The sequence below is a fragment of the Danio rerio genome, chromosome 18 (assembly GCF_049306965.1).
Source record: "Danio rerio strain Tuebingen ecotype United States chromosome 18, GRCz12tu, whole genome shotgun sequence".
Classification (NCBI taxonomy): domain Eukaryota; kingdom Metazoa; phylum Chordata; class Actinopteri; order Cypriniformes; family Danionidae; genus Danio; species Danio rerio.
The window spans coordinates 17,556,079-17,693,639 of NC_133193.1; the positions used below are offsets into that span (position 1 = coordinate 17,556,079).

The window sequence follows — 137,561 nt, forward strand, 5'->3', positions numbered from 1 at the left end:
TGCTGGTTCGAGCCCCTGGCTGGGTCAGTTGGCATTTCTGTGTGGAGTTTGCATGTTCTCCCCGTCTTCATGTGGGTTTCCCCCACAGTCCAAAGACATGTGGTATAGAATAGGTGAATTGAATAAGCTAAATTGGCTATACATAGTGTATGTGTGTGATTGCAAGATTGTATGGGTGTTTACCAGTGTTTGGTTTTGGCTAGAAAGGCACAAAACATATGCTTGTTAGGTTGGCGGTTCATACCGCTGTGGCAACCCCTGATTAATAAAGGGACTATGCCGAAAAGAAAATGAATGAATGAAAAAATGCCATTATTTTCTCTAGATTACTTTTGTTGACAAACAATTGTTTCATTATTGTGGATGTTTATTTGTTTTAATTAAACATTCAGATTAGTTTAAAAGTGAATATTATGAAGCCCCAAAATACCTTTCTTTTCTTATAACCTCAGGGACTGAAAATACCCTGACTAGACTTGTATTTCCTGTATATGCATGAAAGAGGAAACGCATACTTGAACTTGTATATGAGGTGTAAGACATATGTCTACCTTTAGCTTGTCAGTTATTGAAAAAAGATTCTTTTGTGTCTACATGTCATAAAAACCATGATTTATTAATATTTGTATATTAACCATGTTTTTGTATATAAACCATGATTTATTAATATTTTAATATATTCTTCAATATTGATGAAGAATATATTTTAGATGTGAATAGTGTTCAATATAGATACATTTTAGCTAGACATTTGGATAAATTATAGTATATGTAAACAAAGACTATAGAATACACAAGACATGTCACTTATCTACTTTTGAATGGGGAAAAGTGTAACTGTCAATATGGCTAAAAAGCTTAGAATCACCAAGAGGCAACATTGAATAGAACGTTCTATTGCAACAGCAGCACCCACAAAGAGCATAGAATCACCAAGAGGTGACACTCCAGTGCGATTTAGGATACAGCCACTAGATGTCGCTAGTGTCACGAGGCGGCCATTTTGGAATGAAAATTCATATAGAACAAGAGAATATTATAAGTCTGTAAAATAAACTATTAAAAGTGCTGATGATTGTGATAGTAAGTGTTGTATTGTCCTCTTTTAGGTCGTATCTCAGCTTTAATGCGCTTTTTAAATAAAAAATAAATAAATAAATAAAAAACAAAGCAGCTGCTTGCCATCCGACAGCAAAAAGATCCAATGGAGCTGTTGCTGGGTGCTGCTGTTGCAATGGAACATTCTATTAAAGCTCACCTAGGTTACCCCTTTTTTTCAGATTTAATATAAGTCTTTTGTGTCCCCAGAATGTGTCTGTAAAGTTTCAGCTCAAAACACCCGTCAGATTATTTATTATAACTTTCAGAAGTGTCTGTATTATAGCTGGTAAAACCTGGTTGCTGTTTTTTTGTGCTGGGCCTTTAAGGCTAGTCCTCCCTGCCCACCGTTCCCACGTGCCTGTCAGCAACATGCCTCAATTGCCGCCCTCGGCTGCCTCAGGAAGCAGATCTCACGTAGCGCTTGTAAAAAATACTACAGTAAGAACTTTACCAATGAGAATTTAATGCATTTTTTGTGGAGTTGCAATAATGAGCCACACACAATGTTGTTACAAACTTCACACACACACACACACAGCGAGGACACGCACAAAAACACACACACACTCTCACACACACAGAGAGAGAAAGCGCACGATTAGCTTTGCACTCTTTTTGCACGCATATGTGACTGGAAACAGGTTAATATACACTGCTGTATGGATATCTGTATGTTAATGTAGAAAATAAAGCTGATTTAACATCCACAAACCGGGATTGAAGCGTCTTCTTTTATAATTGTTCTTACATGCGGCTGTGCTGATTAAGTAAATCTGAAGTGAATCGCTGTAATTCATTACACACATGCACCGTTTTAAAAACATTTTAAACTTGTAAAACTCACTCTTGATCACATTTGATGATGATTGATGATCCTAGCAAACTTAACAGAGCTTTTATTTCCGGTTGCTTTGCGCTCGTCCTGCCTTGTTGATATGATATATTGTTACTACGGAGACGTGTTAATGCGCGCAGCTGTCGATCAATATTGGTGGGCGGGGGGACCGCACTTCTACGTCAAGTTGCAGTCGATCTGAAAACCTATCCAATTGGTCCACCGTTTTTATGCTGTTAAATTTGAAAAAAAAGGACTGGGTGTGTTTATATCACTCCAATATGATAGTATATACACTTTACGTAAACACATGTCTGTCCTATCAGCATTAAAAGTAGATTTTTTACCATAGGTGCCATTTAAGTGTTGCCTCTTGGTAATTCTAAGCTCTTGGGCGCCCAGCAACAGCCTTATTGCTTTAAAAATTGTGTGTTTTCATTGAGATTTTGTTTAAAATGTAACTTTTCAAGGGGGGGGTGTACTCATTTATGATAAGAGCTTATATATATATATATATATATATATATATATATATATATATATATATATATATATATATATATATTTTAACTCATATTTAACTCAATATTTGTATTCGTTCTGTCTAACGTTAGTTAACCGTGCTGTTGTTCAATTGGAATTTTCCTTTCAAAATGGACACTGAGTGACCCTTGCGTCATCTAGTGGCTGCTTCCTAAACAGCAACAGAGTGTTGCCTCTTGGTGATTTTTAGCTCTTTGATATGACAAATGAATCCTGCCTTCCAATTTTACTTTAACATTTGCGCCATTGTTTTATTTATGACTGCAATTTGTTTGTTATATGTATGTAATAAATTGCATAAAATATCCTTCCTACAAAAATCATCCTAATCAATCTAAAGCAATGACTTTCCAAATAGAGCTGTTTAAGTCAGCTGATGCAATTGTATTTATATCACAATATATATAGCAGGGGGAAAAATATCACAATGTCAAATTTTTCCAATATTGTGCAGCCCTACCCTTAAGCAATTTTTTTTTCTCTCATTTGCCTACAGAACAAACCATTGTTATACAATGATTTGCCTAATTGCCCTAACCTGTCTAGTTAACCTAATTATTCAAGTTAAGCCTTTAAATTACACTTTAAACTGAATACTAGTGTCATGAAAATAACTAGTAAAATATTATTTACTGTCTTCATGGTCAAGATAAAATACATCAGTTATTAGAAATGAGTTATTAAAACTATTATGTTTAGAAATGTGTTGAAAAAATATTCTCCCTCTTAAACAGAAATTGAATAGTAGGGCTAATAATTCTAACTTCAACTGTATATAATGTTAGTTTTTAAAACTTAAATTACATTGCTTTCCTGCTGGACAAATGAAGATAATCCATTTGAATAATGCAGTGTTCATGAACAAATGTTTAATTAATTTTACTTAAATGCTTAACATACCGCCACCGTTTTTCTGGCACAAGTAGGGGAACCTCCAGACATTGCCCAGGCCTACTGAAAAACCCACTTGGGCCAGGATGTACTGGAGTTTGCTGCCCCAGGCGGGCCTCTCCTCCTCTTCCTCCTCCTCCTCCTCCTCTGATCCCTCCTCAACATCCTTCTGCTTATTCTGAGGAACATCTCCTACCATTAGAGAGCTCTTCTTGAAAGAGTCATCACAACTGTCTTCATTGGAGAGCAAATCTTTGACTGATTCCGTAACGTCATCATCGTCAATCTCTCTCTTGATGGTTTTGCTGTTTTTGGGCATTTGAAAATGTCTTTATTGGCGATGGGGTGGAAGAGAGTCTAGGAAATCCTTTTTGGTAGGTTAAGTGAGGGTCAGACATACAAAGGTAGGTCAGAGAGAGTGATTTAGACTGTAGACAGGAAAACGTGGGCTGAAGGGATGTTTATCTTCTCATTTTCACACTATGGGTTTCCTGTGAAATGAAAACAAAGAACAGAAACTAAAAAGCTAATTCCCCTAAAATGATGCAATGTGTATCTTGTTTGCATGATATATACAGAATAGTATAGTAACACACAGTAAATTTATGCAGACCCGTAGCCAGGGTATGGGAAGGGATGGTTCTTTTTACTTAAAAAGTGGACCTTTTTGCAGTTATTAGCCTCATTTGCTATTCAATTATGAGGTTTAAATGCTGCAGTTTAGTGATATTTTAAGCCCTAATCTTTGCTGTATTAGCTTGTCGGATGTTGTCGAACCAAACTTTTTGATGTACCAAATTTATTTCCTACAATTTGGTAAAAATGCTCACCGTATTATTTTACTACAAAGTATATGTTTATATGTTTATAAAATTGCATTTAAACTGTGAGTTATTCAAGTTTTATAAATGATGTTATGAGATAAGCGTTTAACAAAAGTCAAAATAAAGAAATATGAAAAAATACTTAATTTTAAAATACAACTTTATTATCTTTATTATCCATTCATTAAAAATGCAATTACAATCTTTTAAAACTAGTTTTGAATTAAAAACAGTAACCGTTTATTGGCAAATAACAAACTGGACAGCTCATTTAACTTTTCTCAGTCAGAATTTGGCCATTTGAATAATAAAAATTTAAGCTTGTCTTAAAGCCTTTTTCTATCGATTATTTTCACAATATATAATGGACAAATGAGCTCACGTATCGGTCAAATTCTGGACTTTGTCAGTGGGGGAGTGGGTCTTTCAAACCACCCGAACTCCCTCTGGCTACAGGCCTGATATGTATTAACTGTGAGATAGAGAGAGAGATAGAGTGACTATATCATTAAAAATTGTGTGGCAAGAGAGTATTTGTGTATACCTCCTGTACACACACAAGCACAATCTCCTTTGGTATTTTAATACTTTTATAACATTTCATGATGAGTATCATGGGTTATGTAATTGTTAAATGTTCACTATTAATTGTTGTAGCTGTTGAATTAATTTAGAAAGATTGAATAAACATAAGGACATCATATACACAAGTTTTCCAGAGCCCTGCTGTTGCCCCATATAACCTAGAGCAGTGTTTCTCAACCACGTTCCTGGAGGACCACCAGCTCTGCACATTTAAATCAAACACACCTAATTCAGATCATCAGCTCATTGACTGAGACCTAAAGACCTGAAATGGGTGTGACAGACAAAAGGGACATCCAAAACATGCAGTGTTAGTGGTCCTCCAGGAGCGTGGTTGAGAAACACTGGCCTGTTTAGTTGCCAAAGGAAGATTTTAATTTTGGTTAGTTAATGTAAATATAAATTACTTTTTGAACGTACACTAAACTCCGCCACATTCATCTAATAATATGACATCGTTCAAATGAATACATTATAAATCAGTCAATATGCAATGACTGACGAGAAGAGAAAGACCGAAAGTCAATTGTAGAAATCGAGACACCTGTAATCCCCAGAGTATCTTAAGTAACTGGGGCAAGTTATAAATTGTTTCTGGGGGAAACGCATAGACTAACGTTACATTTAATTTCGCCTTTATTGTAATCAGGGCAGATATGATAAGTGATTTCAATGGCAGGAGGCTCAGAATAACCAATTAGCCGCGTCACAGCTTATTCCATCTGACATCAAATGTCAACTCAAACCAACCGAACAGTCGGAACACGATCATATTTCGCGTCTAAATAATTTAGCCTCTCTTCAGAGCACGAGGTCTGTTCATTTGCATACGAACCCAAACAGACAAGAGCGCGCCTTCTGTATTCACGTGGCTGAGGCGCCCAAGAAAAGCAGGTTTGAAACGCGACTTTCAGTTAATAAAAGAAAATAATAGTTTTAACATCATTAAATCAGCCTTTTGTGACTCGAATCCATTTTATTTTTGTTGAATTGTATACAGAACCACGAGCCGACAAATGTGAGTAATGATGCTGTGCGGCGCGCTCTCGGCAGCAGCAGCTCATGTGATGCATGGATTTCTTTCAAGGCTGCACCTTTCCATAGATCAGCCTTCAGTACAACACGCTTCCTTTTCGTAATTGATTGTAGCCTATTTATTCAAATATTTCTCTTTAAATATATGACATATGAACTCCTTTTGAATCCAAAAAAGAAGCATATAAATGTATATATGTCATTGTTAAAAATGTCATAAAATATATAGGCGCAAGGAGGAAAAAAAAAAAACGTAATAAATAATTTGTCTTTAGCATAGGCCTGTGTTTAAATATGAATATATAATGAAATTACGATTGTTCTATTGAAATGTATTTTAAGAGGGTTATTTTAAAGATTAAAAATATGTTATTGCACTGATTTGAAAAGCTAATCTTGTTATTATGAATAATATAGCCTGTACATTTTTAAAGAACTTAATTTGACCCCCCGCCCAATTTTACTATGTCACCCATGTGCGAGGTTTCATCATACACACTGCATCTGATTGCGCAGCCGTTCTGCCATCACACTGTATGTTAAATCAGCACAGTCGAATAGAAAATAAAATCGTCTTACCTTATTACGAATGAAAAGGAAATGGATTATGGCTTTAAAGCTGGTTGTTCGACTTGAAGGCGGTTTATGTTCGATGGTTTGGAGATGCATGTACGGCTCATATAAAATCTGATGTAAATGTGATGCAGGAGGCGCAGATGCTCTACTGTCTCTTTCGTCCGACCCACGCGAGATTGTCGGGGAAACTGATTTGAGTTCCTTGAAGAGCTGAATTAGGCGTGTCTTCTGTTGGCTATTAACATAATACCTTTAAATAGGTCAAACAATGTGGCAATATTACTTAGCATTTTGTTGTATAGTGTTTTTTTGGTGTCTATGGCTTATTTTTAATTTAATTCCCCCCTTTAAATGGAACAGAGTGGTACAGCCCACTACTGAGCGCCCACAAGCTGGCTTTTCGGGGCGCACCGGCATTGTATTGTAACCTCGTGCTTGGAAATCTTACATCAGCTTTATGATAAAATGGCTGAATTCACTGATAATACACGGACGTGATTATGCTGTGGGTCTAAAAACGACGTGCTGGGAACAATGGGGTTTTGTCTGGATTATTATGTTATTAATATTTATTGTATACTGTACATAACACTGTAAATCCTAGAAACATGACATTTGGACGGAAAAGCGCGGCTACTACTCGGTGAATTAATGTATGCAAATTGCTCTGCCGGTGGCGCAATAAAGAAAACAAAAAGAGTCAATTGTTTATGGTTATAATTCATTAATAATTTGTCCTAAAAAAACGTGTTTTAGTGCACTATATAGTATAGTATATAGTGCACTATAAGCTACATATTCATTGTATTTATGGTATTTGAGTTTTTGAAGAAAACAATTACACATTTCACTTGGTGGAGAAAGATTACATAAAACCATAAGCACTTTTACCAATATTAACAATAGTTTTACCACAAATAAAACCAAATCAAACCCTGTTATTGTAGTTAAATCATGAAAATCGAGTGGTTTTACTGCACTACCCTAACCATGGTATTTATGCTGGAATATATATACCAATAGTCAGTATGTGTCATGGTTTTGTACACTTGTAATATAATATAAAAAAATTCCATTAGGGAACAGCTATCAAAGAAATGTAGATTTTTAATTATACTTTAGATTTTTAAATTCTTAAACAAAATGACAAAAAATTTGCTTGCTTATGAATTTGAGGATGCTCACAAAGTAGAATGCTGTCTTGCCAAAGGATGGCGCTATAACGGTGACAAACATGGTAATGCAAATTAATGTCTTTAAGGGATCGATCACCCGTGCCGAGTTGACAGTCTGAAGCATATACTGTATTCCGGTAACATAATGATGGATAGAAAACAAAACTTAAAAATGAACTAATGGTGCATGTTTACTTTTCATTTACAAGTGGAATAATCCAAAATAATGACAAGTACATTCTGATGAACAATAGGAGAGACCGGGGATAATTGTAACACAATTTTTCTTTAGCACCTAAAACTACCTGTTTTTTAGCTACATAACTAAAACTTTTAGGCAAAGTACCCACATTTGTCTACTAATGTCAGCTATTTAAATTTCTTAAACTATATCACAGACTTTGTGAAATTATGACAAATACAAAGTGGTCATTTGTTACAAGCTACCCCATATACTGGGTAGGTTGTAACACATACTGGGGTAAGTTGTAACAGGTAAACAAAATGCACAAAAACTAAGCGTACTACAAGTAATATGCCACAACAACAGTTTTATTGTAAATAAATGACTGCAACAGTACAATAAATGTGAATATTGCAAGTGTATGTGCATCTTGTGTGTGATTAAGCATGCACATGTGCATTTGTGTGTGCATGTCTGTACCTGCACATTCATATGTATGTGTGTGTAAGTGTTTGTATACTTTCAAAACGCGTGTTTCAAACTACCCAGCCACTCTCATCTATTGTTTAGCTAGCTGTATTAGCATGGTGCTTTGAAATCAGCGGGAGGTTGATACACCATTCTTTTCTACAGAAAATACAGTTTGACCTGATATAACTCATAAAACATCACCTACAAAGGTAGAGGTACCAAACTAAATATTATTTTGCTATTTATTTTTACTTTCTTACCTCAGATTTTGATTTTCTGTTGTAGCTTCTAGAGAGATTGCAAGACTGACTGGAAAATCTCCATGTGTAATTGTTAAGAATATATACTGTTGGTATACCCTTAAAAACACAGAAAATAACCGTTTTTTAATATAGAAAACCCTTAAATTACTATAAAATGGTTCATTATTTTACAGTAGTTTAACCGTCAAAAAACTGATATTTTTTAGTTTTTTTAATGTGGACACTCTGTCAATTAACAGAAGTTTTCCGTTTTTAATTTACGGTAAAATATTTGTGTAATGAGCTGCCAGTACATTTTACTGTATTTTTACGGAAGTTTTTTTTAGAGTGTACCTGAGGAAACTGAAAATGTTTCCTGACCCCTATCTTATGCCTGATTCGTAAAACTGGTAGTGTAACAACTCTCCATGTTTCAACTATACCCGGTCTCCCCTACAACCTAGACCTCCACCAAACAATCAGTGTTAGCTTACATGTGAGTTTGCAGCAGTAGAAGTCATCATTACGCTTATGATGTGGTGACATTAGTTTTATCCCTATATCCAAATTATTTCACTATTCACCCTTATGTCCTGAGACAGGAGCTTTTTTGCCATATTGGCACACAGTTGAGCGAGAGATATCAGACTAGGTGTGTTTTGACTCTTACTGAACTAAATTTCAACTCTGTATGCTAAGACTGTACCGGAAATTGCCCCTTAAATTCGTAAACAGAGCTTCATTTGAGGGAGCAGTGGTGTCTGAAACCATAGTGGTCGTTCTTATGAGCACTCACATGGGCTGATTATGACTAAATGTGTGTGACAGAGTGACAAAACCATGTACTCAGAGGTACTTTTTAGGTACATCTGGGCACTAATGTGCACCTTTGAGGTACCACTGTGGACTCTGGGTACAAATCTTAAGGTACTGCCCCAGTGACAGGTCCTTTATTTCTAAGATTGTACAACAGTCAGCTACTATAGCTTCATGTTCATTTTAACAATCAATTAATGGGATTCATAATAAACTTCACTTTCATAATTTGACATCAGCCCTTTAACTTTTCATGCTTTCCTAAAATCATTTGAACTTGTGTAAAAGACAAGCACATCAGGCAATTTTGAGACATCAAAATCTTAGGTTTTGGGTCAAGCTGTTGCAGAAGATGTGTCTTTTGACATTTCTTTTTGACTTCCACCACTAAAAGTTCTGGAAAATGACTGTGATACAATAGTGTGCTAATTACACATTCTTTAATAAGGGCACTGCAATGTTTTTTTTTTTGTTTTCAGTTTGGGCTAATGGTTGTGTGTGGCATGTGATTGTACTCTGCTGATAGCTGGAGGGTAACAGAATGTCAGATGTTCCTGGAACTTCACTGTGATGTTATATTGCACTCAGTACATTGTGATGAGCAACAGGAGCAGTTTCCATTTCATGATAAGATTTAATCCATGACGTCATTAGATGAAATATAAAGCTAGGTAATAGGTTAGTAGAACACAATTTAAAAATTGCGAACTATCATTGCACAGGAGTCATGCATTATGCATGCAAACACATGCATTATACATCTTGCAATGTTCCTGGGCATTATTTTGTAAATGTTTCCACATGTGATGATAACAAACCAGTCAGTCACAGATGGCAGGTTGTTTGCGCTACCTGTTGAATAGTTAATGTTTTAACTACACCATGTGACAAGTAACATGATGCTGTTCTGCTGTCACAAGTTTCACTCACATTTTTTTACACCAATACCAGATGGCTATTTTCAGTTTGTTGGTTCCTGTGGTTGCTTGGGGAAAATATTTTGATTCAAAGTTTTATTATATCATTTAAAAAATATGATATTTTGAACAAAGTGACTTTTTTTTTCTTACAGAAAAAGTGCTAATGTCCATAACTGAAATCAATTGCACTTGTTTTGAGATAAAGATTAAGTAAAAGTCATGTGATTTCATTCTAAAAAAAAAAAAACTTTAAAAGAGACCCCAACTGAATGGGTGTCCAAGAATCACTGGACAGTAGGAGGCCTTTCACGAGACCACTGAGTGAATCGGCATTTAATGTTTTCTGACACTTACCACATAGCCTTGCTAAAACCCACCCATGCTGTAGTTACTTTTATCCTAATGGAAAAAAGGTAGATAATACGCTCTCCTCTATCTCCCTTTATCTTCATCTCCCTCTGTCCAGTTCACTTTTGTCATATTGTAACTGTCTGTGTATCTGGATAATGGAATTAATGTGGGAATTGGAGTGGACAGCGGTGCCTTCACAAGCTCTTGAAGATGGTTGACAATGAGGGGATTAATTTCAACGTGGTCCAAAAAATCTTCTTTCTCAGGAAAACTGTTCTGTGTCGTTGGGTTCAACATAGTCATGGGGTAATCAGAGGTTTGGGAATCCTTTAAAGAATTAAACTCATACAGAAAGTGCCATACTTGAATGAACCAGCACATTGGCAATAAAACTGATTCTGATTCTGAACCTGTGCTAAACCAGGAAAAAAAGCTTTGCTATCATATCAAATTTTCATTTACAGAAATTAGAATTTTAGTCACTGAAAATAAATTTGGGGAAAAATGTTGAGACTTAAGTTTACTCATAGTATTTGAAATTTCCTTAATTCCTCTAGGAGTTATTTTTTCCAGTTTGTCCAAGCTATGTGTAAAGAGTATTTACAAAGTTCGTAGACAAACTTCATGGTGGCTTGAGAAAGCCTAGTCTGAAAGTTTGAAGTAGTTTTAAAGTTTAAATAAGTTTGAAACAGTTGGCATAGATAGATAACTACATAGGCCTACTGTATATGTTAGCTTGTTTCTAGTATGGATTGACATGTTTCTTGCTTGGCAGTTGCTAACATAAATTAGCATGGTTCTAGTAAGAATTAGCATGTTGCTAGCATGTTTAGTATAAATTAGCGTGCTGTTAGTATGAATTTAGAATGAATTTGCATGTTGCTAGTATATTTCTTTGAGTAGTATGTTTGTTAGTATGTTTTGATTGTTATATTGTTAGTATGTTTGTAGTATAATTATGTTTGTAAGTATGTTTCTAGTATGGATTGGTATATTGTTAATATGTTTCTAGTATGATTAATATGTTAGTATGTTTGTTAGTATGTTTCTGGTATGGATTAATATATACTCGTTAGCATGATTCTAGTATAAATTAGTATATTGCTTGGATGGATTGGTATGTTGTTAATATGTCCAATGTAAAGTCAATGGCATTTTTTTAATAAGAGAAGTCTGTGTGAAAGTTGATAGGGTGCTGTAAAGGGTTGCTAGGGTGTGGCTAGTAACTTGAAAGTCATCAGCGATTGGCAGATTGGTAGTCTAAATTAAATGTGCCCAACCTTAAGTATGTATGACAGTCTGACGCAAAGTTATGAGGTCACAACATTTAGTCCAATGTTGTTAATGATACTTTTCCGGATTTTCCGGGTCAGTTTTCGGAATACTGTAAGTCGAGTCAGTTGGAAAAGATATTGCAACCCGAGTCAGATCAGTTTGGAGGTTTGGAGTTAGTTTGGTTTTTGTAGCTTGAACGGTCTAGGAGGAGATGCATAAAGAAATTAGTCCCAGAAAAAGACGGAAGAAGAATAATAAGTTTATGTAGTATAACAGTATGTAGGCTTTCTCAAGGCACCATAATTATTAGATTACAATACAATGTTATTTATAGTTTTCACTTTCTGACATACAAGTAGCATACACAAGCAATAAAAAACATTTTATTGTAATTTTGTTTTGTTAACTAGTTTAGTTAACATAATAATCCTGATTCAAAACACTGCAAACTAAAATGCATGGTAAGACAAAGTAAAATAACATTTTAAAAAAATACCTAGATGGTTTTTGACAATGTTTATATTGACATGGGAATTAAAAGAGCATCTATTACTATTAACTTCATTTTAATTCCTCCATTATTGTGTCTAGAGATCATGTTGTAACAAACTAGAGGTCTTTGATCAACTATTGACATCTAACTTTTGACCAATAATTTTAGTTATATAAAAGCAGGGTATAGGAAGAAACAGCCACAGACAGCAGTCCAGAAACGAAGCTGCCATTGATTCAACAAGTTCTTTCTCTCACCCTCTCTGAAAGAAAGAATGGAAACAATCAGCTTAAAGAGCAGTGAAAGAGCAGTAATGGCAACAGACCAGTAACAGAAAACCCTTTACAGTATAAACACAGGGACCCTATCCAAACTTGAGCCCTGCCCAGAGCTGAGCAGGCTTTGACTGCCCTAATCTGCAGTGTAAATCTGCAGCCACTGACTGTCTAGTCCCTGTCTGGGTTCCATGCTCTCAGACAAAAGCTCCGGACACCTTGCCCACTAACAAAGGGGTCGACACCACTTTCCGCTAATTGAAGCGGACAAGGGTTGCTGATGGGGCCTTTTTGAGCAATTAAACCTTGTGAATGCATCTTCGGGATCTGATGAAACACGGGCAGTTAGTTTGACTTCAAAGCAGCTACTCAGATCACAATTTGTCATAACATATACACTGTATTTGAATGCTCTGGATAAAACAACAGCACGGCAGAATGATTAAACCTAAATAAAAATCACAATCTGTCATGACATTTTGCAATGAGCGACTCGTCAATAAAAGCTGTTAATCTTCACAATAAAAGCACACATTATCAACTGAAGCCCAGATAATTGCTGTTGAGAGATGAGAAATGATTCAGCAAATGATTAATGTCACATCAATTTTCATCTGATGTATGCAGAGATTGGAAATTTCAAGTCTTGAAATACTGTATACCAATTGAATAGCAGACTTTGTATCATAAGGTGTGTTCAAGTCATGTCATAAAGATCATATTTTTTTCATATTAAAAAAGCAAAATGCATTTAAATACTACCACAGACTAGGGCTGCACGATATTGAAAAAATCTGAAATTGCAATGTTTTATTTTTCTGCAATAAATATTGCCATATAGTTTCCCAAGATTAAAAAGCACTAAATGAGGATCTTAATAATAATTCCTTACATTTATGTAGCGCTTTTCTGGACACTCAAATCGCTTTTACAGGTTGAGGGGAATCTTCTCATCCACCTGGATGGCGCGACAGCAGCCATATTGCGCCAGACCGCAATTTATTTCTAGAGCACTTTTAACCAACAACAATGGATACCAAATTGCTGTACATAAAAACACATATTACATGCAAACATTCAAGGAACCAAAGCACTGTACATAAACTCACAACATATGATTAAAAGCCAAAGAATAGAAGTATGTTTTTAGTGACCTCTGAAAAGACTCAAAAGTTGGAAAAGTTCTTATGGAGAGTGGAAGATCGTTCCAAAGTAATGGAGCTGCTATTGAAAAAGCTCTATCACCTCGACATTTCAAGCGTGATCGTGAAACTTGCAAATAGAGTTGATCCTTTGAGCAAAAAGATCCCACTGGTTGGTTTATATTAATTAGCTCAAAAATATAGTCAGGGGCCAGGCCATGGAGGGATTTAAAAACATACAGCAGTAGTTTGTTCTGAATTCTAAACTGGATTGGTAGCCAGTGTAGGGAAACCAGTACAGGTGTGATGTGCTCTGGTTTTTTTGTGCCTGTTAAAAGCCTGGCAGCTGAGTTCTGGACCAGCTGCTGTCGCGAGAGAGAGGCCTGACTCACACCCAGATACATTGTGTTGCAATAATCCAGACGAGAAGAGATGAAGGCATGAACAACCTTCTCCAAATCACTGAAAGACAGGACAGACTTCAGCTTGGCAATATATTCAAAATAGAAAAAAAAAATTGACAACTGCCTTATTTGGCAAAAAAATATAAGCTCAGTGTCAAAGATAACACTATGACTTTTTACAGAGGAATGTTTTTTCCAGGAAGCAATGACAGATTGCCATTAGAATCTGAACCTATATCTGAGCCATTTTGCGCCAGACCATACACCACACACCAGCTGATTGGTGGAGAGGTGATGAAGCCAAAGTGATGAAGCCAATTATGATATGGCGATGGTTAGAAGGCCATGATGGACGGAGGCAAATTTGGCCAGGATGCCAGGGATAAACCCCTACTCTTTTTCGAAGGACATCCTGTGATTTTTAATGACCACAGAGAGTCAGGACCTCGGTTTAACCTCTCATCCGAAAGATGGTACTCACTGAGCAGTATAGAGTCCTCTTCACTACACTGGGGCATTAGGACCCACACAGGCACCAGGTTGAGTGCCCCCTGCTGGCCTCACTAGCACCACTTCCGGCAGCAACCTAGCTTTCCCATGTGGTCGCCCATCCAAGGTACTGAAAAGGCTCAGACCTGCTTAGCTTCAGTGGGCAACCATGTGAGAGTTGCAGAAAGATAGCTGCCGAGAGCTGCTGTCTTCTGGGGACAGTATTCTGGTACAGAAATTTAATTTGCATAATCACAATGAAAAACATACTTTACTTTGCTTTGGCTCGTTTCTAGTTCAAATATCTAAAAATTCTTAGATCAAGTAAAAAAAAAAAATTTTTCAACTTCTTCAGATAAAATAGGTCAAAATTAATAGTTTTTCCTTAAAACAAGCTCAATTATCTGCCAGTGGGGAGAGTAAAATAATCTTGTTTTCGCTTTAAAATGTAGATATTTGGACTGGTTTTGTTTGCACAAATCTTATAAATGATGTATAAATACAGTAATTAAATAGTTCAGTAGCTCCTGGTCAACTATAATAAGGTATATGCAGAGCTAGTGTTTCTTCCCATACTGATAAATTTCCGGCGAACGGTTAATGTGACTTTTTTCCATTTTATACAGTTCCTTTTACAGCATCGATGTTGTGATGTAATTAAAATATAATCAGTTAAATAGATTTTGGCATTCATTTAGTTGCTCAAGCGTAAAACGAAATAAAAAGCCGTTTACTCGCACATGCCTATCAGCATCGGCAGGCTAGCACAGAAGTTCATAAAATATTTATAAATATATATTTATAAATATTTATCATGAATAAATGTTCATATTTTAAAGATATGGCATGGAAAAATGTAATTTAATGCATAGCTTCTTGTACAATCTGAAACCCACTTTATATCGGAAATCACTTAGCCAGTGGAGATCGTTGATTTTTAAAGAAAACAGACTATAAACGCGACGATTTTGTAATGACATACTGTTCACTGGAAGCGCTTAACCCAGGTTACTGACAAATTAAAAGTCCTTTACTTCTTCCGATATACCCTATCCAGACTCAAAATTGCATATCCCTCGATGTGATTATTGTGTACATTGCAATATCAATGTTGAAACGATACATTGTGCATCTCTACCACAAAGTCATAATTACAAATGGGAAACAGGTTTTCTTTAGGCCCCGACCTGTTGAATTGGAGACATGCTGAAGTGCAATGGATGAAGCATCGATATTGATGAAAAAATTGTTAAAATTTAATTAAAACCTAACTCTTAAAAGAAAACTACCTAAAACAACTTTGCTTCTTAACATATAACATTGTTGTGCAGTTGTGGTAGAATATGTAAATATAAAACACCTTATCAACTGGAAAAAAACACTGACACATCATAATTGCAACTTGCCAATTCGCAATAGACTAATAAGATTTAAAATGTCTCTCACTGTGCCAATGTGAAAGAAAGTCACAGAGCAGCTATGGCAGTTGTCCTCTTGAGCCAATGGCGCTATTCTAAGCCCTACTGTAGTCTGCAATGTCAATTAACATCAAGCTAAAACTCCAGAAGGACCCATCTAAAACACACAATCATGACAACATCACACAATGTTATTAAATAGCTAAAAGCAGTTTTATCCTAAAAGTAAACCTGTACACAAATAAACGTGAATTGCCTAAAATGACGGAAGACAAAGCAGCTCACTTTTATTGCATCCATCAGGCCGCTGTAATGAACAATGCCTTCAGTAGGGGGAGCAAATATCAAAATAAAGTGTACTGGGAACAAATACTAATCTATAATAGAAAAAGAATTTGCAGAGCTGACTCAATAAGCTGATTTTAAAGAAATATATTTTCATGATAATGTAACCCTTTGTTTGTTGTATCGTTCTGAAAAGACGAATTGTCCGAAAAGATAAGCATCTCTGTCGCGGAGTGATCTTCATTACGTTTGTCCTTCTCGAGGCTCTGTACTTCTCTACTGTATTTCCATAGCAACTGCGGAGGACGCGAAAAGACAGCGTGAGGTGAAAAGAAAAACACAGGGCAGGTACTTTGTTTCCAATAAAGGCAGACAGAAAGCGGCATGTGTTTTATATACTTATGAGATGTTTGTATATCGTCATTATTATATATTTGTATTTATGCTGTCGTGAATTTACTTCAGTTGCAAATCTGCACGTCTATTGTAACAAACAGTTCGTTTCTCCAGGCGGTTTGTTGATTCTTGATCCGCGAGAAATGGATGATATCGAACGGGCAATTGACGAGGAGCTTATGAAATTAAACCTTCACCCTTCTGAAAATGATATAGAGTCAGACGATGACAGCAATGATTTGAATAACGTTAGTAATGTAAGTGGCCATTTTATTTATTAAATCTACGGCGACTTTCAAACGCCGTATTTTAACTCACTTTTTAATGAAAACTAATTTATTTGCTGACATAAAATATGCTGTTAGTAATACCAAAGTCCCTTTAAGCCATTATTATGTATATACCAAGTTCAATATGTTTCATTAAAACACTTAATTCTGTTTAAATTGTTATGAGTTAAGACAAACACATCAATTAACATCAAATAATGTTATCATTTATCTAACTTTTGTGACATCATGACATGTTATAGGCATGATTCATGTTATAGACATGATTTATTATGCAGGCAGTTGATCAAAAAGGTTGGATAATTAACGTACAATAAAAATTTACAGAAAATGATTTCATTTGTTGACAGTATAACATTAGTTAACATGAAATAGCAAAAATATTGGATTAATCAGTAAACATATATCAATGACATTTAATATTTTGGTATTCATCACTGTTAATGTTTTCTTTTCTTCAGACAAATTAAGAAAATCTCAAATTTGAGCCCTGCGTAATTTCTAGTCGACACCCAAATATACCATTCAATGTTAGATGATGTTACATAATGAACTTACTAATGTCTAAAAATAAGACCTTATTGTATTGTCAGGATATTGTAATGACTTTACAATAAACTATTACCTGGCACTGACAACAATCTCCTATGTTCATAAAAGCTTCTTGTTGAAGGTGAGCTGCCTGACTCAGTGCTCACATATATTGAAGCTTCAAGAAATCAAATCAGTGCTTTTGAATACTTAATCCTTAAAGATGTGGAAGAAAAGGGTGAGTATGCATTTTTAAAATGGCACACCTTCACCTTCGTTAAGACAACATACTTGAGGCATCATGTTTTTGTTTTTTTTCATTATTATTATTATTTTTGGTTTACACATAGACATTTCAAGCCAGGAACTGTTTCATCTTAATCACAGTAATAATCCTGCGACTGAACCAGCTTCAGATTTCATAGACGACCCCATCAATTGGAAAGAGAGAGTGAGTCATGGTTATTTGTTTGTGGTTAAATTGAAATGGGATTATTTTCCCATCTGAGTCATCACAGAGGAAAGGAGGAGTGTCTGTGTTTTGTCCCTAACTTAACCTTTAATTCAGTTTGTCCCTCGCACTAGCAAACGAGCTATTATATATCCCAGCTTTGTTTGTGTTCAGTCAATATGAATTTAGGCTGTAAATTCTCAGAAAGTAACCTTATTGTTTTCAGACATGCACAGACATCAACCTCTGAGATTGTTTTGCATAGAACCCATTTTGTAAGAGAATAAATATGTTTATAGTAAAAATGCGTATACATTTTTTTTTTTGTCAGGTAATCTCTGAATTACAATTTGGACTTCAAAGTCATGTGGAGCCACAGAAATCCGAACAGGAGATTACAAATACATCATGCACGGAAGGTACATTCTTAATAAAGATTTGTCTATTACGCACCTGCAGAAACTTTTCAGAATTTTTTTTTTTTTTTAATCTTTTTATGTCTTTACTCTGTTTTTTAGATATAACTGAACATGATATTTCCACTGAGAGTAAATTGCAGTTTAGTCTTGAGTGGAGAGAATTAGAGAAAAGGCTAAATAAGGAAGAGGAGCAGAAACTAGCAGCACATGAGGTAGAAAGAGAGCTGCATTTGAACTCAGAGAGAGAAGAAGAGGAAAGGAGGAGGAAAAGACTGATGGAGTTTGAGGAGGAGCTAAAGAAGATCGGGAAGGTAAGACATTTTTGACACAATAAAATACAGTTGAAGTCAGAATTATTAGCAGAATTTGTAGAGAGAATTAGTCAGAATTTGTAGACTATCAGAAATTATATATCTTAAAGGGGCTAATAGTTTTCACCATAAGCTTTTTAAAAAAATAAAAACTGTTTTTATTCTAGACGAAATAAAACAAATAAGACTTTCTCCACAACAAAAATATCAGACATACCGTGAAAATTTCCTTGCTTTGTTAAACATCATTTGAGAAATATTTAAAAAAGAAAAAGAAAATTACAAAGGGGAGCTAATAATTCTGACTTCAACTGTTAATGTAGATATATTTCTAAAATAAGAGGAAAAGATGAATAACAAAGCGAAAATTCTGTATAAAAACAACAGTTTCATAATGATGGAGGAAAGGTTTATCATGCAGAAGATCTTCAAGTGGAGCTGGATAAGCAACAGGTGAGTTTAAATATGACAAATATTGAATGTGTTCTTTTAATAAATGGTTTTACATGCAGGGTTTCATAGAGGTCTTAAAGTCTAAAAATATCTACATTTTAAAAATCTAAAGTTTAGATCTTAAGGAGATAGTAGGAAAAGTAAAAACTAATCATTTAGTTATCCCCCATTTGTTCCAAACCCATTTGAGATTCTTTCATTTGTTGAACAAAAAGAAAGATATAATGAAGAATGGTTTTTTTCCAGCGTTCTTCATTCATTAATTTTCCTTTGGCTCAGTCTCTATTTCAGAGGTCGCCACAGCGGAATGAACCACCAACTATTCTAGGCAGCATATGTTTTACACACCAGGTGCCTTTCTGGCTGCAACCCAGTATTGGAAAACACCCCCCCCAACACACACACAACACAGAAAATTTAGCTTACACCTGTACCGCATGTCTTTGGACTGTGGGAGCACCTGGAAACACAAACGAACATGGGGAGAGCATGCAAACTCCAGACAGAAATGCCAGCTTGCCCAGCCAGGACCTGAACCAGTGACCTCCTTTCTTTGAGGTGACAGTGCTAACCACTGAGCCACCATGCCACCAGTGTTCTTCAGTATATCTTTATTTATCCCTGTGTTCAACAGAGAAAAACAGCTCAAAGAGGTTTGGAACAAATGTAAGATGAGTAAATGATGACAGAATTTTCATATTTGTGTAAACTATCCCTTTAATATGCCTTCAAATGATCCTTGCTCTAAGTATACCCGCCAAGATGCATTGAATATACATTCTTGTTACACCAAATTACATTTTAGTGTGTGTGCCTTTTGTAAATAATGCTAAAAATGTATTATTAAAATTTAAGTATTTTACATTTATTATTAAAAATTAGAACGAAAACAGGACAGAATACAATTTTCAGAGAAAAAGTTTATGCTTTTATGGATTTGATGCCTGAAAGCAACATTTGTTTTTGATCCATATATATTTAATATAAAATATTGGCAGTCAGGCAGCATGGTGGCTCAGTGGTTAGAAATGTTGCCTCAGCAAGAAGGTTGCTGGTTCGAGTCCCGGATGGGGTAGATGGCATTTCTGTTTCAAGTTTGCATGTTCTACCCTTGTTGCCATGGGTTTCCTCTGGGTGCTCTGGTTTCCCCCTCAGTCCAAAGATATGAGCTATAGGTGATTTGTAAAACAAACTGGCCGTAGTGTATGAATGTGTGTGTGTGAATGCAAGAGTCTACAGTATAGGTATTTCCCAGTACTGGGTTGCAACTGGAAGGGCATCCGCTGCGTAAAACATGACAGAATAGTTGGTAGTTCATTCTACTGTGGCGACCCCTGATAAATAAGGGACTAAGTCGAAGAAAAATGAATAAATGAACATTGACAGTCATATATAAATGAAATATAAATAACATTTTTATATATTTAAAAGTAAAAAGAGTTTGACTAAAACAATATATTTATGTTTACCACACAAAGTCTTACGCAATGTTTGATTTCAGACTTTAATACAGAAACTGGAGGAGCAAATGAAGGAGGAGAGACGGGCTTTTGAGGAGGCTCAGGAAGAAGAGAGAAGGAGAACACAGAAGCTTCATTGCAGAGCAGCCACAAAACTCCAAGCTGCTCTTAGAGGAACATTAGTGCGTCGCTGGAGCAAAACAGAGCTGAGCAGAAAGAGAGAGGAGGAGAAAAAACGTGAGCAGGAGAACAGAGAACTGGAGAAGTTGAAGAAGGAGAGAGAGGAAGAAAAAAAGAGGATTGAGGAGGAAGAATGCATTCAGAGAGAGGAGACAGAGAGACGGAGAGCAGATTATGAAAGAGCAAAAGAACAAGAGCGCCATCGTCTGGAGAGAGAACAAAACGTTGAACAGCAGAAAAGGGAAGATGAGATGAGGGAGAGAATTAAGAGGGAGGAGAAGAATAACATTACAAGTGTTAAAGATGATTGCAGAAGACAGGACGTGGATGCAGACAAAACCAATAAAGAAATGCAGAGAAAAGAAGCCAAACAGAACCTTCAGGTGGAGGATCAATGTAAAATAGAGGAGGAAAGAGACGGAAAGAACAAAATCAATGTGCTTATTGTGCAAACAGAAAACAAAGACAATATGCTTAATGCACAAAGAACAGAAGATAATAATGAAATAATAAGAACACTGGATAAGACATCAGAGGGTGACATAAACACAATAGAAAAACAGGATAAATCCCAAAGCATAAACGCATTAGATTACACAAGGCCTCAAATAAACCATTATAAAGAAAGAATAAAGAGCCATGGAGAAGAAACTGAAACTGATAGCAATGAAAAGCCTGAACAATCAAGAAAAATGACCAAAATCATTGCACACTCCCACATAAATGCACATCAAGGTCTTTCCAATGACCTTGACATTGGTCAAGATCATGCAAAGAGCATAAACTCAGACTTGATGATGCCTGCTTCTGATTTGAATGTAAAATCAACTGAAATGGAAAATAGCTGTTATCGAAATACTACAGAAAGTGAGACTAAGAACTATAAAGTACAAAGCCAAGAATCGGTTTCAGCATGTCTACCTGACAGCACAGAGCAGAAGCGGCTGGCCTGGATGATGAGCTGCACTCCATGGTCCAAACTGTCACTGCAGAATAAAAGGAAGGAGCAATCCAAAAAGAGAAAAGCAAGAAAAAGGGGACCCAGTTTACCTCCTTTGTCTGAGGACGCTATTCTCAAAGCAGGAGCTTCGAACTCTCTCAAACAAGTAAAAATTAAGAGTTTGACATGAGTTGTATGTTCATTGTAATGTAATAACCATTGTCATTGTGTGGTGAACAAAACAGGTTACAACAGTGATGCTGGAAGACCTGCCGGGCTGCAGCTTGTCCACACTGTCTGAGTGTAACAAACTGCAGACTTTGACTCTTAGGCGCTGTGGACTTACATCTTTGGATGGATTAAACCAGTGCTCTCAAATCAGATACATTGATGTTCAAGTAAGAAAGAACAAACTGTCCAGTGATGTATTGATTATGTACATTATTTTGAACCTTGCAAAAATATTTTCAATCTATAGAGCAGAGATGGCCAAAGTAGGGTCCGCGGGCCAAAATTGGCCCATGGAAACCTTTGATTTGGCCCATTGTCCCATCTGATAAGAGAGTGAGAATGATAGAGAGTTGGAGCGAATGTCTTTGGGTTTTATCGCTTTTTTTCTTTAAAGGCAGGAACAGCTTGACTAGTGTATTCAGCATTGAACTTCATTGTGTGATAAATGGGACTAGTTTATATAAAAAGTGGATTAGTTAATATGAATAATATGATTTAAAATAATAATAATATCGAATGATTTAGCAAATTCTACGGTGGCCGAGGAAGGTCAACGCACTGCAATTTAAGAAAGCACATGCAATTACAAAAACACCAGCAAGTAAAGAAACGATCTTCATCTGTTTGACAGCACACATGTTGCAAATTGGTCACAACACAAACAACTGTAGAAAAGCGCTGCAAATTGGTCACAACACTTGCAATTATCCACGTAACACAACAGAAATGTTTCAAGGGGACCCAAAAACATGATGGACCATGCTGAGATATGGATGTGTTATTATGCCTTGACTGTTTTGCCTTGCCCAGTGAAGTGATTGGAGGTCTTTGAAAGGCGAGTTGTTTTTTGTTTATTTTAATATCCTGATTAGACGACATAATAACACATTCATATCTCAGCTGGATCCGTCATGTCTTTGGGTCCCCTTAAAACATTTCTGTTGTGTTACGTGGATATTTGCAGGCGTTGTGACCAATTTGCAGCATGTTTCTTCAGTTGTTTGTGTTTTGACCAATTTGCAACCCAAGATCGTTTTTTTATTTGCTGGTGTTTTTTTTATTACATATGCTTTCTTAAATTGCAGCGTGTTAAGCTTTCTTGACCACCATAAAATTCCCCTTGGCAAATTTATTATAATACGCTTTGCTATATATTCGGCCCACAGCCCTCAATAGAGTTTGGTTTTTGGCTCTTTATATAACACTTTGGGCACCCCTGCCCTGCTATAGAGTATACAGTATTTTTCAAAATGAACATATTTGTGAAGGTTTATTTACACTGTAAAATTTGCTGGGTTCTGCACAGTCCTCATGAACACAAATTGATTAAGTTAACTTAATAGTTTTTATAAATTTCAGTGAATTGAACATAAGACAATTAAGTAAAAAAAAAGCTTAAAAAAGCTTAATATTTGTGTTGTTTCAACTCATTATAAATAATTAGTTAGGAGTAGCACCAAAAGTCATTTTTTGAGTGTAGTTTTCCAAGGCCTCATTTATTTGATCATGATATAATTTTGATAAATAGTACTAATTTACAGTATAGTTAAATATTTTCACAATTTAAATTGCATGATTTCTAATTTATTACTTTAGAATTTTATTTATTAACGTGAAGACAAAGCTGAATCTTTATCATGCTTACCCCAGTGTTCAGTCACATGATCTATCTAATACCTGATATCATTCATAATTTGCTGATGAAGAATTGCTGCTGAACATTTCTTATTATCATTGTTAAAAATATAAGCTTAATATTTTTGTCAAGACTGTAGTTCATTATTTTAGAATGTTTTCTCTGATGAAATATACAAGTTATTTAAATGATACATTTGATCAATTTAATGCATCTTTTACTTTCTTTTTTTAACCTAATTAAAGCATCGGTTTAATAGATTCTAAATAAAAGTGATAATTTTTCAATAAAAATAAAAATAATTGATCAGTTTGTTTTTAGTTTTCAAAATTATTTGCTGGAAGCTTAACACATTCTTTGAGGGATAGTTCACTCAAATACAAATTATGTCATCATTCACTCATCCTCCACTTGATCTGATAAGGTTTCAAAGACGATATTTGAAGGAATATTATCTATTGACATCTGTAGTTTTTTGCCCCTATTATGGATGTCAAATGCTAACATTTCCCATCATTATTCAAAATGTCTTTTATTTTGTGTGTATGTTCAACTGAAAAAAAAAAATTAATCGCAGGTTATGGTCAAAGGGTGATTTATTTATTTTTCATTTTACTATTTTATGGAAGCTGTGATAGATTTTTTTTGTACAACAATGTGTATCTGTATAGCTCATTGTTTCTTTGTTGTATTAAGGAGAACTCAATTACTCATGTGGACTGTGAAGGTCTTTCCAGCCTTCAGATCCTCCTTCTGGGCAGGAACCAGCTGATGAACATTCACGGTCTTGATGAAGCTCAAAACCTGCAAACTCTTCAGCTCTCACACAACAACATCTCTCTCATCAGTGGGTATTTAAACTCGAAGCTATTATTGACTTTGCATTTTCTGCATTGTGTAAAGCATTATCTAGTGCACAGAATTAGCATTCAGTGTTGATTGTTGTCCTTGTCCAGTAGAGGGCATCATTGTTCCTGTTTTGGCTATTCAAATGGCCTTTTGCCCTCATTCTGCTCTCAAAAATATATCTTGATGCTTCTCATTTCTAAGAAAATGGCCCCATATTAAATAAATATGAATAAATGTGTCATAAAGAAGAGAATATAAACCATTTAAAGGTATTTGCTGCCAGTGTTAGATGATGTCCTGCCAGTGCTTCATTTTTATATTAGATTATCCTCTGGCTGGTATTAGATATTGTCACCACAGCCTAAAATTACCTTCACACACTTCTGCACGGCTACTGACTGAATGATATATCTTTGCTATCTTAGGTGGTTTAGGAGCCCTGAAAATGCTTCTGCATTTGTCAGTGGACCATAACCAGCTGCTCAGCACCAGAGGTTTAAAGGAAATTTATACCCTTTTGCATCTGGACTGTTCGTACAATTACCTTAGTCACGTTGAGGGTTTGGAGAATTGTGCTCTTCTTAACACATTGGACCTCAAAGGAAACAGTCTGACTGAGGTAAATTTTACACTAGCAAAGAAACAAGCAAGATGAGATCATGTCTGTTTATCCACAGGAATTTTATAGTGTAATTGGACTTTTCCATTACGGTGATTGAGAACTGTTTTTTGTTGTTATTCTAATTATGCCCAGTGAAATCATAGATGTTCGTTTAGAATTTGTGTAGAAACAAATGTTCGTCCTAGTGTCCAGGAAAAGCGTAACTTGTCAGTGTTCATTACATGAAACTCATATACTAAAACCCACACATCCTTAAGAGAGGCGCCATTTTTTAATTGAATTATTGCTATCTGTTATGGTTAATGTGTGGATGTTAGTCATGTTTATTCGTGGCGAGGCTTAAGTTTCCACCCATCTCAGCTCATGGGAGAGTGTTCATTGTTGGAACAGAAAAGATGTTTTTGTTGTTCTGGTACAGCTGCCCGTTCTGCAGAACCACGTTCTTTTGAGGGACCTCTACCTAGATGACAATCTCATTCCTAGTCTTGATGATCTGAAATCTTATTGGCTCCCTTTGCTCCAAAACCTCTCTGTGGTCCAAAACAGGTAGGCCTTAATGACCAATGATTGCATAGCAAAACCTAATAACTGCATAACTAAGCAGCCATTATTTGTCTGACTAGGCAGGTTGCAAATGAAGATATTTAAAGTTATTAAAGCTCCCTCATCCTGATAGACAGCAATGGTCCCAACTTGTTCAAAGTCCAGAAAAATGGCATCCTCGAAACAGATCATATACTTTCAGTGGTTCAAACAGAATATTATTGAGCTACATGAATGCTTTTGTCCACACATAAAGAATGACTATTCAACAGTTCTTCTTCTAAGTGTCAGTATAGGGTGCAGGTTCATGAGAGTGCTGTGCTCTTTGTCTGTTTCACTCTCAGATGTCTGAGCTTTGTTTCATACGTCGTGTGCAGGCATCTGGGGTATAAATAATTTTTGAACACAGCTGGTCCAGCAGTAGCTAATACATGATCCACCAATCATTCAATTCTTAACTCACCGTAAATAGCCAGAATTTATTACCTCAGTAGCTTCATTTTGAAGAATCCCCCCTTCCACCCCTACTCCTCCTTCCAGCACGGCAGCCCAGTGGTTAGGACTGTTACAGCAAGAACACTAGTGGTTCAAGTCCTTACCAGGCCAGCCAACGTTTCTGTGTGGAGTTTACATGTTTGTCTTGGTTCCCTGGTTTGCTCCAACAGTCCAAAGACATGCGACATAGGCGACTTGACCAAACCAAATCGGCACTATAAACGAGCTCTAGTCAGCAGTATTTTCCATAGTAATCCATAATTTGTCATTTATAAGCAAAGAATTTCTCGAGTTCTACCTGAGCTCAAACTCCCCTCTCACCCTTCAATCTGGTGGGAGCCCAGGGCTCAAGCATCTTTTTGAGCTCAGGGCTCTCTCTCTAGGGCAGCATGCCAAATATGCTTTATTATCTACCTTTCTGGACTGCGTTGGGACCATTGCTTTCTATTGCAGATCAGGAAGCTTTGAGATTTCATCCAAAATACCTTAATTTGTATTCTAAAGATGAATGAAGCTCTTGGGGGTTTGGGACAACATGAGTTGAGTAATTATTGACAGAATTTTTAATTTTAGGTGATCTATTGAAATCCTACTTTTAATCCTACTTAAATGCCACGTTTTTGCAATGTTTAAATATGTTCATATGTCAAATTTAACATAAAAAACACTAATGTACTGTGCTAAGATGTTTTGTTGTTTTAAAATTTTAACTTTTCTTCACAGCATAACTCATTTAAGTCCACTCTTGGACCTAGTGTCTCTGAAAACACTGGATGTCAGTCATAACTGTCTGTCAGGTAAGCTTGTAACCTTTCTTTTTGATCATTTTATAAATGCTGAGGTGCCAGACAGTATCTCACTGTCAAACAAACAAAAAATATAACAATATAATAAGCAGGAAACCTTACAAAGCCCTGTAAACTACTGTTTATACACAGACCCACAAGTTGTGATTACTGAGATTCAACACTCCAAAATATTATCCTAACCACCATCACTCGTGTTTGAAAATTAAATCAGGAATCAAACATCAAAGAAAACACCATTGCAAACATCAAACAAATACACACTCATAAAACTTTTCATGAAGGGATCAATTTGAAACAAACACAACAAAGCCATCAAGCCACAGATGTTCACTCTGTCTTTTCATCAACACAAAAATAGTTCAATAACACACACACACACACACACAAAAAAAAACACCTCAAAATCGAGAGTCAGAGTCAACAGTCACAGTCATTAGCGGTTTTACTCACGATTCCTTGTTTCGTTAAAGGTTGGGGCTTTGTTGTTGATGTGATATGAAGTGGGTCGACTCATTGCGAAATGTGAAATAATATTTTGTGTAATGTTTTTTACAATTCTGGTCTATATGAAAAATGGTCACTATAAATGGTTGTTTTATATAATAGAGCTGTAAAGCTTAAGCAATTTTTTAATTAAATCTATGAACACTTTTGAATTTTTTTGTTTTCTATTACAGTACTTTGAAAGATAACATACAAATTTTGGATAAAACTACCATTATTATTCATTATTATTTACTGACCGGTTCCATGTACCGTTAAGATAAAATGTCTGTGAATATTAATTGATTGCCCAGAAGTACAATCATAACCATTTGTAGAGTAAATTGTAAAGTGTCTCTAAGGAGGGCGCTGTTTTGACTTTTTTTTTAGACTTGCAGGACCTTTGTCTGAATCTTCAGGAATGCAGCAGTCTCCAAGAACTTAGCCTGACTGTTAACCCATTACTGCAGGAAAACAACTGGAGGTAGGTGTGACGCAAGGACTCAGTTTAAAACCTTGCACATTGACAATTAGATTAATTTTTCAGTTTCTTAATAGCACTTATAACTGCCAAAATGCAGAGGCACATCAACTTTTTGTTGATAAAAGAAGCATATAGAAAATGTGGCTCCTCATTTTATAAAAAGGTGATTTATCTTGGATCGGGTAAAAGCTGTCATTGTGCATTCCATCAAAAGTCACTAAGCATTTCATAATTGTCAGAGAATGTGAAACTAATGTGAACAGGGACTTTGGCTGGAAGTGCAGCAGGCGTTTAAAGCAGAATAAACATTCCTCTTTACCGCTGAGCTTCCGGCCCATATCACTGCACCAGCCATTGTATCTGTGTCCACTATTGGATTACTCAGTGACATCTGTACGCACGTGGACTTAAGTGTTCGTAATTCTGAAAATATTTGCTCAGTGGGGGAATATTTTGTGAGAAAATGTGCTCCTAAAGTTCTTAATGAGCAAATGATGTTCTTATGGACCGTAAAACCTAACAGTCTAATTTACTAAATGAAACAAGTATATTTTACTCAAATATCACTTAAAGTTCAATATACTTTTAAGGAATAAGTTGTGTGACCTCAAAAACAGATTATATTAAGTGGAACTCAATTGGAATGAACAGTGTTCTAGCTTTTTTGCTTCCAATTGTTAAATGAAAGCAAACGCTTAAATTAGGTGTTATTTCGTGTGTTTTTGATCAGCATTAAAATAACTGAAGGGGGGAGATCAGCAATTGTTTATTTATTTGTTTATTTATGTTGTTATGTTGTGGTTTGTGACATTTTTGTACGTTTTGGGGGGGTTTGATTGTTCTGAAAAGTAGAGCCTGTCATTAGGTTGATGACTGTGTTACTTAACTTAAAGTTTCAAAAATATAAATTAAAGTTTAGGATATAAATAAAGCTTCAGAAACATAAGTCATAAGGTGCAATAGGTGATTGTCTTTAGAATTGTAGTTTTTTTTTTTGCTATGCTAGTTGAAAGTCTCTTCACATCCTTAAAGGTATCATTAAATTAAGTGGCTGTATTGATATGTATTAGAATATTGTGTGGAAGGTGTAGGACCATGAGAAGTTTGTGCAATCAAAAGGTTTGGTCCAAACATTACGATAAGCTGTCCTACCTGTCTGTCAAAATATGTAAACGCTTACCTCCTTGCACCCTGTTCATGCAGAAACAATTACCTCATCTGGGTGTTCACTGACACGGTTGACTGAGAGCTGCAGGCAAACATCAACAACCTGCCTTCTTTTTTTTAAGTTTGGTATTGGAAATAACTTTACTATAATTTTTCTCTTTGGTAAATGTTACAAGATTTATTGTAGTGATGTTGTCTAGTAGGAATGTCCTGATCAGGTATTTTTGCCCTCGAGTCAGAGTCATTTGATTTTTTTTTGATTTGGGAGTCAGATTGTAAGGAAATGCACAATATGTTAAATTTTTTTAACTCTTTGTGGCCTTTTCCTTCTTCACAAACTTAGTTATTCAGTGTTTGCCTAATTTTAGAAAATTTTGTATTGACTTGAAACTTTATTATGAATCTGCCTATCGCAAAATAAGAAAGCTGCTAAAACAACTGAACTGCTAAAAAATTATAATTAATTATATTATATTTATAATGTAATGTATTATATTATACATTGTAATATATATATATATATATATATATATATATATATATATATATATATATATATATATATATAATTAATTTATTATATTAATTATATAATTATAATTAAATTATTAATAATAATATTATCATTATAATCATTACCTTTAATTTATCAGATCCTTTTGGTATGCCTATGTAACATTCCTAGTTATCTAAGTATAGTTTGAGATATTTATGTTTTATTTCTTTTGATATATATTTATATTTTTTATTTTGTTTACTTTATTTGTTTTTCTTTCATGTATTTTTTCCCTTACCCCTTGTATCATTTGTGTTACTAGATGTGCAATGAATATGTATAATTTGTATTCAGGTCACAAAATTTTAGAACAAATTATTGTTTTAGGTATTTCCTGTTACTTTTTGTTACTAAAAAAAAAATTCATTGTTATCAGGCTAACGTTCCCCATATCTCCTATTGCACCTTTACGTTTCAGTTGTACATTTAAGGGTTTCACACTAGCACTTTTGGTCCATTTCTGGGTTCGTTTGATGTCAAAGTACGGTAGGTTTAGCTAGTGTGAACGATGTCCTCTGAACTCGGATGCTCACACACAAACCAAAAGATTCAGTAAAAGCAGATCGACTGTGATGTGCATACATCTTTCCATTTTGGTGCCTTGGCTTTTGTGGCCATCCATTACCTAGCAACAGCTGTACACACAACAGCAGCTTAATGACGCAAGCGTACCGGGGTTCAGAAGGACAAAAAAAAGACAGTGTGAACACAAAACAGGCCAAGAAGGTGACAAAGGGGGACAGTCGAACTTGGGTGTGAAAGTGTGAAAGCACCCTAAGTTAAATTATCATTTAATGTGTACCTAAACTGAATTAGTTCATAGTACACAAATAAAACTTTTTTTAACTTGACAATTGGTTTCCTGACATTTTTAAGGTGGTAGAAAAAAAGTGCAACCAGGAGAAATTGCTTTAATCCGATTGATTTATTTTTTTGAGTTCGGTTCATTCAGTCAAAATGGAAAAATGAACACTAAAGAGATTCACTGACTGTTATGACTTTAAATTTCAGATAGCCCAAAGAGTGTAGCATTGGCAACACATTTATTTTCCTGACAGACTCTTACTAAATGTACAAATTAAATATGGTGTGACATTCTCTCCTTAGCCGGCAGTAAAATATTTAGCTTTTTATTTTGTTAGTTATTTCTTAAACTTCATTTTCCACATTTTGCATGTGGCTTCCAAAGAGATGTCGGAGGTGAAATATATCTGTTGTGTCTTTACATCTGTTTTATTCCATATTGACGGATAGGAAGTTGACTGGAGTCAGGCTCAGTATTCCTCTGAACTTTGTCTAACCCTCAATGCCAACAACGGAATTAGAGCCAGTGTTTTTCTCGCTCTCCGCTGGCCCTTTCATCCCCGTCCAGTGATAACACAGCCTAAATTAAAGCACTGAAGGAGATTTCAAAGAAGTACACAGTGCACGACTTTTCTGAGTCTGGGAGAGAAGACTTTAGCTAGATTAATCGACTGCCGCAAGTTTCTTTGTTTACCGGGAAGTTTTAACGAGTAATGAATAGAGTCAGTTTTTGGTAGTAATTGGAGCCTGCATGGCGACTGGACACAATGTGGCCAAAAGAGCACTGGTGCATCACGTGACTACTGTAAAAATGACACAGCTGATTGTGATCACTGTTCAGAGACATATATTATGACTTCTCTTTAATGACTAAGTATCCTGTAAATATTTTGATTCTTTTTCTTAGCCATAGAGATGTTTTGATGAGTTTAATGAAAATATCAGCTTGAATAGAATTTGCCAATACAATAAATATTGTTATCAGGGTTCAGTTATTATAGTAAACTGAAAATCTGAAATCATAAAAACATATATTTACTTGAAACAGACATATTTTATATTAAATATATTTATGTATATATATTATATATACCGTTGAAGTTATTAGCCCCTCTGAATTACTACCCCATGTTTATTTTTTCCCCAATTTCTGTTTAACAGAGGAAAGTGTTTTTTCACATTTATAAACATAATAGTTTTAATAACTCATTTCTAATTACTGATTTATTTTATATTTGCGAGGCAGTGGTGCAGTAGGTAATGCTGTCGCCTCACAGCAAGAAGGTCGCTGGATCTCTGGTTCGAACCTTGGCTCAGTTGTGGTTTCTGTGTGGAGTTTGCATGTTCTCCCTGCCTTCGCGTGGGTTTCCCCCACAGTCCAAAGACATGCGGTACAGGTGAATTGGATAGGCTAAATTGTCCGTAGTGTGTGAATGTGTGTGTTTGTGTTTCCCAGAGATGGGTTGCGGCTGGAAGGGCATCCACTGTGTAAAAAACCTGCTGGATAAGTTGGCGGTTCATTCCGCTGTGGCGACGCTGGATTAATAAAGGGACTAAGCCGACAAGAAAATGAATGAATGAATGAATTTATATTTGCCAAAGATAAAAAGGGGGTTAATAATTCTGACTTCAACTGTATATAGGGGAGAGCAGGGACAAAAGTAACGTGGGACAAACATAATGAAGCGGTTTTCTCAAAGCCTTGACAACATTTGCTTTCCAGGCTAAAACAGCACATTCAGCCTGCCACTCCAGGTGGAGCTGTCAAATATCACCTGATTTTGGAACCGTGTCCCACGATTGGGTCCGATTTTCAGTTTTTAAGTGCGGTGCAATCTCTGAGTCCCTAGTGACAAAAATAACACAGTTATTTGTGTCCCACTGCTAATAGCCATGCCTTATTTTTCACTTCCGCATTAGAGTTGCCAGTGTTTTGACTCAAATGTTTTATAAAATAATGCACATGACCAATAATACTAAAAACTGTTATTATTTTTTTTAAATTTCACAATGTTGGGTTGCTTTTGACACATTTGATGTTAATGTAAATCTAGCAAATATTGTTGTGTTACTTGTTTCCCTACTGACAGGGTCAAAAGTAACAATGTGCAATTTATGTTTAAGGTGAAATTATTTTCAAGTTGTTCTACGTTTTTTCAAAATATCTCCCAATTTTGACAGAGCACACTGGAGTTAGTAACCACAGCAAAAATATATTTATGTTTAAAACATTATCATTTAATGTTAAATTTAACATTAAAACATTATTTTTAAAAACTTCTCTCATTTCTCATAAAAACTAGCTTTCGTGCCCACTCTTCCCTATATATAGTACACCCTTTTTGAAAATGAATTTTTGCATCCATTTCACAGTGAATATAGGTACTAATCATTTTTGGTACATTTGAACAGAACATATTTATTATATATATAAAAGAAATATTGCAAAAAAAAAAAAAAAAAATCAACCACATTTTATATAATTAAAAAAAAAAAAACATTTTATTTAATACTTTCCACTAACATGTACATGTGGATATACTCATTTTTGGATTGTTATCATTAGGTTATTTTGTTAGATTAGCTCCAGATTTGGCTTCAGTTCTATGTGTATTGTATATGCACAAATACAATATTGTATAGCTTCCTAGAGAAAATATTTATGTAAAAAGGTAGTTATTTTCTGAATTCATTTATGCTGCATATAAATAAATATATTTTTAAAATAATTAATAAAACTATAAAGTAATAAAAACTTTATAGACATATGCAAAAAAACACAGCTAAATTCTAAACTAAAATGACTAAACATAACAAATTACAAAAAAAATAAACAAAATATAAGATATTAAACTAACCTAAAAATATTAAAAGTATTAAAAATAATAAATGAGCAAATAATAATAATAAAAAATATATAATAAGTCACCGAAGTTATAGAAATCATCAGTATTTTTATTATTATTTAATATATTACTCATTAATCAACCCTTGTTCTTCTAAATCAATTGTACCTCTCTCAGCAGGATTCAGCAAAAACTCATACACTCTTGCACATTGAAACAAACCAAAAAAGCTATATTGGCCACATGAATGGCTGTCACATCTTTGGAATGAGGCCAGTGAACCCTTCGTGATCGTGCAGTTTCAAGCTGAGAAAGGCCGTCTCTGACTAAAACTTTCACTCGATGCGCAGACGCTCTGTTGATTCTCCTGGGTCCAGAATGTCAAACTCATTAAACGTTTTATCCCCATTTCCTAACTGATTTCATCTGCTGAATGTAAATACTCTCCAATAGAAAGCCCACAGAGACATGGAGAGATGGAAGGCTTGAATTTAAATTGACCTGTTACTTTTTTATGATTGTAGTGGACACTCAGTACAATTGCTTTGGAAAAGAAGCTGTCATTTAAGTTAATTAGTAAAGTCTTTAAATCACTTCTTAATATTTAATAAGTTTTAAGGTCAACTTATTTCATGTTTTGTGAATTTAAACCATTGCTTTAAAATGGTCCTTAGTGTTTTTTTTTTTTTTTTTTTTTACATAAAATAAACAGTAACTAACAATTGTTTCTAAAAGCTTTGAGCACATTGTGTGGTCGTTTCACATTAGATTTTCATCAGGTAAATCTCCTAAATGGCTTTTCTTCTCTCAGGTCCTTGATTCTGGAGACAGTGCCTGGTTTGATTAAGTTGAATAATGAGCAGATTGCAGCAGCAGCAGTGGGGCCCTGGAAATGTCCAGAACAGAAGTGGAGTTTCCAGGCTCTCTGTCAAGCACAGCAAAAGCAGCGTCATTCACTCCTCCAGCAGCAGAAGATGGAGATCAGGTAATCTGTGTTTAAAAAAAATTTTTTTTCACACATTCCCACATCTTATTTGTTTGTATGTTAAATAGTTTGGTTATTTATCTACACCTTCATCTACAAATTTAAATAAAGGGCTTTCAGTTCCACTTAATGCTTTTTGCTTTAAGTTTTTACTTTATTTTCTACAGTATCTATATACAGTGCTCAGCATAACTGAGTACACCCCGTTTTGAAAATGAACATTTTTATCCACTTTTCAGTGAATATAGGCAATGTATTTTGGTGCATTTAAACAAAACAACATATATATTTATATAAATATTGTTTTAGTCACAGAACCTATTCAGAAATTGAAAGATAATACAATTAAATTCAAGCAAAATATTTTTCTATTTATTTTTTCTTCTTTTGACTTTTCATTATTTTAAAACTTGTATTTACTATTTTTCTACAACGTAAGTTTGGCTGTACTAGTTTTTGCATGGTTATCGTACGTTACTCTGTTAGATAAGCTCCAGATTTAGCTTCAGTACTGACTAATCTATTGTATATGCACAAATATAATACTGTATAGCTTCCTTTTAAAAATATAAATTTAAAAGATAAATTTGTGTAAGGTGTACTCATATATGCTAAGCACTGTATGCATTACTACATGTAATGTATAATGTATCTAAAATATGTGTATTATACATGTATTACTTCAAATTTAGTGAAACATGGTTATAAGTCAACTAAAATGACAATTAGCTGTTTAAAACACCTTATTATTATTTAAACTTATTTTTTAGCTAGTTGCCCAATAAAAAAAATACTTTATTATTTAATAAAAACCTTATTTAATACACTTTAAAATTAAATTAATGAAAATTATATGAACTATGACTAAAATGGCTAAAACTAAAATGACCAAGTTACTAAATCCTAAAAACTAAAATAATATATACACTGTAAAAAATCCTGGTTGCCTTAAATCTTAAAGCTGAAGCAAATTAATCTTTGAGTCTATTGAAGTTAGAATGTGATTAACTTAGTTTAATAAGTTAAAATGAACTAAAAACATATGCTGTCAGGACTAACTGATCATATAATTTTTACAGTGTAGTAATTAAGCCCACTTTAGCTCATCATTTCATATGCTTCTTATAGATTATGCATGTTGTCTAACATAATAAATTTTTTTCGTTTAACACATTTTACTAAGAATTAAAATTCTCTGCTACGCCTGAATTTAAAGGGAAAGACTTCAGAACACTTCAGTATGGGGACCAGTTGTCATTTTTATCCGTTGCTTTATTTTTATTGAGAACTTGTTAAAATTTTACAACAGAACATTTTACATTCAAAAATATACAATTTAGCCATATTGCACATGAAATAAAAAACAAATACAAAGTTAATAATAAGTTAATAAAAAACACAACATTTGTGGGGTGGTGGGGGGGGGGGGGGTTCAATACATTCAACAGTTGTTAACAATGTAATAATCAATCCATTTTTTCCAATGTTTAAGAATTAAGTGCTTTTTAAGTCTCAATATAAATGTCAATTCTTCTATATTGCTTATTTCCTTCACAATTTCTATCCAACACTAATAGAGGGGGTGTCATGCTTATACCAGTGTTTGGTAATACTCTTCTCGCTTGCCACATTTAATATATTTACAAGTCGAGAAAATATGGAGATGATCTACATCAACCTTCACACATATTCTCCATCAAGTTTGATGTGTGGACAATTGTTTGCTTTTAATTCTGGGGGTAATGAAAAAACATACCAGATATTTTCAGGCAAATTCTTTCCACCTTTGTGAACGTTTATGTTGTATTTTACAGGCAGAAAGCCATTTTTCAATTGAATTTTTTTCTGCTAATTCTCTTTCCCATTTCTGCCTAATGTAGTTTGTGGAATCTTTTCCATTCTTATTAAGGGCTTGGTAAAAAAGAAGAAATTATTTTATTTATTTATTTTTTTATTTTTTTTAAGAATCTATAATTAGTTTTATTAATTCATTCACATCCCAAAATGTCCTTTGCTTTTTATTTTATTTTTAAAGTAATTTCGAATTTTCAGATAGCGGTAAGTCTTTTTTGTTCAATTTATTATAGTTGTCATTTTTAACTGGTTTATTAGTTTGCTTGGTTTTATTACTAAATATTTAGCATATATCAATGTCTCATTTTGCATGACCACACCTCTAATCCCATCAGATAGCTAATTTTAACCACCAAATCTATCTTACAAATTATTAGTCAGCAGTAAATTTTGAGTTTTTTTAGAAGCAGAAGTCATAGTTAATAATACATTTGTTCTCCAAAATCCATAGTGTCTATAGTACATTTGTGTATAGTTTAATAATATTAAAACAGTAGCAGATTGAGGGCAGAGAAAATTTAATCTTTGTATGTAATTATTTTTAAAATGTTGTCAAATTTAGAAACGAACATTTGCCACATTCATTTTCCTAATTAGTAATTTAATTTAGAATTTCAACCAAATATTATATTTTCACTTTTGCCAGTACAAAAGCCCCTCAGACGCTGTTGCAGACCACCAGCACATAAAGCCGAACATTTGGTGCGTTTCATAAAGCATGATTGGCAGAAGTCTGTGTGTCCTGTGGTTCAAGCTGAGGTCTCTCATGGCTTGGAGGACTTTAGCGATACCCCGCTAACCCTTCCGGCGCGCGCTCTGCACAAAGGCTCTTTTGCACACCCACAGGGACTCGCTGCAGCCGTTTAACATCTGACCTGACCCAGAGTCAGTCCCCGGCTCTGGCAAGGTGAAGACTCTGCCGTCTGACCGATACAATAGTAAACCAATGCCTGTGTTGATTAGAGTGACAGGCTGAGCTGAGGGATGCCATCAACCGCTCCAACAGAACAGACGTTATGCCATGACTTTACAGATAGGCATGTTGTGTTGTTGCGAAAGTAATGTTAGGTCTTCAAACCCTTTCCTAGTTTTTCTCCCGAGTTAATTTCAGTTGTCAGTAAGTAGGGGAACTGTGTAAGGTCTAGGGTTGTATTTATTTGCCTTGGCATTCTTTTTTACAGCTTGTAATAATGTTTGGCTTTCAGGACATCCGTTGCTGACTGTACATGCAAGTTGACATTCATTTGTTTTAATGAGGTAATCAAATTAGCCGTTTTGTTATACATCTTTAGATTTCGACATGTTTGAGGGCTAGTTTTGTTTCTCAGAGAACAAATGTTCATTGCAGTTGACTCTTTCAAGGCTCTTTTTCACGACTTCATTATGGAGAGAAGTGAGTGTTGGACGGGTGCAGATGCCCTCTTAACCGTGTCAGAGGATTAGAATAGCAGGGACAGAGCTGGTTTCTAATGTTGACAGGGGTCAGGGCCAGGAGGGGACCAATCTAGCCACGGCTAATAGAGTAATTAGAGTGGTATTGACACATCTTTGTAGAGACTTCCTGAAACAGTTCACTATATGCCCCTTTTAAATCCCATGAGAAATATCTTTGGTAGAGGCTAGTTTAAATACTCTTGATGATGTTGGTAAATAAAATAGTCTAATATTAGATTCACTGAGATACTATTGTTTTTGTATCAATAGATGAAATAAGTTTGTGTTTTTATATTTAGTATTTTCCATTTTAGTTGAAATTGTGTTGTTTTTCATGCATTTCTCTTTAAATATGGTTTGATGTTAGGCAATTAATTGAAGGCAGATTCTAGTAAAATAATTTATGCTTTAATTACATCTAGGTTGAACTACTGTAATTAACTATATTTTTGAGATTAGTAAGACAACTCAATCCCGTTTACAATTAGTTCAAAATGTTACTGCAAGGCTTTTAAGAAGTACTGAAAAACATGACCACATCACTCATATTATGCTCATTGCACTGGTTGCCTGTGCACTATCGTGTCACTTTTAAAAAGCTTCTCTTGGTTTTAAAATGACTAAATGGCCTGGCACCTTCTTATCTGTCAGACATGTTTACTGTAACATCAGCCTGGTCGTTCTCTTCGGTCATCAGCAGAGATTATTATGCACCCCAAAGTCGAGGCTGAAATGCAAAGGTGACTGTGCTTTCGCAGTAGCTGGCCCTAGATTGTGGAATCCTCTGCCCCTCTGTATTAGATCTATATCATCTCTGTTTGTTTTTAAATTTAGGTTGAAAACTTAAATTTTTGATTTGGCATTTTATCAGTGAGAATTGTTTGTTTTAGCTATGATTTTATATTGACACAGTAAACTTCCATGCTGGAAGTTCTTTTGTGTGTTCAGATGGAGCAGCATTTACTACAAAAATCGAATTTAATTAAATCTGTCAATAAGAACATCAATATAATTGCTCTGTGAGGATGACAGCTGTTTGTGTTGCTTATCAATGATCTTTGGCGTTGTGTAGTAAAACATGTAACATAGTTTTACTCCAAACTCTATTCATAACATCAGTTCGTGAGAGCGCCCCCTGGTCTTCAGAGGATATTTACTACTGATCAAATTGTGCTTCCTTGACCTAGTTTGTATTTTTTTTTTATTAATGTACATAATCACAACTGAAAATTAGCCTTTAATTAGCTGAAATAAAATGTCTCATTTACACACACACACAAACATGCACCCACTCACACACACAAATATATGAATAAGTTGACCTTTGTAACATAATTTTTCTACTTCAGTGCTTTGAGCTGTGATAAACATGCACTTTGTGTGTTCGTGCATATAATGGTATTTTCAAGAGCTGAGTGCTCATGAAGTGTTTATAATATGTATAAAAGAGTCAAAAAGAGTGGATTTTCTACAGGTGGTTTCTTAAGCCCACTCACACATGCTTAACAAACCTCCTGTAAAAAACACACGCTTTACAATCATAAACAAAAACAAAAAAAACATCTTGTGCACTTATGAAGTGTGCTTCACACAGGTGAGTGGGCTTGACAAACCATGTGTAGAGGAACACACTCTCTCTCTCAAAAAACTTCCCTCTCCTTCCTCTAGCACTAAATTCTCTAAGCACAAATAGTTCCTTTGTATAATTAGCACTTCTTGTGTGTGTGTGTGTGTGTGTATTGCCTCTGCTTGTTAAATTGCTGAATGCCTCCTTAATTGTAAGTCGCTTAGGACAAAAGCTTTTGCTAAATGACTACATGTAAATAAATGAATGCATGCATGAATTCCTGTCATACACACAATAATCAGCTGCAAAAACACTTGTATTAAACCTTAATGGATGCTGCTGTTACTACAAAAAGAGAAAACGTATAATTGAGCATTCTGTGCTTTTAATGGTGGCATCACTTCCTGTATTTGATTAATTTAGATGTCTTCAGACCTTCAGTTGCATTTTTATTCAGCAACAGGCAGCTACACCAGAGTCTGTGTCATGTGCAGGACAGAACAAATGACATAAGATGCAAAGACCATCTGTCCAACACATTTACATAGAAAAACTAAAGCTAATCTAAAAGCACAGATTGGAATGCAAAAACATGATCTGTATGAAATCATATGTGATATTTGTGTGCCTTTTTTTCACAGTTCTGCACCCTCTAAACATGACGCCCAGCTTCTTGCCATTGGTCATCAAACAGACCTGTTTCGACTGGCAGTGGAGCAGCGTTATGCCCATGAATACGGTGACAGCTGTGTCACAGAGGATCCTGCACTGACAACAGTGTTGAGTAGTCCATGTGTTTTTCCTAAAGCATCTTTATCCGAAAATCCAGAGAAACAGCATCCGCTTACAAGAAACTGGCACAAAAACAATCCACAGAAAACTCCAAATCCTCAATCTCACCTCGAACTTCAATCTGCTGACTGCATAGAGACGCAAAGCGAGAAGGAACCTGTTCAAGCACTCAACCTAAAAATGTATGCTTCTCAAACACTGTATTTCTTTTACGTTATTAACTTTCAAAGCATTTAGTTTCCAATGATTTGAAGGTACATTTAATTTTAGCTGCAGGTAATCAAAATAAAGCTCATCTCTAAATCATTCAGATGACACCGGACCCCTGTTGGGTCTCTCTCCAGATGTTTTAACGCAGATGAATCATCCGAGTTCAGTGACTTTCATTTAGTCTCTGGTGACCTTGGTGAGTCATCAGATAAAATTGTCTTGTGCGTTGTTCCTCAGAGCGGCAGCTGTGGTGATCCAACGATTCTGGCGGAGGAAATGCATAATGAAGAGGCGCGAGGGCCTCCCTGGCTTAATTGAAAAAACCAACACGAAATTAAAGCTTCATGAGGTGGAAGATACCTGCATTGAGAGACCTGAGATAAAACGGGCTGCTGTTGTTATTCAGGTGAGACTCACTTTTAGAGTTTTTACAAAACATTCACTTTTATTTTTGATCTTCTGCCTCATATCTCTGGAAAGGTGTTTTCCGTACCTCCATTTATGAATGCAATAAATAACTGGAATAAAATTAAATCATCTTCATTACACCCATTACTGCCAAGAGCTTGTTTTGAATTGGTAGGCAGTGCTTTTGAAAACGGGCTATTCTTTTCCTGAGTAACTTCTAAGAGCTATTTTTTTTTCTCTCTCTCTTTGTGTTTAATGAGTCTCCAAGGACTCGGACCGAGGGAAAAAAATGATTAATCAGATTCCAACGTGTCGCTGGAGTGGGAGCGAGTGGGTTCTGATCCGTTAAGTCTTTTTTTTTTTTGCCCCGCGGGGAATACGCAGATTTAAAGGCATCCCGGTGTTACATTTGTCTTACAAAGCCAAAGTCACCGAAAGTTCAAACTGCAGACCGCGGGGCAATTAAACAGAGGTTAACATGTTTTATCTTCCTAATGGGATAACACACAATATTTATGCTTGCGTGTGATTCATGGCTGTGTGTATTGCCCCTGCAGGCTGCATGGAGGGGCTTCTTTCTGCGGAAAAGGCTGGCCCGTGCTTTAGCTGCTGCTCAGATCATAGAGAGCGATGAGGACTTTGAAGAGGTGGACATGGACAAATTCATTTTTGATGAGGTATGAGTAGATGCGTGGTGCTCCTGCCATTACGCTGAAGTCTGCAGACTGATAGCCCGACCCGCAGCGCTGACAGTCCTTTAAGTAGAGCTTGTAGTGGTAATGCTGGAAGCTGTCAGCGGTGATTAGGTACTGAAAAAGAGCAGTCAATGAGTGGGAAAGAGGGAAAGGAAAACGTTGTTTCTTTTTCTTATGTCACCTGCTATTTTCTGCCCGCTTGCATCACGTTTACTCAGCTTAACTTTGGCTTAACCTGTGCATTACACTAAGTGAGCTCATCTTTGTAGCTTATTAGGCGATTCATTATAGTGCATTACAATGTTCAATTCAGTTCAATTCATGTTTATTTCTATAGCGCTTTTACAGTGTAAATTGTGTCAAAGCAGCTTAAAATCGAAGTTGTAGTAAATTGAAAAAATTCAGTTTAGTTCAGTTCAGCATGGTTTAAATTTCACTACTGAAAGTCCAAATCCATCGATGTGCAGCTCCACAAGTCCCAACCAAACAAGCCAGTGATGACAGTGACGAGGAACAAACTTCATCAATTGACGAAAGTGAAGGAAAAAAAACCTAAAGAGAAACCAGGCTCTGTTAGGCACGACCATTTCTAAACTTCTTGTGCGGAGCTGCATTCATGTTAAATTCATGTTTTTTTATGTGCTGGTGCTTTAATTTCTGTCTGTTTTGAAGTGGATTTTTTTGTTTTGCTGATGGTTGTGATCTGCTACTTGCTTTGGAGAAATAATAAGAAAACATCAAGATGCACTTAATTTTTTTTTCAGATCTACACTTTGATTTTGATTTGTTTTGAACAGAAAGAGTTGGAGAAAGACTGGATAACCCTGCATTCCAATGCTTTGCCGTCCAGAATGATGCCATTTTCGGAAGAGCTGCTTTTGCCAAAGGTAACAGCCCTGCGGACCCTCCTACTGTCTGTGGGCCGGCACAATCGCAGTCTCTCTGGGTGATTAAGTGCCGAATTTATTGCCTCCAAAAACACAATTACTTTCTGGGCCGCCTTAAACTTCCTTCTCATCAGCAAATGTCATTTTTCAGCGCGGTGCTTTTTCTTCTGCGGTTTCTTTTCTTTAGAGAAAGCTGGCCTTTTCTATCACGGTAGCGAGGCTGTGATGTGATGCAGCTGCTGCTGTGGAGATGTAGAGATTGTTGAATGCACTTCAGTGGTCTAGAACTAAGATGAAAACCCAGCAGCAGGAATACTATCTGTTCATTTGATAAAAATTGAAAGTGCACTTTAAAGTATATCTTTGTGGTAGAAGCTGCATACTGACGCTAGTCATTTTTTGATCTTGCTACTTGCAGTCTCCACTTCTTCATCCAGTGCCACCAAAGACTCTACCTGTTTTTCCACGGCAACCAAAAAATGCCTGGTCTGATAGGGAAGATGCTTCCTGCTTGGAGCAAAGTGTTTCTCCTTCTCCTCATCTCAGCAGCAGGTGATATTTGGTTTTGTCTAATGATAATCATAATTTAAACAATAAATAATAAATTTATTTATAAAAAAATAAATAATTTATAACATTGTCCTGATTTTTTTCTAAACATTTCCAGATCAGAGGAATCAGAAAAAATCCTTGAAGAATGGTATATTTCTGTCCTTAAATAAATACTATTATGAATTTTTTTTTTGAATTTTCAAAACATTTAAAAAACAACATTTATTTCAGGGGCATCACAAATGACTCCACCGCCCTTCTCATCCTGAAGAGAGCTAATAAAATGAAGGGCAGAAAACAGCAGCAGAAGAGATTATTGGGTAATCATAACTATCTAACTGACCATGACCTAAAACAAACAAATTGCTAAATCTGTTAATGGCTGGTCACCTAAAAACATTAAGCCATAAATAGTCCAATTAATTTCATTGTTTCAGGTTTAGAAACCATTCTCATATCAGATTACACATTTCAGTATATAAATTCTTTGTGATGTGACAATTACACTAAATCGTATCACCTTATCAGGCATGTTTAGCATATTTTTAGCATTTTCCATATTGAACGATAATGATATATATTTCGACATAACTTGTTAATGCCTCCAGATTTAAAAGAGTATCCCAACAATGACTGAATCCACAAAAATTAGAGGGTCCACTAATTGACAACTCTTTTGGTCAATAAATTTTCGGTGGCCGAATATTCGGTACATCTTTAATATTAACACACTTTTAGATTCCCATTGCCAATCACTGTGTGATTGGCGCTTAGATCAATATCGAGTAAAAAAAGTCCAGAGCTTATCATTGTTTTTGACAAATTTTATTGCGATTCGATATAATATCGTTCATCGGCCCAGCCCTAGTTTAGCATTACTAAAATAAAATACTAGACAATTGCTGAGTAACCCTTTTTCAGATTTACTTGCATTTAAGCCTCACTGAGTACTAGTATTAGGCCCTGCATACAACCATTCAACCATCCAGCTGCGAGTGCTTCTCCAACTTTAAGCGTAAAATGCACACTCCATGCATTGCATCACTGCCAGCGTTAAAAAAATGCAATACTTCCATTGACAATAACAGAAAAAAACAAAACAGTGCTCTTGTTTTTGTAACGCAAAAATGCCTCAACTGTTACTTTTAGTCCAATGGATGCATATTCTTAGTGTAATTAAAAAAACTCATAAAAAGTAATGTTCCAAATTTCAAGAAAAAGAACCAGGGTTTCAATGGGCTATATGCACAGCTAGTGTTTTTCTGCCAATGATGAACTTTAGGTGAAAGGTTTATGTGGCTTTTTTCAACTTCATAAGGTTCCTTTTACAGCATTGATGTTGTAATGTGATTAAAATATAATCAGTTAAATAGACTTAAGCATCCATTTGGTTGTTAAAGCATAAAAAAGGATGAAAGACCGTTTAAATGCAGGTATTGTCATTAGCAGCAGGCTAGCACAAAAACTCCATAAAAATACTGGGGTAAAATTAATTTTCATATTTTAAAGATATGGTTTAGAAAAATATAGTTTAATGCAGTGCTTCTTGTTTAGTCTTATACCCACTTTATATTGTATGTCAATCAGGCAGTGAAGGTCACTGTTTTTTTTAAAGAAATCACATCTTAAACGCAGCGATTTTTGGATGGGATGAAGATTAACCGAAAGCCCTGGGGCTGGCTGACTAAAATTAAATGTCCATGTGCATATGGCCCATTGTCTTAAAAAACAGAACATATGAGCTAGCCTAATTTCTAAAAAAGTAAGACTACATGCTAGATACTAAATTTCATGTTAGGTTAAGATAAGCAATATTTATTTGTTTGAAATGGTTAATACATCCATATCCTTTAAAACTGAAAAACCCATGCAACATTTGAACATTGGAGTCAAACCATTTGAAAACCCTAATTCCAAATACAGTGCATCCAGAAAGCATTCATATTCATAGAGCTTCACTTTTCCCCACATTTTTTTATACTACAGCCTTATTATGAAGTGGATAAAATTCATTTATTTCCTCAAAATTCCCCATAATGTCATTGTGAAAAAAGATTTTTTTAAATTGTTATACAAATTCTGTAATACAAATTTATTACAAATAAAAAAAACCTGAAAAATCACTTGTTCATAAGTATTCACAGCCTTTGCTTAATACTTTGATGATGCACCTTTGGCAGCTATTACAGCCTCAAGTCTTTTTGAATGTGATGCCACAAGCTTGGCACACCTGTTTTGGGGAATTTTTGCTCATTCCTCTTTGCAGTACCTCTCAAGCTCTATCAGGTTGGATGGGAAGCGAAGGTGTACAGCCATTTTCAGATCTCTTCAGAGGTGTTCACTAGGATTTAGGTCCGGGCTCTGGCTGGGCCACTCAAGGACATTCACAGAGTTGTTATGAAGCCATTATTACTCTATTGATTTTTTGGCGGTGTGCTTTGGGTCATTGTCCTGCTGGAAGATGAACCGTTGCCCCAGTCTGAGGTCAAGAGCACAAAAACCTCAAAAGCAGGTTTTCATGCAGGATGTCTCTGTACATTGCTGCATTGCTGTACACCCACAGCATGATGTTACCATCACCATGCTTCACTGTAGGGATGGTATTTGCCTGGTTATGAGCGGTGCCTGCTTTTCTTCAAACCTAACGCCTGGCATTCACTCCAAAGTATTCAATTTAAGTCTCATCAGACCAGAGAATTTTGTTTCTTATGATCTTGAGAGTCCTTCAGATGCCTTTTGGCAAATTCCAGGTGGGCTGCAATGTGCCCTTTACTAAGGAGTGGCTTCCATCTGGCAACTCTACCATACAGGCCTGATTTGTGAATTGCTGCACAGATGGTTGTCCTTCTGTAAGGTTCTCCTCTCTCCGCAGAAGAACGTTGGAACTCAGACAGAGTGATGGTGGTTCCAAACATCTTCCACTTGCTGATGATGGAGACCATTGTGCTCATTGGAACTTTCAGAACAGCAGAAATTTTTCTGTAACCTTCCCCAGCCTTGTGGCTCTAGACAATTCTGTCTCAGAGGTCTAAAGACAATTCCTTTGTCTTCATGCTTGGTTTGTGCTTTGATATGCACTGTCAACCCTGGGACCTTATATAGACAGGTGTATGCTTTTTCAAATTATGTCCAATCAACTGAATTTACCACAGGTGAGCTCCAATTAAGTTTCTAAAACATCTTAAGAATGATCTGTGGAAACAGAATGTACCTGAGCTCAATATAGAGCTTCACTGCAAAGGCTGTGAATACTAACGTACATGTGATTTTTCTGGTTTTTTACTGTTAGTAAAGTTGAACAATTTAAAAATATATATATTTTTACATTCTCATTATGGGGTATTGTGTGTAGAATTTTGAGGAAATAAATGAATTGAAACCATTTTGGAATTAGGGAGTAACAAAAAAAATGTGGAAAAAAGTGAAGTGCTATGATTACTTTTCGGATGTACTGTAGCATTAGCACATGAAGGGTAGTGCAAGTCCTGTACATTCCTGCATTGCATTTGATTCTTTATAAAGTATATAGTACAATTCAAATGACTTCCAATTGGCTGTAAATCTGTACTGACACACAACTTATTTAAAAAAAACTCTGTGTCCTTCTCTGTATCCACAAAGTCTTTGTACTATACAGTGCATATTTGGTTGAACTATTCATCCATTTCCTTAAAAGTAACACCAGGCTTCAAGCTCTTTTTATGTTTCCTCTCTATGTCTTCAGCGTGCAGTTGTGCCACACTCGCATGGAGCTTGTGATTCCATGCAAAGCTTAATCTGCCATAACAGCAAGCAGCTCCACCCTACGCCATGCCTTGTCATGTTCGATTGACCCGTCTGCAAACATTCTTACATATATTCCATCACGCTTTGTGTTCCAACCAGCTTCATTACTGGGAACATCAGTGCTCTTACGTTCAATGAGCCGTGAGTCTAACAAGAATCCCAGACACAGTAGTTCTGGTCCTGGTCTGGATGCTCCAGGGTTGGCCTGAAGGCGGCTTTGATCAAGGTCAGGAGTGCGTGACTCTAATGCCACAAATCCAATCATGGCCCCATGAAATGAGGGCCTGTGTCGAGCTCTTAGAGCCACTGCTCCATTGGCCCTTTGGTCTCGTAATGGAAAGTGAAGTTTTGGTTTCTGTCAGTTTTCTGTTTGCGCTTGTCTGCTTTATGAATCCTGTGTTCGTATGAGCTCATTTGTGGCTGAGTTCCTGTCTGTGTTATGTGTTCTAGACCCAAATCAACGTTTGGCCCTGTTCAGGAGCCACAGTAAGCAGTGTGTTTCAGCAGAAGCTCAAAGACAAACACGTCCTACTTTTAAGGACAACTATAAAGGTAGGACTGAATGTACCCAGAAAATCGATTGAATTGTTATACAGATAAACTAATATTAAAAAGAATTATTTAATGTAGTGTAAGATTCAGTTGATTCACTATACAATTCAGTTTATTTAGCTATGAAACTATTTATTTTGCATTTGAATCTCAGTATGAATCACCTCATTAAATACACAAATTTTAACTATATAGTTAGTAGATACTGATGTGTTGGATAATTTGGATACTTTTTCACTTTGTTAAACAAGATTTTGTAGCATAGGTAGAGTGATTAGTTTAACACTGTAAATTTCAACAAAAACACACAGTGATATTGGTATGACATATGTACACAACCTGTTGCAACATAAGCTCATTCTGAAAACGTGGCCCTATATACATTTCTGGAGATCGCATATTATGTAGCCAGAGCTACATATGGCTGCATTTTATCTCGAAAACAAATGCTACGGGGCGGTATGATGCCATTCCTTTTCGCACTTACCAGCTGACTTCTTACCTCCGCATGGACGGCTTTTCCGCTGTTACTAGTTTGTCTGGTAGATCGACATGTACATCTGCAAACTTAAGATGCAGAGTGGAGTTGACTACGACAGCAGAGTTTGAGTCCAGTGAAGAACTGTTACAGAAAGCGGGTAAGACAAAAACAAAAGCCAAAAAATTAAATAAACAAGTAAATAACAGGGTGAGAATATGATAAAATCTGAAACATGGTAAAAATCAGGGGGCTTTTCTTTTTTTTAAATTGCTTTTTAAAACATTGCGGTTGGGTTAAGGGAAGGGGGTGGGCTGGTCAATAGGTACTTTTGAAAATACTATTGGTTGGGTTTAGGTAAGGGGGAGGGTGGGTTATCAGTTGGTTGGTCATTCAATAATTCTACAGCGGCCTCTGGTGGATTTACATGATAACAGTGCAAAAGCACCTGTAAGAGAAAATTGAGATCTGAAAAAGAGTACACAGTGGCCTCTGGTGCATTCGCGTTAACAAAAAACTGCAAATAAACAGCTCCTGGGACATATTTTGCTCTCTCTAGAAATGTATATAGGAGCACGTAATCGGAATGAGCCGGGGTTGATACAATATGTTGACTCTTGCAGAGCTTTAATTGATTAATATGTTATCAGGATGCGTAGAAGTGTACAGTTTTGAAAACTTTTTTTTTTCTTAAACCTTACGCCCAGGGCACAAGTGATTACTCAACTTGAACCAATTGATTAAATTTAGAATTAAAAAAAAAAAATTCTTTACTTATACAGGCAAACTAATTTACACTATAAATCAACTGAATCACTTTGATTCACCATGTTTTGCATTTTTCTCAATGCAATCAAACTGATGCACCATTTAAATGAACTGATGCATTATATAGATACATTTTGTCTGTAAAAACAAATTGATACACCATATAATACTTGGATTCAGCTACGGTCAGTTCACGATACTGTTCAGTTTATGAATATTTTTTCTCTTCCTAAATAAACAAGAGCCCCTTATCAGTTTCTTTATGATTTACTGTCACTTTACATTTGATTTAGCTTATGAAAAAAAAAAAAAACTGATCAAACTGATGCACCAGTTGAATTAGTTGATTCACCTTATTACTCAACCAGATCACTTCATAACAAACTGATGAACCATATTAACCATATTAATAATTTTTTCTCTATAAAATAAAATGATGTACCATATCAATTTCATTTGATAATTCACCAGAATCAATTTCAATACTACAGTAATAAACATTTGATGTGCATCATAAAATACTGTTATTATACTTTGTGATTAATATTTAATAAATCAACCAATTGTAGAATAATAAATATTGATATTGTATGTTGACTACTATTATTAATTATTTTGCCATTACAATAAAAAACAATCTCTACATAAAATAGTGCTGGGCAACAATTAATCATGATTAATCGCATCTAAAATCAAAGTTTGTTTTGACACAATATATGTATGTGTAATGTGTATATTTATCATGTATATACTGTATAAATACAAACATGCATGCATATATTTGAGACAAGTATAATTTATATGTAGATATAATAAATATATGTGTATGATTCAAATTATATATACATTTAAATATCTATGTAACTCAATTGTATGGTATAGTTTTGTTTCTATGTGTATTTCACATACACATAATAAATATAACACACACACACATATATTATGTCATATATTACATCTTTGCCCAACACTAAAATAAACTGATTTAACTTAAGTACTAATCAACTGCTTCACCAAATTACTACGTTTATCTCTATAGAAAAAAACTGATCTACTATATCAATTAATCAAATGATTTATTTCATGAATCAATTGTTGTCATTTACCAAAATATGGAACTTGCATAATTTCCCCATTTAGAAACTACTCCACTTTCATTACTCCCCATGGGCTCAATCCATACAGTCATTTGGGACATGCTTGGATCTACATTGCGTGTAATACATGAAAACATACACATCGTCTGATCAAATTGAACGCACATGATGGAGCTCGTAAATAGCCAGCCATTAGGTTGTTTGGGATGGTGGAGAATAAACAAGATGATTGTATTTCAGGAGGCTTTGTAGCGGACCTGAAGTGTGAAATTGAGTTAAGTACAGAGGAGGTCGGGCACTTAGGGGTCCCAGACTGAGAGAGAGCGCCGTCTGTAGCCACAGTGCCACCCGATGGGGGCAGGGGGCGTCCAAACCGATGCTACCAATGGGGGTCAAGCGTAAGAGATAAGAGATAGAGAGTCATGCTAAAGAGCAGGTCAAATAAATGCAAAGACGTCCTCTTTATATGTATAATGGTTGCTTTCTTTCTTTTCTTTTTTGTTGTTGTTCCGACTCCTCCGCCAGTCCCGTGGCGTATGTAAGCCGATACCCATTTTCAAGTGGGTTACTTCATGTCCAGCACATCCACAAAAGAGAGCTGGGATAAAATAAACACGAGTGAGGCGGATATCTCGGAAAGAATCTGTCACGGCTTCGGGGGGCTAATCACCTCCAGAAGAGGGCTTGGAGCGCTCGGTTGAAATGTAAGCCCCTGCTGGGGGAAAGCAGGGGAGCGGCGGCCGGCCTGTAGCCTGAGGCGCAGGGCCTTCCGCGGGTCAGCAGAGGGGAAAAGCAGGTAGCCGAACCCAAGCCCAAAGCCAGGACACGCTCCCACGATGCCCTGCTCATGTGGGCTTTTAAGTTTTTAATCCTCAGAGATGCATTACTCTGACACGTTTTTTGGTGGAACGGAGCATATAGTTGCTTCGGGTTAACCTGTGTGTTTTCGCCGCTCTCCTGGGTTTGATTTGCACCATGTGTCCTGTATTTCCAGTCTCCTGTATCTGCTGGGCTTGGCACTGTATCACCGCTCTAGTAGATGATGCTTTGGGTTTGAGTGGATTCCTTTGCGAAGAAATCACACAAGAGAGTCAGAGGTTGTGGAAAATAATACTTCAGATCAGTTGAAGGACTTTAACTGACATATAATGTCTTGCTTAGGCTTTGAGATCTATATCTTATCATGACTGAATCTATTTTCAAGGTACAGTACCATTAGTAAACAGTTTGTTGGAGTGATTATTAGCTTTGTTAACTGCCAAATTTATATTGTTAGTTCATGTTTGCTCAGAATTATTAAATAATATGCCAACACTTTACAATAAGGTCCCATTAGATCATCTTAAGAGATTTGTTAATATAAACAAACAATAAACAATGCATGTATTACAGTATTTATTAATTTTTGTTAATATTAGTTAACGAAAATAAAGTTGTTCATCATTAGTTCTTGTTAACTCACAGTACATTAAGTAAGTCATAAAGTACATTCAGCCGGTTGCTATCGCAGAATAATGCATGTATATTCACTGACAGAGATGATTCAAAGTATGAGGATGAGCCTGTGTTATTAGTTTCAGCATGTCTCAGTGTAACATATCTTAAAATGTTGCAGACAGCTGTGTTATAACAGTTATTATTACACAGCTGTCTGGAATACTTGATTCTGATAGGCCATTCTTCAATCATCTCGATCATCCCTGAATACAATTATTTACCATTTTTTTAAAGCTTATCTTTTACAATGGTGTTCTCAACTGTTATGCCCCATATTGGACTCAATAAGTTGGTTGGTCTTTGCTGTTTTCAGCAAATTTTTAGCCTTTTTTTTATAATTATTATGTTTTGTGGCAAGAGGTATAATGTACATCTAGTTGGTTGTTATGTAAGGGATATTGTACCAAACAATACAAATTTTGAATTATGCATTAATTATTGCACGTTAGTAAATATTCATTCATTCGTTTTCATGTCGGCTTAGTCCCTTTATTAATCCGGGGTCGCCACAGCGGAATGAACCACCAACTTATCCAGCAAGTGTTTTTTTTTTTTTTACGCAGCGGATGCCCCTCCAGCCGCAACCCATCTCTGGGAAAGTTAGTAAATATGTTAACTAATATTAACTAATTGTAAAGTCTGACCAATAATGATACCAGATAAAACTTTTGATTTAGTAATATTCATAAAGGCCAAAATTAATATGAATTGAGCTAAGTTTCAAGTATAACTAAGTATATACTAAGTATAATGTAAGCAAAGATAAAATAATAAAGTAGAAAAAGTTTAGATGTTATTTTTATTGTTGGTTCAATTGTTAAACATCTCAATAATATTTAATACATGGGCCCAAAAGTTTTTTATTTTTACAATTTCAGTTTTTTTCTTTATATATATAATTATTTTCAGAGGGTTTTAACCTTTAATGGATAGAATAGTGCAGAGAATTGACAGGAAATAGTTGAGAGCAGAGAGAGGAAGGGTCGGCAAAGGACATCGACAGCCGTGAGCACCATCGTGCTATATGTCGGTGCACTTAACCACTAGGCTATTGGCGCTGACACAATTTCAGTTTTTATGTAATTTCTAACATTTTAGTTTAGTGTATTTTTATTTTAGTACATAAAATAATTGTTCATTTTATGTTCATCATATACATTTTTTCTATTCTTTTAGTTCAACCAATGATTTATAGTCTTATCGTTTCACTCTGAGATTCATTATATTTCGTAATTGTGTCTGATTCCTTCAGATTGATGTGATTGACAGGCTTCAGGGTTGTGTGCTGAGCTTTTAGTGGCATGTGTTTGTGTGTGTGTGTGTGTGTTGACCGCTGGTTGACCGCCTGTGCTCTGCACTCTGGAGGTGAAGGTTTGACCCAGGGTAAAGGAAAGTGGGAGACAGAACCTCACGATAAAAGACCTGACCTCCTTCTTTGAGTCTGCTAGAAGAACTCCCAAACAATCAGAGCCCCATGGGTATGTCTCTGTAGCACACACACACACACACACACACACACACACACACACACACACACACACACACACAGAGAATCCCCCACATGCACCGTGCTTTGTGCACAGCCTGTGCGTGTGTGCATGAAGTGACTTCACTCCAGTGAAACAATTTAGGCATTTTGGACACCAGATTCCAGTTTAGTTAGTCAGACCCAAAAATAACCTGAAGATCTGCGGAAGCAATTTCGATGGATAAGATGATAGGACATATAGGCTTTAGATTATGAATGTTCCCTCTCTATTTATACTGTATGTGGTTCGAAAACAAAAAGTGGGTTAATGAGTGCATTTATTGTTTTTTAATTCATTGTAATTTTTAAAAAGAAAATATTATTTGCCATAATAAATGGAATGTCATTTAGTCGAACATAACTTCATATCTCAAAAAGAACTGTCAACCCAGGCTCATTCTGATTTCGTACCCCTATATACATTTCTGGAGAGCTCCAAATACATCCAAGGAGCTACGTTTTTTTTTTTTTTTTGCAGTTTTTGTGAATCCACCAGAGGCCACTGTGTACGCTTTTTTAGATCTCAAATTTCTCTTGCGAGTGCCTTTCGTGCCTGCTCTTCACACGTAAATCCACCAGAGGCTGCTGTCGACTGACAGAGTTACTCCTCCTTACCTAAACCCAACCAATAGTGTTTTAAAAAGCACCGATTGACCCGCCCACCCACTTCTCTAAACTCAACTGCAGTGTTTTAAAAAGCAATCCAGAAAAAAAACTCAAAAAAAAGTAACTCAATTCTATGTTTTATTGTGAAATCAAAATAGGATGTCTTGTCTTTGACCCATATATGAGCAATATCACACTTGTAGCACTGCGATATGGCTGTATATCAGCACTGCTGGGAGGCATGGGTTGGCTCAAGGCCACAGGCAGAGTGCCTTAGTGGCCCCCACCAGTGCCGATATACAGGCATATCGCAGTAATACGAGTGTGATCCTGCATTTGTAGAACAGTTTGACAGCAAAATCGTGTATATAAAAAGAAATTCAAACACAGAAAGTCTCAAAAACACTTTTGTATGAGCAACTTTTTTCGCCCTTCATTTACATCAGCAGCATTTCCAATTCAAAAACTTCACTTTTGAACCAGTATTTAAATGATTTTTTTTTGCATAATGTCAAGTATTGTAATGTCTACATAGATTGTAATGTCTACAAAGTATTTCTCTGTTGCAACCAGGTATTTACAACAATTAACCCCAAAAAAGCCAAAGCCAAGCAGCAGATTACTATAATATATATACAGCAAATATATATTTCTTGGCTTTTATTTACATTTGAACAAAAACTTTAAGTCAGAATTTGCCAGTGGAATGAATAATTTTGGGCTTGACTGTATATATATATATATATATATATATATATATATATATATACAATTATAACAAAATGCATTTTTTTTAGCTCTTTGTGTTTATTGTCCTTGTGGGTTAACCAGAGTAGTTGCTATCTTGATTTTGTCAGGATTGACCTTGTGTTGGCTCAGTTTTAGTATGAAAGAGCAAGATTTCTGCAAATACCTGTGTCCTTAAGGCAATCCCTCTGACCCTCTGCAATCCTGACCTGTGAAAGGGCTGATTCTCTGAGTCCAGCGGCAGCACAAGGCCTAATGTATTTAAGAGGGCTTTAACAGCCGTGACTCCTGGTCCTCTAATGTCCTCGGGGTGGGACAGACGGGGGGATAAGGCTTCTAGTGCTGCATCTATGCGTTTCTATCATATTGAAAACTCTTATTACTATCATGACTTCTCAAGTTGTCTGCATGTACTGCCAGACTAGTTTTTTTTGTAACTTTTCAGCAAATACATTTTGGACATTGTATTGAACATTACAGTGTTCATCTCTTTTTTTGGAAGTACTCAAGTATTATTTTTATTATTGCAGAAATGGAATCAAATTGAATGTATAATGCTTAATACTGTATTATATTTAATAATTTTTCAATAAATAACAAAAGCAACAGGAAGGATAAAAATAAATCTTTCAAACTAATAAATACAAATATGTATTCTGATATAAGTAGAGGCTTGGGTTTGATATTTTGTTACTGAACCCATTTGCTTGCATTCAAGGTTTTTGGGGATCTTAATATTAGTTTATTATACATTTATTTGTTTAATGCATTAAGTCAGTGGTTCTCAAACTATGGTATGTGTACCACTAGTTGTACGCGGAGGAATCAAATATGTCATATGTACATGCTACATATATTCAAAAATTTATTTAAAAAATGATTTATATATGAATATGATGACATATAGTCTATGTTTCCAGGTGTTGATAAATAGGCTACTATATTAATACTTTACAGGAGTACAGGAGTTTTTTTTTTTTTACTTTATAAGAACAGTAGCCTATCATTTTTAACTTTTAAAAGAACATTTTAATTTAAATGTTGACGTTTTGAGTCAGTAGTTACACTGTATTTCAATACTGGTCATAATGGTTGCACTTGGAGAGAATTTTTTTTTTCCCAAGGTGGTACTTGGTGAAAAAAGTTTGAATTCCACTGCATTAAGTAATCTATTTTGTATGAAAAATGTAATATGAAATCTATAGTGCTTGGTAAACATTTAATTTCAGAACTTTTTGTCACCAATATACATGGATTGTCTTTTGTCCTGTTTTCTCATACGGCCCCTGGGGATGTTAATCACTTGACATTTTTAGTGGATTTTCAATTAACCCATGACAACTGTAACCCATAATTCTTGTCTGCCCTTTACTTTTTGGCTAAAGCATGAAAATGACTAAAATAAATGTCTCATTAGTTCCAGCACTTGGCTGTCAGAAGTCATTATCAATTCTTGTGAGTGTCAATGTGTGTTTATTTTAAATTAGGGATTTTTGGTGGCATGTATTGACACAGTGCATAAATTTCTCTATTTCCTATGAACTCACTTAGTTTATTTATTGCTCTGTAGATGTAAATATACACCCTAGAAGTTTGCGAAACAAGCTTTCTTTATCCTCCTAACAGTTTTCCTTTTGTCTTTTTTCCATCACTTACCAGGAACTGTCTGGCACAAAAACACCTCTCTACATTATGTTTATGTAAATATTATATTGATGTACCAGAAAATAAATCTTTTGGATGCTCTTGTTCTTGTTTTCGATCAAATGCAGGTCACCAAAGAGCAAATGAAGTTCACAAATCACCAAAAGCAGATGAAAAACAAACTTACAGGGAGAAAGGTTATCAGTGGCTGGACTCCTCAGATACGGGACGGTGAGACACAATCTGAACTACAGAAACACACAGATGGACAGTAGGTTATGCAGTTGCAGTTCATAATGATGAATTATACAGTAGTGGTGACTTGTAAATTTAAAACCATCTCACATGTTGTGAATATGATGTTGTGTAAACTGTGGTACAGCTGATCTAATTAATGTCTTTTATAGGGGTCATTTCCTCCCTGACATTGGCCCTGATATTCTTAATGGTGGGAGGGTGCAGCTTGTGGTGAGAGACTTTTATTTGGATTTTTATTTCAACCTATACACTAACAGGATAGTATGTGTTGTATGTTAGATACTGTGTTTATTACCTGTGTTAAATTTAAGGTGTACATACTGTAAAAATGAACAACTGCTGTCTGTGGCTCTTGATTTACTGCCGTTTATGATTTGCATTGTGGGACTTGATCTATGATTTACTTTTGATGTTGAGAATTTCATTATATATTGATCATTATATGTTAGTCAAGTGACTTATGCAACAAAAACGATGATCAGCGGCCAGTCATTTCTCTGTAATTTTACGCATTGTTTTTTTTTAGACTGTATACTTTTTATGTACCTTTTTTTTTCTCTCTCTTATAGGCCACTGGGGACAGAGATAGTGTAGATTCAGTCTCGAGGTTTTTGACAGAGCCCACTGGTGTCTCTCCAACTGCTAAAACACATTCTCGGGCTCGGAGATTCTCAGCTGAAAACAAAAGTGAGTCTTTTTTACTAAAGTGATTTATACAATACAATGTTTGATGTTTACTATTTAAATAAAGATACATTTAATTAATGAAGTAAAAATAAATAGTAATAAGAAATTCTAAAATAAATTTACACCCACACACATGACTTATTCCAAAATTTCAGGTACATTTGAAGCGTTTTCCATTAGTTTTCCCTAAACTGGTCTGACATTTACAACAAATGTAAAATTTACAATAAACTAAATTCCTTATTGATGTAAAATACTGCCACTGCCTGAATGTGATAAGAAACGTTTTAATCTGTTCCTAATTGTTGTTTAGATTGTCATTAAACTTTTTGAAACGCAACCAGACTTGCCATTTTGCACCATTTTGTGCATTTTTCATCAAATCATTGTAGTTTTGTAAAAGTTGAATGTGAAATTTATTGATATATTAGAATAACAAAGTAAAAAATAATGAAGTATATAATATTAGTGTCTTCTAAACATTTTGTAAAAATTATTGAGAGAAAAATAAATGACATGCCTCAATGCTTTCCAGAGTTTCCTACCAGAGGAAATGTCATCATTTGGAGCAAGTCACACGCTTTTTTTATCGTGATTTAAAGACTGTTATACTCTTTTTTTTATAGCCGAAGTAACAGAGTTGACTTAAATGTATGGACAGACACAAAATGCTTTTTTTACAACTCCAACTTTCAATGTCAACTGATTATTCAGAACCATTGCTAAACGAAGACAACTTTTGAAATAATATCAATGTTGAAAATGTTCTGCTGCTTATTTTATAATATTTCATGGAAAATTAAAACGCTGTTCTCTGCATGAACTTTTCATGTAAATTTCTGTTCTTGCCAGGTCTGATTATATTGGACTATAATGTAATTACTGTTTAACCGGGCAGTTTGCATTTCAAATATTGATTTGCTGATAAAATTATGAAGTTTATGAAGTATGCAAATGTCGCATTAACATTAAAACCATCTGTGGCCAAAAAAACAACAAAGAAGTTTTAGGAAAGCAGAGAAATTCCTCTCTAGTTCATTTACACTCATCGACCACTTTATTAAGTACAACTGCTTATTAACGCAAATCTCTAAACAGCTAATTATATGGCAGCAACTCAGTACATTTAGGCATGTAGAAATGGTCAAGATGATCTGCTGCAGTTCAAACCGAGCATCAGAATGGGGAAGAAAGATGATTTAAGTGACTTTGAATGTGGCATGGTTGTTGATGCCAGATGGGCTGTTATGAATATTTCAGAAACTGCTGATCTGTTGGTATTTTCACGCACAACCTTATCTAGGGTTTGAAAAGAATGGTCCAAAAAAGAGAAAATATCCAGTGAAAATAACTATACAATTTGCACAAGCTCACCAAAATTGGACAACAGAAGATTGGAAAATGTTGCCTGGTGTGACGAGTCTCTTTCTGATGTGACATTCAGGTGGTAGAGTCAGAATTTGGCATCAACAACATGAAAGCATGGATCCATCCTGCCTTGTATCAATGTTTCAGGCTGGTGATGGTAGTGTAATGGTGTGGGGGATATTTTCTTGGCACACTTTGGGCACATTAGTACCAATTAAGCATCATGTCAACACCACAATACAGAGTATTGTTGCTGACCATATCCATCCCTTTATGAACACAGTGTTCACCCAACTTCTGATGGCTACTTCCAACAGGATAACACGTCATGTCATAAAGCATGAATCATCTCAGACCGGTTTCTTGAACATGACAATGAGTTCACTATACTCAAAGGGCCTTCCCAGTCACCATATCTCAATCCAATAGAGCACCCCTGGGATGTGGTGGAACAGGAGATTCGCATCATGGATGTGCAGCCGACAAATCTGCTGTAAATGTGCAATGCTATCATGTCAGTATGGACCAACATCTCTGAGGAATATTTCCAGTACCTTGTTGAAGGCAAAAGGGTGTCCAACCCTCTACTAGTAAGGTTTACCTAATAAAGTGGCCGTTGAGCGTATATACTATTAAATACTTAAATATAAAACATTTTTACCATCACTACTTTTCTTCTCCAGCTTTCTGGATATCCTCAGAGCATTGTCTCTCTATGATTTATCTCGGTAATAATTTTTTAGCTGTTTAGGGATGGGAATAATTAGGGAAGAATGTTCAAACTCTGCACTTCACACAGGGATGTGAGGTTAAATCATGTGGATCAGGTGCCAAATCAAATACTGCACACCGAGAGCAGAGGGTAAGGAATCAAGCACATGATGGACACTGATGAACACACACACACATACATCATCTGACTCACTTCATCACCCATTACACCATCACACTCTTCTGAAAGACATTTCACATCACAATACTCTAAAAAAAGGAAATGGTTTTGCCGAATAAGCTCTGATATAGCAAAAATTACACTATGTGACTAAACAGCTGTCTCTATTATGCTTGCCTTTTTTACTGTCGGTTACCAATACTAGAGTTGGCTGCTCTATAAAGCAAAAAACACCTTATTCACATTTTGGGAAAATTTGACATTTTGTTTAAAAAGTGTGCATGATCGTATTTGCATATAGATTAGTGAAACATGTTTAAAATATTTATTGTGCTACTGTTTTTTGCAGTTATGCAGGTATGACAAACTCTGATCCTAGAACTTTTGATGAATAGATAAACAATTTTTGATTTTGTCTGAAATTCGATTATGTCTATGAAAATTTGTGATCTGTGACATGTTATTATGCATTTATGAATGAGGGAATTATGGACAAAAAATTATTATTAAACACTTGCTACTTAATACTAACTAAATACATAGGCTAAGATGGCAATGTGCATATTCATTTATCAGTATATAAGTCATCAAATAAATCTACCTTTCAGATGAAGCTCATTTTCTGAGATTCCACTTTGTCTGACATTATTAACGGTTTTAAGTTAAGTTTAGCAATAGAATATATGGTTTAGTATTTCACTTATACAGTGTTCAGCATAAATGAGTACACCCCTCACAAATCTCTCATTTAAATGTATATTGTCTATAGGGTCATACATTTATTTTTTTTTTTAGCTTAATACTTTTATTCATCAGGGGGCGCCAACTTTTTTAACATATGTTTTACACAGCAGATGCCCTTCCAGCTGCAACTCAGTACTGGAAAACATCCATGCACACTCATTCACACACATACACTACGGCCAATTTAGTTTATTCAATTAACTTATAGCATGCCTTTGGAGGAAACCGGAGCACTCGGAGTAAATCCACGCAAACACAGAGAGAACATGCATACTCACCACAGATCAACTGATCCAGCCAGTACTCAAACCAGCGACCTTCTTGCTGTGATGGTGTTAACCACTGAAGCACTGTGTTGCCGTCTATAGGATGCTTTAAACTATTAGAATTGTGAAAATACATCAGATTAGTCAGTACTGAAGTCAAATCTTGAGCTAATCTAACAAAATAACTTACGTTAACGGTCCAAAAGTTAGTAGCCCAAATCTATATGTTAGCGAAATATTACATAAATCAGAAGAAACAAAAAATATCTAAAATATTGTTGTAAATTTGGAATTTTTTTTGCAATATTTTGCATGAGTTTAAATGCATTATCTTTCTGTTTCTAAAAATGTTCAGTGACTAAAGTAGTATTTTAATAAGTATATCCATTTAATATATCTGTTTTGTTCAACTGCATCAAAATATATTACCTATATTTGTTTTTAAACTAGAGTGTACTCATTTATATAAATATTTTTGTAAAAATTTTATTTTTTGTTTATATTTTTAATTTATAGTTGCTAAATAAGGGAAATGCATAGAAATTCATTAACAAATGTAATTTTATATACATTTGAAGTCAGAATTATTAGCCCCCCTTTAAATTTATTTTCTTTTTTAAATATTTCCCAAGTGTTTAATTGAACAAGGAAATTTTTACAGTAGGTCTGATAATCTTCTGGAGAAAGTCTTATTTGTTTCATTTTGGCTAGAATAAAAGCAGTTTTAAAAAAAAAAAAAAAACATTTTAAGATCAATATTATTAGCTCCTTTAAGCTTTATATTTTTTCGATTGTCTACAGAACAAACCATCGTTATACTATGACTTGCCTAATTACCCTAACCTGCCTAGGTAACCTAATTAATCTAGTTAAGCCTTTAAATGTCACTTTAAGCTGTAAAGAAGTGTCTCGAAATATATCTAGTAAAATATTATTTCATGGCAAAGATAAAATAAATCAGTTATTAGAAATGAGTTATTAAAACTATTATTTTTAGAAATGTGTTGAAAAAAATGCTCCTGTTTAACAGAAAATAGGGAAAAAATAAAAAGGGTGGCTAATATTTCAGATTTCAACTGCACATGAAATCATATTAAATAAGATCCACTAAGATGTTTCTGTAAACTTAAAATATGGATGAAATAATGTTCTATTGCCATTCAGCATTTATTTATGTAAAAAGGAAACATTAAAATGTATCAAATAATTAATCATACTAAATGTTTTTACGTTTTAAATGTTTAAAACTTTCTTTGCTGAAATAGTTGTTGAAGGATAGTGACAAAGTAATAGGATTTAAATTGACAATAAATTTCACTGTGATCCTTAAATAGAATCGTTTAATATGTCATCAAATGATTCTTAATCTAAATATGCCTGACTAGATTTTTTTGTTAAAAGATCTATTGTTACACTAAATGATATTTAAAATTGTCAGCTCAATAGACAGATGTTCAGGTCAGTGAGGGGACGAAGTGAGGAATAATCTCTCATTCAGTGAGATTCCTCTGACAGCACTGTCTCAAACACTGAAGCACTGACAAAGCACAAGCAGAGCTCAGCGCATTCACAGTCACGTCCAGCTCTCAAGGCTTTCACTGTCTGGCATAACGAAGCTAAATTGGATTCTGATGATGATTTGAAAATGAAATCCACGAGGATGCTGACCGTCTGAATGACTGACTGGCTGTCTGAATGACTGACTGAATCATGTCTTTCACATGGAGGTATTTATAGGTGATTTATTGGAGCTGGCGATTCTGCAGATCAAAGACAGCTCTTATGTAAGATCCCTTTATAGATAATTAATTTCATGGTTTGCATGCAAAATGCCATTCCTCTGTAATCCACTCATATCAATACACATTTTCGGAAAGGAATGTTTTATTTCCTATCAGCAAACATACAGTAATACAAATTTTTCCCAACCCCGTCGTAAGCCTCTTGTCATTTGAATTGGATCAGCGTGAGCGATTCGGTCATGAGTGCTTAGTACTATGTTCAATTACAGTAAGGTCTCTATAAATACAACTTAGCTTTAATGCAACAAGATACCCTCTACTTACTGGGGCCGAGCCATAAAGAGCAGTTTAGGGAGCCATAAACGTTTTCATTATGTGTGTAGAGGAAATCTCCCGGTGCCTCATTTTTTGCCCTTTTTAAAAAAGGTAATGGGAGCAAAATGGCTGAAAACAATTTGTTTGGTCACAGCGGTTAAGTAAGTGTGTGGCCGCTTTATTAAATATCAGCACACAGAAGTCGTGTCTGTTTGAATATAAACATGTAGGGTTTGAAGTGCCATTAATATCCATTGAGGGCAGACGTGTGTTTTTTTAAACTTCAAGCAACAGAGGCAAGGAACAAATTAAGACAAATGTTGTAGAAACTTAAATGTGTGTTTGCTGCAAAGTTACTGCATTTGTAAAGCCTTCACCTAGGATTTTTAAGGTGCTATATTTAAAAGGTCTAACTTTTTATAAGGTCTAACTTTAACTGAGTTATGTTTGAAACTGAGATTCTGACTTGTTTACATCATGTGATCAACACGATTAAGCCTTAAAGGTCAAATAGGCAATTCAATTGGTTGTGTCTGAATTGTTAATAACACATGACAAATAAAGTATATGTAAGAAGGATTTTCCCCCCTAAACTATGGAATACAGCAAATATATGAAATATTTATTTTAATATAAATAAACATTTTTTTAGTATTTAAAAAAATTGCTTAAATTATGGTTTTACAAGACAGAATGTTTTCATTTCATTTAGAAAGTGGTTTTTTTTCACAAATAAAAGAATTTAGAATGTTGTATCTGCATTTGACCAGTTCCAAAAATCTGCATTACAAATTTGACAGGATTTTGATATCGTACATGCAGAATACATGTTGGGCCTCTGTCATTATCATTTATTTTTACTACAAACAATTTAAAAAAAATTTTTTTAAAGGGCAGCTATTTTACCCCCCCTTTTTAAGATTTAAGATAAGTCTTTTGTGTCTCCAGAATGTGTCTGTAAAGTTTCAGCTCAAAACACCCATCAGATTATTTATTAAACCTTTCAGACTAGTAGAATTTTCCTCTCTGAACACTATGTAGTTGTTTTTGTTGCTTGTGCCTTTAATGCTAGTTCTCCCCGCGCACTGTTACCACGTGCCTATCAGAGTGTGCCTCAATCTCTGCCTCGGCTGCCTCAGATAAAGAGCACAGTGACAGACATGAAGGAAGCAGATATCATGTAACATTTGTGAGAAATACTACAGGAAGAACTTTACAAATTATTATTTGATGTGTTTGTTGGGGAGTTAATTCAAGCCTTTGTGCAATGGTGAGTCCCACACAATGTCGTTACAAAGTTCAAGCATGCGCACACACACACACAGCACACGCATTTAACTTTGCACTGTTTTTGCACGGCAAATGTGACAGGATATACAGTAATATCCACAGCTGTGTGTATATCCGTTATGTTAATGTACAAAATAAACCTGATTTAACATCCACAAACCGGGATTGAAGCGTCTTCTTTTATAATTGTACTGACATGCCGTTGTGGTAATAAAAACGCTGTAATTCATTACAAACATGCCCTGTTTTAAGAACGTTTTTTAACTTGTAAAACTCAATCTTGATCAAATTTGATGATGATTGATGATCACAGAGAGCTCAACAGATCTTTTAATCTCGGTTGCTTTGCGCACATCCTGCCTTGTTGATATGATTATACACATTACTACAAAGACATGTTCATCCACAGCTGTCAATCAATTGGTTGGGCGGGGAAACCACACTCCTACATTGCGTTGTGGTCGGCCTCAAAATAGGAGGGATTTGGATCCTATTTTATTGACAGGAATTAAAAAAAAGAGGCTTATTGTCTTTATATTACACCAATATGACTGTGGACACACTATACCTACACACAGTCCTGTCCAAACAGCTTACAAAATATAAATGTATCTAAATATTTATATAGAATCTGAAAATACCAAGGTAGCAAAATTTATTAATAAACCAATAAGCAGAAAAGTTTTCAGTTTTTAAATATTACAAATTAAGTGTGGTGCACAGTAGCCTCCTGTTTGACCAACTTCTTCTAGAGCACAGCCATGGGTTTTACACGTGGACTGCATCATTTACATAAAAAGCTTGTTCTGTCTGTTTGAAAGAACTGTGTTGTAGGAAACACCAGACATGTCACTCTACTGAAGGTGTATTAACATTAATAGATGTGTATTTTAAATTCTGAACTTATCTGTCTTCACAGAAATTGAAGTGCCATCACCCACTAGAGTCAGTTCAGCCCCAATCCGAAACGAACGCATCTCGTTTCGGGACAATCCAGTGCGGCGCAGTGGAGGCTGGGGTGGAGGAAAGAAGAGGGCCAAAACCGAACAAGTAAAAAGATAACCACATCATCTTGTGTTTGTTGCTCTGAGATAATATTGATTCAGTTTTTCCTTTTGTTTTCGCCCTTCGTGTGTGTATTCAGAATGTGATGGATGTCTTGTTGATATAAGCCTCTAACAAGACTTACAATGCACATTTGATCTCTGCTGAAATTCCTTGCAGCTGCTGTTTTTACTAAAATCCAGCTTCCTCTCTTCTCAAATGAATTAGAAGCAATGGATGAGATATAGCCCAAATATCTGCAGGCGGTCACAGGATACGTATTGCTTTTAAGTATCACTCCATTTAACGTGAGCAGAGCGAGCCACGCAATGGGTGGAAACCATTTACAAATGACATGCTTAATATGCAGACAATGACATGCAATGAAAACCAGCCCGCTCTTGTTTTCATTGACTTTTTCTCTTTTATTTTTTTATTTGCTTGTACTGTATTGTTTGTAAAACTCAAAATAACATGATAGCATTTGATGAAACTATTATATCAAAGATCACTTTTATTAAAGTATTTGGTTTGGACATGGTTCCTTCTCAAACATGTATTTTCTAATCTGTGATAAGTGAATCTAAAGCAAAAAGTTTATCTTTTGTATTTTGAAACAGTTTCACAAACAGTTGAATATATTAGCTGTATTTCCATCCTAATGTGAAGCAGATTTTTCAAAGTTTGCAAAAAAAATTTAAATAAAATAAAAAATCCCAAATGTAAATGTGCATAAGTGCACGTTTAAAAAAAAAAAAACATTTAACAAGTGTTTTTACTAGTTTTACATTTTTCAATAATTATTAAACAACATAACAATAATAATACAAGAAATAAGCATGCTAATACAAAGAAAATAATGGTAATAATAATAATAAAAAATAGATAAATAAAAATATTACGTTATTATTAAAACACAATTTGGGCATATAAACGGTTTCAATGAAAATACAAAGGCAGTCAATAGGGGTAGTGAGCATGTTAAGCATTACACTGCTGCCCAGAATCTGCATTATATTGGTCCAGGTGATAAAGAAATGGTTGGATTTTCAATAACTCAATAACGGACTCTTTCCATGTAAAATATATGAGTGACATAAGTCAACAATGTCTTTAATCGAGGAATAGAATCTGATTTCCACAGTTTAAGAATCACACTCTTTGCAATAATCATTCCATGAAGTTTTAAGATTAGCCGACTGTAGTATTGGTAACCTAGTAACCAACAGTAAACATTCATTCATTCATTCATTTTCAGCTTAGTCCCTTTATTATTCTGGGGTCGCCACAGCAGAATGAACCACCGCCTTAACCAGCACATGTTTTACGCAGCGGATGCACTACCAGCTGCAACCCATCACTGGGAAACATCCATACACACTTATTCACACACATACACTACAGAAAATTTAGCCTACCCAATTCACCTGTACCGCATGTCTTTGGACTTGTGTGGGAAACTAGAGCACCCGGAGGAAACTCGGGGAGAACATACAAACTCCACACAGAAATGCCAACTGACCCAGCTGAGGATCAAACCAGCGACCTTCTTGCTATGAGGTGAAAGTGCTACCGACTGCGCCACCGTGCAGCCCCCTAACAGTAAACAAGGGAAGCATAATAAAGACCGCTGATTAGTCACTAATGTTCTCTACGTCAGAGTTTATTCGGCAAATGCGTTTTCTTTTTGCACAAGTCCAAAACCACCTCAAGTAAGCATAAAACATTTTTGCGAATTAAGGAATTTCCAAATTTCAGTCTCTTCTGTCCACTTCTGATTATTTTGCACTTTTTCTGACCTTTCAATGTAAAATTACAAAATAAACAGACAATTTACATATAAACGCTTAAGAAGACAATGGAGTTTTACACAGAAAGCAGCAGTTGCTGCTCGGATAATCACAAAACTACACCCAACGCTGTGGTTTATGCTAGAATGAGACCTTTTGCACTTGCAGTTTTTCATCTTCAAACCAAACAAAGCACAATAAGCATGTGTATGACTTTACCATTTTCACTAATTCAGCCTGGCATGTCATGATTTTGCCAAGTACGATGCGATCCTGGATTAACATTTATGTTGGTCCTAGAACATCATTTTTTTTGTTTGAAAATGCCTGTTCTCCACCCCTAAACCCAACCATAACTGTGAATTATTCATATAGATAACAAACATGTAGATGTGTGTAAACCTAACCATAAGCCTAAACTTAACGTAAACTGTAAACATATCCATTAATTCCATTCAGCTGATTAAAATGTTGTTCCAGAATCAACATAGATGTTAATCTAGGAACATGTCCTACTTGGTGAAATCAGGTCAGGGTTCAAGCTGCCACTTTTTTTTGTTGTCACACTTGCTTATTTTTCCCCATCTATGCAACCAAATTATGACAACCAATTTGCCTGATGGAACTGGTATTTGCTTCAGCAATGATAAATATTCATTAATTAATTTTCCTTTGGCTTAGTCCCTTTATTCATTAGGGGTCGCCACAGTGGAACGAACCGCCAACTTATCCAGCATATGTTTTACAAAGCGGATACCCTTCCAGCAACCCAGTACTGAGAAACATCCATACATACTCATTCACACGCATACACTACGGCTAATTTAGTTTATTAAATTCACATATTTCTCATGTTTCTGGACTGTGGGGGAAACCGGAGCAACCGGAAACCTATGCGAACATGGGGAAAACATGCATACTCATGCATGCCAGCTGACCCAGCCAGGACTCGAACTAGTGACCTTCTTGCTGTGAGGCGACAGTGCTAACCACTGAGCCACCATGTTGCTCCAATGAGAAATATGAAACCCCAAAATCAGCACAAAATGGTGCTGCTTGTTTGAACTGCAAGTTTTGCACGGACAATTTAGTTTGTCCTAAAAGAAAAGGCAGCTTAGATCATGTAAGTGCATTTACTGACAAGTCGCCATTACATGACCACCATTACAAGAAGCACTTTTTATTCCGACCACAATTACGATATAAACTAGTTTAAAGCCAAATAAATCAGAGCTGTCAACAACGCTGATTCAGCAAGTAGCAAAAACACTTAGCAACAGTTAGTTAGAAAGCATTTCAGTCCACAAATCACAAACATTTGCCATAATTTCACCAATTACACTAACGGAATCATGCTATCATGGCATAAATGTAGTATTTTCATGTCAGATTAGTTATTAATAATGTATTTAATATAATAAAGGAGTTATAGGCCCACACAGAATCTGTACTAGAAATCCACAGATTTTTAGCCTATCGTTTAGTCTTTTTACTTGTGTAAATTTATATTTATTCAGTTTTTAAATTCATTTCACTAATATTATTGTGATATAATAATAATAATAATATTAAAATGTTTATTTGATTTATTTAGAATACAATTTGCAAAGTAATAGGTTCTGTCCTTTAGTAGAGATTTTATTTGATATTGCTTTGTTTTCCAAATAAGTGATCTAATTGGATCTGCATTATAAACATTAAATAAAAGTTCAAAATGTATTATTTGTTGCTTTTACATATTAAGTTTTTAGATATGATACTCCTAAATCATTCCGCATAAATCCACAGATTTTTCTTTTTTTCAAATTATCTGCAGAAATAGCAAGAAATGTCTGCAGATTTGGTCTGGCCCTAGTTATATGATATAGGACAAGTTGTTGTGCATGTATTTATAATAAATGTCATTAGGTTACTGTTTTTATATACAGTAGCAGATATCATAGAAAGCATAGTTAGTCTAATTTTTACTAGTGTAATCATTATCTACTAATGTTTAAAGATGGCTGTTAAAATAATGTGCATTTAATTAACACAGCATTAGAAAGCAATAGAATTGAAATTGTGTTTCCGATTGTGTACTTATAAATTTACTGATTATTTTTCCAAAAATGTAAGGGGCCACTGTGCTTCTGGTGTAAAAAGTCAGTGTGGAGCCCTGTTGTGTTTTCAAGCCCCTAAAGCACTGTTGTTGTGTAACTGAATGAACAAAATGGAGACAGTTTTCAATTCTGTCATTTTTTTCTCAATAGTATTGCTTGACATGTTGTCTTTAGTATCTGTGACAGATAGCAATAAGCTTGTATCATTTTAGTTGGATATCAAAAAGCTGAATGTTCAAAAACATTGGATGGAAAAGAAGTTCCTGGCATCGGTTTAGAGATCATTTTATGCCTAGAAATAAATCTTGAAGAGGGGGTTTCTTATTAGGAGGAGTTCTGGCATCATGTTTGGGCAAATGTCCGATAGATCTCAAACACTGGCAGATAATGGAGATACATAGATAGATAGTTAATCTATGAATGCAAAAAAGAGAAATTTCATTACGACTCCAAAAGACAGTACATTTCCAAGTTTCCACTTTTGCTGAATCTCACTGAATTGGACGCCAGCAGATAATTCATGCCAGTTGTTACCCACAGAAAACAGGCAAACCATGAAAGATAATGTTCTAACAGCCAACAAGAGCAGATCTGTACAGGGTTAGTAAAACCTATTGGTTTGTTTGGGTTTCTAATATCTACGCTGTATTTAACTACCCATGAACGTATAAAAGGGAAAATAAATACTCATTGAATAATGCTTCACACTGAAGTGAAAAGGCTTTTTAAAGCAGATTTCTCTCAGCAAGCTCAAAGCATCGGGCCTGACCTGAGCAGCGCTGGATGAAATGGCTGTGGCCAAAGCATTTATTTTGATTTTAATTACTTAAGTGACTGCAAAGGCATATGCACACAAACCCAGCAGACACACTCTTACTGACCTCTGACTTTCACTAGAGATTCATTCTGTCTGTGATGCATAATAGAAAGAGGGAAGCAATAAACATTGGCAAACATGTCAGTTAACCTTTACAAAACCACCGTGAATGTACCTTAAAAATGGAGAAAAATGTGATTTAGAGGTAAATTAAACTATAAAAAGTTTAAGTAAAAAGATTATTTATGCCAGTGTGATTTTAGCATGTAACAAATTTTTTTTTATATTGACTTTCATTTTAGCTGAAGATTTTGATATTTAGTTTTGATCAATATTTTTTTATATTAATCAACTATATTAATTATATGAAATGTGAAATTATATATATATATATATATATATATATATATATATATATATATATATATATATATATATATATATATATATATATGCATTAACAATTGTTTAACAATAATCATTATTTAAACTATTTTTGTTTCTTGTTATATATGCTATTATCTTGCGTTTGAAATTTACATTTTGTTTGTTAGGTTGATTTATTTTATTTTATTAAATATTAAATATAGCTACAGTTTGCGCAAAAATCAAAACAAATAAACAATAATAATGGACAAAAAACTAGGATGTTTATTATTTACTACATTACCACTTTTTAATTTAGCAAAGGAAAACGAACATATTTAAGGCGTCTCAATGCTTTAATGCTGAATTATTTTATTTTTTCTAGTATCGCAAGTACGCGCGTAACTAAGTAAAATTAGGCCGTAAATTATACGTTCTTCCTCGCTTTCATCTGCTTTACCTCTAATGCGCAGACAAAATTTCAACAAACCACACAGAATTTCTCACATTTTCCCCTCAGCGAGGGGTCCAAATAGAAGGTCATTTCAGAGCCTTATTAAGAAACTCCCCTGCTACTTTAGAGCACCCCTATTTATTTTCATTTTCCTCCGAGTGGCACCATCAACCCCCGCGCCAGAAAGTGACCCTTAGATATGGCTATCCTGGCAGGTGGTGAGGTCTGCTGGCAGGGAGAAGAGAGGGCTTCTCTATGTGGGATGTCCTGCACACACTTTGGAGTGAGGGTGGTATCGAATGACGCCCTTCCTGGACGTTCAGGTGGTCGCAAAATCATTTTGGAGCCGCGCTTTAGAATCTCATTGGTGATTCTGCTGTGAGTTTGCAAACTCGACGTTTTTGGCGTTATCGCTGTATTTTGGACGAAGCCAAGCCTGTCAAGTGAGCAATATAGCTGATAAAAGTAGCTGAATAAATTACTAAACCAATGAAAAGGGCCCGTTTTAATATTAAAAGTTTGCTGGAGCATGCTTTGTCTATTTTTCACAAAAAAATAATCACTGTATCCTACCCTGTTATATATTACACAGTGTTAAATGTTGATAATTATCTTAAACTTCCAGAGGGTTTAACTGTTCATAAGGGAAAAAGTTAAAAAAAAAAGTGTATACTATTTGTGTCACAGGTATCAGGACTTCGGCTGGATTTCTTTACCCATGAACGCGCTCTCTGTCCCGTCGTTATATTCATTTTTTTTTTTTTTTTTTGGCTGGAAGATTTTGTCGTTTCACAGTAATTTTAGGGCGCTATTTTGACGAAATATTTTATATCTAAAAAAAATTTACAGACAGGTCTATAATTGAACATTTTGACAAAAAGGTCAGTTAATCTTTATTTCCCATTAAGATCATTCATGTCATTTAGATCAAAACGATCTTTAGATACCTCAATACAGAAATTATTAATAAATATGTAGGCTGGTAATGCCGTATAGGTCTATCAATTGATTCATATATTATTTAAGTTACATTTCATCTTAAAGAACAAATTATGTAAACTAAACCCATATAAACTCATAGAATAAATAAACCCACAAAATAAATAAATCTTCAAGAAAGTATTCCATAGGCCTACATCATTTTAAACCACTAAACATGTTTATTAAAAGTTACAAAATATGTTTATTAAAAGTCATGAAAGTTATCAGAGCGAAGACCAAGTTTCTGAAATGTAATTCTCAAACAGAAATACACTGAAAACACAATTAAGAGCTTTATTGGGGCAATACCTGCAGAAGTAGTCAAACTGTGAATTAACAGACAGCGTATGACAAATAAGCTATATTTTTCAAGTTACTAAACAGGTTTTAGTTTGATGTTAAATCCTAATTTAAAAAATAAATTAAAAGGCTCTAAAGTCGATTTATTTACAATGTTGTTTAAACATTCAGTGACTGTAATATGTTTACTGAAGTACCTAACATTGTTTAGATGTGGTTTAACACTTTAAATAGCGCGCTTGAGTGGGATTTATCAGTAAAATAATCATCAGGGGTATCCAAAAACACAGAAAGCGAAAGCAAGTGTAATTGTTTCATTTCGGGTCATCACAGACTTTCATAAATCTTATTTAGTGCTCGTGCGCGTGGGTGGAGTTTCACCTTCTCCATATTCAGAAGTTGGGTGGCTGCTTCAATCTCCATCTCTTTCCCGTATAAAGAGAGGCCCTAGGTCTCTTTAAGACAAGACAAATTAACGACTTGTACAAATAATTGGCTGCATTGCTTCATTTTTGACATCACTAAAACATTTATGGTGTCCATTGACGCGCTTCATGCTTGAGACGAGGCCAGAGGACCATGATGGAGTATTTGAGCGACAAGTTCTCCTTGAAAAGTCCAGCGATTAAAGGCAGCGATTACTACATGGACCAAGTCATGGATACTTTAGATAATGTGCAGTACTACAACAAGGCATCGCCGAAATGCGTCCAAGCATTCCCGATGCAGAGCAATGACCAGCACTCCTCCATGGACAGATCGTCTCCGTGCGATAACCAAAGCAGTAAGTCAAACTTTGCAAAATGCAATCAAATGTTTTGTAAAATATTTAATAATTCTTGGTTTAGAAAAGAGTGTGTCGTGGTTTTCTACATATTTTTAAAAGTTCTTAGAAGTTTATATAAATTAGTGCACTGGCTAGATCATAAACACAAATTGTTATTTTTTTTTATTGAAAAGTAGCAAGCATATTTCAGCAGAATCAGAATATAAAATACAATTTTGGTTTATTTATATAGTAATATGGTTAAAATATTATTAAGCTAGGTTTAGAAATTAATGATCAGATTAACATTTTTATTTTTAACATAGCATTTTGATTGCGAAAAGTGTAGGCCTATTGTGCATATTTAACCTATACTTACATGTTGGATTTAAAAAGTTAAAAATTCCCTTCACACTTTGGTCTTTTTTGAGTCATTCTGTATTAACTTTTTTAAAAATTTTCTTTTTCTTTATTTTAGTTTAAAAACTCAAAAAGAGGATGCATAGTTCAAACACTTTTTTAAAATAGTTTTCATGAAACATAGCAATTTTTTTAAAATACTGCTGCCCTTCAGAATAATTTAGTTTTCTCAGAATCAATAATATTTTACATTTTGTAAACCGTTTATCAATAATGATAATAATAATAATGATGATAATATAGTAATATATTATTATTATTATTATTAACACTTATGATTAAACTTTAAATATAAAAAAAAGTCAGTCACAAACGTAGGCTAATTGCAGAGAAGTGATTATTTTTTATTACTATTTTTTTGTTGAGGATGAAACTAAAATAATCACGCGGTTTTCCCTAAATCCTACACGTTGACTATATTGATAAATACAGGCTAAATCAATATCATATCGCTATAGTGACTGTTTGCATTTAATAAGATTTTTAAATTCTGTAAGCATTAACGTGAGTAGGCCTATTGAGGTTTTTTGCATCCCCCTTTGAAATCACTATTGAACTGCTTTGTAAAAACATTAACCGACAACAATTAGATCTACAGTTCTGAACATTTTAAAGCTTATATTTAGTTTTAGATTAAGCGCTGCTGAAACTGACCATTTTCTGTGACCTCCTCAGGCGTGACTTACTGCGCTCCTAAATCTGAGGAGAGCAGCCTGCACGCGATGGAAAACTGCTGCAGCCTCAGGGTCTCACCGGCCACAAGCGGACCCGACAAAACAGACCTCGACGAACTCGGAGAAAAATGCGACAGCAACGTGTCAAGCAGCAAGAAGAGACGCCACCGCACAACCTTCACGAGCGCTCAGCTGGAGGAGCTAGAGAAAGTCTTCCAGAAAACCCATTATCCAGATGTGTACGTGAGAGAGCAGCTGGCCATGCGGACAGAGCTCACGGAGGCCCGGGTTCAGGTAAAAAAAAAAAGAAATCTGTCAATACCATTATCAATACCAGTTAACCCACATACCTCGTTCGATAATAACGTAATTTTTGAGAAAACTTCAATAATGTACTTTTCAAACCTTTTGATTCCGCACCGCAAAAGCGAAAACCTTTCATTTTTGCCTCAAATGTCGAAGTTAAAGGAAAGTTGTGCAATGACTTTCAGTTGTACGTTCAGGGCGCTATCATCAATTTAATCACTTAACAACAGAACCTCACAAAAAATAAATCATAAAATGTAATTAGCCTAAATGACAAACTATTGCAAAATACAAATGTATGGGTCTCTCATGGCAAATTTGCCATTTAAATGATCAAAAATATCCTACAAACTCTAAGAGTATAAAAAGGACATTTTAATTAAATTAACACCACAAATTAATTAGCCTTTAATTAAAAAATAATAGGCTAATGTTGTTGTAATTTGACTATTATAGAATTTAAAGTATAAATGAATAAAAAGTTAATTCGCAGCATTACATTCATATGTTTTAGGCATTTTTGCATAATGCTGAGCAGCATTATAACCAACAACAAGTTTCTTAACAAAATGAATGCAGTGTTATCATTTTTTAATATAATATGCCCTAAAAGTACAATTTAACACATTTTTTTCAAAAACGCTTCAATTAGAGTTTAAAATAATCCAATCTATTAAATGATAGGTTGAAGTTAAACAGTAAACAATTGCAACTTCTAGGAAAAGTTAATCTCTGATCCCGAAATTCTGTAATAACAAAAAACTTTTTTTACAGTTCCTTAACAAGCTTCATGGCAAATTTTACCATCAATTATTATATTAAACTCCCAGTTATGGGTTGCGGCTGGAGGGGCATCTGCTGAGTAAAAGGAATAGTTGGTGGTTTATTCCGCTGTGGTGACCCCTGATAAATAAGGGACTAACCTGAAGGAAAATGAATGAGTTATATAAAATCATGAGTAAAGTGTTAAATTACTATCACATGGCATAAAAATAATAATGAATTAATTACTACACAAAATGTTATTTAAATCTTAAATCATTTATTTTACATAATGGAATAAATACCGTCTCTCTATTTATTTTTTCCAAAGGTTTGGTTCCAAAACAGAAGAGCTAAGTGGAGGAAGAGAGAAAGATATGGACAAATACAGCAGGCCAAAAGTCATTTTGCAGCAACTTATGACATCTCAATGCTGCCACGGACAGACAGCTACTCACAGGTGATTCAATCGATTTGTTTGGCAAAAATAAACCAATTCATGCTATTCATATGAACCGGTCTCTAGCTAGAATGTAAACACTGTTTTTGCATAAGTATTCTGCTGTCTATGTTTTTATTTGTTATTTTGACCTCTACATGTCCTACTATAAGTAGGTTTTGGAATCTTTTGTATTAAGATTTTTGATAAGATTTATTATTTGTAACACTGGAGCACAACACAGAGTCAGTTTCTTTCTGAAAGTGAGATTTTTAGCTTTCCTTTTCATTTATGAATGGATGGTTAGGATATATGCTAGTAATTGGCAGAGATACAACTATTTGTCAATCTGAAACAAGAGAGTTAAAAAAGATACATATAAATTAAAAGTTCTTGTATATACAAAATATTTTCATGGAGCAAGAACTTAATTTAATATTCAAATTAGCTTTGAAATAAAAGTAAAACCATTAATTTGAACTAATACATTGTATTTTTGTCCATCATTGCCTAAATATACCCATACAACATTAAACATAAGGTTTTGTGGAGCACAGTAACATTTAAGTCTGTGTTGGTTAAGTCAGCAACCATTTGACTAACGGCATACTAGTTGAAACTGACAAACACAATGCATCAGTTGTGGACAACAGCCTAACTGGAGCAGTGATGTGTTTTGTCAGTAAATGTGGAATGACAAACGCTGATGGAGGATAGCAGATAAAGTTTGAGATGACACTCAATTTCCTTGATCCGAGAGGAGATTCCTCACTCATGTGTTTTCCATAGTCATATAAGAAGCCTGTGTCTTAATGGAGTGCCATTACAACAGGTCTTTATTATGTCGTGAGCAGAGTCAGGACAGTGTTAAGCCAGACTGCAGGGCTCATGTTTGTCTTGTGCACATGACATGCGTGCAGGCACATTTCTGTGGTCAACACAAATGCATTTTTGTGGCCTGCAGGGTTTGTTTTTAAAAGCCTGCTCTGGATTTATTTAAAGTCTCGGCCGTAATTGTCACTGCATTTTAATGTAGATTGAGGGTGTATCTGATATGATGTCATTGGTTTATCAGAAAACATTTTCCCAGGCAAAACTAAAATGCCTAGATTTACATTTTTTAAAATTTAATTAACTTTCCAGAGTGCATTTTCTGTTTATGAATTTCCAAACGTTTTTTTGATTATACTTTTTTTGCTTCATGGCCTCCTGCTCAAGCCTGTTGTTTTTTTTACATTCATTTCAACCACACAAACAATTTTTTCCCTCTCTAATTTGCAATTTTAATGATAATTTCAAGAAATAATTTCTCTAAACGTAGGGTCAACTTTTAGGTGGAAACCCTTCCCACAGTGAGCACAACACCAAGTCTAGCTGAGCAAAACTGTGGACCATTTATCATTGCTTAGGCACAAAATACATTAAGTGAATCCTTATTACAAATTTACATTAGTATATTTCTCACCAAGACTGAACTCTATAACCCTGCTATAATGAAAATTGTATGTTAAAACGCAATTTAAGTAACATATGGAACTAAAAGAAAAACAATTAGAAAGTATGTCATGTAAACAACAACAAAAAATAGTGGCAAAATTTTGGAGCTGCAAATTTTGGAGACTTTACAAAACGATTGCACTAATTAATGTATTTAATAACACAAAGTAAAAATGCACAGTACTTTGAATATTGTTATTGTCAACATTGTGCTTATCAAGGACCGACATTCAACAACTTTATTTTCCTTAACTAACGTGAACATTGATACTGTAATAAATGTATTGTATATTGTTTGTTCATCTGTTACCAACTATAGTTACAGTGAATGACATTTCGTCACCTTAGATTTATAAGTCTCTATCTGACATTTTTGTCAAAAATTGAGTTATTGACATATTGTTATTAAATGACAACTTACATGATGTGATGTTTTTCTATCAGTTGTTTACATTTTAAGACTTTTTAATTAAAAAGATCAAAAAAGGTTTTTCTAAAATGTCGAACTTTAGCTTGGCTTTATAAGGTTCTTTCTGTGAGCCAATCTTCATTTAAAATGCACGCACGAGGACCAATCAGGATCAGCTTTCTTTGTCATTTCACCGGACTGCTTCCGTGACAGCGGGAAAGACCAGAAAGAAACACAAAATCAGAAATTCGAGAAGAAACCTGAAACTGAAAATATATGTTGAAATGTGATTACTTAGAAGCATTTTTTGACATTAAGATGAAAGAATTAAAAAAAAATTAAATGTGAAATATTTTTATTTGTGTATATATAGTCTATGAAATATTTTTCAGTGTTAAACTCATTTGTTCATTGTCTGTTTTCTTTTTAAGTCTTTAAATTTGATATTAAGCCTTGGAGGGCAATTTTCAATCATAATGCATATAATTCAATAAATAAAATTCAACAATTCATATAAAGCATATCATTCAGTAAATATTACCATATTAATTAGGCATACAAATTAAGCTTAATCTGAACAAGAAAAAATATTTATCCTAAAACATTAAATAAATGTTATAGAAAGCAAAAAATGTATTTTTCTCAAGCATCAACATACTGTTAAAACACCAATTTATATTTTTAATTAAATTAATAAGCAGACTGATTGTATTTCTTGAAGTCGCTTCAATAATGATCTGCCAGATAGACCCTTAAAATTCCGAGTAGAAAATGACTTTTTTTTATAATTAGAAAGCTCTATCTGCTTTTGGCCTGAATTTTTTAAACCCCAATTTGCAAATTTGAGAAAATGTACATTTAGAGCACATTTAGGGTCTTTGTCTTGTTGATGTATGCGAGAGAACTGTAACACACACTGATGTATGGAAGGCAAAACTTTGAAGCTCAATATCCCAAAATCATTTAGAACACAGATAGACCCTTATGATTCCAAGACGATGATTTCAGTAGCTGTCTTTTGTAAATCATATGCGTGTAATCATTTTCTGTTTGCTCAGAAATTCAATTAAACAAGGTAAATTCAACTGAATATGGTAAAAAAAAAATTGTAATGCTGTAGGGCGACACCGTGGCTCAGTGGTTAGCACTGTTGCCTCACAGCAAGAAGGTCACTGGTTAAAGCCCCGGCTGGGTCAGTTGGCATTTCTGTATGGAGTTTCTATGTTCTCCCCGTATTTGCATGGGTTTCCTCCGGGTGCTCCAGTTTCCCCAAGTATCATCATACTGTAATTCTTCTGTCAATATGTTTTAGAAAAAAACATGTACTGTATAATGTTACTAATAACATGTTTTATGATTGTGAGTGACAAAATGCATTTGTGGAATGAAAGCTTACTGTAGTGTTATGGCAGAAATAAGTTGTTTGGAAACATGTATGACATATTCTGTTAGTTTTAGAATATTTTGCATGTGAAATTTACTGTTATGCTAAGCTAAAGTTGGAAAGACGAGTTTTGAAAAAGAGAAAAATTAAGAAATGGGTTTTAGTAAGTGTTTTTAGGTCACAGTTTTATAAGACAAAATGTGAATGTTGAATGAAGACTTGGTGTTATGAAAGAAATAGCTGATTTGAAATATGGACAGTATGACATATTTTATGGCATTTTTAATGTGAAGTTTACAATTATGCCAAGCTGAAATTTAGAAATAGTTTTCAAAAATGGCCTGAAAAACTCAACTTTTAAAAAGTTATTTTATAAGTGACAAAATATGTTTGTTGGGTGAAACGTCATGTTTAAACACTGACATTTTCTGTATATTTTTAGATGAAACCTCAGTGATATTTTTTTAATGCATTTTTGGATGGGAAATGTACAACTGTGCCACGCTGACAGCTGGAGAGAAAAGCCACATGGAGAGTTTTTGAAAGTTAAATACTAAGAAATGGGTTCTAGAAACAATTTTTTAGGGCACTGTTTTAAGTGTAATGGAAAAATGAGTAGATTTGAGTCATTTATGAAGTATTATAGGCCATCCGAATATGAAATGATCTGATACGCCAAGCTGAAATTTGAAAAGAAAAATGATGTGAAGAGCTTCTTTAGTCAAATATTGACTAATGCGTTCTAGCAACTAAAACATGTGTTTAGGGTAACTGTTTTATGCGACAAAATGTTTAAAAAACCCTCTAACTGTTGGAGAATTAAATTGAGAAAATAAGTTGATTTGAGACACATAAGACATATTTTAGGCCATTTCAATTGTGCAGTTAACTGTTTTGCAAAACTTAAAGGGACAGTTCATCCAAAAATCAAAATTCTGTCATCATTTACTCACCTTTGACTTGTTCCAAACCAGTTTGTGTTTTTGTTGTTACAAACTAATACTATGGAAATCAATGGTTACATGTTTTCAACATATTTCAAAATATCTTCTTTTGTGTTCAATAGAAAAATAAAATCAAACAGCTTTTTAACCAGTCATTAGTAAGTAAATGATGACAGATTTATTGGATGAACTATACATTTTAGTTTATAATAAGAAAAAGAAGTTTAACCTCCTAATGGTCGCCATGCTGTAGACATTTTAAGCTTGTTTAAACAAACTTATCTTGACAAACTATATATAATATGTACACTCAAATTATTTTTTACTGCCTTTTCAAATTACTTTAATAAAATGAGCTGAATCAACAGTTGTTGAGTTTTTTGGGGGTGGACAACTTTATTGTTTAATGTTTAATCTACTTAAATTTAAATTGGGTGAACTTCATTTGTGTGGACAACATGAATGAATTGTGTGCAAATTTCATGTATGAACTCAAAAGTAGGGTTAACAAGGGTTAAAAAGCTGACCTAGTGTCCTAGTGATTATAAAAGATGCTGATTGAAGTGTTTTCTCTGTCACACAGATCTCCAATAACCTATGGACAGGGCCGAGCGCGGGCAGCTCAGTGGTGTCGTCCTGCATGATCCCCCGAGGGTCCCCACCCTGCGTCACATCCCCGTACCCACATTCACCCAGAGCCGCGGAGCATGGCTATGTGGGATTCCCAAACCACCAGCAAAATCAGTTCGGAGTCAATCATGTTTCCCTCAACAACTTCTTTGCTGATTCTCTTCTGGCTTCGTCAGCGAACAGTCACGCCGCGTTTGAGACCAAACCGGAGTTCGAGCGCCGCTCCTCCAGCATTGCTGTACTGCGGATGAAGGCCAAAGAACACACAGCCAACATCTCCTGGGCTATGTGAACTTGTAATTATTCACAGAGCCAGGACTTCAACCGTTGAAGACTAATAATTATAATATTAATACAGCCAGTTATGCTCATAACTAAGTGGCTGTGCAAAATTTTATTTGAACTTTTTGGTCCTTTCAAAATAGGCAAGACGCTACAGGTGAACATGGTTAAACAAATAGTTACTGTATCACAATTTTTCATCAGTCTATTGATTATATTAAAAGCTACTTTTTTTTTTTTTTACTTTTTTTGTTCTGCATTTTCTATTTTATTTAAATTTAAAGCAAATGATATGTGATTAAATGCAAATAAGGCATTATTTCGATTCAAGTTTGCAATCATTTGCAAATACTTACAGAGCATAAATCTGAACACTGGTGTAAGTCAGGTTCAAAGTTTCTGTGTGTGTTTTTTTTTGTTTTTTTTTTGGACATATTAATGTGGGAAATCATACAGAAGAAATAATAATTCACTATTCAGAAAATACAGCGATCAGCCAGAAAAAAAAAAAAATTCACAATTTTAGTAGAATAAAATTGTGTATTTATAAGGCTGATAATGTTTGAACATATACTTTGGTAAAACATTCAGAATACAGATAAAAATTTGACTAAAGTTTAATCTAAAAGTCCAGTTTTGTTTTTGAATACAGTCTTTAAAAGTATGTGTTTGAATTTGTTCCAAGCAAAAGTTTACACTTGAATCTAAAACAAATTAGATGAAAATGGAATTTTTTTTGATGAATTAGAAGTGTATTTTGGACCTTTTCTTTACATTAGTTTGAAAAAGTGGTTCCACTTATAATTAGGTGGCCATAACTACTATGTAAATGCATCAAAAAATGTACATACTGTGCTCATAATGTACTACTGGTGCTCTTGGGGTGGGATACAGGTAGGGTTAGGGATGGGTTAGGTGGTATGGGTAGGTTTAAGGGTTGGTTAAGGTGTGGGATAGTCAACGGTGTAATTAAATATGTGATTACAGAAATTAGTTACATGCAGGTATTCAATCGATCATAAGTACAATTTAAAAACGTGTATTTACACAATAAGTACACTGTAACAAATGATTAATTGCAGTGTAAGTACATATTAGTTAAGGCCATCTAATATAAAGTGGGCTATTCAAAAAATAAACAGTGCTCAGCATATATAAGTACACCCCTCAGAAATCTATCTTTTAAATTCATATTATTAATTGGACACTATACATGATTTTATTTGTGCATATACATTAGATTACCCGTACTGAAGCGTAATCTGGAGCTTATCTAACAAAATAACTTATGAAAACAGTTCAAAAACGAGTACACCCACATTTATGTTATAGAAAAACATTAAATACAAATTTAAAAAAAAAAGGAAAAAACAAGAGAAGCAAAAAATTCAGTTGACATTTTGTAGGTTGTATTTTTATTTTTAAATTTTTTGTGCAATATTTTGCTTGAATGTTATTGTATTATCTTTAAATTTATAAATATGTTTGATGATTAAAATATTATTATGATAAATATTTGTTTAGTAAATCTGTTTTGTTTAAATGCACCAAAATTGCCTATGTTCACTGAGAAATGGATACAAATATTCACTTTCAAAATGGGGTGTGCTCAATTATGCTGAGCCAAAAGAGCAAAAAAAATAAAAACAGAATCTCAAAACAGAGAGATACAACAAGGAAAAACAACACCTTAATGTCTGGCCTTATTGAAGCCATGTGTTTACTTATTTTGTCTTGGGATCTGTTATTGTGAACCTGAAGGACAGAACTGTACAGTATTATCCTCTTATGACTGTAACAGAGATGTTACGGCCGACATACTAACACTATGTCTGTGTGCTTTGCAGCAAAGCTGTTTAACGCTCTCTAGCTGTGGCCAGTCTGCAGTGCCACATACAGAGGAGCCTGTTTTTTATTTTATGGTAATAAAAGTTCATTCAAATGAGAGTTGTGTTTATGTTTTGCACACTCTTAGCTCCTGCCATCTGTAGAACACATTGGTTTAATATCTGATCAATTTAGTAAATTAAAAACATATTAGAGGACTTAAATGCAGTCTTTTGTTGATTTATGAATATGGTACAATAATGTTGTAAAAAAATGTGTTTTTTATACATTATTAAAATATTTTATCTATTAAATCTCTAATGTTCATCAAGGCTATTTAAACAAAATAAATAAATAAACTTGCAAACAACAATGTTAAATCATTATTTTAAAAAATCACATCAATTTTTATATAATAATAATAATTCCTCACATTTAAATAGCTCTTTTTCTGGACACAAAGCATTTCACACGTTTGAAGGAATCTCTTCATCCACTACTAGTGTGCAGCATCCACCTGGATGAAGTGACGGTAGCCATATTGCACCATACCACACACCAGCTGATTGGTGGAGAGAAGATGAAGCCAATTATAATATGGGGATGGTTAGGAGGCCAAGATGCCAGTCTTTTTAGAGGAACATCCTGGGATTTTAACAGCAATTATAAAGTCCCCATCAATTTACTGGGGCATTAGTACCCACACAGACCTAAGGTTGTTTAATATATACTTTGTAATAAAGCAAGTCAACAAGAACAACACTTATTGGAATTATAATTGGGAATAGCCATGTCAATAAAGGCTTTTAATTATTTTCCACATTTGTTCAAGTGCCGTTTAACCCTAATATACATTTTCTAATAAAGCAAAGTCAAGAAGAACGACACCAATGGTGTAGTGGTTAGTGCATCGACATATAGCACACCGGTGCTCACGGTGATTAAAGTTCAATTCCCAGCGTGAGATCCTATACCGATCCTTCTTTTCTCTCTGCTCCCCACTATATCCTGTCAAATTCTCTGAACTGTCCTTAAAGATGAAAAACCCGAAAAAAAATTAAATAAATAAGAACAGCTTATTTGAATTTGAAATATGGAATTAATCCATGCTGAATTTGTTTTAAAAATACAAACAAACAAATAACAAACATTCATACAGACATACTGTACACAATATGACAAATATTAATACTAATATTAACTTACCCCAAACCTTTGAATGTTAAAAACTAAACTTCTCCTTTTTTATATTTTATTTTGATGTTTTGCATACAGGTTTGTAAGTGCTGTAGATATTTTAGCATTTACAAAAGACATATGATAATGCCTAGTACTATTCATTCAATTATTTTCTTTTCGGTTTAGTTCCTTTATTAATCTGGGGTCGTCACATCGGAATGAACCACCAACTTATCCAGCATATGTTTCAAGCAGCGGAAACCTTCCAGCTGCAACCCATCTCTGGGAAACACGCATACACACTCATTCACACTCATACACTACGGCCAACTTAGCTTACAATTCACCTGTACCACATGTCTATGGACTGTGGGGGAAACCGGAGCACCCGGTGGAAACCCACGCGAACGTGGAAAGAGCATGCAAACTCCACACAGAAACGCCAACTGATCCAGCCGAGGCTCGAACCAGCGAGCTTCTTGCTGTAAGGTAACAGCATTACCTACTGCGCCACCGCATCACCTATAATTCTACTGTAACAGTGTTTTGTAATATTTTCATGAAAATCAAAATCAGTAAAAAGCCCCTGCTCTAATAATTTAAAGACAAACATGTATTATTTTGTGAGCATTTTTGTTAAACTTAGAAACAAAACGTTCAACTGATGCATTAAAAACATGAGTGAACTGTTTCTGAAAGAGAATAGAAATAAAATAAAAATGAATTGGGCAGCAACTTTATGAAATGACAAATCATAATGTGTAAACCCAGAAAATGGGATACAACAGAGAGGAAGCTGTGATTATTAGCTGTTACGTCATAATAGCAAGCTGAGGAAGTAATGGTGTGTTTTTATACCTATTTTGAGAAACATCTGCTGAATAAGGTACATTTCTGAAAACAAGTTTTTTTTAAATCGAGTAGAAGTAAAGAATGTAAAGGAGAATACGTTTTAAAAACATGTAAACAAGTTCCAAATCCAAAACTTGTTGCGACAACCTGATGTTACAGATAAAAAAACAAATCAGTTTAAATGACTTAACGGTGCTCTCAGAATTAGTTTTGGATATTTCTCTATTTTTCAATCAATTAAAATGTTCATAATGCACTTCTCATACCTTTCTGGTGACTTTAACAGATGGCGTGAGTTTCTGTGCATGCTTTGAAGTGTTGCTGATCTCTCTCTCTCTCTCTCCTCGTGGTCACTGCTCCATCATTTCTCCAGCGTAAGACTGATGGTGCAGCACACATGAGGCAGGAGATCCAGCACACTCTCCTCCAGATGAGATCCATCAGCAGGCCAATGGGTTTGACCCTGTGGGGTGAGAAACGTTCATTAATAAAGAGCCTCACACTCAACTCGGGGGAGTAAAAAACGACAGAGAGACGGATCTCCTTCTGCTCTGCACAACACGCCAGACCTGCAGCTCAGAACACACTTGAAAAATTATGTCAACAGAGACAAATCGCTGCAAAATTCAGCTTCTTAGTCAGTTAGTATCATATTTGCATAATCTAATTCATAACACTTTTATTTTTATTACATTTTAGGAAGTTTTATTATTAAAGCTTTGTTGTTTTATGAATTAGGTGCATTATTAGTTTTCATAAAAAATTCCTAAAACTCACCAATGCAGTTCATAAATGATAAACAAATACATTTATAACATATAAACAATGATACTGCTGTAAAGAATAATTAAAAATAGAATCAATTATATGTGTTTAATTTAAAAAAAATAACACATGAAGGGGGTGTACATGAAACCTTTATCATGGCATGACCTGTTATGAATATGAATGAGATTTTATACATGCTTATGACAATAAATGCCATTCAGTTCCATCCGCTTATTTCATTTTAAATGCAAAGATGACATGGTTTGAGATGTCTTTGAAACAAAATAACTTGTCATAAATCCGTCATAAACATGATTGTCATGAGGCCATCATAACGATATTAATTTTATAACAGCATCATTCATATTGTTATTGACCTTAACTACAATGGTGTAGATTAAATTTGTCATTAAAAGTCATTATTAAATAGCAATGACGCTTACTGCATCCCTATTTGCATACTTATACTATGTCCTAAAAATACATATGCATGAATGTATTTTTGAATTTGTTTATGTCAAGTTGTCATAAAGTCATCTTGAACAATGTCAAATATTTGCATGTAAAATGACTTAATAAGCAAATTAATAATTACTTCCTCATTAACGGATTATGTTTCTTAGTTACATCCCCTGTCAATCATCTCGACACATCATCCACATTTCCGTTATATTTAATTACCTACTTCATTGGAAAAGCAGCGGCAGGTCTTTGAATAATTCACTATTCACATCTTTATTTAAGTCCACATTGTTGTTGCAGATGAAATACAACATGGAAAATCTCTTTTAAATGTTTTCTAGTTTGCTAGATAGATATAACTTCACTAAAGCCTCTCTACTTGACAGTTGGTCTCAAGCGTCTGCCATGTTTGTAGTTTGTTTACACGTTTTATCCGAGTTTGCAGTTCTAGTCAAATTCCAACTCAGGCTTATTATGAAAATGTACCTCTATATATATTTCTGTAGAGTGCCAAATACGTCCCAGGAGCTACGTTTTTTGCAGCGTTTGTTTTCATGAATCCACCAGAGGCCATGGGGTATGCTTTTTCACATCTTAAAGGGCCATGAAACCCCCTCGTTTCAGCAGTGTGTTTTCACACCTCTACTTTGGAAAAAGTCAGAAAAGTGGGCGTGTCCAGCTCTGTTTAGGGGGGAGTGTCGGAGGAACTAAAGTGAGAGGGTGTGGGAGTGTCTATTTGGGCACGCGCGAGTTTCAGTCAAAATACTCACACACAGGAGAAAGAGATGGTGTTTAACCTACATGGACATCTGTAGTGGAATTATTTGCCAAATTAAATGGTGGACTTTAACTGCAGTTTGGCTCTTTCATTCAGGGAATTCATGTCCCTCGCGACAAACGAGATATTTGATTCGAGGATCTGCTCTAAGCGTGTATTTTTCATGCAATGTTTGATATCGCACGGCGAATGAGAGAAAAAAACCTCCGCATTTTCCGGAAACTTAGATGCACACGGCAGGTAGCGTCATTATTCCGTTATTCCGTGTGTTATTCCGGTCACAAAATGCTGTTAAAAACCCTACACGAGGTTAAAGTTTGGTTGTGGTCCTAACATGTTACGGTGCAATAGTTAACTTAGTTCGATACGAACAAACTGAATTAACAAAGAGCACTAGTCGCTTACCAAATCTGTAGGGACAGGACAATCACCAGCAACTAGAGCCGCGTCTTTTTGAAGAGAATACTGCAAGCGATTCCAGATCTCAGCATTTGCAGATGAGAACAGCTCTCAGGTAAACAATAATCCTCCTTAGACACGTAAGTTATTGTTGTCGAGCGTCGCGTACACTGTTAATCCACACGTAAGTCTGAGCTCTCACAGAGAGAAAAAGAAAACGAAACTTAACGGCAGCAAACTATAAAAGCAACACTTCACACTTGTTTTGCCAACACAACGTGGCGTCTATGTCGTGTAAACACAGTAATGAATATTAATGAAGTTGCACAATAGAGCGCGCTGATTGGTTTGAACCAAGCCTTACTCATGCATTAATGCAACACACTGTAAGACGTAATAAGACTCACTCTGGCACAGACGCCCAGTCTGCATGCTGGAATACAGGCTATTATGTCATGACCGTGACGCAGCTTCAAAAATTCGTTTCAAACAGGAAATAAAGCAAAAACAACCAATTTACACTTTTTAGTGAAATATAGGTGTCTTAATAGTGTTTTTAGCAGTGTGGGACACATATACGACTGTCAACAGCTCAAAAAATGTGTTTTGGTGTTTCATGACCCTTTAAATTTCTCTCGCGAGTGTCATTCGTGCCTGCTGTTCTCACGTAAATCCACTAGAGGCCGCTGTTGAATCACTCGTTTACTTACTGAATGACAGAAGGATCGATTAAACCACCCTCCTTCCCTATAAGCCCAACCGACAAAAAAATTTAAAATAAATCCAGAAAAAGAAAGCCCTCGCCTGATTTTTACCACATTTTCAATTTTACCACATTCTTATCCTGTTATTTACTTGTTTATTTATTTTTTTGGTTTCTGTTTTTACCTGCTTTCTGTTCTTACCTGCTTTCTGGAACCGTTCTTTGCCAGACTCAAACCCTGTCATGTGGTCAACTCCTCTCTGCATCTGAAGTCTGCTGACGTACATGGTGAGCTAACCGGACAAAATGGTAACAACAGGAAAGCCATATGGAGGTAAGGGGTCAGCTGGTAAGAGCGAAAAGGAATGGCGTCATATCGCTCTATAGTTAATTTTAAAGATGAAATGCAGCCATACGTACTTCTGGCTACATAATTTATGATCACCAGAAAAGTATATAAAGCTACATTTTCAGAATGCGCCTGTGTAACCAAATTCATTAATAGTTAGTCCAGACGCTTCTACACTTTGAATTTCCACCAGAAATTGTACATCATCCAGGAACCTTTGGCATACTCTTCAAAATACTATGGTTTGGGACACACTAATTCGTTTTCGATTAGTATTCGGATAGTATGTGTATTGGAACGCAGCCGCTGTTACAAAATTCTTTGACAGAGTATTGAATCTTAAAGAGAAATTGTAATGACAAATTCAGTTTGTTCCACTTAAGAACATCATCAGAAATGATAATTATCATAATAATTATACTGACCTCATTACAATCATGTTTATGACATATTTATGACAAAGTTATGTTGTCTTGTTTATGTCAAGTTGTCATAAAGTCATCTTTAACCATGTCAAATATTTGCATTTAAAATGACATGATTAGACATTTAATAAATATATTGACTGTTGCAAATGGTGGTTACTAGAGGTATTGCATATTAATAGATGTGTTGAGATGAGGTATCCATAGTATTATAAAAAATGGTATTATAGCCATTATAAAAAAATAAAACTACTAGTAAGCAATCAGCATCAAGCACTGGAACTTTCATTTAATTACTGTACATTTGCACTCATACTTACTAAAATGATTTTTAAAAAACAAGACACACACAACTGGGATGTGTTGCCCAACAACTTGTGCCTTTAAATGGCTCTCCTCCAGACTGCTCAGAGATTTGCTGTTTTCTGTTTCCAAGATAGACATTTTTGCCCCACGCTGCAATCAAGCACAATATGGTCTTTATAATATCGACATGCCAGTAAACATTTAAAATTAATATTTTCGTGGACAGCTTATTCATTTACCTCTACATACAGCTGGTGCTGAACCAAAGAAAGCAGCACATGTCAGACATGTCACGTCACTGTCTGATAAAATCTCCAACCAGATTTATTTTATTTGTATATTTGATTTAAAGTTATCAGGGACAATTACATTCCCAAGTTAGTTTTATGAACTAGCAATCAATCACTCAAATTTCACTAAAGGGATATTTCTAGCTAAAATGAAATTTACTCTGTCATTTACTCACCCTCAGGTCATCCATGATGTACTGTTAGTGACTATTTATTAGCTGATTTTTTCTTTGCTGAAATTATATAAAATAATTTGTGACTCCTAAATGAACTTTAAAGTGAAAAAAAAACACTACAAGCAAAATAAAATTAATACATGTGGTTACTGACGATACGCCGAGGTCTTATGAAGCAGATCTCTGCATGTGCTAGAAACTGAGAATTAGTTTGCAATATTACTTTTAAACCACATACTCGACAAATGGTCTTGAGTGCATTCATGACAGATTGAAGCAAAAAATTGTTGCAGCAGACATGGGAACAAACTTACATGTGAGCTGAAGCTGTTTTTGATGGATCTTTTTAGTTTGGTTGCAGCACACACATCCTCTGTCACCATAGTAAATGAAAAATATACAACTATATAAACAAAATAAATAAAATCATAAAGTAACAGATTTAATGCGCTGGATAAAATGATGGAGTTAAAATGAATTGATGTTGACATATTGATATTTTACATTGACAGTAAAATGAAGTTATAAAATGTACAATATATGAAAAATACTATAAAAGGCATCGGACAAACATGTCAACCCTTTATTCTAAGAATCCTAATTAGTGAACTATAATTCATTTTTGAAAACATAAGTAAAATTTTGTTTAAAATTAGTTTTCATTATGTAGCTCCATTTTGTCCGGAATGTAGATCGTTTAAAACAAAAAAATTAAAACCACAGATGCATTAAATAAGTGACAGTAAAGACATCTATAATATAAGATTGTTTCAATAAATCCCCTTCAAATATTTGTAAGAAAATGCTGCAATGCATAACAATTTCCACAGAAATATTCAGCAGTTTCAGAACAAAAACTATTTTCTTTTTTTTTTTTTAAATAAATCACAACATATTAGAATGATTTAGGAGGGATCCTGTTAATCTCAATGCTGAAAATTCAGCTCTGAATCACAATATATTTATATATATATATATATATATATATATATATATATATATATATATATATATATATATATATATATATATATATATATATACACACACACACACACACACACACACACATACATATACAGGTATATATAAATTCACATATACTCACCTGACACTTTATTAGGTATATCTTACTTGTACTAGAGTGATTGGACCCTCTTTTGCCTTCAGAGCTGCCATAATTCTCAGGCAACTGAAAAATTCCACTGAGATATTGGTCCATATTGACATGAAAGCATCATGCAGTTGCTGCATATTTTAACAGCTGCACATCCATGTTGCAATCTCCTGTTCCACCATATCCCAAAGGTGCTCTATTGGTTTTTAGATGTGGAGGCCATTTGAGTAAAGTAAACTCATCATCATGTTCAAGAGACCAGTCTGATGATTCACGCTTTATAACATGGCACGTTCTCCTGCTGGAAGTAGCCATCAGAAGATGAGCACAATGTGGTCATAAAGCCAACAACCATGCCACATTCAAAGTCACTTAAATCACCTTTCTTCCCCACTCTGATGCTCGGTTTGAACTGTTGGAGTTCGTCTTGACCATGTCTACATGACTAAATGCATTGAGTTCCTGCCATGTGATTGGCTGATTAGAAATTTGCGTTAAAAATCAGATGGACAGGTGTACCTAATAAAGTGGACATATGCAATATTCACAATTTTAAATGCAAACCTGCATAGGGAGCTTTTAAACTGTAGTGTAATTAAGAATTCCAGAGCCCTGGAATACAAATTAGTGTCTGTATAGAGTAGGAGAATGTCTACAATTTGTCTTTTATATTCTTAGATGATGTTGATGAATGCATATTATCATTTTCACTGCTTATCTGGAATATTATAGCATCTGACATTATAATATTGTCTTACACATATTCCCATTATAGACCTGTCTCAACAATTGGCTGAAACAATATACAAACAAACTCTGCAAAACTATTTCTCCTCTCTCCTCTGCATGTTCTTGGACTCATTATAAATCTTCAAAGGTCACAAAAAAACATGTTGTTGTGAAATATTGGATAATGCAACTTAAAGGACCTCTGGGTCACTTCTGGCCTGCCTGCTACGAGTTGAAGAGCGGCAAGACAAGAAAACTCAGCTCTTTGCTTAAGTATGTCACACTTTTTGTTTTCTTTGCCACATTCACTTTCTGATGGACATTTCAGCTGGGTCCCATCATTCACAAAAACTCCCAGCATGCAGCGGGTGGTGATTTTTTTAGCCCAGTGCCGAGCGAGGGGCCGGCGATTGCTCTTCCTGCCAGGACAGTAATGTATGTTCAGTAGGAGCCGCGCTGCTCGAGTCGGTACTGGCCTTCGTGATTAATGAAAGCATTCCCCGAACCGAGTCTCCTGCGCAAAAGAAGCCCGTGTGAGTTATTGTGTGTGAAGTGATTTTTTTATTACCTTTTCACACAGAGCTGGGCTGTTTCAGAGAGCAACATAAAGTCATGGAGATCAGGAGGAGAAGCCGTCTGTGATTGATGTAAATGCTAACAAATAGTGGTGTTAGTACCTGGAAACAAAGAGCACAGACAGACTGATCAGGTCAGATACATGGAAAACAAATATCAGCTGGAGCTGGAGATTCGAGAGCTCAATTATGTCCAGTTGGAATTCTCCAATTAATGCAATTCAACTGTAAATGAAAAAGCCACAGTTTTGACGTGGGTGACGGGTGTAAATGTTAACAAATAGACCCTTTTCACTTTTACAGATTTGTCAGCACCAGAAATCATCATGGTTGGGTAAACAGAGAGCAGCAGTGTTGGGTAAGCTACTTTAAAAATTACTTATTACTACCTGAAAATTGTAATCTGATTACATTGCTAATTACGTAATGTAAAAAGTAATCAGATTACTAATTATTTTATTTTGAAGTTACTTTTAAATCATGAAATATACAGTTGAAGTCAGAATTATTATAATGATAATTATAACAAAAATTAAAAATTATTCTAGCCGAAATAAAACATATAAGACTTTCTCCTAAAGAATTTTTTTTTATCAGACATACTGTGAAAATTTCCTTGCTCTGTTAAACATCATTTGGGAAAATATAAAAATAAATAAATAAATAAATAAAAACAAAGGGGGTTAATAATTCTTACTGTAACTATTGTAATACAAAATAAACTGCAGCTCATTCAGTAATTTAATATTCACTGAAAAACATTACAATGGGTTAATCACAGCAGCTTGACACATTCAAAAGACTAAAATAGTTCGCCATAACTTAAAATACTCTCATCATTCATTTGTTCCAAACCTGTTTGTCTTCTTTTCTAAATAGCAAAAAAACTGGATACCTGTAACCACTGACATCCATAGTATCAAAATGCACCGTTTGGGTGTTCTGTACTTGTCTGAGGTAATTTGTCTACCTAACTGTACATATTCCAAAGAATGAAGCTGATCGGTCAGTTCTTGTCACGTGACTCACGGTTTTCAACTGAGTGCGCCTGGGAAATGAGAGTGAGCGCAAAAGATGTGAAAAGTGACCAACCCCATAAGCAGCTATGCTTCTCTTCACATTCAGAAGATACCTTTACTCCTGATCATGCACAACGTTTTTTTACTTTAGCCCGTTTAGGCTGCTGTAATTTTGGGCGCATTTTTGTCCTCCTTGGTGACAAGTATTGTTTTAGAATGCTTTCTGTTCATATTCAGCATTTCAGCAATATTTTTGTTTTTACACTTAGTGAAATCAAAGTATTGTTAGTATTTCCAGTTGAAGAAGCTCTCGAAAGCACAGAGAAAACAATGTCAAATTTACTGTCCCACTTATATATTATAAAAGCTGTACAATGTACAAAAAGCTTTATTCCACACAATTCTTTTATGTTGTCCCAATACAAAACTATTAACTTAATAGTTTTTACAAATATAAGTGGATTGAACTTAAGTTGTCTGAAAAAAATCTAAATTTACAATGTTTTATTTTGCAAGCTAACATTGTTACTCGTAAGATGAATACTTCAATATATATCAATATCCTTATCCATGCCCTCTTAACGTTATTTTGTTTTCAAGTCCCGCCCCCTACTCAATATTCCATTTCAGTTGGAAGTACATAAACATACTGAAATAGAAGGCTCAACAACTTCTGGTTCACGCATGCTTTAAGAAGCTGACGACTGTTGAAACACATCATCACCGTCTTGTTAAAAAAGAAACTATTTTAGTACCTGACAGAAAGACTAATTAGGTAAGAAAGGTGGAAGTAAAAATATCAACAGGAACTGTGAGGAGTTTTTTTGAATCTATCATCAGATTAAACAATTGCACATGAACAGCAATGGAGTATTTTGTTTTTTTTATGAAGCAAAAAAAAGGTTCATTCGGTGTGTGAGCTTTCAGTTGTTGTGTTGGTGAGTCACTATGAGTGTCAGGCTTGATGCGTAACATCCTCATGAATAGTCAGATCTGGCAGCAACCCGCTGAGATAACAATGTTGACTAATGCCAAGACAAACAGAGCCAATAAACTGGCCAATTAACCAGCAGAGACAAACAAACACAATACATCACCAAAATTACCTTTGACATCTACAAGTCTAACCCTAGTATGTCTACTATGTATAACCCTAGTATGTGTATATATTTTTAAGTGAACACATTGCTCACTAAGTCAGTTTTAAAACTATCAAATCTTAATATTTTTGAGCTTTCACTTAAACAGATAATTAAGGATATAATCTATTTAAATTACAGGTTGTTAATATAACGCCACTGTTGTATACAACCAAGGCTTATTCTAAAATCGTACCTCTATATACATTTCTGGGGACCACCAATTACGTCCCAGGAGCTATGTTTTTTTGCCATTTTTGTTTTTGCAAATCCACCAGAGGTTGCTGTGTACGCTTTTTTAAGATCTCAAATTTCTCTCACGAGTGTCATTCGTGCAAATTCATCAGAGGCCGCTTTTGACTAACTGAATGACTGAACCATCAACTGACCCACCCTCCTCCCTACCTAAACCCAACCAATAGTATTTTAAAAAGCACAGATTGACCACCCACCCACTTCCCTAAACCCAACCGACAAATTTTAAAAAGCAAAAGAAAAACCCTCACCTGATTTTTACCACATTCTCACCATTATGTACTGTTTTAATTTAATTTTTTGTATTCTGTTTTGGTCTTACCTGCTTTAAGGAACTGTTCTTCACTGTACTCGAACCCCATCATCATGGTCAGCTTCTCTCTGCGTCTCAAGTCCACCAACATACATGGTGAGCTAACTGGACAAACTGGTAACAGCAGGAAAGCTGTCCATACGGAGGTACAGCTGGTAAGAGCGAAAAGGAACGGTGTGAAATAAATTTCTATCTCCACAAACTACGAGCTACCTTTTCAGAATGAGCCTGTGTTGGTTGTATATATGACCATGGACTATAAAAATCATGCTGTATAAAAAAACTTTGCATTGATGTGTTGTTTGTTAGGATAGGACAATATACGGACTTTTATTTTGAAATTTTAAAATCTGAAATCTGACTGTTTAAAAAAATATAAAAGCTGAGAGAATCACCTTTAAATTTGTCTAAATAAAGCACTTAGCACTTTATTTACATTTACTCATCTAGCAAAAGCTTTTGTGCAAAGCAACATATAATTGAGGAGGCATTTAGCGATTCAACAAGAAAAGACATTACACACAAGAAGTTATTATACAACTGAAGTAAGAATTGAAGTAAGAGCTAGCACTAGAAGTAAGAAGTGCTAGTTATACTAATGAATTGGTAGTGCTCAGAGAGAGCTAGTAGGAGGGAGTGTTTTTTTTTTTTATAGAGCAAGGAGTGTTTCTACAGCTGGTTTGTCAAGTCCAATCACCTGTGTTTAGCACCTTTTATAAATGCACAATGTATTTTTAAAAGATATAAAGTGATTGTCAAGAAAAAGTCTAGTGCAAATGTGCAAAACTGGTCAGTGTCGGACAAAGTGTCAGCGAGATGAGTGTGTTTTCTACAGGTGGTTTGTCAAGCCCACTCAAAATTGCATGTTTTGAGGTTGTCGAATGGTGTCCTAGTTTTTTTCGTGGCTCCAAGTGATCGAATATATTAGCATTGAATGAATATGTTTTGGAAAGTGACTTATTTAAGTTAGAGACCCTGGTTACACTCATATACCATAAAATACTCCAGACACATGATCTTAAAATTCTCTCAAAACCAAAATCACACTACCAAATGACAAAATAAGAGGCCTCTTCTCCAGTGACCAGACTCTTAGTGAGTTCACAGCAGGAGCAGAGAACCATCTAAAACCCTCAATCCCCATCATCTGCACTGGCTCATCTCTATGCTTAAAAACTCACAGAGGAAACACTATTCAGCTTCACTTAAAGCCTGTGTCTCTCTATCAAGAGAAATGAAAGAATACTCTATATGACCATCCTGATTTCTTTCGCTAGTCACTATATTTGAGTTTGACTGACATTTACTCTGGAGATCCAACATTAGAGAACAATTTATAAACAACTGATTTGTTTCCTCTCTGTTCAAAATTTGAAGAAAAACCTGACGATGTTTTCTCTGTTTGTTTATATGTTTTTCTATTTGAATGTGTTTTTGTAACTTACAGGGGATCTAAGATCCCTCGGCCACTGTATTTCAGTCACTTAGAAAGGCTCACTATGTTGCAGAGTCCGTAGAAACTGGAAGGTGTGGCTGCCAGATAACTATTATTTTTAAATGATTATTAATAAATCTAAAAGGCGCCATATTAAATCAATAATTAAAAGAATCTCGAAGTGTTCTCTGATATTGATCAACGCTCTTTTTCAAACATTTAATTTGGGTTTTTTTATACTAAGATGTAAGGCTGGGTGATTAATCGAAAAGTAATCAAAATTCAGAACATATATAATTGATCACATATTTCCATGTCAATTTTCTTCAATTACTTTCCCTACCATGTGTAGAGTCACGTGGCCCTGCTGTGTTAAGGCTGATTTATACTTCTGTGTCAAACACACGTGTACGGTCTGGCACAGCCTTCGTGCGGTCACATACCCGCAAACCTCTTGAAAAATTTAACTACAGGTCGCATGTTTGCACTACATTGACGATGATTGAAAGCTGTGCCATGATGCCTTGATTTCTATTACAATAAAATTATTAATTACATTAAAATACTTCTGAAAAGAAGATTTAAGAAATAACAGTTTAAAATGTTATTTACAGGATATACAAGAGTTATTTTATTTAATAGATACTGCTTATTTTCTACTTTTAAAAACATTAAAAATATTTAATTTTGTTTCCAAAAGTGAGAGTTGTTTGTTTTCACTTTTTTATAAGAAAAAAAAATGACTGCTGGTTTTAGACATTGTGTGTTTTAATTTCAATTGTTCAACGTTGATGTTCAATAAATATTCATAGATACTAGATAATGTGTGTTTACTTCAATTATTTTTAAATCAAGAAATGCACCCTTCATTCAAAAATCTCTTACTAGTAATATGTGAGCATATTTACTGTACAAAACTTGTCAGTGAACTGTGAGGGCAAAAAAACTAAAGAAACAAATAATCGCTCATTAAGCGTAATGGAGTTAAAATTTTTAAATAAATGAAATTTTGATTTTAGGCCAAATCGTCCAGCCCTACTAGGGTGGTGTACTAGGGCTAAAGGGTTAGTACGAGATTTTTATTGATTTTACATGTGAGTGGTCACAGCATTTTTAACATTTTTTTTCCAATAAACAAAACAATATCTACTCCTCAACCCCCTAGCCCACAGAGAAAACAGCATCGACTGCAGCATCTTACCAGAGAAGCGTGAAGTGTGACATATTATACCTCTATAAATAACTGCAATATAAATAAACATATCACACATTAAAATGTCATTTGAATGAAACATTTATCTTCCCTTCAAACTGAAATCATGGAGGAACATCATGTGGAGTCCACTTTGCAGGGCACTTGTTGTCAAATTAGAACAAACGTCTGAAGTAGAAAGTGAAACATAAGAAAGGTGCAGCTGCTGTAGTGTGTGAATGGGACAGACTGTGGGAACATATGCCAGAGTAATTGATGGTTCATTCCACTGTGGTGACCCCTGAAAAGCAGTGAATAAGCCGAAGGAAAGTGAGCAAGTTATTTTTGTAACTATGCTTCAGAATATATGCAACTCATGAAAAATGTTGATCTTTTACTCCTGTTAGGATAGCTTCAAATAGGACCAAGCAGTGACTTCGAAATTGTAGGTTGTTCTGTAATTTTGACTGTACATTCAATCGCAGTCACTCGAAGCAATGGCAGCAGTAGAATATCAAAGCTTTTATTCTTGAAGTTGGACTTTAGTTTAAAGATAAACGTGGTGCCTTAAAAGAGAAAGTAAGTCATCCTTTGATGATAAAACACATGGATTTCAAACCCCTCCAGAGGTAATCTCTGGACGGTGGACAGTGACGTATCACCTTGTCACAATCTCATGAACTAATGGTAGAAATGTAAGTTTCTTATCATGTGTATTGATGTGATCGGCTGACCCTATGGGCATTTGAAGCCAAATCTCCAACGTCCAGTCAAGTCCTCCCACACTCCACTCCTCTTCCCCTGCCGGCTTTGAAGTTCACTCTCCTCAAGCTGAAAAATCTCACGGATAAGTGACCTTAACGATTCATTCTGAAACATTAAAGACAGAATCTCGAATACGTTGCCCTCTATGCAAAATTATTCTTGGACTTGTCCTCAACCAATTAAGACTTTGTGAAGTAACTATTTTCCTGTAACCGTTTGCTCCTTAACAGATCTGTACTATCAATAATACAATAAATTCTACTCGCATCCCTTCATATCTGAATTATTTATTACTTTAGATTTTTATTAGGTCTAGACTTTTATACATTTTTATTCATTCATTTTCTTTTCGGCTTAGTCCCTTTATTAATATGGGTTTGCCACAGAGGAATGAACCGCCAACTTATCCAGCATATGTTTTATGCAGCGGATGCCTTTCCAGCCTCAACCCATCACTGAGAAACATCCATACACACTCATTCACACACACTCATACAATACGGACAATTTTAGCATATACCTGTACCACATGTCTTTGGACTGTGCTGGAAACCAGAGCACCTGGAGGAAACCCACGCGTCGCGATCACATGGAAACTTCACACAGAAATGCCAACTGACCCGGCCGAGGCTTGAACCAGCAACCTTCTTGCCATGAGTTGATCATGTTAATTATTTATTAGCTTAAATAAATTAGCATTAAAAAGGTAAAATAAAAATAATAAATATCTGCTTTCTGTGAATGCTTAATTTTTTGTTTTCCCCAGTCAACTTTCCAGTCATTTCAACATACAATCCCCGGCCACTTTATTAGGTACATGGCAGCAACTCAATGCATTTAGCCATGTAGACATTTGGAATTTGGCATCAACAACATAAAAGCATGGATCCATCCTGCCTTGTATCAACGGTTCAGGCTGCTGGTGGTGGTGTAATGCTGTGAGAAATATTTTCTTGACACACTTTGGGCACATTAGTACCAATTGAGCATCATGTCAACGCCACAGCCTACATGAGAATTGCTGCTGACCATGTCTGTCCCTTGTGTACCAATTTTCTGATGGCTACTTCCAGCAGGATAATGCGTCATATCATAAAGCACAAATCATCTGAACAATGAGTTCACTGTACTCAAATGACCTCCACAGTTAACAGATCACAAACAAATAGAGCACCTTTGGGATGTGGTGGAACAGGAGATTTGCATCCGCATCATGGATGTGCAGCCGACTAATCTGCAGCAACTGCGTGATGCTTTCATGTCAATATGGACTAAAATCTCTAAGGAATATGTTCAGTACCTTGTTGAATCTATGCCATGAAGGATTAAGGCAGTTCTGAGAGCAAAAAGGGGTCCAACCTGGTACTAGTAAGGTGTACCTAATAAAGCGCTAACTAAAACAGAAATGCTTAATTTCTTTTAATATTTTAAAGAAAAATGATCATAACTTATTGATCATATTTTAGTACAGTATATGTATTTTTAAAGCTTTAGCTTTAGTGACCTGTATAAACCAAGATGCAGCAAAATTAGTGCACATAGCCGAAATGTAAATTAAAAGTATTAAAATGTAAAGTAAATGCATGACATAACAGTACAGCAAACTACTTACAAAATGCATACAATTATTACCTGTTAGTCTTCAAATATTGTCTGCGACATCTAATTTCTTAGATTATATCTTTAATTTGAGTTAATTATATATTATTATGTCAGTATACATTTTTATATTTTATTTTATAACAATTTTATATTTCCACCTTATTTTTTGAATAGGCATCCAAGCAGTTGAGTATATTAGTTGAATACACTATACCTAAACATCTAAAGGGATTTAAACAGCAGTGTGATGACAAAATTACAATTATACTGTAGTTATTTTTTGTAGTCATCAGCACTGTGGACTGCGTGAAAGCCTTCTAGACATATTGTAAATGATGGCGTTGTTTATTTGTTTATTGCAGTGGCAGGTGATAAGAATCCCCTACTGTCCTTGTTCCCTAATGAGGAACATAATCACCTGTTGACTGACAGTGGGCTCTTGCGTCTCAGATGACACTGCTGATCTGACACATTCTCTCTCAAGGGGGTTTGTAACGGAGCCCTGGCAGAGCGATGGACTGTAAACACAGCTCTGCTTCTTTTGATAACCGGTGACTTCTTTTAATCAGGTCTAGGGGAAAGAGCTTTAACACCCCCCTGTGGCTCTCATTATTGAGCCAGGGTGAAGGGCTAAGCTGCTAAAGTCCAATCCCACCGAAGGCCCCTTGGTGATTCCGCTGCATGGGGTGCACTGATGGACTTAGTGCTGTTTTTATTCTGATTATTCTGTGGGAAACTGATGGTCACGTTGCACTTTATCTAAAAGCTTCATGTGATACTTTTAAGAAAATATAGAGCAGTAGCTGACTGATCTGGGAAAGGGACAGCACTGTACTGAATGGGTAAAGATGTTTAGGAAATAAGTGTTGAATCCTGCCACCTGGTGTTTAAGACTTGCAAAGGATTTTGTGCATAATTGCTTTCACATTTTGCATCTAAGACTTTTTATCTAATCAAACAATACAATCTAATGATTGCATAAATTAAAGAGGCAAAAATCAGTTGCTGTCACTGCAGCTGTTTGTAGAAGTTCTGAATCTGAAAAAAAAAAAAAAAAAAAAAAAAAAAAAAAAAATATATATATATATATATATATATATATATATATATATATATATATATATATATATATATATATATATATATATATATATAATAAAAAAAACTATATTACTCAACACAGGCTTTATATTTTACATAAATACATGCTTCAGCCTACATGTTTATGAAAATGCAAAAATGCACTTAAACAAATGTTTATCTGCAGTTTCTACACATTATGAAGGCTAAGGAGCAATATAATACCAGCAACTTTTGTTCCTTTTACACTAATAATTACAGGGACATAGATTAGGGTCAGGGGCAAACAACATATTATTTCTGTGCAGTTATTTGCACATAACCAAATAAATACCATAAAACAACTTAATGTGTAACATTAAGCAACATATTTTATGTTTTGCAAAAATGTAGGCTTTCGCCATTTCATTCTCACCATTTCACTTGAACATAAAAATCTATATTTATGGGTTAAATTTTGTTGGTGATTTAGAATTCAGAATTCTTCATTCACTTAGTGAGGAATTGGTCTCAGTTTAATTCTATATGAGCTATTTCTGAAAGGGACTTTAACCCACACGCACTGTTCAAATGTACTACTGTTTTGTGATGTTAGGGATGAAAACATGCACTGATTTAAACTGCTGTAAAATGCATCAGATAAATATATATATATATATATTTATATATATATATATATATATATATATATATATATATATATATATATATATATATATATATATATATATATATATATAAATGGGTTAATCAAACAGTCCTTATCAGAACTACTAAATGTTAACAAATAATTACAGGATATTAACCCTTTAATTGACAAATTCAAAAATGATAGCACTGATTTGATAAAAAACACACTCAAAATGACGTATTTTCAATATAAAATATTGTGTTTTACCTTTTATTACAGTCTTGGAAATGTAAGCGATTAGTAACAACATTGGCTTTAATGTATAGTTAGATTTTAATTTTTTCAATTTTGAATTGTTTATGTTTACTCCATGCAGTTCTGAGAGATGAGATGCATATCTTGATTTTCACAGACACATCAAGGTAAGTGTGCAAAGGTAACTCTCACACAGATACACATACACACTTTAATTTGCTATTATACTTGCTTTTTTGGACAGGCCTACTTAAAGGGTTAATGGTGCCAACTGATGATCAACAGTAAAAATGACAAAATTGACCTCTTCCCACAGGGAAAACCACCAACAATCGAAATGAATGATAAAATAGTGTCATGGCGTTGCAATTGACAAAAATGTGGTTATAATGGAGGTCAATGTGGCAAAACCGGCTACCAACAGTAAATTAAAGAGAAAAAATAAAAATCAATCAAAAACAATGCATCAAAGTCAATGTTGTTTCACATGTTCAAGACTTTGATAAAAGGTTTCACAATACTAATTAAAGTGTAGAGAGAAAGTTCTTTACTTTCGAGAGGGTTTAATGCTGGCAAAAGCTTGCCATAAGGCCCAGTGAGAGGATTTATAAAGTGTCGCAGCAGGTTAAGGTAACATGATAATGGCAACAGGGCATACAGTATGTAGTATACAGATTCATTTACGTTCATACTAAATGAACATACTTTTTATGCGTAATTACTTATAATAAATAAGAGAATCTGCAACGTCTTACGTGGCAAACTGCTAGCAATGCTTTTCCAAAAATCTCTAGTCTCTAATTAGAAATTACCAATAAAATTCAACAGAATTCAGTCTTTGACATCTCAGGAATATTGTTAAAAATGTCATTTATCAGTGTAAATGTACATTTTATTAAAATAGATTGAAAGAGAAAAGTGAATATTACCTTTAAAAGACGTCAGCGTATCAGAAGCTTAATATATGCTTTTTCTTTTACTCTCAAAGTGCTGGTAGCCACTGACATATTTTATCAATCACCAAGTACCACAGTTTTAGCTAAATATCTTCATGCAATACAGAAGAAAAAGTTATCAACATTATCTATTCCTCATCTAACTCAAAGAATGCTCAAGGGAAATTTACATTCGAGAACTGAAGGAGACATTTACTGAACTGCTGAAGACTCCAAATATATTCATGTTTTCAAAAAATTCTGTAACAATATGAGTAGAAGAATAAATAACACTGAAATTGCCATATAAACACAATATTCAAAAATACAAAACAAAAAATAAAATAAAAACAGCAAATAACCCTGATGAGTATAGGCCAAAAATGCAGTTGTACAAGAAGGCAAAAAAATACATTTTCCACTCACTTGTCATGACTTTCCTGAGCAAAAAAATATCTTCTGACATATTTTAATAAAGCCTTTGAGTTTGAGAGTAAGACGCAGCCCTTATAGCCTAGAGAACTGAGCAGGTAAATGAAAAACTATTTCATCTTTGAAGGGAGAGTGAAATTAAATTAGAAAAGCTACCTGAAAATCTTTGAAATAACACCCACTTGTATGTTAAACAGGTTCAAGGAACTTTTACCATTTCCCCTGTCATGATGCAGTGACAGTGCAGCTGAGACTAAATCAAAAGCAACACTCCTCTTCAAATAAGTGGCTATAATAGAAAAAGACTCATTCACTGAGCAGAACAGTCAGAGAATTGAATCTCTAGTGGGATATTAAAAAACCCACATGATTGCTTTTATGTGTGGCTTTACCCTGCAGAAAAAAAGAAATATAATACAAACAAACAAAAAACATGCAGTTTCACACAACCACCATGCTGTTTATGTACATATTAATGTCTTGGTATGATAGATGTTTTTTTTTACATATTTTTTTACATATAAGACCTACTGTAGAACGAGTTCAAGACACAATTATTATATATTTAAAGTATATAAGTTATGTTTTACAGAGAAAGGAAAGGTTTCACAGTATTTCCCATTATATTTTTGTCCTGGAGAAAGTCTTATTTCTTTTAGTTTGGTAAATTGTTATATTCCAGTATATTTGGTATTATATTTTACTCTAATATATTATTAGCTCCAATTAGAAATGTATTTTTTTTTTTTTTTGATTGGCTACAGAACAAATCAGTGTTGCTGTATGACTTACTTAGTTAAACCAATAAACCTAGTTAAGCCTTCAAATTGCACTTTTTTTTATTAATTAACTAAATAGTAAAATAGTATGCACTTTCATTTTAGCAAAACAAAAAGAAGTTATTTATTTGAAGTTAGTTATTAAAAATTATGTTGAAAATGTGTTGAAAAACAAAGAATTGAAATATCAAAGGAGGGCTAATAATTTGGTCTTTATCTCTCTGTTGCATGCTGGGATTTCTCCTTCAAATAGTTAACCAAGTAAAGACGTCTTTGTTGAAAAAAGACGAATGCTATCTTTGGATCTCTGAAAGTCAATGGACTGAAATATTATCCATTCTGCCATAATGAACAGTTTTTGTCTTCAGCATCACTGTAATAACCACATTCTCTGTCATTCGTCTATTTTAACGCCTGGATAAAACTAATTGAAATTGGATGGCTGTGAAAATGCTCACATTCTGAGAACATATTTTGTCGGTGTGTGCGTGTAATTTCATATATATACACTGTACATTCAAGCCTTATGTGGTGATTCATCATTTGGGTTTATTCTCAGTCAATGAGCAATATATATATATATATATATATATATATATATATATATATATATATATATATATATATATATATATATATATATATATATATATATATAATAGCAAAAATTGTAACTTAAAATTTCCTTTTTAACCCTGTAAAACCTGTCCTAAATATATTTAATTTTTTAACAATCGATTCAACCTATATTTTCCTATTAACATTCAAATTATTAAAATGTAATGTTTTTGTTATCATATTTTATCCATGAAGATTTTTGTGTTTAATATAATTTTGTAAGAATATAGATTTTATAATAATAAAACACAAACTTTATTCAGAGGCCAAAACCTGAGCAAAAAGCGTCTAATTTACACTCAGCGGCCACTTTATTAGGTCCAACTGCATGTAAACCAAGTTTCAAATCAGCCAATCACATGGCAGCAATTCAATGCAAATATTGGACATGGTCAAGATGATCTGCAGCAGTTCAAACCGAGCATCAGAATGGGGAATAAAGTTTTTTTTTAAGTGACTTTGCATGGTGGTTGGTGCCAGACGGCTGGTATTTTGAAAACTGATCTACTGGGATTTTCTGGCATAACCATGCTTAGGGCTTACAGAAAATGGTCAGAAAAAGAGAAAATACCCAGTGAGCGGCAGTTCTGTGAATGCAAATGCCTTGTTGATGCCAGAGGTCAGAGGAAAATGGCCAGACTGGTTTGAGCACTGTGTGCCACTCCTGTCAGCTAAGAACAGGAAACTGAGGCTACAATTTGCACATACTCACCAAAATTGGAAAACAGAATATTGTAAAAGAATCCTGGTCTGATGAGTCTTGATTTCTGCTGCGACATTCGGATGGCAGGGTGAGATTTGGCGTCAACAACATGAAAGCATGGATCCATTCTGCCTTGTATCGACGGTTCAGGCTGGTGGGGAGGTGTACTGGTGTGGGGGATATTTTCTTGGCACAATTTGGGCCCATTAGTACCAATACCAGTGTCAATGCTACAGCCTTCCTGAGTATTGTTACTGACCATGTCTATCCCACATGATCACAGTGTACTCATGTTCTAATGGCTACTTTAAGCAGAACAACACACCATGTCAAAGCGCAAAACATCTCAGACTGGTTTCACTGTACTCAAAAGGCCTCCACAGTCACCAAAGTCTCCACCTTTGGGATGTGGTATAACAGGAGATTTGCATCATGGATGTGCAGCTGACAAATCTGCAGCTACTGTGTGATGCTATCATGTCAATATGGATCAAAATCTCTGAGGAATATTTCCAGTACCTTGTTAAATCTATGCCATGAAGAACTAAGTTCTGAAGTTTTCTAATGGTTATTCATTTAAATTTTTAGGTAATCTAAATATAAATGAGAAATCTTGACTTGTCAACCAGAAAGAATAAAATAAAAGTATTAGTATATATTATTTTATATTTCATTTCATTTATTATATATTTTTTATATTTACTTCAAGTTCAAAAGCCAGATATTATTATTTTTTTATTAAGCCAGATTCATTGTTTGAATGGCATAATCAAGCAAGCCTATAAGCAGTAAGTTAAAACACTAACATACAAGGTTTTCTTGTTAACTTCCAAATTTTAGAAATAATTTCACAGCAAAGTGACTTATGATGACCTAATCAGGTACCTAAATGCTTTAGTTGTACTACAGCTGATTTTATAGTGTTGATATATTTAGAGATATTAGATTAATAATAATCACCAATAAAAAATGATCACCTATAAAATTCACTAAATAAATAGACACACTAAACAGCTGAAGTGTTCTTTTTGACTTATACCGACTTCATACAAATCAGCCCAATAGTCTTATTAAACACAAACCAGCAGATGGCAGTCTAACCCATATTTACCCTGAAGACATTCAGAGCCCTAACATGTCCAGTTTGAAGAAATATTGTAGACCCTAAAACTAAACCTTAACTGAAACTCTTCCATTCAGCACAGGAGGGGGATGCAGAAAATCAGCCCTGACATTCAGCACACTCAGCACCTGCTATTCTGATCACGCAGCATGAATTTATCCCTCATGGTCCTGAGGGAGAGACGGCTGTTTGTCTCTCATTAAAGCCAGTGCAGTGATTGGCAATGAGAGGCCACACTCTCTGCTCTCTGCCAACCTCTTCTGCTTTGCGTGGAGAAGGGGCGTCCCAGGGGCCACTGTGTTTTTCGGATATCAGTTTATCAGTATTCAGGTGCCAATCCGCCATACTGGTCAATCAGCTCAGAGGATTCACTAACAACCTTAATCTGACCAGGCAAAGTCTATACCTTTGGTTTTCAGACTATACTGTAAGTGAATAGTAATTTCATTCATTAGTTTTGAATATGTTAACCCTTGCAATGCGTCACCAACATCATTTTTTTTTTGTAATGTAAAAATGATAAATGCATGTATTAATAGTTATAAAAAAAAAAATATATATATATATATATATATATATATATATATATATATATATATATATATATATATATATATATATATATATATATATATATATACATACACAGTTTAAAAGTTTGGGGTCCGCTCAATTTTTTTGAATGTATTATATAGTCAAATATGGTTCCAATAACAATTTGGCAGAGTAATAAAAGTAATACAGCTAAATAATATTAGATTTCATCATGGTTTTCTATTTAAATATGAAATTTATTCTTAAAAATGCATCTTAAGGACCTGAACGCAATGCCCATCCAGAAAATAGATGATTTTATGGGGTAATATGCTTATTTATTTCATGTCTTATCATCCTCTTTACAATTCAACACAGTTGAGCTTTCTATAAAGTAGTTACAGATGTCTTTGTCCAAATAGATTTTCTTCAGGATTTTATAATGAACAGATTGTATGTATACTTTATTAACATATATTTTCAGTGGTATGTGTTTCCACCTTATATTTTAAAACAAATCACAAAACAGTTAGACCTTATAGTCCTTATTCATTAAATGTGTACTGAAATTTGGCAACATTTTAGAATAATGGTCCATTAGTTAATGTACTTACTTACATTCACTAGGTATGAATAATCTAGTGAAGCATGTATTATAGTTCAATATTTACTAATGCATTATTAATGCCCAACGTTGTGCTTCACTCAAAAAATATATATTTGCTGCTTATTATAACTACTTATTTACAATGAGCTGAATCAATATAATTCTGCTTTTTTGGGGACAACTTTCAAGTTTTATGTTCAATCTACTTAATTTTGCAAAAACAATTAAACTAACTAAATCAATTTGGGTTGGGACAACAGGAAGGAATTGTGTGCAGCCCAGCATTTTTTACAGTGTTGTTAACATTAGTTAATGCACAGTGAGTTAACATGAATGAACATAAATTTTTGTTATTTATCTCAAATTAACTAACATTAACAAAGATGAATATACACCTTAATAAATGTACAACTAATTCTTTGTTCATGTAGGTAATACCCTAATAAATTAGTATTTACTAATGGACCATTATTTTAAAATGTTACCAGAAATGTTAGGTTTTAATCAGTAATTTAGTAAAATCATCTGCTTTATTAAATTAATGCACTTGAGCTGAACCACTCTCACTGGCAGAGCTGTGATTAAAACAAAACGCTATTGGCTACTTTTTAAAAAGGGGATGAGCTACTCTAATTCCCACCTTCTTCGTTTTTCATTTGAGATTGCATCAAACACTGAATAAAAGAGCACATTTCAAAGCAGCATGTCTGTCCTTCTTGTTTTCTTTAAAAAATGTAAAGAGATTAAGAATATCAAATAGCCAAGAAAAGGTTGCTGTATGAATATTGCCTATATAGTAAAATCACTGAAATAAAAATATAAAATACTCAAATTGGCAGCCCTGTTGTGGACTGGAGGGTAAATTTCCCTCTGCACTTTCTTTGAAGCGATGTATTGATGTTATTTCCTACACAATTTGCAGCGGCCTTCCAACCAAACATGTTCACTTCCTTCGGATCTACATCCCATGTACATAAGATAGAGGAACTCTCTGTGAAGTCCACTTCAAAGTCACTTACAGCTGAATAAAATGCACTTATTCAGCCACTGAAAATCTGAAAGAACAGACACAATACAGTAAAATAAGAAGTCCCAGTGATGCAGAAAATCAACACTTTTCACACAACACCTCGACCACTTGTTTTCGAGACTCGGAACTGACATTCGTATAATGCTATACTTCAATACAATAAAATCCAGAGGCTGTAATTCCAGCTGGCTCACACTTTAATTCTTTGTGTACAGGAACTTGATCATTCCTCACATTCCAGGAAGCCTTTCAAGCATATAGTATTTACTCAACTTCTAAATGAGAGGTCTTTTTTTGCTAACGATTAACCATTTAATGGTGCTTGCTGTTACACTTTAAAGGGAAATGGAGCATGCATCATTTTGGAATACAGAGAGGTGAGTCTTGCCTCATAGTTGTTTATGTTTAATCCACAAAAACTGACTTATCTGAAATGACCAATAGCTCTGGAATTCACCTGTGCACTCTCAGAAAAAAAGGTACAATGAGGGTACAATTTTGTTCCTAGAGGGAACAAAATATAAAATTGTACCTTTAAAGGTCCCATATTGGTCCTTAGGGTACAATTTTGTACCCAAATGGGCTATAAAGGTACAAATGTCCAGATTTAGGTTTGAAAGGTACATTTTTGTACCTTTTATAGCACATTTGGATACAAAATTGTACCGTAAAGGACCAATTTGGCACCTTTAAAGGTACAATTATATATTTTGTTTCCCTATAGGAACAAAATTGTACCCTCAGCTCATGATAAGATCAAGACACTATATAACACTAATTTAAATGTATTAATACTAAACATTAATACTAAAATACATAATTTAAAAATATAATAAATAAATAAATTGATTGAATTAAATATTAATAATTAAAATTTTTTCATGTATTTAAATTACATTTTTTCTCAAAAATTTTTATAATTTAATTTATAATTGAATGTAATTTTAATAATTAAAAACGTAAATACTGGTCTTTGCTTACTGTTTAAGACCCTTTAGTTTATGGGATGTAGAATAAGAACCATGCAGAGTGACAGCATCTTCATACAGGTGGTGATGTTGCTGTCTCTTTAAGAATTTGGCTTGTTGAGACGTTATAGTAGTGTTTGTTACTGAGGCGGTCGGTAGTGTATGCTGGCTGTTTACACAGAACTTCGCACGCTTTTCAAAGAAAAGTCTATTTTGGAGTCCACACTTTTCAGGTAAGAATGCATTAAAGATATATTTTCAGTCTCATTTTTACATGTGAAGCCGTGTTCTGTTGATTTTGTCTGACTCTCGGGTCTCGGCTTTCCCCCGCTTTAAGTGCTCCGGGCTGGCCTGCAGGATGGAGTTTGCTAAGATGTCTGCAGCTTATTAAAGAAGTTAATACAATGTGATATCGAAGTCACCGAGGGACATAGCGTTATAGACGGTGAGTACTGTATGCTGTTAGTTTTCTCGGTGTAAAAGTTCCCTTTGTCGCCTACGTTACGTATTCGCGCCTTATATCTTACGTTACGTTACTGCTTTATTAATTAGTGTTGCCACGGCGGAATATAATCGCAACCCAATTAGCAAAATACACCCGGGCCAGCTGCGGCGGCAGAAGCGCGACGCTGCCGTATCCGTGCACCGGAATCGGGCCGTGACCCGTGAGTAATGTGCGGTGTGGCCCGGAGCTCGCGCGACTAAAGTCTTCATATAACGTTACCTTGATATAAAACCTTTTGTTATTAATACTGGAAATTTGTAATTATCGATAATGTTTTATATTTTGAGACCATTTTTCCAGCCACGGTTGACCGCTGAAATGTAATTTTAGACGGTTATATAAGTTAAGTTACACCGCCATTTTGTGAAGAAAAATCTCAATTTTGTCACCGACAAAGTGACTGATTATGTAACTTAAACGTGGCTAGTTACAAACGTGGCGTGCGTAAGTTACATATCTTTGTTTCAATGTCTTAAGTTACATTAATGTTGAGGAGTGTTCACAAACTCTCATGTCCAGAATTGTTGGTGCTTTACTATCGTTTAACGTTATACTTATGTTAATGTAGAATTATTAACATACCACGTTGTGTAAATCGACGTTTTAAGTTATACTTTGTTCTTTAATGTAATAATTTGTCTCATCTGTTCTGAAACTGGTACCTTGAGCTATTTTACCTATTTTATTAATATCTCAAGATAAGTAAATAGTTATTGCTTTATCTTATTGCTTTCCAGAAGTTTTTGAAGTTTCCAATTGTCTTTCAGGACAAGATTGAACAACAGAATGCAGCCTAACAGCATCAGACCAATGAAGGCATGTCATATGAAAGCATGGCTCAGTTACAAGATGTAAGTATGTCTCATTATCTATACCATGGTTTTAATGGCTTACATACTATTTTAAATTTGTAGGTTTTTACTTACGAACAACAATAAATGTACACCCACATGTTTAAAATTATTTTCTAGGTTTTCATCGAAAGATGAGAGATCAACTGAAGAATGCTATGGACCTGACTCTAAAGGTACTCTTTCTAAACTTTCTCCACTTGATTAATATTATTCAATTCTAGCTTTGTATGGATTCCTTCATATTTGTTTCATCTTATGTTCCAGGAATTGATTTTATAGCAGCACTTCTCATGTTGCCAGCCTTGTTAAGCGAGACACTTCAACATTTCGTTGTGCTCCGGTGCGTATGTTGTTTTCTGTTTAGTATATGCTGTGATAAATGCATTTTATAATGCTTGATATTCTTTATATTAGGATGACGCAGTGGGTAGTGCTGTCACCTTACGGCAAGAAGGTCGCTGGTTCGAGCCTCAGCTGGGTCAGTTGGCATTTGTGTGAGGAGTTTGCATATTCTTCCAGTGTTCGTGAAGGTTTCTTCCAAGTGCACCGGTTTCCCCACAAGTATAAAGACATGCGCTATAGCTGAATTTGGTAAGCTTATTTGTCTGTAGTATATAAATGTGTGTGTGAATAAGTGTGTCTGGGTGTTTCGTAATACTGGGTTGCAGCTAGAAGGGCATCTGCTGCATAAAACATATGCTGGATAAGTTGGTGGTTCATTCCACTGTGGCGACCCCAGATTAATAAAGGGACTAAGCCGAAAAGACATTGAATGAATGAATGAAATTTATATTAGTCTTTTAATCTGTGATACTTTTTTTTTTAATCAGTGAATATTAATTATTTTACTTTCTATGCATGTGGATTTTCTCTTCATCAGTGATAGAGTGACTGATATTAATGTAATTATTGCTTTGTCATTTACAGTGAACCATCTTCACCACATCCAACAGTTCAAGTACAGGAGGAGGCCCCCGACTGGACAACTGTGTTAACAAGACGAGTCACGGCAGTCTTCAGAGTTGATGGGATTGCGATTGGCTGGATGATGTGGACGAATATACATTTTTGACATATCCATCTTATTAGAAGAACACCTTGATGTTTCTGCAGTGGAATATTTTGAATGAACAGTGGACTGTGACAAGCCTCGATCTACTCCAGTTACCAGAGTGATCAACCTTGTTTTTTGTTTCTCTACATGCTCTTGGGATAATCACAATCATCAAGTAAATCCAGCACACTGCTATCATTCATGCATAAAGCAAATTTTTAAATAACTTGTGGTCCTAATGACTATCAAAGAACATTTTCCAGATATGAGTGCTTTACATGTCATGTTTATCAAAAGCATAAACACATATTGTGTTACAACAAATTACAACTCCACTTGAGGATGATGAGGAGTAATCTACTGATGTTGAGGAAGAGGCTACTGATGTATTTGGTTTTCTGCACTGTTGAAGCAATTTATAGAGAAAGTTTGCCTTCATTCTGAAATTCAGAGAAAATGTTGATGACAAATTATTTATTATGACCGAGTATTCTGACTAAAGACAAATACTTTGGACTTTGTAAAGTGCAGTACTTGATGTAGCCTGTGTAATGTGTTTATAAATCTTAAACAGTATTCTTGTGGTCTTTGTATTAAGTTAAGATTTAGTTTTTATTCTTATCTTAATTGTTCTTTTTACTGTTTTACATGTCTGCTTTATACTTGCTGTGTAATTTTATTTCTTAACACATTCAGTTGTGAGTTGTAATGAAATATTTCTACATTAATAAATAAAAATGGACATCTGTGAACCAAAATATTTTATTTATTTATTAGTGCATGCAGTCACCAAAAGATCAAAATGCCTGGGTCAGTACCCTGAAAATACTATATAATATAAAAAGGTACATTTTTGTACCTTCGGTGGGGGTACAAAATTGTCCCTTAAAGGGTACAAATGTAGAAGGTACAATTTTGTACCTTTAAATAGAGGTACAAATTTGTACCCTTAAGGGTACCACCCCAGTGACGGGCCATTTGTACCCTAAAAGGTACAATTTTGTACCTTTTTTTCTGAGAGTGTGGATGACTCAGCATCCCTCAAAAAAAGAATAATATGATTACCCACAGCCTATTAACATGGGTCGATCCACGAGTGACTAAACACTCAACAAGCCGCTTCCTCTAGACGTTTACGTGGGATCCATAATGAAGCAAATCAATTTAAGAACAGTGAGACAGGGAAGTCAGAGTGCATGCTATTCACATAATTGCTCCTGCTTGAAATAGCTTATGAATCTCCCCGCCGAGATATATACGTTGAGCTTGGTTGATTTAATGGATATTGCACACTGAGTCATTGAGTTGTCTGCCGTCTGTATTTTAAAAGCTTTGTCTTCCTGATTCCTTGGATTGGGCTTAGCAGCTTTGGCTCTTCTAGTCTTATAAAATAAGTTAAAAGATTTACTAAGTGACCACTCAGCCATCAAACAGCGAGCAATATAAATAAAATATGAAAAGCCATGCTGAATGTGATTGACCTTTTGAGGAGATTCATGGCTCTATTTTGTCCCTATCCACTGTCACGGCATTAACCTTATCTGTGATGCTGGTTATGGACTCCTGACTACTGGCATCAGTCACTCCTGCATGCTTTTCTGTCGTTCCGTTGAATACTGCATTCTAACAATGTCATTTTTTTTCGTTGACGGCCTAATGGAAGGTGCCAAAAAGATTGCCATATTCATACTTGATTACATTTTCAACAATTACATTACACTATTCTATGCCTTTATGAATGCAACTTTTGCTTCTTTTCAAACTACTTATTTGAAAGGAGTTAAAACAACACAATTCTTAAGTTTTAATGGGACAACGTCATTGTTTTCTGTTCACTTAAATTTATAAAAATGATTAAAAGGCACCTACTGTATGATGAAAATCATCTTTTAGTGACTGGACAGAACTGTGTGTAGGTCTAATGTGTCCAGTCATATTGGAGTGATAAAAAGACAATAAGCCTCTTTCTTGAAATTTCCTGACATTAAAATAGGATCCAAATCCCTACCATTTAGAGGCCCACCGCAACGTTATTTAGGACTGCAACTTCCCCACCCACCGAATTGATTGACAGTCTCATATTAACATGTCTCCGTAGTAACGCATATAATATCAACAAGATAGGATGTGCACAAAGCAACTGGGATTAATAAATTTGTTGAGCTCTCTGATCATCAATCATCATCAAATGTGATCACGAATGAGTTTTACAAGTTTAAAACGTTTTTAAAACAGTGCATGTTCGTAATTAAAACAGTAAAATTGCTTCGTAATTCTTCACCATAGCCACATGTCGGTAAAATTATAAAAGAAGATGCTTCAATGCCAGTTTGTGAATGTTAAATCAGGTTTATTTTGTACATAAACATAACGAATATCCATACAGACGTGTATATTAACGCGTATCCTGTCATATTTGCAGTGCACTGCAAGAATTTAGCAAAGTTAAATGCACGCGCTGTGTGCCTGAACTTTGCAACGTCATTGTGTGTGATTCACCATTGCAGAAAGGCTTGAATTAACTCCACAACAAATACATGAAATAATCATTGGGAAAATTCTTACTATAGTATTTCTCACAAACGTTGTGTGAGATCTGCTTCCTTCATTCCTGTCACTGTGCTCGTTATATGATACAGCAGAAGATGGAGACACACAAGCACATGAGAATGGTGGGCGGGGAGAACTAGCTCATCTGCAATAAAGGCACACGCGACAAAAACAGCTACAATGTGTTCAGAGCAGAAATTTCCAATTATCTGAAAGGTATAATAAATTATCTAATAGGTGTTTTGAGCTCAATCTTTACAGACACATTCTGGGGAAACAAAAGACCTATCCTAAATCTTCAGAAAGGGGTAAAATAGGTGCCCTATAAGTTAACTTATAATCAATTTGTGTTGTGACAACATAAAGGAATTGTGTGGAACTCAACCAGCTCACACTGTAAAAAATGCTTGGTTCCACACAATCCATTTGTGATAGAGCAACACAAAAGAATTAAGTTCTGTAAATTTAAGTGATAAATATAAAAACATTAAGTTGCCCACAAAAAAAAAAAAATCAAGAATTGTGTTATTTCAACTCATTTAAATAAGTAATTTAAACAAAAAGCAAACCTTTTTTGAGTGTAACAAATGTTGGGGAAAAACAACTAAAAATAATGTTCTTAAAATGTTAGGAATTGATTCCTAAAAAGCATGAAAATGTTACATGGTTGATATTCAGCTTTCTGTCATTTTAGCATGCGCTTTCCAATGCTGGAGAGAAGTGTTTCCCATGGGCATGAATGAGTTGATCATCCCATTGTTGCCCAGGGCACACCCTGCCTCGTATAGCAATAAGAGTGCCTATGTAATTATTGCTATCAATTACTGAAAGCTAAATTAGAAGAAGACAAGGTTATAAAAGCCACTTGAACTTATGGTGTGAGGCGAGGGATAGCAGAATCAAGGTCGGTGAAGTGAGTTGCTGGCTGGCACTGGTGCAATGCATCGCTCTTTTCCTTTCTAGTTATATTTAATCTTTCTTTCTGTCTACTTTCTTTGCAAAGCTCTGCAATTTGTGATGTGTTTGTTTTAAATGGATAGTTAAACCAAATATATTAAACAGTAAATAATATTTTACTAGATATTTTTCAAGACACTTCTATACAGCTTAAAGTGACATTTAAAGGCTTAACTAGGTTAATTAGGTTAACTAGGCAGGTTAGGGTAATTAGGCTGGTTATTGTACAATGATGGTTTGTTTTGTAGACAGTTGAAAAAAATTATTTTACGAGTCGAAAATTTTAATTTTACTTATAATTTTAACCTTAAAATAGTTAATAAAAAATTAAAAACTGCTTTTATTCTAGCTAAAATAAAACAAATAAGACTTTTTCCAGAAGAAAAAATATTATCAGACATGTGAAAAATTCCTTGCTCTGTTAAAAATCATTTTGGAAATATTAAAAAAATAAAAAATAATCTAAGGGGGGCTAATAATTCCGACTTCAACTCCATCTGCATGTATCCATGAGAACCAAAAACGACACTTCCACTATGCGTGCCGCCATATTTGGCCAATAATATAACTCTGTGATGATGTCACATGGAACCTATGGACATACTCTGAGTCTCTAAAACTATTTTTTTATTTTCATACAAATTAAATTGTATGAACTTTTACATATTAGCCATTTTTCTGACAATGTATCAAAATTTTTTTTCGCATTTTCTTGTGATATCAGGCTGGACCAAACACATTTACAGTATGGCCCAATCCCAGTTCTACCCCTTAGCCCTTCCCCTTACTCCTACTCCTCATTTTGCGCGTTCCCGTGATGGGGTAGTGGTGTCCCAATTCTCTTTGCTTGAAGGCGTAGGGCTAAGGGCAAGGGGTATACACCCCTTCAAATGAAGATTTGGACCACACTCAAAACCAAGGGGTAAGAAAATTTTCCAGATTACACCCGCAACAGCTGCACCTGGAAGGAGATCTACAAATTAGTATTTTTTGTCATTAATACGAATTTTTACAACAAACAAAAACATTTTAATACATTCATAACCATGTTCGTGTTTTACCGTCATGCTTTAAAAAAAAAATCTAAAATAAAAAAACGCTAAATTTCGAAGAAATTTTTTTTTAAAATTGGGATTGGACCTATATTGAGACATTTTAACGACCTCTATCCAAACCCCTCACTCCTTCACCCTACAGAACATATCTGCCTGTGACAGATTTAATGGTAAGCAATAAACAGAAGCCAAAGCAAGTGATCTGAATTGGCGCATCAAAGAAAAACACATTGCTTATGTCTTCTCTGGAATGGCAGAGGCAAATGGCTGAAGGTAAAGTTGGACAGATTTATAGAGTGTTTTTATTGGCCTGTTAGAAATCACTCAGGTCTTATTGAGGCTGATAATGGAGGGAAATATAAAACAGGCCGACTCTTTCTGTTGGCACCATTCCTGGCCTTCCTCATTATTACTGACGCATTGTGATGGCATGTTGAAATCTCACAAACACACGCTTCCAAATGTGTTCCAAAACCTGCAGAAATAAAGGCACCAGGATCCAAAAACTAGAAGAAACGCATGTAAACCTACTGCCCAAACAAAACAAACAGTCCATAATTATATATGTTTACATGCCGAACAATGGTTGGGAGTATACCAACAGTACCGTACACAATTCCCCCTTCCAGATTTACACAATTTTCCCTAATTCTACTGGAAAGGAAACTCAATAGAGGCCAATAATAAGCAGTCACATTCTTTAGTTAGCAAAAGCAATAATAAGACTCCTTCGTGCATTTGCAGAATTGCCATTCAAAACCATTTTCTTCTTCACTATACCAGAAAATTACAATGAACTTGCTGTATGCCTCACTCCACACGCATTTGTATGCTGACAATATTAGCATTAGTTAGTTAAAATGTCCCTCGTAGCGCACAGCTGTGCTGTTTAATTAACATAATTTCCTCAGCCGCACACTCACTAATTGCTATTAAAATCCTAACACCGCTCTCTGCTTAAAATGGACAATGTCTTGCAAGTAAACGTTTTTATTGCCAGATTTCAGGCTGGAAATACTTCTAGGAGGATCTGAAGGAAGAAAGAAACAGGTGTTGAAATCACTTCAGCTTTGGTGTATATGCCAGAACTTCATCTAGTCTCAATACTTGTCCAGAGTTGTCCACAATTTAATACTGGGCAATGTTTATTTACTTGTTGGTTAGGAAACTGAGGAGGAAAAAAAGTCCTTTGTTTTTTTTTGCTACGGGAGGTTTACGTAAACACTTGTCTGAATGCTTATTGTCCTTTAGGTTTTATATTTTTATATTATGTTTAGCAGATTGCTAATAAGAAATGCTTCTGAACTGTCTGTGCCCTTTAAAGTATCTACAACACACTCGGCCGTTATGTTATATTAAAGAAAAAGTACATTGGTTCAGCTCATCAGCCTCTGTAAATAACAGAGTTACATTACAATAATGAATGTAAATATTCTCTAATGTCGCATCATCTTGTCTGGTCCATTAGTATGTCTGGAGTAAGAAACTCAGGTCTGTCTTTATACGACAGGTCAGTGTTTTCATTTAGCTCATGTTGATGCTGAAATTTCCCATCTGTGAATTAATATAACGTATGCAATGACCAGATTTGATTTGCCTCAGATCTTAACAAAATGTTGAGGGCTAATGTATGATTTTATTCACATGTTTTCGTATCATTCGAGTTAGACTTTTATGTGTGCTTTATTTGAAACAATTTTGCAGATTGGGTTTTTGTAAAAGCAATTAGACAAAAAGCATAGACTCTCTAATCACTATTGATGTGAAAATAAATCTTGAGTTGCCTCTGTGCTTTTAAATGCATTTTCTTACTGTGCTTTCCTGAAGTCTGCATGACTTTCAGACTTTAAGTGGATGTAATAGCATTCACACTTGCAGTGAATGAACATCTTTGTTGCTTAGCTAAGCAATCTCATTAAAGCACAATTTCATTTATGGAGATTTTTTTTAGTGTTCATACTCCCAAAACTAAGATGAAGGACAAATATTTATAGACAAATAATTTAACGGCTGACCAGCACTTTTCTCATTAATGGATGACTACATTGAGTGGCCTGTTGGTTTGATTAAAGTTTTTTAATTAAATTATTACACAAATAACTCTTAAAAAGTTCAAGAATAATTAGAAAAAGTTCATAATTACCATAATTAAATGGGGTCAAACACATTTTTTTGGGCAATCTTTGAGGTAAATTTAAACATTTAACTCCACAACAATCAAAATATATCAATATTATAATAATAATGATATAGTATCTCATTATAGTAATTATTATAGTATTTATGCTATTTAGAAGTAAATTACAACAAACTAAAGGCAAAATATAATTTTATAATTTTTATATAAATAATTTTTTTCCAAAAATTGCCCTAATAATAAAAAAAAAGATGCCAGTGTGTTGACAATGTAGAGTGAGTGTGAGTGTTTTAAATTCATTAATTAATTTTCCTTCAGCTTAGTCCCTTATTTATCAGGGGTCACCACAGCGGAATGAACCGCCAACTGTTCCGACATATGTTTTATGCTGCAAATGCCCTTCCAGCCACAACCAAGTACTGGCAAACACCCATACACACTCATTCACACACACTCACACTACGGCCAATTTAATTCATCCAATTCACCTACTTGACAAATGTCTTGTCGTCGACCCCAGTTGTAAGAGCAACAAATAATAACTTGACTTTTAACTTGGCATAAAGTAGATTTTTCAGATGAATCAATTGTTGAACTGCATCTCAATCATCACAAATACTGCAGAATACCTATTGGAACCTGCAGTGACCTAAGATTCCCACAGAAATCAGTCAAGTTTAGTGAAAGAAAAATCATGGTTTGGGCTTACAGTCAGTATGGGGGGCATGCAAGAAATCTGCAGAGTGGATTGCAACATCAACAGTCTGAGGTATCAAGACATTTGTGCTGCCCATTACATTACAAACCACAGGAGAGGGCAAATTCTTTAGCAGGATAGCGCTACTTTTCAGTATCAGCCTTCACATTAAAGTCCCTGAAAGCAAAGAAGGTCAAGGTGCTCCAGGATTGACCAGCCCAGTAACCAGACATGAACATTAATGAGCATGTCTGGGATAAGATGGAGAAGGCACTGAAGATGAATCCAAACAATCTTGATAAACGCTGGAAGTCCTCCAAGAACACTTTCTTTGCCATTCCAGTTGACTTTATTAATCATTTATTTGAGTCATTGCAGAGTTGTATGGATGCAGTCCTCCAAGCTTATGGGAGTCATACACAATATTAATTATTTTTCCATTGCAGCATGACTTTATATTCTATACTGTACATTATTTCTGTTAAGTGACAAGACTTTTGTCTAAGGAAAGTCAGACCTAACTGTCATAATGAAATAATTAAAAATCAAGGCATGATAATTTTTTTTAATTTTGGTAAAATACGTGTAATCTAGAGGTCTTTGCTTTTCATATAAGGCACTTCCGATACCAAGTGATCAACTAGAAGTCAAGTCATTATTTATTGTTCCTAAAACAGGTGACAATACTTTTGTCAGGTAGAGTACACCGCATGTCTTTTGACTGTGGGGGAAACCAGAGCACACTGAAGAAACCCACGCTAACACTGGGAGAACATGCAAACTCCACACAGAAATGCCAACTGACACAACAGGGACTCGAACCAGTGGCCTTCTTGCTGTGAGGTGAAAGTGCTAACCACTGAGCCACCATACCACCCCATGTTTTAAATTACGCTTTTTAAATTGTTAAAAAAAGACATTGTGTTTAATTAATATTAAATACAAAATAATATTCAAAAAAGAAAAAAATGTAATGGAGAAGGAAATAAGCCCAGGGTGAGTGAGCGAGTGAATTGGTGACAAAAAAAATACATTTGACTAACAAATTAAAGGATTTTTACTTTTGGCTAAAAGTATACATATTTTTCTCTCAGAGTGCATTTTCTGCAGAAAATTAATAAACAAAGATTATACAAATGACTATTGAAAAGATTGTAATTCAAGATTGAACAATCGGCCACAGTCATCCTCTAGTATGATTCATCCCAGAAAATTTTTCTCATAAACTTTTAGTATAATATAATCCATCAAAGATCCTTCTAATCTCTTTAGGGTGGATGAAATCTGCAGCTCTTAAGCACACTTGTAAGAAAGATTAAGAAAGACAGAGAAAACATTTTGTTGGCTGCTTGTAATGCAGGCAGCTTGATCTTTCCGCTCAAGATCACTTTACCCATTGAAAATGTCCTAATAAGGTGTAAGTAATAAGCCCCTGGAAGCATTTCAGTGCTCCAGTCATGCATTTAAACACAATTTCGTGTCAGGTTTGTGCACTTTACAGTCGGGCATGTTATAGTTGTTAACAAACGATCTTGGCTTGAAGTAAAAGTAATTGGGGAAATGCATTAGGAAGGTCGTGGCCCACCTTCCTGTTTAATGTTAACAGACATCGGTGAACATTAGAGAATTTTCAGGAAAAAATGTGATCGGGTGATACTGAAAATATTTAAGTGAAAGCTTGTGGGTGTGCCGTTTATGTTCATAGGGAATGGGTGGAGAGGAAAAATGTATTAGGGTTGTTCATTTATGCACCAAATTCATGACGTTTGCATAACTCATTGACCTGTAATGAACATCAGCGGCAGTTTTAACCTCTTTGTGAGTTTCTACTGGCCTCTTTATCCTTCCTTCGTGTTTCACAGAAATCTGATAGGATTAGTTGAAAACCGGTCTGGGTTACTTGTCACAATACTCCTAATGGAGTCATTTCTCCCTTGTTATGACTTATATTTTGCCTTCGGACAAAACATATATGTGTCTATCTATGCTAGTGATATTTTAGTATCACAAAGACACAGGGTTTGTTTCAAGCCAAATTTGGGTCAAATATGGAAATATGGAAATTCAATAAATTCAGTAATTTAAAACAAAATAATAGTGTCATATCAAACACTATCTAACTTGCATATAGACAAAAGCCAGACGGTATTTTGCAAAAGCCTCCATTGCTACAAGTCTTCACTGGAGATGAAGAGATGAGGAGATGTGCGCGATACAACCACATGAAAGATTCACTTCTGAGTGCAGGTCTGAGAGAGAGACAGACAGAGAAAGAGCAGCACAACCCCCAGGAATAAGATAAGTAAGAACAAAGCTTGCTTTCCCACAGTGTCAAAACACAGAGTTCCCTCTTCACCCTCAGGCTCGGTCGCCTTGAACGCCACATGTGAGACTATACAGTCTGAAGAGTAGGTGGAATTAGACACAACTACTTGCTCAAAGGCTTTGTTTTGCACTGGGGTGTTGTGGATTATTTATTTTTTGTGTGTGTGACGCCCTATTCACACGGGGCGTCAGCGTCAACGCTTCCCATTCACTTTGAATGGGTGACGTCAGGCGTTGCCGAACTGCATTGTGGATCCGTCGGCGCCGCTTCAGAAGCGTTCCTCGCTGCAGAAGTTGGGACCAGCTCAACTTTTCAAGCGCTGACGGAAGCGTCAGCCAATCAGATCGCTGTATGCAAATACACCAGCTCAGACAGTGGCCTATTGCTGACTGAATTTCATTGGCTGACGCTTCTATGACGATCGTTTCAGCTCCAACTTCAGACACGCCCTCTGTCAAGCGTTGACGCTGAAGCCCCGTGTGAATAGGGCGTGAGTGTGTGCACCAAACACATTTTGGATCAATTTGGGGTGATGAAGACTGTAGAGAACTAGTACTTTTTAGGTTAGAAATTATCTCGCAAAAACACGCTAATTAATAATAATATGTTTTTGTCATCAAAATTAACATGGAGTGCAATTTGTCTCTGAAAATGATCAATAAATAAATACATTGATAAAAAAATAAATAAAATGTGCATTTAAAATATGTATTTTTTTAAAACAATAAATATAATTAATATAAAAATACATGCAATAATACAATAATGAACTCTTCAAAAAAGCAGTCTATAAACACCAGTCTAATAGTTTTTAAATAAAAAGGTGTGCTTTTACGGTCACACTTTTTAATAAGGTTTTATTAGTTCATGTATTTACAAACATGAACTAATAATAAACAATACTAGTGCAGCATTTATTAATCATATTTTAACATTTACTAATGCATTATTAACATCCAAATTCATGCTTGTTAGAAGTAGTTAATGCACCATGATTTAACACTAACTAGCAATGAACAACCATATTTTCATGAACTAATGTTAACTAACATGAACAAATACTGTAGAAAATGCATTGTTCATGGTCTGTTCATGTTAGTAAATGCATTAACTATTCATTTATTTTCCTACGGCTTATTCATCATGGGTCACCACAGTGGAACGAACCACCAACTTATCCATTATGTGTTTAAAACAGTGGATGGCCTTCCAGCTGCAACCCAGTACTGGGAGACACCTATACACTCTGACAGGCACACTCATACGCTACGGCCAATTTAGTTTATTCAGTTCACCTATACCACATGTCTTTGGACTGTGGAAGAAACCAGAGCACCCGGAGGAAACCCACACCAACACGGGGAGAACATGCAAACTCCACACAGAAGTGACAACTGACCCAGCCAGAACTCGAACCAGCGACCTTCTTGCGGTAAGGCAACATTGCTAACCACTCAGCCATCGTGTCGCCGTGCATTAACTAATACTACCTTATAGTAATGTGTTATTGTACTGTTATAAGTTTTGAATTGATGAATAGTCTAACCACTTTTTAAATAAATTGGTTCCATCAAAGCTGTTGAATCACCAAACAGCACTATACTGTAAGTTTTATAAAAGTAAAAGTAGGTTATTAAAATCCAGTTCAAAGGTTCCTTTCCATATGTTAAGAGTAAATGTAGATTCATTCTGCTTAACTCCAAATGAATGAAAACTCTTACAAATAATTTGTCAGAGGTGAAATTTATTGATAAATAAAGCTTTCAAGTCCTGCATTCAAACCTATTCTTTGACTTTAGAAAAGAAGAAATAAAAAAAGAAATTGAATCATTACTCTTTGATTCTTGTTATGGTGTTTTTGTTGTGATGGAGCTCTACAACCCATTTACTTTCATTAGAAAAGAGTAGTCAGAACATTTATCAGCACCTACCGTTTTGTGTTTCAAGAAAGAAAGTCAAACAGGAACAGCATTATCATTTTTGGCTGAACTATTTCTTTTAATTCAAAGACTGATCTCCGTGCGTGGGTATTTGGATTAATAAAGATGCCAAGCCATAAAGGGCACAACAGAGGCTATTGTGTTCATAGAATTAAAGCACTAAGAACCGTTTTCTGAGGCTTTGGATTAAAGCTAATAACGTAATAAATAAAGTTTTTTACACAAACAAAAGAAAAACGTGGATATAATTTTTGGCAGGCTAGTAGCTGTTGACTTACATTACATGAATTACCAAGGATCACAGTTACAGCTAAAAAGCTTTCTAAAAATGTTCTACTAAAGAAGACAAATATATCACCTACACCTTAGATTCCCTGGGGAAGAGTAAATCAGCTACTTTTACATTTTTCGGCTGAACTATGCCTAAAGTAATGGAAGAAGGATTTGGGAAAGTGGAGGAAGCTCTGCCTGTTTTACAATAAGCCGAATGCCGAATGTCTGTTTCCAGGGTTGCACACGTGCTTACATGAACACACACAATGGCACTGGATGCACTCACAGAAGACACAGGTCTCAACCTTTTTCCCCTCTTGTGGCAGCATTGTGCGTAATTCAGCAGGTGTTCCCAATAACCCAGCTGACATCATCCTCCAACACAAAGGCACATCAAACCACTGTCCTGCCAAAGAAAGCAGAAGCAGAGGCAGCAGAGAAGGAAAGGTCAGAATACAAAAATACTTGCTTTACAGGACATACTTCAGCTACCACAATCCAACACGGGCAAGCTGTTTTGCTGAACATATAATGTCTTCCTGCAAATGTTTTATTATTAATATCATTATTATTGTCAATTAATTCATTTTCTTTATGGCTTATTACCTTTATCAATCAGGGGTCGCCACAGCGGAATGAACTGCCAACTTATCCAGCATATGTTTTATGCAGCGGATGCCCTTACAGCTGAAACCCATCACTGGGAAACACTCATTCACATACATCCACTACAGACAATTAAGCTCACCCAATTTAACCATAATGCATGTCTTTGGACTTGTAGGGAAAACCGAAGCACCAGGAGGAAACCCACACCAACACGAGAGAACATGCAAACTCCACACAGAAATGCCAACTAACCACACCGAGGCTCGAACTAGTGACCTTCTTGCTGTGAGGCAAGCATCGTGCCACCCACTGCGCCATTAAGATGCACTATTATTATTATTATTATTATTATTATGTTTATTATTTAACAAAATTAGGGAATATTATGAAAATGTTTCAAGAACATTATATATATATATATATATATATATATATATATATATATATATATATATATATATATATATATATATATTACAATTTTCCCCACGTGTTTTGGCTCAATTCTTGATTTTTTTATTTACTTTTTATAACAAGTGTAAATCTTTGAACAGTTAGCTTATTGTTTACATCAGAGTGGCATTTCCTATTGATTTAAGCAAATTGCAAATGCTTGGCACATGTATGCGAACAGCAAGTACAACTGTCAGCAGTTTGGTAAAAAACTAATTGCATACGGCTTGGTGATCAAAACTGATGAGTCAGTTCTTATTTAAACTGTCAAACTCTTGACAACTTCTCAATCATTTTTCATCATGTAAGCCATTAAACTCAAAACACTTTTATATGCACATATTTGCCCAATATATAAATATCTGATATTGACATTGCTTGTATTGTCTGCTAAACTGGTAAAAGAACTCTAATTGAATTCAGATTAGCATAATCTTTATTTGTGGTAACATAAGAAATATGAAATATACAATACAGTGATTGGACAACAAACAAGATTGCACTTTACATGTGATACATCAGAATAGATGTAATGTAAATACAAATGTTTATATATATTTTTATGTATTTTTTTTTCAATTAAATTAAATTAATCTTTATTTCTATAGCACTTTTACAATATAGATTGTGTCAGCAGCTTTACAACTTTTCTCAACAAATATCAGATTTGTTTAACCCTAATTTCCAAGGTTGACTGTCAACAATCAACAAATCAATTTGAGCACGATACAAAAATACACTTCATGTTTTGGTGGCCTTGGCCAAATTACTGACACCATAACTAGGTTTTGAAGCATGAATTAAATGTTTTGGGTGAGTAACTACATTTTACAAACATGCAATAAAATTCAGAAGTTCCAGCAAACAGTTTTTACATTAACAGTTTAGAGAATGTTAAGACTAATTATGGAGAAATGTGCCAAAGCAATTGAGAAAAACTGAAAAAAAATAAAAAAATAAAATTATATATATATATATATATATATATATATATATATATATATATATATATATATATATATATATATATATTTGTTTGTTTGTACAATATTATTAAACTTAAGGAAAAAATAGCCTTTAAATATCACTTTACGCTGTGTAGAAGTTTCATGAAACAAATCTAGTTAAATATTATTTACTGTCATCATGGCGGCAAAGATAAAATAAATCAGTTATTAGAAATGAGTTACTAAAACTATTATTTTTAGAAATATGTTGAATAATTCTTCTCTCCGTTAAACAGAAATTGGGGGGAAAAAATCAAACAGTGAGGCTAATAATTCTGACCTCAACTGTACCTATAATTAAATGGATTTAGGCTACATTTTAGAGTATTATAAATCTACTTATATTTAATTTAATTAGTTTTGTTATTTATAGTTCACAGTTAACACAACAACATAACATAATATAAATTTCATATGAATAATCATGTAAATATACTTTTAGAGAAAAACTGAGTAGAGATCATTGGAAAGGATTTTTTGCTTTATTTTACAATATAATTTGCACTAAAGCATTTCAATACAGTTAAACTCACGTTTGCATTTCAATGTTTCTAGGTCTAAGTGTTTATGTTACACTTCTACAACTGCTTACAATACATGTTCCATTCGATATCTAATTTTTACAGTCCCCCAGGTTCTCATCCATTCACTTTCTACATGGGGATTCCGTTTCCTCTGGAGACTCTCTATCTCCCGTGACCTGCTCACAGTAACCCAGGAAACATGACCATTAGCTTTGGTTTCATTTCCTTGATTGTTCCAATTGTTTAAAGGAAATGATGGGTCTTGTTCAGTACATGATCTCCAGGAACCAGTTATAAGGGTGGGTAAGTATTAAATCAAAAATTGAATGAGAAATTAGATAACATTTTTAACTGAATTTATTCAAGACCATTTCCATTTATCTGAAATTATGTTTTGTCAAAATGTGAAAATGACTGTAACAGAAGAAAACAAAATCACAGAGACAAATGATGTGATTATTTTTCCGCCAAGTTTTCTAGCCTCTGACATACTGAGCACTATCAAGTTACATACTGAACAATATATTTTTACAGTGACTCTCTCCATAGGTTACACAATTCTACCTGGTGTTGACAAGTTACTGTCATTTTGACCAAATTACTAAATGACTCAAAAACGTTTTTGTTTCTATGCATTAACACAGTTAATATATGAATTGAGTGTTTTGCATAGAATATTTTGCAAAGATATTTAAATTTACAAAAAAAAAAAAAAAAAAAAGGCATCCCTTTATTTTCATGGTCAGTTTAACACATTTTGTTGAATTTAAGTTACATTGCATCAACATGCCAATTCTCATTATATTATAAGTAGATTGTTAGGTTGGGGTCAGGGTTAGTGTAAGTTGACATGTACTTGTAAAGTTTTTTTATAGTCAGTTAAATGTGTTGAAGGATCACTATCAGCAGATATTGTGGTATTAGTGGTAATACAACTTTTAGTCAATAAAATGTGCAATAGGGACCATCAAAATAAAGTTTTACCAATTTTTTGTATGATGGATTTACAGTTGGTGCCAAAACCCAATATTGCATTTCTTCTCACAGACATTATTTCAACACTCTGAAGTTTGAAGAGGATGCAGGGTTAACTAATACCTAATTAGTCCAGTTGCCTCCTGCTCACTCGTAAAAGAGTAGTTAATTTAGTAATTACCATACAACTTGCTAATATCAGTGATTGAATGATTAAAAGGTTTTTATGCTGCCGTGCCACACTACTCCGTATACAGTCAAATGAGCCTTAGAAATCAATAAAATCATGTCACAACATAATGGTAGCGCAGACTCCACTTAATCTACTGGATATAAAAGATTTCAGGAGAATTAAAAAGGAATCAAAACTTTACACTTTATTTTCCAGATAAAAGTGTATGCCAATTACAGAATCAAATAATAAACAGCCATTCTAGAACATCAGTTATTCATATATAAATCCAAGAGTTAGAAACGGGTCAAGTACATTGCAGCATATAAATCTCTGATGCAAAAGCTCAGAGACTCACACACTGCAATGTTGTATCCTGCTCTCTAAGAAACAAAGGTACAAGAGCGGTTCACTGGAGTGGAACCTTTTCAAAAGTGATACATGTACTTAAAGGGTCCATATTGGTAAGTAAAAATAAAAAAAAATAAACATTTGTACTTTTTCGGTACTAATATGTACCCTTGAGGTATTAATATGTACCCCTTAGGTACAAATGTGTAACTTTAGAAAAGGTACCACCCCCGGGACAGCTCTTTTATCTTTATTTCTGAGAGCGTGGCTACAAAATCCCAATGCCATTTTTGCACCTTCCCCGTAACTGAGAACGGGATTTAACTACACATATATATTTTATATCTTAAATATTTGCATGCATGTGTGTATTTATATATAAACATAATAAATATACACAGTACACACACATACATTATGTCCAAACAAACGTTTATTTTGGATGCGATTAATCTAGATTAATCTTTACCAGGCACTACCTTTTTTTTTTTTTATTAAATAGACTGAACATAAAACAAACAAAACCCACCCAAACATTAAAGAATTACAATATTACAGCTCATTTTAAACAAGTAACTTAAACAAGCAGTGAAAAATAAATTGAGTGTACACGATTAATTCTTTGTGAGCACATCTGATGAAATACAGGGATTTCTATACTGCAAATTAAATGAAGAACTGAATTACTCTCAAGTTTTTAAGAACACGTTTTTTTATTTGACCTGCAGCACTCTATATATACATTTTTTGTTTTTTACTCTATATTCTTTCTTGTTGATTTGTTGAAGCATTTTAAATCATTTTATTTCCACATCAAAATATTTTTACATAAAATTATTTATTCCAACTGTTTGAGTGTATGGTTATGGTCAGGCTGGTTGAATTGTTTCTCTACGCTCTCATTCTGGACTTCAACAGGAAATGTTGACCATTGAGGAAACCACTCCCATTCAGCATACAAAAGCAAGAGGAAAGAGACCCACAAACATCAGTATATTATCAGTATATCTTACGAGATATAAAAGCCTTCGCAGTTCTAGTGGACACTAATTTATTGGCCACCATTAAATCCAGTGCAAAACCTAATTATTTTTCTTAATTACATAAACTTGCAGCATTATTTATATCAGCATATTAAAGCCATTACTAAAGGATCTTGCATGTGGCACTATACTATTTGAAAATTTTAGATCATTTTGCGGAAAACATGGAATATTTTTTTATATTAAAAATCAGGGTTATACCATCAAATGTTGATTTCAACTGTTCAGAAATTAAAACATTGGTATTTTATTATTATACCTGCCAGAAAACACCTCTGAAAAAAATGTATCAATGGTTTAAAAAGATAACTACATTTTACTCAAACTCTATAGACCATTTTGAGAGATGTAAACAGTGACAATTGTCTCAACACATTTCCTGTTTTACATTTTAAGTTTTTATAGCCACATATTGATAAATAACGTTATGATAGCCATTTTAACATTAAGTTATGATTGAATTGCCTCTTGTTACAGTTATGAAATACTTTGATAACAAGCAGGAAATGTTTAAGGGCTAATGACATTACCACATTGAAATAGTCTATATCACTTTTTACTCAAAACTACAGTATAAATCAGAAAATTGGCAAGTATACTCTTATTTCTTTCCATAGCTGTATTTATCAATTAGCTCACAGATTCAGGACTAAAAAATGCATTATGCAGAATAAAAACAGATGTATGGAATTATAGATGAGGTCAAAGGTCGTCACCTAAGACAGTTTTGGCACAGCTCACTACTTGTTCAATGTAGAGGACACCATTCATCAGAGGGTTAAAGTTAGTAAAAGGTTTGAGTTTTAGTATTCCTCTCATGGCACCACCAAGCAAGCAGTGTGCATTTGCATTACATACCGTAGTATTAAGACGAAGCACTTAGTTGCCATAGTGATTTATAAAGTGTGGCTTTTGCTTGGTAGGATGAGAGCTACAGAAATACTCTCAGGAAATGAACGTCAGCTTGTCTAAACCTTGTAAACAAACCCGGGACGAGAGAACAGAGTTCATCAAGATTAGTGTTGTGCCCAGCACATTCTGGAAGATGCCGCGCAGAAAGAGCGAGACGGGGCATCCATGTGATCAAAGGCCTGCCGTATGAGATCTCAACCAGCCAAGGATGGATTCTCCGTAATTGGTACTTCAAACCGTACAAGAAGGCCTCAGTTCAAAGCCTTCATCACAGACACTTCTAAATGTACCTGGTGTCACAAAAGAAGCGCCATAGCATCTGCGTTTGGATGACGTTCCGTCTCATGTTTTGATCTCTAAAGATTAAAAACCAATGAAGAAGCGCTCATCTTCAAGATGCATTCATCAATGTGGATAATGGGAATTTGCTATCGGGCTGATTAAATTGGCTTGACGAGATTTAGAGACTTTTATAACCATTGGGATTTAAAAACAAGTGAATTTAGTGCCGAATTCAACTGGAATCTGCCAGTTAATATATTCACTCTCGCAAATAATATTCATGAGCAGAGCTGATTTTATTTAATTTTTTTTTTTCCATTTTCAATTGTGGATGAGCACCTCCAATGTCTCCTCTGCCCAATACGAATCAGCAGAAACAAGATGGGGTCATGGCTTTAAGCTGATTAGCTGTAATAGATAAACTCTCTGTGCTGTAGGCAATCAGAGTGTATACACGCACAGAGAGGGCCCCGGAGGAAGAGATTGGTAGACGAGGACCGGGCTTCGAGGAGGATTCAAGCACACAGGGTGAGGTGGCAAAAGCAATGTTTATATAAGCAGCTAATCAGCGAGACACACCAGGGTTATGAGGGAATGTGGAGAGGAGGAAGAGGAGGAACAGGAAAACGACTAGCCTTCATCAAAAAACGATATAAAAACATCTCCTCCTTTAGACTAGATGACTGGATAAATTGAGAATTTTTTTAGGTGATCAGCATTTTTTAGGTGATTTTTGCACATCTTTCAAAAGGACAAGATATATTTACTACAGGTTTTGACAAAAATGTTGACAAAAATTGCTGCAGGTAGTTAAAAGCCAGCATGGCTTGGGCTAAAGCAAATTGATTGTGTTTTGTCAGATGGTTTGTTACAGAGAAATTGAATACAAACCACATATTTTGCAAAATTTTAGTTGAAAGCCAAAAGAAACATTGTTTTCCAAAAATGAAAAACAGCAGAAACATTGAGCAACAAAGACCAGGTTACAAAAAATTTTGTTCCACAAAACAGCAACAAAATTATATAATCAAAAATTAATGACAACATACATTTTAATTAGGGATGCCCCGACTGATTGGAGAAAAAAAAAAAAACGGTCGATAATCACATTTGATGACTCGATTGGTACTTGCCAATCTCGCTGATCTCATGAACCTATCACATGTGTTTGTTTATGAGTTTACAAGCAGAGGAAGACGTACGCTATTATGCATAGCCTACAGCAGCCACACAGGAGACCTGTTTATACAGTCTATCGGCACGGCTCGCATGAATGATGCTTTATTTGTAGCAAGTGCAGCTATTATATATCCGGTGTTTTGAGCTGCTGTGATGCAGAGCTATCGCCCCAATCTAGTGTCTCATTCAACCTTATGACCTCCCTGGGAAACTCCGCAAGTCTTCCGCAAATTCATACAGGTGTGGTGAGAAATCGAGTCCCCCCTGCAATCGAATCCACTTAGGACCCCAATGGATTGTCTGCATTGAATGCCTGATCAAAAGCTATTATTACAATATCTTGTTAATCCTCTTTACAAAATAAAAGCGCACATTAAATATAAAGTACTAAGCAAAACGCTAAATATATCTCATCAAATTGCTGAATGTTAGACTAAATTGGATAGATGGATGTAAATAGAGATGTAAATATATAAATATAAAAAGATGTAAATATATAAATATAAATCTATATTTGGAAGAATTTTATTGACAAAAGTATCTGTATATGTACATTATGTCTCTCTTATGTCTGTGTTATGTGTATTATACTATTATCAGCATTGATTCAGCCTACTCATACAAGTGCATCACTTCACACATATGTATAGTTTCCCAGTATTGTTTGTTAAAGGTTATTTTTCAATTAATAACATAAGTAGCAGGATTTAAAATTGTTTGGATGGCAAACCACAGAAAAACACTTAGATATGTGAAGTAGGTGCTTTAATCAGACGCTACAAACTATACCTATTACAACTCCAGTGAATCAAAAGTATTACCCAGGGTCCTAGGCGGACCCAATTGTCAGGGAGGACTCGTTTTCTCATTACACCGGCTCTGTAATCCCCAAAAAGAAGTAAAAATACCCAGAAATCATGGCGACGAGAGTGAATGAGCAAAAGAACAGATAGCGAGAGGCACAGTGATGGTCTAAGCGTTGCATTTCTTAGGTTAAATGAATAGAGCAGTAAAGATATTGTGAATGCAAATCTCCTTTTCTCTCATTGAGTGATCTGCTGTTAATAGTTGGTGATCACTGGGATTATTAGATAAATCTAACTTCTTTAATACACCCATTGCTATAAACAGTAGTTTATAGGCCTACAGTATTTCCTTTAGTAAAGAAGTATTAGATGTATAGGTGTGCATTTTAATTTCTTTTGCATCAAATATATGCTTTAAACTTTTTCTTGATTGAGGCATGTTGAAATCTTCTGTTGTAATTTGCAGATTTTCCAAGTTGCATTGTGTGTCATTTTTCTTACCCATTTTTATACCTGTGTTGCATTATTTTCTGTGGCAGTTCGTTCCGCTGTGGCAACCCCTGATAAATAAGGGACTAAGTTGAAGTAAAATAAATGGATGAATTCTTTTCTGTAAAGCTGCTTCTGGATATGACATCTTCACATCTAAATGGTTATAAGAGACATGCTTAAGGGATTATATGCAGCATCTTTCATTTGTTCCCTTAGGTAAGGTGAGATCTTCTCTTAAGGTTTATACTTAAAGGGAAAATGTGCTTAATGCATTATAAAGCTTGAAACATTCAAATCGTTACTCTGTATTAGTCGATCACCATGACAAGGTATCGGTACCTTGCATCGGCTTCAAAAATTCTGATCGGAGCATCCCTAGATTTAATGTTGCTGTAACTTAATTTCTTTCTTAAGTCAATCAGGTTCCAACTTGCTTGTTTAAGTTATGGAAATTTTAATGAAGATAACTTGATTCAACTTATATTTACAATTTAAAGTAAAAAAATCTTTACAATGTATCATTTGTGAATTTTTGATAAGTAAATATATTATATATGATTTACATTTTTTTGTAAGTCTAAAATAGTGTAAAAAGGTCTGCGTTTTTAACATTTAGGAATAACATTGCATAGGTGCTTGAAATTATTAATCTTTGATCTGTAAACTAGAGTGGAAAGAGTTATTTTGCAATCAGATTGGCATAAAAAATGGATGGCAATAATCCAAAAACTGTATTAATCCTTCTGGTTAAGCAGCATATTTGACCAATGATGTCAAAACGCTTGTTCCACCAAGTGAGAAGTTGCCTGTCAGGATAAGTTCTTTCAGAGGCACTTGTTTCCATCTATTCTATATCCTAATCTGTTTCCTTCCTCTTTTGCATCTCATCGTGCTTCTCTTTTGCAGTGGTGCTATAATAAGAGGTTTGCTGATGAGTCTTAGTGAACACCTGTGGCAGAGCAAATGCTCTGAGAAACAAGAGCCATAATAAGACTATATTAATGTTTGAGCTCGGCAAGACAGAGAAAAATATAGACATAAAGGTGTTTTAGACACACCATCATTTTCTGGGAACGATCTCTAGAGACAACAGACCACCCCAGAGACACTTTGCATGTGTGTATTCACATACTGTCTCAAACCCAAAGCTTTTGCAAACACTTTCAGAGTCTTACAAAATCATTCACAGAACTGCAATAAAAATACTGCTGTGCCTCTCTGTCTGAGGGAGCAAGATTGATTGCCAATGTATGACAAGCCCGAAGGCTTGGCTGTGTGATCAAGTAAAATCACAGCACTCTATACATTCATCTTCTCACCTTTCAACAGCTTGAATTGAGGTTTTGTGGCTTTCAGTCCATGTCTATTTGGTCCAAAGCCATCATTGTGTGTCTGAAAGTCAACAAAATTAACATTTGTCAACTATATGCAATACAATTTACAAGTTACCCTTGCATGAAAATTGACATACTAAGGCTGTATCTGAAATCATCCCATTTATTCTCATTCCCCATCCCTTAACGTTACATTAATCCACTAATACTGTATAGTCCACTGACTTAAAGGTGTGACTGAAAACGAGTGAATCCGCACTGCCTGCCAATTTGTTTATTTGCTGGTTGTCAAAAATAAAATAAACTCCTTGTCAGATTCTGTGATAGTTATTTAACACAAATTAAGCTGTCTAATGAAACAAAGTATGTTGCTATCTGTCATGTATACAAACGTTACTGTAACAGTTTAATAATAGTTTGTTTAGAAACTTACCACGATATGATTCCTCTGTGGATGCCATGTGGTCAGACGCGAAAATTTTCGGCACGAATTAACCCTCACGGTGCATTATGGGTATTCTATTCTACAAGCGGGTCATTTGCTCCGTCCCAATTCGCATACTTGTTCTATGCCCTGAAAGTGCCTTTTTAAAGGAAAAATGTACACTTTTGAGTGTGTAACAAAAGAGTATGCACGTTTTGGGACATACTACTTCATCGTTAACAGATGTTATGTTGCTTATGAGCCTGTCAATCATCCACACATCCTCCACATTTCATTAATCTCCTATCTTATTGGAACAGAGGCAGGTCAATCTCCCATTCACAAGTCTTTCATGCAGAGAAATCTCCTTGGATGCATTCAGACGTTAATATCCAAGCGTCTTTATATAAGTTCAGTATATTGTTGTTGCTGATGAAATATACAGATTTAAATATTTTCCAGTTGGCTAGATATTACAGTCATACAAACATCCTTACCGAAGCCTACTTGACGGTTGTTCTTGTGTGTCCATCATGTTTGTAGTATATTTTCACCCGCGTTTGTAGTTCAAATCGAATTCACGTCCAACGTGCAATATTGTGGGCAACATTAGCGTTTAGAGCAGGAGTTCTACTCTTACATTTTCTTACTTTTTTTTTTCAGAAATAGTACACCAACCGGCAACCTTTGGCATACTGCTTTCAACATACTGCGTTTTCAAATAGGACAGATAGTATGCAAATTGGGACACAGCAGTTAAGTACACGAACATCTGAAAATATAAAAGATGGCTCAAATACTCTACATAGTTTAAGAATATAGGGGCGATTTCAGCCTAACTGTCCAGAATGAAGGCTGTTTACAACTTAAATATAGCCTACTACTGTTATGAATATAATTTTAAATTTAGAAGAGTACATCACCACATTCATGGTGACTATTTACAACTGATAAATGACAAAAAAACATTCACAAAGTCCATTCTGTTTTAAAGACCTTGTATATTTAAAGCAACATAAATACAACAACAGACATGTAGGCCTGAGACATGTAGGTAAAATTGTTTGATTTTATACATTAATTGAATAAATTTTTAATTGCCCGACAGTCTTCTATAATATAATCATCATTCAAGGTGTGACTGTGAACTGGCTTTATATAAATCGCCCCTTACTATCACTTGTAACAGTAATTAGACATTAAAACTGAAATAGGAATTCATGATGTCCATTGAGGATAGACAACTGTAGCCTAATTAACTAAAACATTACTGTTAACGGACCCTTAAATTTAAGCTGGTGTTCATTCATTCATTTTCTTTTTGGCTTACTCCCTTGATTAATCAGGGGTCGCCACAGCGGAATAAACTGCCAATTTATCCAGCATATGTTACACAGCGGATACCCTTCCTGCGGCAACCCATCACTGGTAAACACCAATACACTCTCAATCACACACATACACCCATGCAAACACAGGGAGAACATGCAAACTCCACACAGAAATGCCATCTGACCCAGTCGAGACTCGAACCAGCGACCTTCTTGCTGTGAGGTGACAGTGCTACCCACTGCATTGCCCAAGCTGATGTTTGTATACTTAAATTTATCAGATGATGAATGAATCAAATTATGCAACAAGACTGAAGCTGAAGCCAGAGAAACTAAATCATAGCTTCCAGTGATTCTTTAACTAATTTAATTTTAATTAAAAGAGACTGGTCAAATGGCCTCACACCTTTTGAACTGCTTTTTATCATGGCAATTACCTTCGACTTGGGGAGAGGTTTAGACATGCTGCTCATGTGTGAGGTAGACACGACGAGCTCTTTGCAGATGCAGTTATTTTTATGAGATTTAGAAAAAAAGATGAACCCGTTCTCTGACACGATTCTGCAAGTGCACACAGTTTTTCCTGAAAGCTTTGAACATTTAAGACCATAGAGTGCCTGCCAAGGCTGAAACACTCTATAAAACATGTTTGCATTATGTTACAACTGAGAAGTTAACTTGAATATGCCAAGTAAACATACCACTGCTTGTTTCTATTTGACATTTAAAGCTTTTCAGTTCTGTTTTAACTGAGAAAACAACTTCAATTAGCTAGTCATTCACATAAGGATGGGTTTGGGTACAACATGATCTTATGCACTGAAAACGTTACCCTTTAATAAAAGATATTACAGCTTTCAGCATGTAATTACAAGATTAAAACAAAAGAACTGTGAGTTGCTGTCAAGTAAGCAATTGTGCGGTTTGTGTAGTCCTGTTAACACCTCACCCACACAGTTGCTTACAAACAATGGAATAAAAGAAAAAAAATTAAAACGAAAGAAAATAATACAGTGAGTCAGTTTAAAAGATGACCTAAAATTAGTTTATTTGTTTTTTGGTACAAGTTCAAAACTCATTGGTGCGTACGAGAGAAACATTAACATACAAATCACTGACTGAAGAGGAAAAACACCCCTAACCATTCAGGAAATGTCAAGGCAAACTGACAAGATAATGGGACTACTGTTTTTGAAGACTGCAGGATGCAGGCGGCAGGAATATTTTGTCTTAGGATGATCCAATCACTTGGATAAAAAAACATTTTTTGTGAATTTGTGTTGGGTACTTTGATCTAGTGAAAGAAAATACAAGTGTCTTGTTACATGATGGCCTTGAGTGTAAAATGTCATACACATGACAAACCATTTTAAAATGTATTAAATATAAATCTATCTAATAATATTATCTATACTGTCATGATTGAGATAGTAGGTCTTAATAACACTTATTCCCAAATAAACACTACTTTGTCATTAGTAAATAATTTATGTACTAACATAGAACTGCTACAAGCGTTTTTACACAAGCATCTCCTGTAAAGAAAATTGGCAACGGCTTATAAAAAGTTTGATAAAAAAAAAATATTTCAAGTAAAAAAGGTTTCTACTTCTAACATTGAGTAACTACCCTGCTGAAAAAACAGCTTAAACCAGCCTACACTGAAAAAAATGTACAAAATTAAGATATTTAAAAAAATAATAATAATAAAAAATGATTTAAAGATAATTCCTTGGATTTACAATTATTTCCTCGGATTTACAATTTTAAGGTAAATTTTTTTTTATTTTGGCTGAATTTAATCAATCAAATTAAATCAAACATTACTAAATGTTATTTATTTGTTTAAAATCAATCCGTATATATTGTTCACAACAATTTTGCAAAAATATTTTTTTGTGTGTGTAAGCTGGCTGGCTGGTTTTAGCTGATGGACCAGCCTGGTTTTAGAGGGATTTGGGCCATTTCCATGACCAGCCTGGTTTAAGCTGGACATAGCTGGTTTTGGCTGGGGTCCCAGCTTGGCTAGGCTGGTCAAGCTGGTTTTAGCTGGTCATCTCCATTTTTCCGGCAGGGTAATGCAAACTTACATAATAATGTGGTATGTGTAGTAGTATGTAATTTGTAGTACATACTACTAGTAACAAATAAATTATACCAGTACCAGCTAATGAAAAATGTGATTAAAAACAGTAGAGTTTAAAAAAAGTTATAAATATAATATAATAATATAAAATTAAGTATTACTCAATGGAAAAATATCTAACTAGTAACTAAAATTTAGTGCTAGCATGAAAGTACAAATACATTTTAGTTATTTTTTATGTTAAAATGGCTTGCCATGTGCAATGGAAAAGTTCAACCCTCTTCCCTTTTGTTATATGCCACTTTAGTTATCGTTAGCATTTTTGGCCAAACAGCCTGTAAGGATGCCATGGTTTTCATAATTGAAAGCTCAATATTGGAGAGCTGCCTTAACACAATCTAAAAAGGACTGTTTACATGAACCGGCCGGTGTAATTGTTAGTGCTGGAAACACTACCACAGCACTAGCGAGAGATAAAAGTCAGTAATTGCCGTTTTCACGCAAGGAAATTACGGTGGCGACAGAGACCTGGCAGGCCTCTGGTTCCTCCTGAACTGACAGTGGAGGTAAACAAGTCACGACGCTGACAGTCAAGACATTAAAGAGCCCTTGGACTCTGTGTTGCCAACACCCTGCAGGGGGTGCTGTGTGGGATCAGAGCCAATGAGGGGGAATTTGGTTATTATCTCAGTGCGAGCCGGCACTCAGAAGGAGCCAATGAAGCAAGCCTTCATTAACACCCTCTGAACACCAAGGCCTGCTGCATAATGCAACTTTTTAAAACCCATTTGTTTTGCATTACAAAACGGAGCCTTCTTTAAAATCCCATTTGTTATGAGTCACGCTGAATGACAACAGCGCAACACGTTGTTACCCTTCAGGAACTTGGCATTAAAGACCCTGCATTAATTCAATGAAGCAATGAGACTGCACTCTAATAGAACTCCGCTGTTCTCAGGTTTTAAAGAAAGGATGAGGCAATTACTTAAAAAAAAAGATGTCCTCAAATGTCTCTTTGACTGACGAAAAAGATAAAAGTTTCCCTGTTAGAATTAAAATATTCTCGTGTTTGTATTGATGTCAGAATGGACTTTTTTACAGAGCCTTTGTCTGTGAAAGAAACATTTGTACTGTGGCTGTTGTTGACAACACTAAAAGAGAACTGCTGTCCTAAAAAGCCAAGTTGCAAACATCTAAAAAAATACTTAAAAAAAGTCCTAATTTTGCATAGGTGGTCATTTTAATTTTTAACAGAATGTGCATTTAAAAAGAAACAAGTTGAAAAGTAAAGCCTATATACTGTACAAAGGCTATGGTTTGTTTTAATATAAAACAACTGCATGTTCTTTCAGAGTTCTTTTTTCATATACTATATTTTTTGTAATGCTATTAATATTTACACAGATTACACTCTTTAAAATAAAGGTTATTGTCTTTGAAGGTTCCATGAACATCCATAAAATATTTCCATTGAACGAAATTGATTGCAGAGAAAAAAATTGTTATTTTCAAAAATCTTTCCCTGAATGGTTCTTTGGGCAACCAAAAATCCGCATTCTATGGCAACATTTTGAATTTCAGAAT

General features: G+C 34.8%; 3 protein-coding genes across 12 annotated transcripts in view; 2 read left to right on the forward strand and 1 right to left on the reverse strand.

Annotated features, from left to right (window-relative positions):
* The window catches only part of slc6a15 (solute carrier family 6 member 15), a 34,702-nt gene extending 28,183 nt beyond the window's left edge, over positions 1–6,519 (reverse strand). The window contains exons 1-2 of one of the 3 annotated variants that reach the window (XR_012393737.1): positions 6,394–6,519; positions 3,380–3,861 (exon numbers count right to left, since the gene is read on the reverse strand). Coding sequence is in view for 2 of the 3 variants with exons in the window: in XM_073929296.1 (XP_073785397.1) it covers positions 3,380–3,689 (310 nt within the window). In the remaining variant the exon portion in view is untranslated. Of the gene's footprint in view, positions 1–3,379; positions 4,965–5,214 lie in introns of all 3 variants that reach the window. The other 2 variants (XM_073929296.1, NM_001245072.2) reach the window with 2 other exon arrangements.
* A 10,102-nt stretch (positions 6,520–16,621) lies between these two features.
* lrriq1 (leucine-rich repeats and IQ motif containing 1) lies at positions 16,622–83,716 on the forward strand. 8 transcript variants are annotated; one of them, XR_012394006.1, is made up of 28 exons: positions 16,622–16,983; positions 17,677–17,785; positions 17,898–17,998; positions 18,330–18,417; positions 18,517–18,728; positions 19,116–19,181; positions 20,683–21,927; positions 22,007–22,159; positions 24,325–24,475; positions 24,903–25,096; positions 25,518–25,645; positions 26,861–26,934; positions 27,820–27,913; positions 34,098–34,271; positions 39,768–40,100; positions 40,366–40,534; positions 41,094–41,213; positions 42,029–42,118; positions 42,537–42,670; positions 42,786–42,818; positions 42,902–42,990; positions 46,907–47,008; positions 55,502–55,604; positions 55,781–55,841; positions 56,201–56,318; positions 58,486–58,548; positions 63,855–63,985; positions 64,080–64,519. XR_012394006.1 is itself a non-coding variant. In XM_073929928.1 (28 exons), the coding sequence occupies exons 2-28, from the start codon at positions 16,870–16,872 to the stop codon at positions 83,675–83,677; spliced, it is 4,533 nt and encodes a 1,510-aa protein (XP_073786029.1). In that variant the 5' UTR covers positions 16,622–16,712; positions 16,841–16,869; the 3' UTR covers positions 83,678–83,716. The 8 variants fall into 8 exon arrangements, 5 of the variants coding, with proteins under 5 accessions (XP_073786029.1, XP_073786030.1, XP_073786028.1 ...); XR_011007240.2 differs by lacking the exon at positions 64,080–64,519 and having other exon boundaries at positions 16,622–16,678; positions 16,841–16,983; positions 63,855–64,001; XM_073929928.1 differs by lacking the exons at positions 58,486–58,548; positions 64,080–64,519 and adding an exon at positions 83,531–83,716 and having other exon boundaries at positions 16,622–16,712; positions 16,841–16,983.
* Positions 71,369–79,309, forward strand: alx1 (ALX homeobox 1). The gene is given in 4 exon segments (NM_001045074.1): positions 71,369–71,570; positions 72,648–72,940; positions 74,046–74,174; positions 78,971–79,309. Coding segments are annotated over 4 exon segments (963 nt in total).
* Positions 83,717–137,561: the final 53,845 nt, after the last annotated feature.

Coding starts and splice junctions, on each gene's coding strand:
- lrriq1 (XM_073929927.1), top strand. CDS start 16,732: ATGAGATGTTTGTATATCGTCATTATTATATATTTGTATTTATGCTGT. Junction 22,160..24,324: donor TCAGATACATTGATGTTCAA/GTAAGAAAGAAC, acceptor TGTTGTATTAAG/GAGAACTCAATTACTCATGT. Junction 26,935..27,819: donor CAGTCATAACTGTCTGTCAG/GTAAGCTTGTAA, acceptor CTTTTTTTTTAG/ACTTGCAGGACCTTTGTCTG.